The sequence below is a fragment of the Haemaphysalis longicornis genome, unplaced genomic scaffold (genome assembly GCF_048455015.1).
Source record: "Haemaphysalis longicornis isolate Haplotype H1 unplaced genomic scaffold, Haemaphysalis longicornis Haplotype H1 scaffold_2, whole genome shotgun sequence".
Lineage (NCBI taxonomy): Eukaryota > Metazoa > Arthropoda > Arachnida > Ixodida > Ixodidae > Haemaphysalis > Haemaphysalis longicornis.
The window spans coordinates 239,422,969-239,563,197 of record NW_027526295.1 but is presented as its reverse complement, the minus strand read 5'-3'; the positions used below and the strand labels follow the sequence as shown (position 1 = coordinate 239,563,197).

Sequence of the window (140,229 nt, the reverse complement as noted above, 5' to 3'; positions counted from 1 at the left end):
GGACACAATTCTTTGTAGGGTTATGGTAACCCCTCGTGTCGACAGCCAGTGTTGTCTTTTAATTCTCAGCTTTTCTATTTGCACGTCAACTTTCGCTTACACTTGAGCTCACACGAAAAAAAAAACTCCTAATCTTACTCGGAAATGCTTAACGTTAGACTTGAATAGCAAAGCTTAACGTGCAGAAGCAAACTTTCATTGGAATGCCATCTAACAAGATGGCAAGTTGGGCGAGTTGGTGCTGATTCATATCGACAACAGGCGCGGAAAGACGTAGACTAAGAAAGAAGACTAGCGCGTCGTCCTGTGTATTTCTTTCTTAGTCTACGTCTTTCCGCGCCTGTTGTCGATAGGAATGCCATCATCGGGCCGGTGGCTCTGACCATTACGCCAACGGAGAGAGCCTTCTTTGATATGGAAGACTGACTTGCAGAGCTAAGAAACTATTTCTGCTGGAATAAAGTTTCGATTTGGCAAGTTACAATATTAACGCTCTCTTCTAAAGAGAATTCGCACAAACAGTCATACGTTGGCGCTCCACATATTTTCAAGTGCCACTTACAAGCATACTGGTATCTTAAAAACGTTTTTTTTTTTTTTATCCTCTTCAGACTAACACAATAAGAAGCAGCGTTCATGAAAAGAACTAGCTTGCTTCGCTTGGGGCTGTTCGCTATTGCCGGCACCATCGCGGTCCAAGGCCTGTCCCTGCATGGGCCCAATGTCCTCAGTGGAGAAAGCGGCCCCAACTATGCCACGGAAGGCATCACCGGCCACAGTGCAATGCTGGAGAGCCCTCTTTCGTGGAAAGATTGGCATGACGTCGCCATCAGCGGCGGCCACTCCAGGCAGCGACGCCAAGGCAAGCTCCTGTGTTTAGGCAACGCTGTGGTCACCACCTTAGTTACTACGCTGCTTGAGAGGAATCGGGAGAGGATCAAAGAGAACGAGCCCATCTACATCGGCGGCACGCAGAACCTGGGCGTCATCGTGCTCAAGAACGGCAGGGGAGTCAATGTGAGCGCTATATTCACGCACGCGTACACGTGACCGCACACGTGACTACCGGCGTTTTGCTTTCCTTCGCAGGTGCACACGGCTTTCTTCAACGGGGAGATCGATGTAGACTGCACGGACCCATTCTGGATCAAGATCACTTTCCCCGTGGGCATCCGCAATCCGGACGTGGTGTTCGACTACGAGCTGCCGGGTGGCCTCGTCTCCGGAGAGATGAAGGCCCGCTTCGAGCTCTTCGGCGCCAACGTGGTGCTGCGGCTTCCGAAGGTGCGCAACGACACCGTCAAGCCCTACATCGCCGACGTGAACTTCTGGTCCACGCAGGGATTCAAGGTGGGTCGCACACACCGACCGGCGGGTTCATACATCGTGGACGCGTTTACAACACGCGGGGAGGAGCTTGTTTACTGGTCCAGGAGTGTTTTTGATTGCTTCAAGCGCAGCTTCTTAAATTCAGTTTGGCCCGCCCCGGTGGCTCAGTGGCTAAGGCGTTGCGCTGCTGAGCACGAGGTCGCGGGTTCGATTCCCGGCCGCGGCGGCCGCTTTTCTGATGGAGGCGAAAAGCAAAAACACCCGTGTGTACGAGATTTCGGCGCACGATAAAGATCCCCAGGTGGTCAAAATTAATCCGGAGCCCTCCACTACGGCGCGCCTCATCGCCTGCGTTGCGTCGGTGCGTTAAACCCCACAATCAATCAACAATCAATCAATTAAATTCAGTTTGTTGAGTTTTATGAGACCAAAAAGTACACAGCTGTTCCACAGTTCTGTTGCAAAGGGCTGTGTTATAAAACGCACTTGAGATACTCTCCAACCCCGCCTGGGTAATTTAATACTTCAGGAAGCCCCGAAAGATGCCAGAATGTCAGAACCACGTTTAAGTCCACGGGATCTTTCGAACCACTATCCGCTCACTCGCATCGCCACAATTTTCTAATAAGAATTAATCAATCGAAACTACTTTTTATGCATTAGCTTCGGAGATCCTTAGTACTCGCATTATCACGGAGTCTAATGTTGTGTCGTTGCCACACCAGAGTTATATCTAAATTGCTGAGTCAAATGTGTTACACAGAGATCTCAGCACAGAAAATAAGACTGGTCAGACATTTTGTTACTGTTGGGAGATATATGCAACTTTCTTCCAAAAAAGAAAGAAAGAGAAAGGAGAACAGTGCACTTTCATTGTGTGTGCATCGTTGGTTAACGTACACATTACAAGAGGGGAGAAACCGCAGGAAAGCAAATGAGGAAAACTGGTCAAGCTTGTCACGTTGGCAGAATCCGTATTAGTAACGAAAAAATAGTGGAAGGTCATCTCGGCACCTAAAAGTAACAGAAAAAGCTTAGCGTACAAAGTTGAGGTGGAGCCGTAAAAGGATAACATAGATCGAATGACTACAGAAGCTCGTGAACTTGTTCGTTTGTGAATGTAAGCGAATTTTTACTCAAAGTGCCTTTCTGGGGGCTGTTGGTTCTTCAATTTGGAAAGACTTCCCTAAGCCCACAAACCAGGAGACAAGGCTCACGAGGCGGATAAATTTAGAAAGGCCCAGTCGAGGTTCTGCGCGCCGAAGCTATAGCACTATGCGCTTAGGTGCGCCTTTGAAGAGAGTGCGGACTGCTTTAAACCACCCAGTATTTTTAACACATGTCAAAGCCTTGTTATTACGTGCGTTTTAACAGTAGTATAATAATTTATTAAATAGGATGCCGCGAAGCCTACTTGGGAAAGAGAAGGTTGAGGGGAGGGGTTAAGTGTGGCACGCAAGCAGTCATACGAACATGTTTCTACCTAATTTCTGTTTTGAGGCTCCATCATTCCGCTAAATTCGTTTAAATTTATGAGAGCACGTGCTTTTTTATTACTTTTGATGCAACGCAAGCTTAGCTCTGATCTTCCCGGAAGAAAGAGATCACCCACCCCTCTTAGGGTACAACTATATCCCATTTTCCGAAAGGTATGACATCCATGCTTCATGGGGGGTTGGTGTAGCGAGAGCCTTCCGAAATCCTGGATTCAAAATATGCGGGATGTTTAGGCTGCACATATATGAACATCATGTTCAATCAATGGCACAGACTGCGATTCTTTTTAAAAGAGTGGATAGCAGGTGCTTAAGTAGCGTTTCAGGGGTGGGGGTGAAAGCTTGCAGTAAACGGGCGAACGTCTGTAATAAGGCTGCACGAAGCTGTGTTGAACAGATGTCTCTGACTTCTCTGCGTATCCAAGGCTCGAAAGCTGCCCTCTGCGTGTTTGCTCATGTCCGTGCAGATGGAGCTGACCGGAATGGGTCCCGTGACCGCTGTGCTGACCACCGGCCTCACCCTCGTCTACCAGCTGATGCCCATGCCACTCATGGAGTTCTTTAGGGTCCTCATGATGCGTGTCATGCAGCAGTTCCTAGAGACGGCGCCGCTGCCATTTTGAACGTGCAGTCTTATTCAAATTCGCGCCAAAAGTTCGCTGGCCACAAATTACTAAAGCTTAACTAACAAGTGCAACCATAGCATTTTTTTCAAAATTACAGCAAAGCTGTGTATGGCTAGGATCCAGCAAATAGTCTCCGGCAACAGAGCTCGATGTAGACAAGAATCGCACGCGAGGGTAGCGCCACGTTGCGGCGCCCACTTAAATCCCCGGGGTCGCAAAACTGTGCGCCACACTATAGTGAACAAGATATTCTAGTTCATTCTAGCTGCACGTTATGCGTATGGAAAAACTCGTAAAAAAAAATAAAATATGTCCTCGGGCTTTCACATTATAATATAATACGGCTTATATTTCGCCTAAAAAATGTCTTCCCAGCAACGTGTAGAGTTCAAAGGTGAAGCCGACTTTCAAAAAAACGTTGTAAGTTTAGTTTTTATAAGATGGCTTTCCCACATTGAATGTAGCTAGCACTGTGAAGCATGCCCACCTTCGGACGGAGCATCATTACAGAAAGTGGCTGAAACTCTTGCTTTATTGCAACTATCCCGAAAAAAAATTATATTAAAATTAGCCGCTAAGACGACTCTAACATGACGCCGTGTTTTATTTACTTTTCAAAATTACGTAGTTTACGGTGAAAGTAGAAATATTGTGGAATTCTCGTCTGCTGTCAATACACAGGCTTTTACTGAAGGGAAACGGACAGCCCCACGTTTGCCCTCTAAAATAAAACTCTAGTTCGTCGCAGTTTCAGTCAGGTAATAAACCAGGAAGTATGATAAATCGCAAATTAAAAACAAATGTGTTTTACAGCTTCATGCACCCCTTGGACTACTACCCGGCCAAACCATTGTCGCTTACGTTAAGGATCGGCACCACAGCTTCGCTGGTCATCCTTCTTCACGGAGTGGAAGGGCACTGGATCTTTCAATAAACAGTGCTTTCGATCAATTTATGGTACAAAACGCTTTGCTCCAATTTCATAGTTACGCTTCTGCTTGGCATTATTTGTGGACCGGGAAATTCTGTCTTGGCTAACGACTTCTGACCAAGGCTGTACTTATCGAATGAGTGCATGTATTTGCCACCCACGTGAACCTCGCAACAGCAAAATATCTGTATCGTAGCCGTGGCAGTCAACGTCGTCTGATAGCTAAGACTTCAACACATGCCATTTTCAACGGCTCACGCAATTATTAAAAACCCGTGTTCGAGCCGCTGAGGTACAGTGGGTTAAAAAAGGGGAGAAAATTAAAATCATTTCTTAAAAATAAGTTTTTATTCTGACGAAATAAAATATTCCCCAAGGGCAAGAATGACAAAATATTTCGTTGTTAGTATTTCTAGGAAAATGTTTGTCTTACTGTGACAGATGTGCTTGTGACGATATTTCGGTGTGCACGGTTTTATAGTATAAAGCAAATGATAACGTCAAAAGCGCCAAATTTCGATCTTAGTTAATACACCCAATTATTTTTTTCTAAAATAGCTATTATTTCCATGATCTTGGTTTATTCTTGTTTCCCTATTGATAAATCACAGAAAAATGTCAGCATAGATAATGGTTTTAGCAGCTGCACTGCGGGAAGAAATCGGAAGCACAACTTGAACAAGACATCTAGAGTACAACACTCATGCGAGTCTACTTCTTAAACAAACAGAAAAACATCTTCTACTAGGAGAAAAACACCAGTTTCCTAATGCAGTGCGTTGCTGTCACATGAAAAAAAAAATGCTGCATGGGACTAATTTGGGTGCATGTATGGTTCTACTGATGTCTTAAAGCATCCATTTTCTGATGCTTTTCTGTACAGAGATGCGTTTGCAGTTGTGTCACATAAACCAAAATAACTTGCTCTAATTAAAAGTTCCATAGACCACAGCAATAGCGAGAGGGTTGACTGCAGTAGCTGAAATTTATTGGTATCTGTGATGAGGTGTCCACGACAACTTGTGTAAAATTAGGCGTACCTAGGGCATCTCGGATCCTGTCTAGAAATGTTTATATCAAAGTTTAATTTATGAGTTTCACAAGGCTACTCAACAAATTTTGGCCGCTGCGTCACACGCGTCACTATAGCGGGGCGAGGTGGTAATACAAGTTTTCTAATGCAGGGCGTTGCCGCCATATGAAAAATTGCTGCATTGCAAGGTCCTATGAAATTTTCTTTTTCTGCACACCTTTCTGGAAGTGACTAAGGTGTTCATAATAGTCCGGGCCCTATCAATCATATTAAATAGTATATTTTAGCGGCAGTTTAGCGTAAGCTCGAGCACACGGTGATCTATGGGCCAATACTATTCACCCACAAAAGCGGGGCTTACATCAACAGAACTCATATGGGAAGCGGGTAGTTGTCCGCGTATCTCTGCAACGCCCTCCAGAGGAGAACCCTAAACAGCTCTTCGAGCGGCCGGCCGTAGGTACTGTGGGCAGTGTGAAGGAACAAGTTGAGCAGCGCCCCTAGGATACCCATGTCACGGAAGGTCATCTTGAAGTTATCCAGCTTGGTGATGTCCAGGTGCGTCACTAGAGGGCGACTCTGCCCCTTACGCTTCGAGGTGAGGAGTCCCACGTCCAGCTCTATGAGGTCCATGGCGATGTCGAGCTCACCCTGGAGCTGCACCTCGCGCAGCGCCTGCCTCACGTCGTAGACGATCCGGGGACCCACAACCCTGAGTGGAAAGCCCAGGTCCATGTGCGTGGCGTTGCATCTGCTATGGCAAGACAGAAGTGGACAACCGGTAAGAAATTGTAGACATCAGAGGGACCTACGTTGCTACGCGCAGTGTCCTCCATCAACCGGCCCGAAGATGAAAGGGAAGAACTTGAAAGTGTTATCGCTGCTATCTACGAGAACCAACATTGAATTGTTGGTCTTGTTAATATTTTGACAGCCTATATGTCGCAATGATAATCAAAAAACAGGAAAATATCTTGTGTAGGACCTATGAAACATAACGCCACGAATGCCCACAGTACCATCAGGAAAACTTCAACGGTAGTTGACCTGAATCGGAGTAATTGTTCTTCACAGAAGTATTTGAAATGTACAGTATGTCCAATGCGGCTGGACAGTGCCACTTGCGAAATGTGCGTTGCGATTAGCAGTGAGAAATCGCGCCGCTTTAACGTATTGTCTCCCTGGGTCACTACTTACTGTTCTCTGCATTGAGCATCGGAGGAAACTCCCCTGATACCGAGAATACAAGCTCAGAAAACCGGCCATTCACATCATCATAACGAAGGCCTATGAGGTCCTCCTCCTCCCACTGCCGAGTAGCCAATCTGTCATCGCCTGCTTTCTATCCTCAGTTTTGTTCTTCAATTTTGATATTCTACCAACCATAAACGAGGTCGCTGCAAATGACACATTGTAGCTACGGCTAATTTAAACAATTGCTTTCATATTGTTAAGCCATGCAGCCAGCAGACGCAGGCATTAAGCGCTCATCATCATTATCGTCATCATCACTATCCCGAACGTACTTCACCCTCAGAGTGTCCTTGAAGTACGTCTGGTTCAGGCCGTGAACTCTACCCCGACGCAGGTCAGCCACGCCCAAGCGATCGCCGTCTCCGATAAAAAGCGGGTCGTCTTTTTCCAGTGTCGGCCTGTACGCGTCCAGAATGCTGCCGAACACCTCGGTGAAACTTTTCGGGCCAAGGCATATGATGTTGGATTGTGCTGGAAGCAGTGGGGGTGGAAAGAATAGGGAACGAGCTCTCAGAAAATGATCCAGCGGAGTGGACGGGAGTTGCTTGCTGGGTGACGCCCTGTCTGGCGTCGCTTCGTGGCACAATTACGCCTACATGAAAGGCTGCAGTTAATTCTGAACCTGTATCTCTACTTTGTACATACGAACTGTACTTCGATGAGATATTGCTTCGATGTGATATCGTTAATTTTAGTAACTGTAATTTAGGGGTTCTCGCCGGCACTTGATGGTTGGTCACATTGTTTGTTTGGTTTTTTTTGTTTGTTTCTCTAAGCCATCCTGTTGCCGTGTTGCAAGGTGCATTAGGCATTGACTAAGACGTCGTACAAGTTCCTCTCAAAGACTTCCCTGCATGCGTATTTCACTGTAACGTCCCGCGTAGAACCAAATGATTCACACCACTTTCTAAAATCTACTACCTCGAAATAACGAACAGAATAAGCTTTTCAAGTACCTTAAACCGCTAGGGTGATGGACTAACGGTGTACTGAAGCAATACCATTCTGTTGCTGTCTAGAAAAATTCGCAACGGCTGCTTGTTTAACGTTGGCAGGAAATACAAATCCCGATTCGCGTTAAAGATTTGGGAGTGCCAGATGATTACAGGAACGTAATGCGAATATTCAGCGATTGGTTCTGCTAAAGCTTCTGCCACCTGAGACATAAATTATGAGAGATAAGTTTTATGATTGCTGCAAAATATCCTCACCATGATTAGGCAACGCTGCACTAGTTTTCCTCGCCAACTCTGTTTTGCTACATTCACCACAGCGTAAGTGTACTTGCTGCGGGGTGCAGCCGCATAGAAAGCATCGTGACGTATGGTGATACCGACCACTTCAGCACTGGGAAGACTGGCACTTCTCACACACACACAAAAAAACCGTCAGGGATGATGATCACATCGGCAAGGACAAGATTAAAATATACCAGCTTCCTTATCACACCCCGCTGCGACAAAAAAAAAACCTGCCCGCCTATGTGCACGCTGAATAAGCCTAAGCGGTTTAAATTAATCCGTAGCTATACGCTACAAACCATTCTTCGCATAGGCAGTGCACCTCACAGTGGACGTATGCCGTGGGCATGTGAATTCTAGAATTTTAGTGCGTGCCTTCATATTTCTCACCTGCCCAGTTATCTTCACCTTTTACAATATAAAACTGAACTTTTATTTGTCGTGGCACTCACTATTTATGACAGTTAGTTGTCTGAATTCAGAATGAATTTGATGAGGGCTGTTATTTGCATGAGCAAAAGTGATGTTCATTTTTGTATAAGCGACGCAACGACCACGAAGTCGCAGCACAATTCCCGTTCTATAAGTGTTCGGATCTGCCAGTATAGCGCTCGTATTTTTCGCAGACTAAAGCTAACCCCATTTTACAAAAATCAGTGCTGACTTGCGGCTTGGGCGCGTTGTCAACGCGCTTCCGCGTATTTGTGGGGTAACATCTGTCAGCTACTACATTCCAGGAGCAGAAACTCTACGATTAGGCAAACTTTTTGTTACGAACACAACTAATTCATATAGGATGTCCGTGTATCTGAATCGGTCCGAGATTTAAAATTGAAAAAGTTCGATTCACGCGCGCAAGGTATACTTATGAGATATTCGTTGATTTTTGTGGCGTATACGTCAAGGAAAATTGTACGGCTTACGGTTGGTGGATAACCAAACGTGTTATCTTTCGGTCAATTGAAAATAGCTTGAATCTGTTATGCTGGAGATAAAACGTTCACAAAACTGCAGCTGCTATTTTATTATAGCACCAGCTGCTAAGCCGGCCTTACTTGAACGCCTTCCGCATTGGTGGGGCTGGTTGTACCAGGGAGAGTTGGCACAAGTAGACTGGTGAACCAAAAGGTGCACCGATGCCGCCAAATGATTACAGCCAGCAAGAATTGTCACTATGCTGTTATCCCCAAACAATACGTTCACAGTGTTATCCCCAATGTTATCCCCAACCAATGCTATCCCCAACCATCGTCACCACCATTTTCGTCGATTCAAGAGAGCAACACACTGCGTGTCACCCTCCTTCGATGTGCACCTCACACTAAAAGATGACATTCCTTCGATACCTAGCTAAATACCAGCGCCGTGTAGCAGTTGCATTGCACAGATTGATGCCGAAGTCTGTAAAAATTGTTTCTCTCCTTTTCATCCATGGAAAAAATACAAGTCACGAACGCATTTACAGCGCATGTATACTCACCGACTGCAATGGTAAACTGTCTGAAGAAAAACCCCGCGACGAATGCACAGGGAAGCATGTTCGTTGGTAATTAGGCGCTATGCAAGGGACGTGTGCGCTCATACTCTTGGAAGAGGAAGGGGCCAGCGAAGAAAAAGTGGCCGGAATATATATTCATCCCACAGGGTAATTTCGCTGCAAATGAGAGAACAATTGCTCGTGCAAAGAATTCACGCAGAACGGTTCTGTTGGGTCACCTGCTTTATTAGCATGCAAATTTCCAGGCGCCCCCAGAGGAAGGGCCGACAGCAGTCTAAATATTAATTGCCTCCAGGGAGCACCAGAAATCGCGGCATGCTCCTTTTCGTAAGGTAAGCTATAGCACCGGTGCACAAATCGAAGAGCAGAAACGGAGAAAATGAAACAAAACAGAGGGATTGCAATATTCACCAACGGACGTAGAGATTCCCCTCTCCCCTCGTGTTTGTATATATATATATATATATATATATATATATATATATATATATATATATATATATATAGCGAATCAGAATAGGAAATGAGGGGCTCGTTGAAAATAACATAGAAATAAGAGTTGACAGTCAAGAAAACCTCGGAAAGCAAAGGGGAGGATGTGGTAGGTCATTGAAACAGATAAAGAATTTGGAAAGAAAGAAAGAAAGTGGAGAAAAAATGCCCGCCAGGTGGGATCCGAACCCACGACCTCCAGAATACCGGTCTGGTGCGATAACCACTACGCTACCGGCGGGGCGATTTTCCCCTCCACTTTCTGGGGTATTTATGGTAAGGTATGTGTGTGTCCTGTGCTTGGGGGTGGTAGCCAGCGACACTATATATATATATATATATATATATATATATATATATATATATATATATATATATATATATATATATATATATATATATATATATATATATATATATATATATATACACTTTTATGCTGTCATTTTGTGGGAAGTAGTTTTGTTGCAACCCCGTCTCTTGCACGTTCGTAAAACATATACGCCAACACACAAACACACACCCATCTTTTAACGAAGAATTGTGGGAACCTAGTTGTCCGTATAACTGTCCCAGAACACAAGTATACGCACAAGGTCTAAATCATCTATACAAAAGGCAGCAACTTTCTCCCGACTACACTACTCGGGATGGTTACACATTTTTGGTGAAAGTCATGCACCGGCTATGGTGTAAATTCTTTCGTACAGCCAACTATTATTGACATGAATACAGACTAAATTATTTCAATCTCGATTAGCTTTTTTTGTGCTTAATGAGCATCCAGTGTCTCGGTATGAAAATCTAAAATTTTTTTTTTCGTATTTAAGCTGTACACAAGCTGACATAATTCCTAACATCGTTAGCTCTAAGTAGGTGCTTTATGATCAAAATGCTGTCAGCTTCTTACATATTTGTTGGGGATTAAAGTGAACAGTTCAGGGGTAAAAATAATAAAAAGGCTTTGCGTTAATTGCTGCTGGCGTTGCTGTCCCAATTCACATAACGCCTCTATTGGTGGCGCGGGATTTTCTGGCATGTCCGCCGGTTAGGGAGATGAACGGGGGTCTAGGCTAGTGCCCCCTCCCTCGTCATTGTAGACGGGTGCAAATTAAAGTTATTTCTCTCTCTCTCTCTCTCTCTCTCTCTCTCTCTCTCTCTCTCTCTCTCTCTCTCTCTCTCTCTCTCTCTCTCTCTCTCTCTCTCTCTCTCTCTCTCTCTCTCTCTCTCTCTCTCTCTCTCTCTCTCTGATGATTTTTCTGGCCAGACAGAGAAGCGAGAAGCTAGTCTGCTGCTCGCAATGGGGCAGTGGGGAGCAGTCAAGAAGCCACGAATTCGGATAACTGAGAAAGTACACGAGGCACTGCAACGCACACATTGAAAGAACTTGAAAAATTAATTCTGTGTACGGTAGTTGTTACTCCTTACGGGGTAGTCATCGGTGTTCAGATATTGTAGCTGCCTATACTAAAGTAAGGCCTGAAGAGGCCCTAAACAGGCACATCGTTCTACAGGTCCCCTTGAAAGTCTTGCGTCAAAGGGTCGCGCTTGTTTTGCTAGTAAAGCAAAAATTTCGAAATATGTACCTCTCACAAAGGGACAAACATTCAATGTTGGCATGTACCTCACTTGTTCCTTTTGTAAAATGTATGCGGAGTACCATAACGGTAAATTTAGTATGTTAGGTTGAATATTTTCGTTTCCGTCACGAGGGAAAAAAAAACTCCGGCGAAAACTCAATGCACAAGCATGAAATGAAACACAGTTTAATTTAAAAATACACAACAAAAATGCAAGTGAAAAAATATCACTCTTACATCATCATCATCACACGCATGAAAACCAAATAACGCGTAGTTCACATATACCACAATCTCAAAAAACGCCTGCGGGCTTGTCGGATCGTTGCCTGCGAACAAAAGGGGCATAAAATGTACCAACACTTATTACCTGATTGCCTGCCTCACCGGGTTAAAGACTGTTCACTATACGCGAATAAAATCCAAGTTGGAGCCCCGTTACTTTTTCCATCCTTGGGTTCCTTGTCTCCGCCATACGCGAATAACTGCGTTCTTACTCACGTGGCTGATTTGTTTCTTTGTACTCTGTGTCACGAGCGAGATTCAGTAGGCATAAGAGAGCTTTCCGGAAGCCTCAATTTACGGGTACTTTTTGACGGAAGTATAAGGCTGCGTTTGGCATATCTTCAATCTCCCAATAATAAATGCACTCAGGAAGGTCACTCGTAGCCAGCATACTTATAGATACCAGAATATGCTTCTATGTCGTAGCGTGCTCATAATCGTTTGGATGAGGTAACCCTTTCACGCACGCACTGTATCAATGAATCAACGCCTTTGTTTATGTAGCTTATCATTTGATCCGACGACACCAGCACTTTCTTTCGCGATGCTGCATCAACCAGCTGCTTATTCTTATCAGTTAACTAGCGGCTTTCCGTTAACAATTGGCGCTTATTGGTTTTTGAGGCACAAAACCTCAATCTCGAAGGGGGAGAATGCGCGTTGACTCAAGCGGTTTCACCAACAAGTTAATGCATGGGACGTTCACACATCAAGTATTCTTGTCGGCGTTCCCTTCTGAACACAAACAATCATATCGCATTCGTTTCTTTCCAGTTCCCGAACATGTCAACACCGCAGCGCTTGACACCTACAGCCTTGAGCATGCAGCGACTCAACACATCAGACAAAAGCGTTCCTCGCGTCTCAACTTCTTAAGTGGGAGCGAAGGCACAGGCTCAGGGCAGGTGTAAGGGCTCAAGTTCAGGATCAGGCACAGTCTCAGGCTGAGGGAGCGCGGAAGTTCAGCGGTCGCACCTTCATCTCGACTGCCTTGAGCGGCACGGTCTTCCAGGCGGGCCAACGGATGCCCTTGGTCGGGGGCGCGCTGCGCTCCTTGGTGTACTCGCCCGTGAGGAGCACGCTGTAGCAGCTGTGGAACCACCAGCCGGTCTGGTGCGTGGCGGCGCAGTTGTTACGCCGGCGGGCCGAGTCCCGGTCAGCCGTGCTGAAGTGCTGGTCGCTGTGGCGTCTCAGCGAGTTGCCGACGCGCGGGTGCGGTCCCATGTAAGAGCCGACGCGCAGCCGGTAGTGCTCGTTCTCGGAGCCCACGACGAAGGCCTCGTAGTCCAGGTCGAGGCGCTCGCCCTCGAACGACTCTAGCGTGACACGCAGCATCATGTCATGCTCGGTGGACAGCATGTGCATCAGGTCGTTGCCCAGCCAGAACTCGCGCTCGATGTCGCCGAAGCCATGCTTGTAGCTGCTCCAGTCCGTCTCGAAGGTCAGCGGAAAGCGGGTGTAGTTGCCGCGACGCATCAGCACCTGCGAAGCGACGGAGGCGTGAGAAGGGGAGAAGCGATCATCTTGAGTTGGAAACAAGAAACTGTAGCTTCAAAACAGATCGATTTGGAATAAACTCCCGGAGTGGAGTGATAAGTCTGAAATAAATTTTAAATAACAACTAAAAAGTTTTAGCAGATTGTACACAGAAAAACTTGTTGGAACATTTAAATTATTCGCATACCTCTACGAACGGTTTAAGTTGTTCTTCTTACATTGGTATAGAGGGATTTTTGGCCCCTTTTAAGGCGCTGTCTCCTTTAAAAATGAAGGTCGACCGTACAGCGATGCGCAAATTTCAGCGTGAGCTATTCTGTGGCTATGCTCGGGAGAAGGAAGAAGTGCTTCAAACGCCTGACATTTGTAGCACATATCTCTCTGGAATTGGTTGGACTACCTAAACGACAGAATATCGTTCTGTCTGTCTGTCTGTCTGTCTGTCTGTCTGTCTGTCTGTCTGTCTGTCTGTCTGTCTGTCTGTCTGTCTGTCTGTCTGTCTGTCTGTCTGTCTGTCTGTCTGTAAACTCAACTGCCTGACCAAAAAACCCCTGAAAGAATGCTTGAACAAGCATTATGTATAGGCAAGAACGTTCCAACCACTACTGAAACTGTTGCCATGGCCATCATCATCATCGTTGTCGTCGTCGTCATCATCATCATCATCGTCATCATGGTGCCCACTGCAGGACGAAGGCCTCTCCAAAGATCTCCAGCCACGTGTATGGAGTGCTAGCTGAGTCCACATTTCCCCCCAAATTTTCGTCGTGTAGATTGGTTTTTACCATAGAAAATTAAAAAGAAAAGTCTTAAAAACGACGCCAAAGAGGCGAATTAGCAGCAAACACTCAAAACAGAACACCCGCTTGGCCTGCTCTCAACACAACAGAAACTAAAGATAAACACTGACGGGCCCGGTCCCAACAGATGGCACGCGAGGAGGGCGAACACGGAAAAATTGGATTGAATTGAGCAACCTTCCAGTTCGCAGATCACGGGAGCTCGAAAGAGGATGAAAAGAGCGTGAGGGGGAGAGAAGAGAACGCGTGACTATGCAGGGGCGGCAGATGACTGTCATCTTTCGCCTACATTTGCAGCTAAGCAGACAGATTCACGGCTATTTTTTTGCACAATGATGCTTTTATGTGCGTAAGCGCCTTTCGCCTACATTTGCAGCGAAGCAAACAGATTCACGGCTAATTTTCTGCACATTAATGCTTTTATATGCGTAAGCGCCTTTCACCTACACTTGCAGCTAAGCAAACGGATTCACGGCTAATTTTTTGAACAATGACGCTTTTATGTGCGTAAGCGTCTCCTTCCCGATTGGGGATCCCCATGCTCACTCCCTATTGGGCTCCTCACGTTAGCGAACGTTGGGACATTAAAGTCCATCGAGCACACTCCTTACCAAACACCCGTTAAATGCACACAGAATGTTGGTAAAAGGGGTGCAAAGGACTACCAGCAATGTTTTAGTGGGGGAGGGGGGGGGGCGCACCTCGAGCTTTTGTATGAGACTTAGTTGCAGGGAAGCAGTGGAATGACGTCGTCATTATAAAGGTGTTCTCACTCCAATACGACCCCTGGCTTTCACTATTCGGCCCTTGATGGCACTAGATAGGCTATAACAGAATTTTGCTGAAACTATGCGACAAGCTTGTCATTCCAAGATTCCAAGTTAGGGGCCTTTCCGTGGTAGTCAGTTATGAATTTAGATAAACAATTGGCCGAATTAGAAATAGTGGAAAACTGGACGAGCTCACTAGCGACCTCGACATATTGTAAATTCAATTGTGGATGGGCCCGCGGGGATTAGTCAGAGTGAAGCAGGTTCGGTGTTGGCAAATGACACAATGACTTGCGTTACGTGCAAACTCATTACAGTGTAATCCGAAGCTACGTGCATTGACAGCGGAGATGTTCTAGGGCTGAGCTTGACGACAGTCCGAACTGGTTTCGTGTCACGCTCTCTCCGGAGAGGTTTCTCCGCCCCGAAAAAACCAGTCCAAAGTATAGAAAAAAAAAAATTCACGCATTTCCAGGAAGTGAATCATGACAAGTGGGCGAAGCACTGGGAATCGTTCTTACCGTAAATCACCCGTGAGAGTCCTTACTGCTGCTAAAACGGTTTCCAATCCAATCGAGTCCAGTACAATTCAATTTAATGCAATCCATTTCAATCCAATCCAATCCAAATCCAATTCAATCTAATCCAATGCTCCTCGCGCATGCACAGCACTATAGTGAACTAGAATACTTGTTTTCTAGTTCCCTATACACAGCACGGCTGTGTTCAAAGCACGGCTTTCCAGGAGATCTCTCTCTTTCTCTCTCCCTCTCCCTCCCCTCCCCCTCCCCTCTCTCTCTATCTCTCTCTTTCTCTCTCCCTCCCCTCCCCCTCCCCTCTCTCTCTATCTCTCTCTTTCTCTCTCTCCTTTTGTGTACCTTTTATTTTGTTCTTGTTAACCTTTTGTGAACCTTTTGCTCACAGATGTTTCGTTTACATGGTGTTATGCGTCTCTTTCTCTCTCTATCTCTCTCTATCTCTCTCTCTCTCTCTCTCTCTCTCTCTCTCTCTCTCTGTCTCTCTATCTATCTATCTATCTGTCTCTATCTCTCTCTAACCTTTTGTGAACCTTTTATTTTGTTCTTGTTAACCTTTTGTGAACCTTTTGTTCACATATGTTTCGATTTACACGGTGCTGTGCCGTGAGCACGGGCGCCGGACGGACAAGCCTCGGCCTTAAGGTGCTTCGCCTCTAAAATCATTCAAAAATAAAAAGGGCTTATATTTTGATTTAAGGCAGCTTATATTGTCCATAATCGTGTCTTCTTAGGAATGCACAAAAGTTTAGAGGTGAAGCCAACTTTAAAATCGCTGTAAGATTGGTTTTTGTAAGCTGGCTTTTCCACATTTCCTGCAGCGCAGTGAAGCATGGCTATCTACGGAGGGAATATGGCTACAGAAAAAGCTCTGACTCTTGAGCTATCTAAATTATCTCGAAACAAGTAATATGACAATTAGCCGCTACAGTCGTTCTACCATTGCGCTGAGTTTCATTCACTTGTCGTAATTAGTTCACAGTGATGTTGTATACGTTACAGAATTAGTCAGCTATGGAGGGAGTGGGGTTACAGAAAAAGGCTGTAACTGTTATTTCCCTAAACTATTTGAAAACAGCTCATATGATAATTAGTCGCTATGACGGCCCTAACATTACGCGCTATAGGGAAGCCGTGGCTAATTGTAATCTTCGTAAAGACAACCCTCTGCTCCACTTTTTTTAGCAGATTTCACGCTGGGTGGAACTGGGTTAATTTATTTCCTCACGTCTCTGTATTGGGTTGCAGAAATGCTATCGCACTTTAGATATTCTTATCACTAATATGTCTGTAAACCCTGTTTAGACTGAATAATAACAAACTCCCAGCTGGTGAATACGAGGTTAAACCACTACCTCAATGAACGTATCTCTACTTATCTGCTAGCGTTAGTTGGCACTCTAAAGCATTTGAAATGCTAATCATACACTCTTATTTCTAACAATGATCTCACCGTCCATCCACCGCCGTCGGTCGTCATGTCGCAGTAGACTCGCACAGCCCTCACGCCCTGCGTGTACACAATGTAGACGCCATCGCACGTCGCTCCGCCCGTGCGCAGATCCGCGCAGTTCCGAGGGCTCATGACGTGCGTCGCCGTCACGCACTTCTCGCCAACCGACTGCACGTCCGGAGCGCGTCGGGAGGAGGTCGCGATACTCTCCGAGGCCGTCAGGTCCCCATCGACGACCTTGGGAGACCTGCTCGTGGGCTCGAACCTCTCAGGGGTCGCCCTGTAGGAACCCCGACACTGCTTGATGTCGCTCAGGCTGCTCTCCACTTCCCTCATCATCTTGCCGAAGTCGCTCTTCATCTCCATCTGGCCGACTTTTATCTCCAGAAGCATTCGGTTGGCGACTTCGGAGCCGGTGCCGTTTCGGCCCTCCCTTCTGGAAGCCCCCGCGGATGTCGGCGCCGGGGCGTCCAGGGTACGAGCGTTACTTCCGCTAACAGGACAGCGTTCCTTGAGCGACTCCACTTCCGACAGCATGGCGTCGCTCTGCTCTATCAGGCTGTTGGTGAGCACCTCGAGCCCTTCCAGCTTCCTGGCCATCTGGTTCTTGAGCACGTCCAGCTGCTCGTGCATCTTCCTCTGCGTGTCGTCGATGGTGTCCACGAGGTACGACAGCGAGGTGTCGCCCGCCTCACCGTACTGGCGGGACCCGTCATTCCTGGACGGAGCAGTCTCCGCGACGGCCCCGCGCGAAGCGGTCATGGTGTTCTTGAGCTCCTTGTTCATGTCGTAGATGGTGTTTATGCCGTTCATGACTTTCTTCAGCTTGCTGTCCATGTCGTCCTTCATCCGCGCCGTTCTGGTCTCCACCTCGGTCAGCTTTGCGATGCTCGTGTCTACCTTTCCGGCCACGTCGCCCTGGAGGCCATTGAAGGCCGACTCGAGGCTTCTCAGACGGCTGCTGAGCTCGGGGGATGCGCCGCCTCCACCGCTTCCAGCAGCGCTCGAGCTTCGTATGGCCGTCACCTTGGAGGAGACGTCTTCGAGCTGCTTCTGGACCTTCTCTAGCGCCATTTGGAAGTGCACCGTCTGCGTCGTGCGCAGGTTGTTCTCGACGTGCAGCTGGTCTCGCACCTCGGTGATGAGCTTCTCGACGTCGTCGAGTCTGGAGTACAGCCTAACCTGGCCGCTGCACACCGCGGCCATTCCCAACAGCAGGAGAACTACGCGTTGCATTGAAGAAGCCATGACTGCACGCGTGACGACCGTCGTCGGCTGTTCCTCTGGGCGGACGACTGCTCTGGTTTGCGCGTATATAATCTCTCGTGACACTCGAGAAGGGTGCACGCAAGGAGGAAAAGCCCGCCGGCTCAGAGCTTGACGCTGTCAAAACTCGGCTGATAGCCTCCGAGGACCTCGGGAGGGGGGGCGACTGCGCGGACGCGCGATCGAGTGCGCCTTACTCGTCAGCGGCGAGAAGAACCGCTTCCGTTGGACGCAACAGATAACTGAGAAGACGCGTCATACGCGCAGCAATTGGGTTGTTTACGGGGGGAACTCCTGGGCGCTCGTCCCCAGGGGTGCGAGACTCGGGTTCACGGAATGCGGAGGCGGCCGCCGAGGAAACGGTTGCTCAAACTGAAGCCAAGAGTGCGGGCTTCTCTCCTGCGGCTTCTCTTCTGCTGACAACCGTGGGGCCGTCGTCGTTTCGGGTGTTCCGCGAACGGGCGTCAAGGCCCGGACCCTTGGAAATACAAAAAAAAAATAAATGGAGGGGGGGAGGGCGAGGCACGTGATGCAACTATCCCGGGGCTGCAGAGCGTGCGAGACGGCGCGGTCCCAGCCCTGGCAGGCTTCCAGCCCCGCCCAGAAAGAGGGTTTGCGCCCGTGGGAGAATTCGGGGTCGCGAGAAAGGAATACGTAACGCCAGGCGCCTGTATAGACGTTTGTGCGAGAGACGTGGCGACGAGGTGCTTTTTTTGTTGCAAACGGTTTCGCCTTATGCCGAACTATACCGCGTATCCATCAAGTATCGCGCGTGTGTCAAACTCATGCAGCGTAAGTTCAAGGATGACTAAGAGAACTAACAGACATGCGCGCAATTTATTTTTGTTTTCTTTTTGGTCACCCGTTTAAAAAAAAAAGTCGTAGTGGCGTAATACGGAGGCAACAAGTTGGACATCTGGAGTATGAGAATTGTTGGAAAATTTAGCGAGAAATTACTAGCTACGCCTCTTAGAAAGCACTTGCATGTTGTAATTAGTTTTTTGGTTGCTTTATGTGATACCGCAGTCGATACACTTTGGTAATTCCTCTGTGAGCCCTCAAGAACGCATGTAGGCCAGGACAAACTCCCTTACAAAACATTTGCCGTAAGAAACCACCTAACAGGCAAAGTAAGAACACTGTCCTTTTTTTTATTATGAAAGGGCAACTGAATTCCAACACTTATCGATTGAATCAGCCAGTGCAATGCCCAAGAAAAATGACAAAGACGAAATAACGGCACTCAGCACAAAATCAAGCAAACATATTTTATGCTTGAAGGTTGCAATCGGAACAGTGAAAGGGAACAATTGCAACGTTATATAAAATTAAACTAATTGTACTGTTTTCTGTAACTTGTTGCATGTGACATAACCTGCTTAATCTATCAGAAAAAAAAAAGAAAGACACCACTCCTCAGTAACGTTCGTTGGTCCCGCACAGAGAGTAAAGGACCGGTTTATTCCCTCTCACAGAAATCTGTAAATGAGTAGATAGGAGAGGATTATAAAGTGATCGTTGTATTGATCGTACATGCTTTATTTATAAGAGGAGATAGATCATGATTCTGCTTAGCAAGTGGGGCAATGGCATGCCATTCTACTCTGATGCCTACTCACCCGTCACAATCTCCTCGTGGAGAGTCGGGTGACCCGCGGCATTAGGAGCCGGTCTCGATGACGGCGACGGCACGCCGTGACGTGCGCATCCGTACGGACAAATTCTTCTTAAGTGCAGAGCACTTGATGGGCTCGCCTTGTCGTCGTGGCTCGCTAACGGTCGATGCCAAGCCACTGCCGGAATCAGGCGGCGCAGCGAGACAACGGACCCAAGTAGAGCCTGGTGTACCGTCCCGCTGAGGCTTCGAGAAACCACGTGGTTTAAATAGTCATAACCGTTCGAACCTCGTGAACCGCTGGCGTTTGTCATACATCTCCCTGTTGTTTAGCGCAAAGAAAACTGCAGGTACGTAAGCCACGATCAAAAGTTTACGGACAAAGAAAATTGCACTTTTAGTTTATTTCTCTTTCTGTCGCGGCCCGACAAACTGCCGTGGGCTTGTGATATGTCGTATATTTACTGAGGTAATGAAAAATACGGCACATAGTATCCCGCGCTGCCACGTGGCAGGGAAATAACCCAAAGTTACTGCTTTTGAGGTCCATAAACTTATTATCGTGGGTGTACATTTCAGGTAAAATATGTGTATATAACCCGCAGCCCACGCGTTCATTTAGTTAGGAACGCTCGTTGGGTTCGTTTTTACGATAGTAAGCGAAAAAAGCGGCCGCGCATGGAAAAAATGGCGCGTTCGAAATGGTGCAGAAAGGCTGCAGCTACGCAAAAAAAAGGGGCGCGTTCTAAATGACGAAAACAGCTCCAACATACGAAATTAAAGGAAACACAAAAAGAACAGAACTCCCGCTGGCGCAGTTTCAGGCAGTAGGAGCGCTGGCACTGCGGAGGCGGGAAATTTGAATTTTTCGATCCAGCCCTGCATCTCCTACTCATCTTATGAAAAAAACGGTATTCCAAGGGTGCAATTTCTAAGAAAAATGTCAATGCTAAAATTTCTCTTGTCACTTGAGAACAACAAACTATTCGTTCAACCTGGCTCGTATACCTTAAAGGGGCACTGACACAAAAATTTTGCATCTTGTTTTTTTTTGTTCCGATAAGTAGCTAGTGACCTACTTATAACCTGTAAAAACCTTATTTGCTTCAGCGTGCGACGGTTGTTTAATTAGAGGCATTTTCAATGCGCCCAGTCGCAGTTTAGGTTTCAGCGAGTGCCGCGAAACGATGGATTTTGTGGATTTTGTGTGAACAAAGCTGACCACGTGACCGTCGGAGGGATATCACAGAGCAGAGCCGCCGTAGCACTGTCGAATCCGCATCGACGGCAGTTTCTGCGAATGCCCCCACGTACTGATCTCGTGAGGCGCTTAATTAAAAAGCGACCGCGGATGTGACGCAGCCACTGCGAGTGCATCACGCGCGCTGGGAGCAGCCGGCCGGTCTGCCTACAGGTCCGCCTACAGATGTGTTCAGTGTTGTCATCGCTAGGCGTCAGACATCCACTAAAAAGCAATTATAAATCCGCCAGATTCCGCTAGATTCTAAAACATACCCGCTAAATTTCCCGCTAGAGCCTATTTTATTAGAAAAACAGTGCAATTTCGTATGATAAATACCTTTATCATTCTTAGAATCTCCCCAAAACTACGAGAGCTGAAATAACATATATAAAAGAGTCTTCCAAGGAGTCTATCTAGAACACTTGAGGCTTCAGTGCGGCGGTGGTCGTCATTTGTCAACCTCATCACAGATGAGGCTAAAAGTTATAAATTTTCAGACTGATGAAAAAAAAAAAAAAAAGAACTCACAGGTCGAACAAAAAACAGGTCTTCATCGCCGAGGTCTTCGTCTGATACCATCTCTACAGGAACGGTGGTACTTGTTCAGGGACCAGAAAGGTGACTTGGTTGCACATACGTTGCAGGTGTCCCGATGGCACTAAGAACTGCCGCGGAAAGTTCGTAATCAAAACAACGTTTCTGGTGTCGCTTTAGCCCCGCTCTTACGACGAGGATGGCGTTTGTAGTTTCAGGCTTCAGCTTGTTCCGCAGCTTAGATTTTACTATGTTAAGCTGACTAAACGTCCTCTCTACTTCGGCATTCGAATACGGCAGCACGAGCATCGACATGGCAAATCTGGCCAGCTCGGCGAACAGGTTTTCGCCGCAGGCGTCCTCATAGGAGGGAACTTCACACCAGAACGACTGCCTGGATAACATTTGCTTCCAGTTCAGGGGGGGTGAATTTGCTCCACTGGTTTTGAATTTTTTCTATTGTCCCAGGGGCACTGCCATTGCTTCCAGCAGAAGAATCAATGGCTCCTTCATGACGCACAAAGCGTTTTCGATCGATAAGAGTGATGTTTCCTGGAGAACTGTGATGTTGTAGGGAAGTCGCTGTCTGATTTGATCTACTAGCGTGGTAATAAACCTTATGCAGCTTTCTCGCATCACAGCTTCATCTGCGAGAGAGAACCCGTCTGTCTTCTGAGCTTTCACGTTGTCAACGTACGTCTCAAAAAGGTAGCCCAGATATGGCTTGGGGTTCAAGTGGTCCTCAAGTCTGCACGTCAGAACGTCAATCTGCTCTGTCGGAATTACGACTTTTTTAACCAAGCTTGAAAGCAAAGTCGTAAGGTCCTTCTTGCAGGGCGATTTTGAATCGGTGCACTGCGTGAGGTATCCGCCAGAAATCCGCTATGTATGAAAATGGCCCGTCAAAAAATCCGCTAGCCGCTAGACTAATTTTTTCCCCGTCAGAACAAAATGAAATCCGCCAGATTTAGCGAAAAATCCGCTAAATTGGCATCACTGGATGTGTTCGGCTTAGCACTGCGGCGGATATTCGAGTGCCGCTCTCGTAAGCGGTGCAGATGACAATTTTTAATGCAACCCGCCATCTCATCATTAACTCCTTTCTCATGTAAGCCACCATGGTCGGGACTTGGGGACACTTTCGTGCAGCGGTAACAAGCTATCACTCGAGCTACCTGCGCCGGCCTGGGCCACTTCGTGGCCGTGGCCGCCGCCTGCACAGCGACCGTGCGGCTAGCTCAGTGGGCTTTTCGTGCCTCCGGCGCGTTTTCGCATCCAATGGTAATAAACAGTAATAGAAACAGAGTGCCTGGAATCGCTGTAGAACTTTGGTCGCGGCCAGCTGCCCGATGAGCTGACGAAATCACGGCGCCTCCGCCGCCAACGATCGGGTCGTTCGTTCTCAAGAGCAGAAGCTCCGCCCTCCGGCCCTCCGATTGGAGCGGCGAGCCGGGCGAGCCGGCGAAAAACGCCGGCAGTGCGGAAGCGGCAAACACAAACTCGTGACGTGTTTGGATGTTGTTTATTTACACAATATCCTCGGGGTGTCGATTGCGCGTGGTCCTCTGCTGGCTGCTCGGTTGCGTTTCGTACACTTTAAAATTGATTTTAAATATGCTCTAGGCTCTATTCGCCGCTGATACTTTGCAGATGATGTATATGTGTTCCCACCAATCTATCTCCGAAGTTATCTCGCCTTCAAAATTTTGTGTCAGTTCCCCTTTAAGCCACCCAAAGCCCGGCACCTGGTTTCGCTTACACCCTAGGTTGCGAGAACGAACATTCTTCAAATACACTTCCCCTCCTCGAACCGTAACAGAGTGGAACCGGCTGCCACCATTACACATTGCAAGCCTTGATGCCAACCAACAGATTCTTCTCCGATACGTGTTTTTATGTCGTTGCCCCCCCCCCCCCTTGCAGCCTGGGCCCTTGATGGGTATGCACTATGTAATAAATAAATCAGGGTGTCGAACCGGAACCGACCCCGAACCGAAAACCGGAACCGAACCGGCATTTTTGCCGGAACTGAACCAGAACCCGAACCTGCATTTTTTGAGCTCGCTGAACCCGAACCGGAACTTCACCGAAGAAATAAATGACGGTTACCGGTTCACGACGACACGGTTCTACCATACGCTGTTAATATTGCACAGTCAATGTCATTCAGGCTTTATTTTTTCACGTAGCATCAACTTAGTGCCCTTTCATGCACTTTTCCCTTCAGACCAATCAAAACGCTATCAACGCTCTCTTTGCATACATATAGTCGCAACAGGGAAAAGGAATGTGTACCAATGTTGCAATGGTATGTTGCTGCTGGTAGCGCGAGCAGAGGTGCAAGGCTGACGAAACGACGTGTCATTCTCGGCATCTCCCAAGCGATATGAAACGACTTTGCACTTCCCTCGCTGCGAGAAGTAATCAGGCTGCAAGAGTTGCTCCACTGCGCAACGGCGAAGGCCCACGCTTGAATTGCGCAAATGTGTTTCGTTTCATGATCTGTTTTAACTGGTCGCGAACCTAGAAAGTGTAAATACTCGAAAAGTGTGACCAGCAGCAGTTGCTCAGTGGCTAAGCAGTTTTCTGCTGACCACAAGGATGCGGGTTCAATCACCGCCCTCCGTGGCCGTTTTTTTTTTTTTTTTATGTATACACGGAAAAAGAAAATCCCACGTGTTGAGATTTCTACGCAAATTAAATTTCCCGAAGTGGTTTAAATTACTGCCGCTCTACAACATAAGCTGCGCCTCAGAGCAGAGATGTAGCATCGGGGCATCGAACGCGGCAACATGTTTAAAAAGTGTGTTTCCACGGAAAAACACCTCACGTTGTTTTAAATTGTTACTCACAAAATAAGCAAAATGGAATAAGCAAAACACCATTAGGTGAATATTGAATTATTCACATATTTTCCTTTGTCCAACTTTTCGCAACCAAACGTGCCATCGATGCAAATTGACGAGCGCTGTGGTTCCTGGTATAACCGTCAGTTTTTCATCACGATAGGGCGGGCAAGTTAGCGTTTCTTAACAGATACAAATATTAAGAGGTAATCGTCATAGCAGGGAAAACTGTTAGCGTATGGTGCACACGCATATTCCTTGTTCAAGAAACTGCATTCCTCGACCTTGCGGTACTACGTAATTTGTCTTGGATGGAAAAACAGCCCTAAATCAGAAAACACATGCATGAAAGGCAGGCCAGTCCCACACTGTCCCATCGCCCAGCGTTCCTGCGGTTTACAACTCTGATTTATTTCAGGGGTGCACATTTACTGACTGCCCAACTTCCTGCTCTACTACTACTGTCACTCTTTCCGGGCGGTGTGTACTGCTGTCAAAAAGCGTCTCCCAACAAGAGTTGCATCTCGTGCTTCGCTCATCAAATTACCCTTTCAGTTTGTATTGGCATAATTGCTATAAGATTCCGCAACTTAGCGGACGAAAAGGCTGCCGGGACTCAGGCGGAACGATGGAATATTCGCTGTGACGCACACTTCTGTGATAGCTACCGCAAAATGTATTCCAGTAATCTGAGCGATAATGCGATGGGGCATCCTCGATTTACCAGTCCTGGATGGTCCGCGGGCTGTCAAAGGAATGCGTTCGAACTGGAAGTCCCATAGGAATGCATGGGAAAATCTAGCGCTGTATCGTGTCTCGGGCAGTCAGCGGACGATCCGGGACTGGTAACCGAGGAGGCCTAATGAGTGCGGCTTAACTAAAGCTTACTTATGACAAAATTGTGGCACTAGAATTCATTGGTAACATTCACGTAACTGCGGTAGGATTTTTTTTTCTTATGCTACACCACTGGTATTACACGCTGGTATCAAACTCTGGTATTTAAAATCGGCTGTACGCAGGCCTAACTCTAGAGTTTGATGGCTAGCGGGATGAGTACTGATTCCATGGCGAGGATTTCGATTTCAACAAAAGAAGAAAGGGTAGAAAATATCTCCCACCGTCATACATATCTCTTGGCGGTGGCTTGTTTACGCAGTCCGTAGAACAACATAAGGTCCGGACGGAAATGCAGCTCGTAATTCGTCACTACTTCTTCTGTTTTCCTAATATCTCCCCAATAGTTTAAAGTTTGCTTTGAAATTGCACCACTGTTATTGGGAAAAAGCAGAATTTTGAGTTTTTGTATGTACTTTGTTTTTATTGTCGCTTTAAACTACTATTTTTTTCTCATTAATAGAACCAGTTGGTGAACCCGAACTGAACCGGAATGAAATGAATTCACCTGAACCCGAACCGTAACCAAACAAATATTTTGGGGGGATCGACATGCTGAAATAAATAAATAAATAAATAAATAAATAAATAAATAAATAAATAAATAAATAAATAAATAAATAAATAAATAAACCCTAGAACTTAATCCCCATGAAAATTTTGTACGCATTTCCCCAGGCAAAAACACAGCAGCTACTACTTCATATGTGGACTGTATTGGAGCAGGCTGCAGGTGCTAGTAACAACAAAACATAATAAGCCATTGGATGTACGCGCTCAGTGGCCTCAAACCGCTGCTTCAGTCGGATTTATCCTTTCCCTCCATGTTTGCTTGTCTCATATCAGACCGAGCTTCATCTGCCTTCATCGGATTTTATTTCAACAGTCCGTATATCCATAGTTACGTCTGTTGTTCATGTGTCGTCAATCATTCTCATTTTCGTGCTCTGTCGAACTACATTTCTTGTTCCTGGTTTGAAAAATGTACGTAGTCACCCGCCCTTGTTTCCACCCTATAATCCACGGTGGGCGGTTTCTATATTTTAAACGCAGTACCTAACGTATTTCCTACAACGACTCCTTCGGCTTATTGGTTTTATTTCAAGAAAAAGAAGTTTACTTTATTAGCCTGAAGGGGGGAAAAAACGCTGTGTCCATTTTGTACAACCTACTGGTCGCTAAAAGGATAAAGGCATGCCAAGTACACTATTGCTGCAAGAAAAAACAGTTTGCGGTTGCTTTTCCCCACAGAAGTCTGGTCAACCTCTGGGAGAGCAATGTTCTGCATGAATATCACCAAGTAGAATCCGGCCATCAAAGAAACAATCGTGGCTAGAGTCATGTACGACATCCAGCCGGCACTATCGTCGGCGACAAGACCGCACATTACGCCCAGTGGCGTCGAAGCTGAGTAGAGCAGAGCCAGCTTGAACGTCTTCCAGATTCCGCAGCCTGTACGAAGGCCCATAATTCCCATCACGATGGCCATAAATATCTGGTCTGTCAAGGGCGATAAATACTGGCCTAGTTCACCGTGCCCAGCACAACCGATGTTGAAGCCTTCAACGAAGAAGTGAATGCTGGTTAGGAGTCCGAGCTTGATGTAAATGACGCTTGCCAGCGGCCTCACGTCGTAGGTGTGCTCCTTGCTGCCTAAGACGTACCTTTCCACCGTTTGCGCGGGTATTGTCTGATCTCGCTTGTCTTTGTTAGCGGAGAGAAACACAGTGTTCATGATGTGAGCGAAAAGCACGCCCGTGGCAATCATGTACTCGCCGATGAGCACGTGAATAGCGAGTACAGACTTATCGACCATTATATTCGCTAGTGGAACTACTCTCACAAACCAGTGTGTGAGGCCAACGCCTGCAGCTCCGCTGATGCAGTTGTCCAACACCATGGAAAGGTCTTGCCTGCTCGTTCGTGGAGCGAGAGCTTTCATTAGTAGTAGCGGGTACATGAACGCGGCTAGGACGATTGCAAATGCGGCGGGCAAGACCAAAGCACTCGTCAGCAGTATAGACATGCTTGCTTGGTGTTAAGTTAAACTTTCACGTCTTTCAGTCGACGCTGAGAATGGTTCTGTTCTATTTCACGAGCGTTTTTCAGCTGTTTCGAAAAACGCGCCATCATCACGGGAACGATGCGTTGTTAGCGCGCTTATCTCTTTTGCACTAGAGCACCAACTATACAGCATAAAAAACTTTGTATAAACACTTAATGTCAATTCCCGGAGAGCGAAGCATAGATAGGTTAAATACTTTCAAAAATTTTCGCCATAACAACCACTGCTGGCGTGACCATCGCTGGCGCACGCAAACTTCCGGCTGGCGATTCAAAATGGCCGCCAGAAAGAGAACGCAAGAGGAGAAAAATTTAAAAACTCTTCGAGAACTCGCTGCATTACCTGCAAATAAGCAATGTTTCGACTGTCATCAGCGGGGGCCAACTTATATAAACATGACTATCGGATCGTTTGTCTGTACATCCTGCAGCGGAATCCTGTGAGTGGTTTTTTTCTTGCCAACATCACTCGTGAAGTATGCGCAGTTAGGGCTACACGTTCGCTCTGTTAATGTGTGCCCTTCATTCATTTTCGCTCCGAATCTATGCTGGCGCTCTCGTGAACACGGTTTCATGTCCTTGACACTCTTTGACTGCCCGTTCTTACCAGAAGCGCCGTTAGCCTGGGGAGGTCTGCCGAGTAACGGTGTAGGTGCATCGCCCAGTGGCAGGTGATCTTCGCCGGATGATGTATCCATGATTGACTAATCATTGGGGTGGTTCTGGGCTTTCGGTGTAGGTGTAAATGACATCCGCGTGTGTGACCTCCGATTACTTTGCTAATGAAGCTACCTTTTATTGAGCAGGAGGCGTAGAATATTAACCATGTGCCTTCTGCACTGAGGATTGTCCGCTGTTTAGGCTCTATGACAGCGATTTGAAGGTCGGTTGATAACTCCCGAACTCCTTCCGCTGCGCTTCGACACACATTGGCAATATGCCTGCGTGTCAGCATTCCGCGCGCGGTGTGTTTGTGGCATGAATGTCAGTGTTTGAATTGTAACGCAGCCGTTCTTGGGAGAACGGCTAAACGTGAGAAGGGTTCATTGCACGCAGACGTGGGAGAAGCAAACTGCGAGCCGCGTCCTCTCGTTCACATGGTCTAACGTTCCGCGGGTTCCGCGTTTGTTTTTTTGTGCACGAAATACCTTTCGAGACTGTTCGTTTGATTGGACGTCAATTATGCTGTCGGAGAGTAGTCGGCAAACGTGCGGAACTTTTTGCTTAATTTGTTGTATGACCGTTCACTTGTTTGCTAACGGTGTAATATTTTTCGCTCCGAAAACTGGCGCTGCGTTAATTCGTGGGGAAAAGACTGCAAGAATCCACGTAGGCGTGGTTCAGCCGCCGCGCCATCAAATGGCCTTGTCTTGTTTAATGAAAGGGGTTTCGCTACGCAAATGTTTTGTGAATTTCACCGCAAAATTTGTGACAAAAGTGACTCTATATTAAAAAATGTTGCTGTACTTAAAAATGTGTTTCATCATTTGGTTGATGGCCACGATCAGCTTCGTGAAATTCTACCGAGCCTATCAGTTTATTGGGGGGCAGAATCGAGGGTGTGCCTGAAACGTGGGCAGTGTGTTAACCTGCGTCGTAACAGATAAGAACAATCATTGTTCTGTGGATAAGAATAAAAGGTTGCGTGGCAGATACCGCGTGATAAAATGACACAAGCAAATAATATAGTTCGCAAAATCAGTATCTTGCTTCCGGTAGCCTTGCCGCTGACCTTTCCAATTAGCTTAGATATGAACAGCTTGTTCTTGATGTTTTTTTCATTTGTTCTATGCGGGTCTTATTGAGGGTGGTTCTATTCTCAAAGTGTCTATGATGTTGCAAGCCCTCCCACTCCATCGCTAAAAGGCATTGCATGGCACTTGATCATACAGCGGCTCACGGCTCGTAGCTTCAGAAATGTCTTGTGCATGTGTATTTGTTTGGACAGCACATTTGTCTATAAAACGGACACTTCTGTCTGAATACACTTTTTAGTTGAACTAAAGGATCAGGCCTTACTGCCCTGGCCTGTGTTAGCTACCAACTATGCTTTGTTTCTTTAGAAATAAATGAATAAAGTGGGAAATTGCCTTTCTTGTTTCTGCCCAATATAATAATGTCCCAAGTGAAGCAACTGTGCACTAGGGTCTTCTAACAGAAGATGTAGTAACTACTGTATAATTTTCTGGCGTGGTGATGGATGAAATTGACAGCCAGTTCTTCATCTTCACCAATTGTTGTAATAGGTGTCACTTGTGTTATGAAGTGGCTTTAGCCGGAGCTTTTGCCTCCAAACATTTTAAACTGCTCTAGAATGACATGGTGGCACTTAATATGGCACCATTCTACGCCTTTACTAACACATGCAAATTCAGGTTTTTACCACGCACGGTCGAACTTTGGAATATTTTACCTGGTCATATACGTTCAGTGCTCTTGAATGAATTCTTGTTAGCCATTAATTCATTTTTTGTCGTGTTTTTTCTCTCTTGTTCATTTTTTTCTTTTTTCATATTTCCTGTGTTCTGTTTCTTTCCCACCATGTCTTAGATTTTATTCATTATATATTTTATCGCTCACGTTCTTTACATCGCAACACATTACCCCATGTGCTTTTGTACAGGCCTCTCCCACTCCTGCCGTAGCCCTGATTACGGGCTGCAGTACATATGCACAAATAAATGACCAGAATCAAAACTTTATACATAGCTTTCATGTGACGTCGCCACAGCCCTTTCTGAAGTACTGCTCACCATTCCTGGTACTCCTCGAGATAACAGTGGCAGATAAGTGCAAGCAGTGCTCCATGCAAGCAGCGGTGCTCAACATGGCAGCTACAGTGACATCAATGCAAGCTATGTATAGCGAACCAACAATATTTAGAAGCTGCAGTCGGTCTGCCTTTAAAGGTGCCTTCCACGAAATTCGCTGATGTGTTTATTTTTTATATGCTGGCACTTACTTTACTATTCTCTAAAAAAAAGTAATAATCATTAGTAAAACACAATCTTCACAAATCTCCTTCCTGGTTTCATTATTTTTAAGTGTCCTCATGCAGAATATTTTATGTGGAAACGGAAAATACACCAACCAAGGGCTTTATTCAGAGCCGAGTAGGCTCTGAAACGTTGGGACCACTTTTAATGAAGCCCTTGATTGGTGCATTTGCCTTTTCCTCAAGTTTCACCCAGCCAGACAGAGGTCTGTCAAAGATGTTCACCAACAAGAGTATTTTATGTGGCCGCAGTACCTGTGACTGATATTTTTGGAATTTTGTACATTATTAAACAATTGCTACTGTCAGGAGTAATATGTTTGACAGGAGAAGTGCCACCCTAGCTGTGTATATAGGTGGTGAACTTTCTTTCGCTTCGTTCTGCCTGACTGAAGGATTTCCACCATTCTCACTCCCCCTCTTTTATAGACGAGGGTTGAACCCTCCTCATCGAGTGAAGTCCATCACCATGACAACTTTCACACCTGAAGAAATAGAGCAAATAAAAAACAAGGGAAATGAGGTGAGTGAAAGCGATTGTTCATGCCCCTGAAATGCGCATAGCGAGGCGTGGCAGCTGTGTGCAAGCTCTGCTACCTTTAGTGGGTGCCCTTCACAATCGACGTCCCACTGAAGCGGGCACATATTGTTACGCCAGCAAGATAACTCCAGCTTACTAAGCCGGGTCTTGCTTTCTGGTAATCTTTTGTTTGCCCATTTTATCGCGAACATGAAGGCAGGTCAGACCAGTGAATGAATGCCCCATTGTTCCAAGTGCTGGCAATTTTATTAAACTTTGTGGGAAATTTTTTATTTACTTCTCGGAACTGCTGGTGAATGCAAGTCGCATGCAAGGAATCAGCAATCAATTTTATATACGCTTTCAGTTTGCACCACCGTGGATTTTTTTTTTTTTTTTAAGAACGCTTTCTGCAGCTGTACTTTGCTTGCTTCAACAGCGTAAAGAATTTACACATTTGTAAGAACACACGGAAAAGGCAACCATGCTGTGGATTTCACTATTGAAAGATACTACGTGGTACTGCTCTAATGCACAATGTGCGGCCATGGTGGAGAAGACTGAACAATTGCAAAGAACCAGAAGTAAAACAGCGGGTTTAGGAAAAATACCAAGAATGATGGAAAAATTAGAAAAATCATTGGCTAGTTATAAGTTTTATGAAAAAAAAGAGAAACAGTATTTTGGGGTCTAATTTAAAGGTTTACTTAAAGGGACAATAAGGGTGTAAGGACTTTGTTTTGACTGGAAGATCGTACACGAGGTTTCTGAGTGTCGGTTGCAGACTTTTAAAAAATGTTTTATTGAAAGACAGTGTGTTTGCATTGGCAGATTTGAACAAAAAGAAGAACTCTTTACTATAAACTGTGGCATGCCTGAATATTGTACACTTGAAATGTGCCACTGTGGAATGGTCTTTTTAGAAATGTCATTGTAGTTAACATAGTCCATTTGCCCTAAATGGGTTTTTTAAATTAATAGGGCAGGGGTTCGAGTCCCTGGCTGTGGCGGCCATTTTTCTGATGAAAACGAAAAGCAAAAACGCCCGTGTGTACGAGATTTGGGCGCACGTTAAAGATCCCCAGGTGGTCAAAATTAATCCGGAGCCCTCCACTATGGCACGCCTCATTGCCTGCGTTGCGTCGGCATGTTAAACCCTACAATCAATCAATCAATTTTTAAATGAATAAAAAAAGCTCAAGGGGATGAAAACCTGTTAAAGTTGGGTATGCATATAACCTATGTAGTCATATTGGGTCACTGGTTCGCCACAGGGACTAAGGCATGCAGCTGTATAGTACAGTGTTGTTGGTTCGACTCTCTGCCCGAGTAGATTTTCTTTCTTTCAGGGGAAAATGCGAAAACACGCATGCTCATGAGATTTTGTACGCATTGATATCTTTGTACCAATCTAAATCCAAAACCCTCCTGCGGCAGCCACCATGTAGGGCTAGCATTGCTCCAGCATGTCAGACCATAATACATGGTTTGTGTCAAAAAGTACTCATGTCAAATCCTCTGACTGGCATTCCCAAGCATGTCAAATCCAGTTGAACCATACTATCGATTTGTATGTACATGTTTCAGCCTTTCCGCCAAGTGCATTTTAACGGGGTTCTACTGCGTTGGAAACACTGCTTTCTCCCTAGGCCTTTTTAAAGGTGCTCACTGTCCCCCATCTCTGCCCATGTGGATTGCTAGTGCTGGACTCGCTGCAGACTGCCACCGGTGTTCGTTTTTCACTTGTATTCCCGGGGAGTTCTTGCGACTACTCGCAGTCTGTCCAATGGAGGGTGCCCCCAGCCCACCCACCTGCCCCCTGTCGGTTGCAGTTCTGCAAGTACGTGTGGCTGGGCCTGTACGACTCGCGGTGCCCGATGGAGCCGGAGACGCGGGACGAGCAGCGGACGCGGGACATGATGATCCAGAAGTACGAGCGCAAGCGCTGGTACGTCGACCCGGAGCTGGCCCTGCAGCGGATGCACGCCGACCAGGCGCAGCAGGGCAGGGCAGCGGCTGGGGCCGCAGTGCCGCAGCCGCAGCCGAACCACGTGCCGCATTCCAACTCGGCCGTCATGCCCGACACCAAGCCCCTGTCCAGCCTGCTGGGGAAGAACAGCCTCCCTCTAGTCATTCACAAGTCCCAGGTGGGCCCTCCCTTCTTTTTCTTCTCTTTTGCTGGCGGTGCCCCGTCTGTGCGCTCTGCTGTGGGGGCATCGCTGGTGAAAGCTTTCATTGCCAACTGTACTGGGTGTCCACAATGAAGAATTCCATGAACCTTCAGTGTGTAAAACATTTCACCAGTAACGCTACGACATTCTGCCTGTAACAGTGTCTCCAATGTTACTGCGCCCTAACACATTTAGTGGTAGAGTGCAGTCACCCTGCTGGTCACCGCATTAGTGGTCACCTCTTTTCTATTGATATGTGGAAAAATTCAGCAGTATTTACCCCTATGGGAGTGGTACTCCTGCGTGAAAAAGTGTGGCATAAAAAGCCGTGTGGTTGTGTGGAGTACGACAGGATGGGCCAAGCCATTCAAAAGATTAGAACACTGTTGCAAGGAAATCAGTTCCTCCACATGTTCTGAAGGCGGAGGGGCTCTTTGAGGTTGTTACTAAACCCGCTGGTACGGCCATGTACAACCTTAACAGTGTAGGTTAATCTTGACACTTCAGTGTTGCCATTACCGACAAGGGCCATCTTTTCAAGGCCATGCATGCGTTTGGTTAGCCTGTAACTTCGGGTGTGAAGCGCCGAATGCATTTGATGGTTAATGAGTTCTTCCACTGGACTGATGTAAGCATAATTTCTGCTCACAATGCTGTAGAGGCCACTGTGCACTTCCCTAGGCCTCAAAAGCAGTTTTTGTGCCTCCGTAATCACCAGCTTGTTCAATGAGAATTTGTATTCGAAAGTTGCGCCATTAAACACAAACATGATAAAATATTCGAAAGTTCGCAACTTCGAACCGCTTGCTGTATTTAAAGCAGATTCGGAGCATATGCGAATCACAAGTGTGGGAAAAGATATTGCTCTAAATTTTCTTGCACAGCCTTGTTGTCACTTACACCCACATTGCACACTTGTGTTTGGGATGATTGCTGCCCTGCCAAAAAGCCAAATTAAAAGGGGACACGCAGGTCGAAAAATCATAATTTTTTTTAATATGTCGATTTCTTGTTTTCGCTTGCATTATTATTTTTGACTATCCTTCTTTCATGGGAAAAAAAAAGTGAAAACGAAATATGAACGAGAACTTAGTGACAAATGTGTCTGAATGACCTGCGGTGACCCAGGAAATCGTGTAATCCAGCTGAATTTTGGCCATCTTTGAGAGTTTTTGCTGCACGGCAGCATGGCTGGCCGCCATTTCGGTCACTTGAGAGAGGCAGACAAAGCCTTCTTCCCTCATTCAAACTGCTTGCCAGCTTCGTATCTTAGATAAAAAAATTTAAAAAATTCTTTCCAACCTGTTTTGAGAGCTCCTGGCTATTTAAATCACGTGATGCAAAATCAGGACCACCATTGGCTCTCGCGCTTGTGAGCCGCCATCGCCTCCATCGTTCCGTTCACAACACTTTGCACATCGCTTCAGGCAGAGCTATATTCTATTTCCTTATCGTGAGTTTTTAATCATGAACGGTGAAAATTGTAACTATCATCGCCCCAAGTCCTGGGCTTCACGCCCGTACAAGGGAAAGCGCAAGCGCCACGGCGTTGAACGACCATGGCCAGCACCGGCATGTCCGGCACGGCGAGGCCTAACAGTGACACGCGTTCAAGCGTTGCGAGCGCAGCTCAACCAGGTGAGGCTGATTTTATCAGTGACGCTATTGGCTTTGTAAGCGCATCAGAGTAGTAGTTGGCAGCCTTCCAAGGCGGGGAGACAGCCAGCAATAGGAGCAGTGCAAGCGCAGTTATCTGCGAAGTTGACACTCTGACTGACCTTGTGAACGGCACCGTGTGCATGACGTGCAGTAAGTGCGAACTGTCATAGTTGAGATTGCGAACAAGCGGAAGGGCCTCGCATCGGTACTGGAACCCAATTGCAAAAAAACGTGGAATGCCCTGCAGGAGTGATTCCTTCTGTCTACTCGCCACATAGCACTGCCGCCATCGGCCGCGTAGGCTGCAACCTTTCTGCAGTGGAAGTCCCCGTGATAGTTTCGCCTTCAATGTGAAAGCGGTACTCGCTGCACACACGGTTGGCATCGGACACGATCGTCTGTCCAGGTTTTGTGCCATTCTCCAAGAACTGGGAATATTCCCTTCAGAACAACTGGTCAGACTAAGCAGTGCAAGTAACCAACGGGGGTTCAAGCAGATGTCTGCCAGGCTGACCGCTAAGGCTAGATCCCATCGCCGCATTCTGGTGAAGCGTGCCTGTACGGAGGACTTCACCCACTTAAATTGTGAGGGTGAAACTTGTACGGCAGGAGAATTCTAACTTTAGGACCTCAATGTGGACATTTCAAACTATATCCCCACCAAGTTTCATGTTGTTTGACCAAGAATTTAAGACCCTGACAAAGAAAAGCACTTTCAATTGCGTTTTTCTTAGTTTGGTATTTTTGTCAGTTTTCTGAGTTTGTGCACACCATTTTTCCCTCTTGGAGTTGTCGTATTGCAATGAAATTTTGCACAGATGTTCATTATAACACGTAGAGGGCCGAAATATTGTCAACTATGCAATTTGTGTCCTCGGATATTTCTGACGGTCATAAAACAAAAATATACAAATCGAGAAAAGGCACACTACCAGTCATTTTTTTTTTTTTCTTTCATGGTGAGGAAAATGAATTTAAGGATTTTTGAGGTAGATTTGCGCACTCTGCAGTTCATAAGGAACCAACCACCTAGGCTATTTTGAAACTGGTGGAAATTTCAGCCTCCCAACTTCATTATTAAAAAGAAAAGTTGTTTCGAGGAGCATGTCCCCTGAAAGGCTTCTTGGCGGGACGACGAAGTTCTGTGCAGTGAGACCTGAAGTGTGTGCATATGGCGAAGCCAGGTTTTGTTCTTAGTTAGTTACTGGGTGTTAAAAGCAGCTTTAATAGTCCGAACGGTTAATGCTTCTTGCTCACTTTATTTATTTATTTATTTATGATACCTTACAAGCTCAATGAGAGCATTGAGTAAGGGGGGTACAAACTTCAAAGAGTAATAGGGCGGTCATCAATAGCATGGAATACACAGAAAGTAACACAACTTCGTACAATGCACTGACACTCAAACAAATGTAATAACGCGAAGGTTTGCCGATATTCAGTAAGCTTGGATAACAAGAAATTCAGGGTACAAGAAAGAAACACAGTAAAAGCATTCGGAAGGCCAAGGTATAGAATTCAAGTAAGCAGCAACGGCAGTGCGACTGAGCGACAAAGACTGGGAGAACAATAACTTAGATACATCAGAGGTAAGCACAGTAAAAAAAAAAAAAAAAAATCGTAAGGCCCAGGTGTACAACATACACACGCATTTTCCAAACACGCATACTGCCAGCCGTACGAAGGCCTCTACCAACATAAATCGCAAGACAACGGTGAGTACAGCAAAGACTAAAGATAACCAAAGAGAAGTGTGAAACTAGGCAAGTGACACAGCTGCAGCTGCAAACATCAGTGAAGTTGGAGCGATATTAGTGCGATGAAAAATGGTTACACACATGTTCGCGAAATGAATTTGGATCGGTGATAGAGGCGATGCAGTCGGGAAGATCGTTCCACAATGATATGGCCTTAGGAAGCGCTGATAAGTTGAATGCCTTCGTATTGCCGTAGATGCGAGTGAAGCTAAAGTGATTGTGCAGGCGTCTATGGCCTTAGGAAGCGCTGATAAGTTGAATGCCTTCGTATTGCCGTAGATGCGAGTGAAGCTAAAGTGATTGTGCAGGCGTCTGGACATGCGCAATGGTGCTGTTAGGGGTAGCGTAGAACGTCTTGTGCTGTGAATATATTTATGTAGCAAACATAACAGTGCAACAGAGCGACGAACGTGCAATGGCGAAATAGAATGTTCTTAGAATTGTAGAATTACATAGATTTGTAGAATAGAATTGTAGAATTACATAACGAAGCGCCATTCATCACACACCATTAGCATACTGAACATGCCTTTCCTTACACTTGTCCTGCTTCTTATCTCTCTTCAGCCGTCGACCCCAAGTTCCGCCACATGGCCCACGCCCATTTCGTCCGCTGTAGCCACAACGACCTCCAGCCAACCCATGTTCAAGTCAAACGTGGACATCTTCAGCACTTTCAACAGCGACCCGTTCAGTTCAGCCTCCTCCGTCAGCTCGACCCCGACAGGTGGGCAAAGCTGCAAAGCTTTTCCTGTCACGACATTTCCAATTCTCTAGTAGTAGGTAGCCTTGAACGTTGCCAATGCATGATAATAATGTGAGTGTTGTTATTGCCCTCTTACAGTTCCTGCGAAACCTTCTGCGTTCTCTGCAAACGGAAACTTTGCAAATTTCGACACAGTTTTTTCTTCATCCGGTAAGCATTGCGTTTCACACGTGCTTTTTATTTCGTTGAATCAAGTTGGATCTGAATTTTGTCTGTGATAAATAAAACTATATTTCATCATGCTACTGATATAGAAGTGGCCAGTAGAGGTAGCTTACTGCTCAACGAGGTGACATTAAGGCTGCCTAGAAGTGAGGTCAGCTCTGCTCGAGCGGAATTCCAGGTAAACGTGGCACATCATAGATTGATACAGGCACAGCTCAGAACATTGAGCACTGTTCAGTTTGCAAAACCATAAAAAAACAAAAACGTTCCTAATTTTTTGAGCTTGTGGTGTGCTACAGGGTCATTGTCCCAAACTGCTTAGAGCAACCCTCTGCAAGTTAGCAATCATGACGGACAGCCTTTGATTCATTGTGGGGCCACTGTGAGCGTGGCTTCATAGCTGTCTGGGTTCTGCTGTAGCAGTGTTGATATGTTCCACAGCCATGGTTTTCTTAGGACCTAAACCCACGCCATCTTTTAGTCACATTACTGGATATGCTATGTTGCTTATCTATTGACCAAAAGCTGAGGAGATCAAACAGAAAATGCTGGTAGCCCAGTTGCATGCTGTCACTGCTGTTCCCTAACTACACACAGTGCACTGCTCACCCACTGAGGCAAGTAGAATATTCTAAGGAGGATTTCCGTCCATCACTGCGTGCCTCAGTTCCACACGGTGGTCAGTGTAGTGCGTTACGATGGCCAGTTGAAGTCAGCACAACCGCCATGACCAAACCCTTGCACCTGCATGAAGGAGCCATGGACTCGGTATGCTGTGGCCTCCTACATTTATTGTGGATGCATAGTCCCAGCCAGAACAGTGAGAGCGGTGATGACAAGTGACCGCAGTTGTGTTCGATCTGGAATGTCACGTGGCACCACTCTCATCATTCTGGCTAGGACTACGCATCCACTATAAATATAGGAGGTCACAGCATACGGAGTCCACGGCTCCTTTCTGCAGGTGGTGATCCGGACGTGATCCTTCCATGTGTGAAGGAACATCAAGCTCACACCTTTCTGCTGAAATGTAATTGAAGTCAGCATACCGTACAACAGGTGGCGAGCCCTTGTCAGCAATAAAATGGTCACTGATTGAAACGTCGATTCTGTTTCATTTCCTGACTTGGTCAGTGACCGTTTTATTGCTAACGTGCTTTTACCTGACCAGACGGTATTCCGTCAGACACTGGGCTGTGTCAAACCCTTGACTTTCCACGCCATCTCTTTGGGGGGGGAATCCCAGAGCACCCACCTGCCATCTCGGTTCCGGGCCCTGCGGGCGGCGGAGTGAATAGTGGCGGCAGCAGCAACCACGTCGGGGGGGACACGGGCTTCGTGGCATCTTTCCCGCCCATGTCAAGTCCTCCCGTGGCCGTGACGAGCACGCCATCGACCGTGACCCTGGCCGCGACTGCCCCTGGTGGAGGGGAGCCGCAGACCAAGGTGCCGCCGGCGGATCGGTACGCGGCCCTGGCCGACCTGGACAACCTCTTCCACCAGGAAAGCCCCCAGCCGCCGGCCCCCCAGCCCCCGCAGCAGCAGCCCCCGCCCCCGCAGCCATCGGCCTTTGCGCAGACGCCCGCATTCGCAGTGCCTCAGGGTGCGTTTCCATTGCTGGACATATTGCGTAGTTTTTGGTTGCTGATATGTGAGCCAGGTGGAAAGATTCTCGGTTGTTCTGATGGCTGTTGAGCCATTTGACAGTTCCAGGGGTGAGGCAGCTGCACATATTGCACAGTTTTGGTGCAAATCCGCTTTCCTGCGTCGTGCTGTTCCAGAAGCATAAAAATTCCAAAAATTGCGCTAAACCGGTACAAAACAGCCTGACAAGCACGGATTTTGACGATCACGCCAGTTTCAATGGCAGGAAATGCCGACTTCACATTATTTTCCAGGCAGCTTTTAAAGGTTTGATTCGACTGATCAATCAGTCAATCAATCAAAAACGTGGTGATCAGATTGTAAAAAATTTCCAAAAGGTCATTTTTTTAGAAAGTTATGTTATCACCCACCGCGGTGGGTCAGTGGCAAGGCGTGCTGCTGAGCCCAAGGACGCGGGTTTGATTCCCGGCTGCAGCGGCCGCTTTTCTGATGGAAGCGAAAAGCAAGAACGCCCGTGTTCGAGATTTCGGTGCACGTTAAAGATCCCCAGGTGGTCAAAATTAATCTGGAGGCCTCCACTATGGCACGCCTCATTGCCTGTGTAGCGTTGGCGCATTAAACCGCATAATCAGTCAAAATATGGTTGCAGAGTGATTGAACTCTTAAAAGAAAATGATCTGTGATGAAGCAAATTTTTGGTACTAATAGTGGGCCACTGTTGGCCACTGTTGGCCAACAGTGGGCCACTGTTGGGCACACTTCCATGGTGCATGTGGAGCAGCTCACTATGGGCCCTGTTCGTGGTCGCCGTCGTCGCTGTCGTCGTCGGTAGCCCCGGACCTGCATTGGTGGTGGGCCCGCCATTTGGCGAGCACATCTTCTGTTAGTGCGGCCCCCGCATGTGCCTTGTGGATGAGGACCTGAGCCCCCCGTGGCAGTCCTCGGGGCAGTGGGTGGTGGTTGGTGGGGATGTGCTGCCAAAGGGCGCGCCTTCGCTCCTCCTTGGCTGCCAGAATTTTGGCTCTTGGGTCGGGGTCGTCTGGTGCGGGCATAGTCTGGGTCACCAGGGCGGAGCGGTCGTCCATTAGCTCGCTCGCCATAGCCTGTGCGGCTCCATCGCCAAACTGCGCATATTGCGCAGTTTTGATGCAAATTTGTTTTCCTGAGCCAGACTGCTCCAAAAGCTTGAAAATTGCAAAAATTGCGCCAAACTGCTCCGAAACAGTCTGAAAGCCAAGGATTTTAGCGCTCCTGTCAGTTTCAGTGCGGAAAAATGCTTACTGATGGCATAATTTTTCAGCACCCCCACAGTGATGCTGTTTGTAAAGGTAATTGATTGATCATTCAATAAATAACTCGCATAAAATTGACCCTCCTAGCAATGTCGGGTTGGCAATGTTATATTCTAGAGTTTTTTAAAGTTTTCTCATCGAAAAGCATTTTAAAGTCTTGTAAAAAAATAAGTATGTGTACTGATGCGCAAGGTACTTGTGCAAGTTGATGAAAAAACGGCTATTTTCGGAGCGCCGTATCTCCGGAACGACATCACTGGGCGCCGCCGGGCGAAGCAGTTATTCATGGTTCAGGTGGTTCAGGCAGATGGCCCTTCGCCGATTTCTACCGTGCTTTTGGTTATGGGGGTGGCTGGGTTTACATTTAGTCGTTTGATCTGTTGCAGGAAGTTGCACGACTCGAAAGACGGGAGTTCATCAAAAACAAAGGGGTGCCCGCGAATTCGCCGTGTTTCGGCCTTGAGTGTGAAGCGCTGTGCGTGCTTGAAGTGAAATTTCGGACTCATTGCGGTGTTATAAAACACTGAGCTATGACTGCCTTTGACAGCGATCTTGCGAGCGGCGGGAATGGGATGATCGACATTGCAGAAGTGCTGGCGCAGGCTACATCGCCGCAAAATGTTCAAGCAGTGTCCGATAACGGGACGGGCTATTATTGCACGGTAACAATATAGTTCATCTCTGAAGTGAAACTTAATGCCAAGAGGGAGGAGGCTAAACATACCAACGTTACTCAAATTACGATCGTAGTGAACGTGCACTTTGGGGATTGAAATGGGAGGGCTGGTGGGGTATGACGGCTGTCACCTCACTTTGCGCAACTTTTGCCGTGGCTCTACATTTGTTTGTAAAGCCCCGTCTGGGAATACAAAAATAATAATTTTGGCATTTACGTGGCAAGAAAAATGCCTTATGATTGCTTAGTTTTTCAATTCGATATTCTCAATGGCACTCCACGCTATCTATACGTTGAACCTAAGCATTTAAAAGTAATTTCTAAAAAGGTAGTGCAGTTCGAACCTTGTGATACTCTGGTAGAAAAAACTTTATTGAAAGGCTGTTTCAGTGTTATGTACATTCAAAACCGTTTTAAAAAGTGCACGTTTCCTCCATGAGTTGCCAAAAATTTGATTTTTTTGGCTCCTAAGGGGACATAATAAATGTCGTTGTTCTGCTCCAAATCAAGATTCTTCTGCTCCAAAATCGAGATTTCGCTGCTCCAAAAACTGCTCCCAAATCTAATTCAGCTGTCTCACCCCTGTAAGTTCAAGTAAGATTATTTCACTGCGGCACCTTGTTGGTAATTACTGGAAAGCCTTGTTGTGAAAAAGTTCACTTTTAATAATGAACCATTCTTCTAGTTAATGTGCCTCCTTAGGTTTACTCGTACCATCTTACAGGGCTACAAAAGCAAGAGGTCAGATCTTTCAGAACCGGAAGATTAAGCCAAACCAAAAAACATGCCAACTTGAATGCAAGCTACATTTAATTAAGCTTAATAATTCGCTCATTTTTAACTTCGGCGTTGGCCCAGGCACTTCTGTGCATGTGTCCCAGTGATGTCATAGATACCTGATAGTGTGAATTGGTCTGCACTGGTAAACAATGTACCCCAAGTTAAAGACTGAGAGCATGCAAAAATGAACTATTCATGCTTGAAATTGGAATACAGATACGTTATAGATATACGTATGTACGAAACATATACAAGGAAGCAATTAAAAGTAGCTGTAGCATGTACCGTATTTACACAATTGTAAGTCAACTCGAATGTAGGTCACCCCCGGCGAACGGAAGCGGCCACTCGCGATTTCTTTTGATTCGTGAGTACGTTACTCGCATTGAACAGGCGTTTTGTTCCTCTCTAATGAGCGAAATGAGTATTACCAAATCTCTTGAGTTAATGCACGGTGCTGACGTAGGCAAAATCATATCACATTGTTCAGCGCACTTCCAAACGCACTGGTGGGAGGTTGGCTGCTCTAGGTACGGTGGACAAAGGGCACAGATCGGGAACGGCAACTTTCAAACTCGGCATCACATCTATTGACACCAGAATGTATGCAATGGTAAATGCTAAGATTCGATTGTAACCATAGAAACGAGGGTGTTACGCTTTCCCCAGCTCGTAGCGCCCCTGATTTCTCATTTCTCTTGCCGTTACAAGCGGTACAAAGTTCGATTTCGATTTTAAGTTGACCCTCCAACATTGGATTGTCATACTTGACGAAAAAAAGGGTCGACCTACAATCGTGTAAATGTGGTACGCTCAAGTGAAACCCACAGCGATGTGCGGATAATACGGCCAGCAACCAGGTGTGTGGTGCCATGTTGGGGTCACTCTCTTTGTTGGCCAGCCTGATGTGGCCTCCTTGCTTCTCCCCTTTTCCTCGCTTGCAGGGACAGCAGCCGCCACTCCTTCGAACCCGTTTGCGGCAGCCACCCCGGTGTGGAACATGGCGCCTGCTCAGGCCCCGGGTGCCGCTCCCTCGGCCTTTGCCACGCCGAACCCCTTCGAGGCCATGGCACCCACGGGGGGTGTCTTTGGGGGCCTGGACGGCATGGGCGGCCTGGGGGCCGGGAACTCCATGTTTGCGGGCTCCCCCAACGGCTTCGCCCTGGCCGGCACCTCGCCCCTGGTGCAGCAGAAGGGGGTTGGATACGTGGGCTGGGGCGGGGCAGCCATGCCGGCGCCGGGGGGCTTGATGGCGGCTGCCCCGCAAGTGGCCACCCCCTGGCCCGCTGCCATGGGCAAAGTGGCCGGCCCCATGGCCACCGACTGGTCTCAGGTTGGGTCACCGGCGGCGGCCAACCCCTTCCTGGTGAGCACCCGCCGATTGGAGGGGGAGTACTTTGTGAAACTGTTTGCAGTTACTGGCAGCGGCTGAGCCAGTTGGGAAGCTGGGCAATTGCAGACCAGGTCAAACAGACCTCATTAGCCGGGGGTGTGCAAGTAGTGCTTCAAAACCAAATAAAATATGAAGCTAGGAGTGAAACAGCCAAATCAGATATTTCGACTAGAACGTTCTAATTAACTGTATGATGCATACTAAGGATAGCAATATATCATTTCATCGTGCATCTGTTATCAAAGGACTTAGTTTGGCATGCCTGGCTCGTGCTTAAAAAAAAAAAGGCACAGGGGGAAAACCAACAAACAGGAGCAGTAGGAGCATGGCAACAATTGTGCCTGAATTGATAGCAGGATTAAAGGCCAACTGCACTCAAAATTTCGACCTCTTGAAAAACCCTGCACTCAAAATTTCGACCTCTTGAAAAACCCTATTTTCGTATAGTCTGCTTAAGGGGGGACACTGCTCTTGAGGACTGAAAATTTGCCAAAAGATCAAATTTGCAATCTATAGGTCCCAAAGAATTTACCTGCAAAATATCATAGCTGTATCATAATTATTCACAAAGCTGTCACCTTTTCGAGTCACCTAAATGACCATTTTTGCGTCTGTTTTCAAACTTTGTGCCCTGTTTTCTCAGAACCAATTTTCTTCCCACATGGTCAGCTGTCGGGTACGATATCTTGGGATGTACTGGTTCGATTTGTGTCATTTTCACTGCAATCGCAAGCTTGTGAACTGAACAGTGCAATAAAATTACAAAAGTATGCAATTTTTTTTTGCTGGCAAAAGATTTTATGCGATTAGTTTTACAAAAACATTGGAAATTGATGACCTGACATTTATGAAGTTTACAGTGGTTGCAGAAAGAAGGCTAAAGTTTGGCTAAAATTTGGAAGGCTAAAGTGTGGTATAGTTGCATTCCCTGTTCCTTCTAGAGCCAAAAAAATTAAAAGATGTTTGAGTATTTCGTAGGTACATAATGAAAAAATTGCCTGAAATGGAATGGCATAACACGTAGCGCAACTCTAAACTCAAACCCCATAGAGGAAAACTGACTGCATATTTGTGCTCATTATGTTAAAATGCACTCAATGTGTAAATCTCGTGCGTAGGTTAAAAATAACAAAATTGTCTTCAAGACCAGTGTCCCCCCTTAAAACGAAAGCAACATGCAAAATACAACAGCTGAAATATGCGAGTGGATGATGCAAGCGGCCAGCGAATATCGGCGATTTTGAAACCGAAACAGAGGAGAGCTATTGTGGTGATGTTGCAGACGTCCAGTGAGTGGCCAGACGGTCACCAGCTCGGGAGAAAAGTCTGCGCGCAAGCTCTACGCGCGGACAGGGCAGCAAATGGGTGAAGCGTGCAGCACAGCAGAGCTCGACCGGTTCTCCAGCTGCGTGGCTGGCCAGAGGAAGAAGCCCCAGTCGGCTTCATAGAGTTTCATACAATAACAACTAGAGAGGAATCTGGCGCTGCGATCGTCCGCCGCAATGGGCATGATGGGTAGTTCTGGATTCGGATTGGCGCTCGATGGGTTGCGGAAGTTACTATGGATTCAGTTGTGCAGACAGTTACGTTTTCGTTTTCGACTTTCATGAACTCATTTGTCTATGCGGTGTGTTGAAAGAAGCAGTCAAAAATGTGTTTCTCCTTGAATTGAATGCCGCACGCAGACTGCCGCCGCCCTGAATAGAAATGTTTTATAACCCAGAGTTGCGAATCGGATGGGTTATCATTTCCGCACAGCGAGCACGAAAACACAAAATGACGGCGCTCGGTGCGGCGAAGTTGCCTGCGAGTTAGGAGTTGCGGCACTGCTCATTCGGCAGAGCAATGTATTCTTGAAGCTGACGGCGTTTGCAAATCGCTTGGAGCAGCCACACCTTTCGTTCGAACGTCGGCTCCTACGGCGTAGACCAGCAGTACCGGCGGCTGATAGGAACGTAGCTTGATGAATGTCACTCATTCAGGCTAGAATAACTTCTCCAAAGGTAATCTTTTTTTTATGAGCACAAATCTTTTCTTAGTATTACAAACTACAAGTGCCGAAACTTTTACCAATAGTTTTTAAAGAAGTCGGCGTCCTACTGTATTTGGCGGCAAATGGCAAACCTGCTTCACAAACCTCCTCGATTCTGCGTCTGCTTTTTATTCAAACGCGCCGTTTTATTTCGTACAAGACCAGTTTTTGGTCGCTAACTTTCTTATTTGCCATGTAATTTGTAAACGAAGAACCGGACAAGAGTTTTTTTGTCAAAAAACACAATTGGCGCGGCCATAGGCCTGTTTCGATCCTACGCAATCTGGTTCCAGAACTACCCATCATTCCCATTGAAGCGTAAGCGCCACCGCCATGTTTGCGTTGACACTAGCGCCAGTTTCCCCTCTAGTTATTATTGTATGAAACTCTATGGTCGGCTGTAACATCATAGGCGCGTCATGGCTGTTTACGCAATCCGCCAACAGGTGCAGCGTGGTCTGCGGTGGAGCTTTTTTAAACGCTTCTGGCGGATAATGGGGTGTTTCACGGGGCTACCACTTGTGTCCCGGCTGATTTGGGGGTACTTACTACGCATTAAAAATAAATTTGGTCGAGGTGAAATTTGAGTGCAGTTGGCCTTTAAAAATGGAAAGGCCTCATGCCTGTAGTGAAGTATGCTACTAATGGTGATCAAAATAGCCCGGATCGAGCTATCTACTCCCACGAGAATTCCACTTGGTGGAAGCAATACTGGAAAAGCACGCAGTACTAGCTAACTGAAGGTGCCAGTATCAACTGAGCCCTCAATGCAGGCACAATGGCCCCTCTCATCAAAGTGTGTGAAAAGGGCTTTACAAACATGTTCGTGAGACTGTGAGCTTTCCACTGTGCGTAAAAGTTACACTTGGTACAGGTGCCGTTGACAGCGTAGTCTGACAACTGCTTTAGTTCGTTTGTGCTGTTCAAGACGTGTTTTGGGGTCCCTTTAGAGGGGCCTGAGAGAGTTACTGATGGTGCCTTGTTCAAAGAGACAAAAGGAAACATTAAAAGCAAAAAAGAAAAAGAAAAAAAAGTGGTCGTACATGAAAACGTTAGTGCTCTTTAAAAGGGGTGTACAGTCGAACCGACTATATCGGACCTGTTTAAATTGAATTATCCTGTATATCGAACTATTAGGGTATGTTTGCAGTAAGAACAGAACATGTAGCAAAAATTATGCCTATATCGAGCAAAAGCACCAGCGACTCCCGATATATTGAATGCCAAATGCTGCAGAAGTTTCCCCCCCCCCCCCATCCCCAAGTTGGCTTTCTCTTGTGGTGGCGGGCACTAGCAGCGGGGTGGCTCTCTCCCCCTTTTTTCTAACTATTCCTATCAAGACTGCGCCACCACGTTGTGTAGGGAGAACCAGGGCCACTTGTTTTTTTCCCTTTCACCAAAAATCGAGCAGCCGTGGGCAAGCCGTTGACACCCCCCCATGCAAAAAAATGTCCTAGCCCGCCTGCCATGCTTTTTTGCGTCCTTGCTTTCTTTTAGGGCTTTCTTCTGAAATGTAGCGGTGGTGGCTAGCACTAATGTCACTAAAAGGCTTATTTGACAGTTCTATCTAGTGCGAAGCGGCCAAATTTGCCTTTTATTGTGAAGCTGGCAATCATAAATCGATCGAACGTGGTGAGAAATCGGACGTCCTCGCAGCACACCAGATTCCCAAGAGCTCCCTCAGCATGATCGACAGGGAGCTTCGATTAACCTTCACGAAGTAGGTTCTGGGCAGATGTTACTAAAGAAGACAACAGAAATAGCTTGAAATCTGCCACTTGTACGTGCCAGTGATGGCTTCAAAAATCCCGAGGAGTGTAGCGAAGCCGCCACCAGTGTTGCCGAAGCGTAGAGCGAGCTATTGGAATTTCCAGACGCCGTTGCTGGAACAACGGTGGCGAGTTTGTGCGTGTGGATGATGGTGCCGTGACCATGGGAGAGTTTGTAAGATTACATTGCCGACATTGTACCGAGCGCAAGCAGAAGCGGGTGCAATGAGGAAAGCAACGACGATCCTTTTCTTTACAATTTCTGACGTGATTGGTGCACTTGCTTTACTCCTGCACTTTGCGAATGTGAAAGGTTGTGGCCTCAACTGCTCCGACTCTTTAGACAGTGTGGAGAAGTGCATACTGTCTCAGGCGGCGAAGTTGTTCAAGCAAGAGAAGATAGACTATTTTGCGTGAAAGTAAGGCAGTTTTATCAACATAGTTTTTATAACTGCTAAGTGCCTTTATGACTTTCAATTCCTTAGCATGCTTATATCGAATTATCCCTTATTTTGAACTTATAGGTGTTCCTTTGCGAGTTCGATGTAATCGGGTATGGCTGTACCAGTCTTGGGAGATGTTTCTAAAAAGAAAAAGCAAGAGAAACAACAGAAGGTGTCATCACCATTGGTCATTTTTTGCAATTGCATCAGAGGTGGTTGGTCTGAAGTTGGGTGACAGATGTGACCTCTGTGGCCTTTAATTGCCTTTATGTGCATCATTTTCACGTGTTCCAGAGTGGGCCTCTGCCAAGGACCAATTCCAGCAACCCGTTCCTCTGATAGCAGGCCTGGCGACCACAGCCGGAAGTTTCCGTCACGAACTGGCACCCCGACCAGGAACAACAGGCTGGGAAGAAGGAAGAGAAAAGAAGCGGCACCCACCCCCCTTTTTTCTTCTTCTTCTAGAGCTCTATTGGCCTAGGTTACACAACATAGCCGTCTCGTGGGGGCGAGGTGAAAACTATACCCATTAGCGAGAGGTGGTTGCCTTCTCTCTTCACCAGCTGCTACAACGCCTGCTTGTTCTTTTTCTTTTTGCTCCTTTTTTTTTTTTTTTACCAGTGTGTGCCACGCAGATGTTCTTCTAGTCTTTAAGTTTTTTTTTTTTTACCGTTGAGAGCGAGAGAGGGAGTAGCATGGTTCATGCACTAAAGCGGATGGGGAGAGAGGAGGGTAAGAAAAGACCGTAGCAAAGGCCATCTAGGGTGTTCTCTTTCCGCGTCTCCCTTGTGGGCATCAAATGTTAGAGAGAAGCATTAGTTCTGTATAATCCTTTTTAATTTTTTTATTTGCTGCTCTAACACTGTGTTAGTATGTGCATGTCCGACTGTTGCTCTTCTCTCCGACCCCCTTTTGCTTCCTAGAATGGTAGAGAGTTGAACGCTGCTCTGCGAGCGTTTCGTTGGCGAGAGAGAGAGAGAGAGAGAGAGAGATTGTGCGAGTCAGTGCAAAGGATGCGAATGAATTGTGAAAGAAAGAAAAGTCAAGTTGGTTGTGAACTGTAGTGTAATTTCTGTTCAGCCCCGAGGCTTGTCCACGTTCACAACGGTGCGTACTAACCTCTTCAACTACAGGGGAGGAGCAAAGCACGGGTTGAGTGCTTTGCATGTGTTCTCTCTCTCTCTCTGCAAGCGGCCTTCCTTGCCAAAATGTAGAAATCAGAGGCAAATAGTGGCGGTTGTGTAGAATGAGATTTCAGAAGCTCCTAAGTGCACTGAACAGTCATCTGCTTGCGTTGTACTTCTTCGTTCTGTATTGTGTGTGATATTTCGTACTGAATGTGGATTGTGCGTCCACGGCAAGCCAAGCCCGCCAAAGGGCCATTAAATCGTCTTGTGCAGAGATTAACGAACATTTCTGGGCACGCAGAGTTGCCAGGGGTTTTCTGGCCCAAGCTTCGCGGTACATGTAGTGAGAAAGTGCTCATTGCAGAAAGAGAAGAAAAGAGAAAAAAAAAGTATGTTTTACATGTCCAGGTGGTTATTAGACCCTCCTCTACGAGGGATGCAGATGAACCCAGTGATTTCGATGGTGGTAGCAGATTCCAGAGATGTTGTAGGCTACTCTGATCATCCAGTGTTTTCATGTACATATTGGAGATTCGTTTTAAAAAAAAAGATTCTGTATCATATCTGTTGAAGTACAGAAATCATGAGAAATGCTTTATTGCAATTTTTTGTCTGCAATAAATAGCATAGCATGCTTTCGTAGAAGTGGTCTGGAGTTCTTTTTCTTCTAAAATGCAAGAGTGGCTGCTACATTGGAATGTGGTGGGGGCTCAGCTGCAGCTATTTGCAGCCATATTTCTTAGTGAAGAGAACTGTAACACACAAACATGCGCTAAAGCCATCGATTCCCCGATTTCATTGATAAAGGTTAAGTAGCATCATTTCTGTATTGATGAAGTCCAGTCTGCGCTTAGTGAATGTGCCCTAACGTACTATTTTTCATGATGCAGGTAAGACTGCAATGGCACACTGAATGTCGAAGCACTATGTAGAGCAAAGCAAGCAGCTCAGTACATGACTGCGGTTTTTGCACCATTCGACGATGTTGTACCTCAAAGCGTTGCATTAGGACTAATATCCTATGTTTAGGCACAACATTTAACTACCAAGTTGAACCTTGTGACCTGCCAAGCAACATGAGACTCATTGTACATGAAGCTGTGGGTAGACGTTAACCCTCAAAGAGTAATGTCGGACCCCACGTCTGGCCCTTGCATGCCTACAATTTGGAATCGACAAACCGTGCATTTCAGTCTCCAGTGCAGGCTTCCTGTGAAACCTTCATTATTAGCATAACGAGGGCACACTAACCAAAATGTTTCGAGATTTGTTGAGCACATTGCATTTCCAAGGCTGTCCATATGCCTGCGACAAAGTTACTGCAGACTGCAGTAACAGGTTCCAGAAGAAAGAGTGCTGGTAGTGTTGGAGTGTAAAAAGGAGAAACAAAAATTATCGTAGGTTCTAGCTGTGGCCATAAGCGCATCTGCAGTTGCTGTCATGACGTGTGGTTTTTGGCCCACCCCCATTCCTCAACAGCTTTCATAAGTGCTGGGTTAAGGAACCACAGACTACCTCTGCTCCGAAATACTACAGCACGATTCCTTGGCGTGCAAAAAAAATTGAGATTTTATGTGTTTACTGCCTCCTGCTGCACTGGCATGGGGGCTAAGGCATTTTGCTACTTCACACAAGGTTTCTAACTGCGGCAGTTAATTTCCTGGTAAAAGCGTGACGAGGAAATGATGTGCACGCAATATTTCAGTATTGTCTAAATTTTAAATTAATCAGTGTTGCGCACACTGAATTGCATCATGTCTGATTTAAACTTGCTCATGCATCACAGCAGCTGTCGGCAGTACTTTTTAGAGCGCACGTGTCCTTTGCCACCAAGCACAAATGTAAAAAAACAATGCTTTTTTCCACTTTGAAAATTGTGTATTGTGGAAAGGATGAAACCTGCACTGAAATATGAGAAGAAGGAAGAGTCATCAGCAGAAGCAAAGGTGACAGAAGATGGGCTATGTGCAGGGTCAAGTGATGGGTTAAAGGCCAACTGCACTCAAATTTTCGACAACGTAAAAATAATGTCACCTAACAGTTCGTATAAAAAGGGTGCGAAATGCGAAATACTGCGCTTCAAACATCAATGCGCGCGACGCAAACGGCTCGCAACATTCGCGTTTTCGGAACCGAAACTGAATAGAAAAGGCGGCCATAGCGGCGGCCGGACGTGACGTACGTGAGGGAACGGAAGCGACCGCGCCAGAGCCGGCGGCCGCTCAGAGCCGCCTTCAAATGCGCGTGGTAGCGCCGCGTTTCGCTTTTTATTTCCACCGAAGAACTTCCACTAACGTTTGCCCATGGTAATGGAGTTGGGCGCAATTCCGGCATCCCGTTGCTATCAATCGAGATGAAGTAGACCGCCCGACAGTAATTTTTTCAATCATAATAACTGCCGGAATAGCAATTTTCGACATTGCAAGTAAAAAACTGACGCTGATTTACAAAGCTATTTGCTCGTATACGATATCGAAAAGCAGCTTATTATTATTATTATAGCCGACCCCTCGGCTATCACGTCGCCCTCTCTGAAGGAAACAAATCGCACGCGGGCGGAGATAAATCACTATTTCTAATATACATTACATGCAAACAGCTTCGTGAATATCGGCCCAGTATTTTTTCCCCGGTGCGGACATCGAGAATAGAATTATAAAAGGGATCTGAAACTATAAGCCCGCCTCCAGAGCTAAATGACGCACTAAAACACAAAAACACTTCCTATCTACCGCTGTTTTCTACTTTAACCAGAGACAGGTACTGTTGAAAACGTTTTACTTTCAAATAAACTAACCCGCCGCGGTGGCTCAGTGGCTAAGGCGTTGCGCTGCTGAGCACGAGGTCGCGGGTTCGATTCCCGGCCGCGGCGGCCGCTTTTCTGATGGAGGCGAAAAGCAAAAACGCCCGTGTGTACGAGATTTCGGCGCACGATAAAGATCCCCAGGTGGTCAAAATTAATCCGGAGCCCTCCACTACGGCGCGCCTCATCGCCTGCGTTGCGTCGGCGCGTTAAACCCCACAATCAATCAAATCAATCAAATAAACTATATCTAACGCTCAAAGTAAATACTTCACTCGGGAATCGAACAAAAATATAATCTATTGTTTAGAAGAGGGGCAGTTTAGTTTTCGCACTTCCCAAATACGACGGCCAATATTTGTGCGGGTGTATTTGTTACAACGAGAAAGGCTGATTTTGGTTCACTTAGCTAGAGAGACAAAAGTCGCACAAATGTTTATAGCCGCGTGTACAAGAACTCTATTTGGGTCGTAAAACTTTTGGAAATGTCTAAAGGATAGAGGTGGCGTTGGGCCAGCCCAAATGAGGCCAATATTGGACGCTGAAGTGCAAGTGGTCAATAATTTATAATATATCTTTTTTTCTGTGGTAAATGCAATAGGAATGACAAATGTAAGGCAAGTGCTCCTTTCGCGCTATTTTTTTCTTTGAGTAAAAATATTATTTTCAAGTAAAAAGAGTTTTGCTAACTCCAACACGTTCGCAAGCGCCTGAATAAGTTTAGGCTTGTAATCATTTTTTTTTGTCATTGAGAAAAATGGGGGATATTACTGCCTATGCTGTTAGTTTAAACATTTGATGGCGACGCCGGTACAGCGCGCTGGTGTAGCAGAGAAACCCCGGGCGAACGCATCCCTGCGCCCGGAGGAGCGCCCCGCAAGTCGCCGGAGAAGCGCGAGCTTCGCGGGACAGGTTCCCCAACCTCCGTCACAGGCCGCTCGGAACTTGTTACGGCGACTCTCCGCCAGGTGCAAACGTCGTCTGCTCGGAGGTTCTTAGAACGGCGGTACCTAGCGCTCTCCGTGATTACGAAGCTAAGGATTTCACCATGGATATTTTAAGAGCATATACTACTTATTTGGACAAAAAAAAATTTTGAGTGCAGTTGGCCTTTAACTGTCCTCGGAGAAGCACCATAACTGCGTAGCTGTATAGCAGCTGGTGTCAAAGGCCATATCACTTTGGGTGGTTGTTTGCTAATTGATTTTAATTGAAATCTTACCTTTCAGGCACTCCATAATAAGCCAAAAAATAAAAATGCTGTAATAGACCATCAACCAACACCCCAGCTTGAGCCTATACACAAAGGAACAGCACTTTTACTGCATCTTTAACAAGCCCCTTAAATTGCGTCCAGTTATGGCACCCTCAAGCACTCAAAAAGAAAAAGTAAAACAGCAGGTTTGTACACCTGTTAAATTCACCAAGGGAAGAAGATTTCCACAAATCCACAGTTTTAGGTCAGGGAAGAAGACTATACACAGTCAAATTGGACCTAAAGGGGCCATGCAGACAAAATACTAGTTTGTTTTACTTGAAAGATTTAGTGTTTCATAGTTCCCTCGACGCACCCCCGCGATTCCCGATCGCGGGGGTGGTAACGAGGTGGCACATGGTCTTGCCACCTCACAATCTGGAGTTCTACCTGTTCATCTCCAGCCCCTCCTGCTCCGATCTCCCGACCTCCGCGACCACCCCTATGCAGACTCGCCGCCAGGCGGCCACTTCGAAATGGCGCGAGTACGACGCTACCGCCGGTTTCTTCACCGCAAGAGATTAAAAAGCATCACCCCTCCACAAATCCTTAAGGATTTGCCCCTCAGCTGATCGCAAGAAATATTTATCAACAAAGTATTAGATGCGACGCTGAGAGCATCTGTTGTCGGCGGCCCTGTCCTTCCTGCGTGCGTCCGTCGTTGTTGTCCGCACCGCTGCGCCCCTCCTCTCGCCGTGATAGCGTGCCCTCTCCCCCAACATCTGTGGCACGCGCAGTGCGGCGCGCTCTCTCACTCCGCCGGTGGGCGGCGCAAGCGCGCTGTGCGCATGTGCAGCACCCTCTCTCTCCGCGGTCTCCTCTCCTTCGGGCGCGCTGCCTTTCTCTATGGCGCTGCGCATATAAGTGGAGTGCCACGCTCCGGCCGGTCTCTCAGTCGACGGTCGTCCGCGCTACGATTGCTCTCTCTCTCTCTCTCTCTCTCTCTCGCATTACCCGACGATTGCTCACGCAATTCGAGTAATCGACCCAACAGAAACGCACAATGGAACCCCCTTCAGCGTCGCATCACACCAGGGTTCCCGCGAGGGGAGGTGGGCGTATTTTTAGATGCGACGCCACATTCCACCTCGTATACTCCTGTCCCCACTCCCCTAACCCACCCCCCTTCCCCACCCTGGAGCAGTGGGAGACTGAGCTGACCAGCCCGGACCCGGCCCGCCAGAGGGCCTTGGTTTCTCGGGCCATTGAGTCGGCCCGGTCGAGAGGCATCCTGGACTAGGGACGCTTCACCACCACCCTTTTCCCTTTCCCTTTTGCTCCAATAAACGTTTACTACTACTACTACGCTGAGATCATCTCTTGTCGGCGGCCCTGTCCTTCCTGCGTGCGTCCGTTGTTGTCCGCAAGGCTGCGACTATCCTCCACTTTCCCCCTCTCCTCTCCGATAGCGAACACTCTCTCGCGAGGGGCATTGGATTGGGTTCGATTGGATTGGCTTGGATTAAAGTGGATTGCGTTGCGTCATAGCCTCGGCAGACGCACTGGCGCCGGCGCGTTCCCAGGTGAGAGCGAACACTCTCTCTCAACATCTGCGGGTGTGCGGCCCAGCACGCTCTCACTCCGCCGGTGGGCGGCGCTGCGCATGTGCAGTACTCTCTCTCTCCGCGGTCTCCTCTCCTTCGGGCGCGCTGCGCATATAACCGGTGTGCCGCTCTCCGGCGGCCTTTCGGTCGACGGTTGCTCTCCGCTTGCGCTTGAAGCCCCCTCAGCGTCGCATCACACCAGGGTTCCCGCGAGAGGAGGTGGGCATAATTTTTATTAGGGTTCATACTTAATCTATATGACTCGACAAACATGGTCATGTAAGTGACCGTGCTATTTACGTCAGTGTCGTGTCAGACAAATCCAATGCATCCGTAGGCTGTGTTAGGTGGCCTTAGTCGGCAAAGTGCCGCACTAATAACTGCTTTGGTGTCTACGTGTTCATTCGTAACTAATTCTTTACCCCACCATTCTTACTGCTATAAAAAGAATGCGCCCTAAATGTAAGCGCCAATAGCTTGTTCGGCAAGCTCGTAAACCCTGCCTAATTTGTTTGCTTTTACCGGCCTCAGTCAATCGCACAGCTGGGCATATGACATAATAGGTTCTGCTGCGGGTAATGAGCTAGTGGGTCGCATGGCCATTCCCTCTTTTCCTAAATATATAGCTTATTTGAGTGAAGTTTGCGTTAAAAGTGGTGTCAGTATGATAAATCATTCGAATGAACCAAACTTGTGTTTTGTCTGCATGGCCCATTTAAGCATCACTTGCGGTTCCTGCTACTGATTCAGCATGCGCATGCAGTAAAGCAGCTAGCCTTCACAGTGTTTAAATAACAAAAAAAACTTTTATTCACACACGCAGTAGTCTTATATACATGTTGCTCGGGCCTGGTGTCGGCCACCTCACACGATGACAGGTTCGACTGGCAGGTACTCCCTCTTGGAGATGTAAATCTTCTGGTGTGACAGGGTCACAGCATAGTAATATTGACCAAGGTGTACTGAAACAACAAAAAAAAACAGCCATTAGCTTTTCCTGATATGCTTACAGGCAGCTTTTTCACTGCAAAACCAAACCATTGATCCTCTAAAGGCCATTCAGCGAATCACTAATGCCAATCTGGTTTAGATATTTAAAGCTCTCGTGAGTTCATGTACTCGCATACTAGCAACCATATTCTCCCTGTCCACAGGCTCGTCAAGATGATGATGTAATGCTTTTCAAAGCGCTGTTGCAGATATGCCGCACGAATTAAACCCACCACGATTAGTAATTACTTTCATTCTAAAGAAACTAATTTCTGTCGCAATGCTTGCACACTGCCTGTGAGGCCTACAGTACATAGAATGCTACCAAAATGGTATCAAACAAAAACTAGGACAATATTTCAGGTGCATAGAGTAGTGAACACTGTGAACACTGCATTAAGAGCAACAAGTCAAAATTTTTTTGTCCAAGACCCATAGGTAACATTGCGACTGTGTGGTTCAGCGAACACCCCATTGCACCAAAAAGTACCGAAAAAAAAAAAAAAAAAAAAAAGCTGGTGGACGGGAAAAGCAAGTTGCAATAAACAAGCAAAACATCAATGTTACCGCTTCCTAGATGCCTGCATTTCGCAGTATAATTTAATACAGGTTTAAAAATAAAAGTCTGGGGACACCTATGCACTTCATGCTTTTGCATTCACAACTCGTAAGAACTCCCAGCTGTACACTTGAGATGTTTTGTTTGCGCTTTTGCCCCTTCGGACACTTTACTTTGCTATTCCAATCTATCTCCTACGTGTTGCGCCGCTGCTCGTCGACAACGATGGTAAATTTCTCCCTTGTCTGTTCCCTTGTTCGAATGCATTTTTACACTCCCTCCACCTGCGATGTGCACGACGACCTCTCAATACTGCTCAGTTCAAGTTCACGATATAGAATGTTTCACGCTACGGATCGTTTCTGAAGGCACAACCTATTGCCTCTGCCGAGTTAAACTCTCGCTATAGAATGCTTTGCGGTATGGAACATTTCTGAAAGAGCCGTTTCTGTTACGGACGCTGGCTTTTTTTTTTTTTGGGGGGGGGGTTCATCTTAAAAGGAATAGCTTTTCAGTAGTTCAAAATTATTGCAACTGCAGCATAACACAACTCGCACTTAAAGTTAAAACATGACCCCAAAACATGCCGTCAACGGTGTATGAGTAATCAACTGCACCGTTTACACTAGGCTATTTGTTGAGTGAGCTATGGGAAAGCATTTAATACTAAATCAGAAAGTGATCTCAATAATGTGCAGCAAACCAATTCTTTAATAATATCACATGAGCGTCGACGGCAAGTGGTTCAGCGCCCTATCATGGTAGACAATGGCGAAATGAGCAAGGGTATACTTCGCACAGTTTGCGTGTGCAGAACTAACCCGCCAATGCAACCGTCGTCTGCTAGGCTGTTCCCGCAAGAACAACACAACCACTTTCTGCTGGTGATCAGCTAGCTGCCTTGCTGTGAGCAAGGCACACTCAAAATCGCTGTCACCGGCGGCACCGCCCCGGCAATGAAGATTGCCAGCTGATTATAAGGGGAAGGAAGGAGCTATGTCGTGCTTGCGGGAACAGCCTAGCAGACGGCAGTTGCACTGCGGGATCGTTCTGCACTTGTGAAGCACTCTCGCTAGTTTCATTGTTTTTACAATGATAAACCTCCTGCTAGTTGACACTCCTGTGAAATTTCTCAAAAATTGGGCGGCTGTACACGCTTTGTACATACAAGCTTAGAAAGCATACAAGCCGAAATGTGTACAAATTTTAACAAGTATGCATAAACTAGGAATACATAAAACAGTCTTCATGAATGTGTCGTGTCTGTTTTCCAGTATTAATTGTTAGTCGCTATTACCTACCCTTTTAACTGTTTGGGCAAGCTTCACAGCACTAGACTTGGGGGCATGTGCACTCTGTACTATCGTGATAAATTGAAATACAAACAACGGAGCGCGTGGCTTTCAGTACATGCCGCGCATCCTGGCGATGGACCGCATATACCAGTGTGAGCGAGTCGCGAGAGTTTGTGCCCAACGTTGATATGGAAGCACCCTCGTTCAGCGTGTGAGTGCTTTGGTTTGTCTTCCCACCACAATCGGCGCCCGCTAAAGCAAGCGTTGTTAAACTTTGCTGCGGCGATGCGTGAAAATGGTGCATGCAGCTATATTCCTTCATTTTTTATTTCGTGCTAAGCACGCAACGGACGATGAAAATACGATGGTCTTTCCGTATCAAGGTTGGTCACGAACTCTCGTTACTTTCTCGCACTGCGCATACGCGGCCCGTCGCCAGGATGCGCGGCATGTACTGAAAGCCACATGCTCCATCGTTCGTGTTTCAATTTATCACGATAGTACATGCAGAGAACCTTGGTAAGAGGCTGGCACACTTTCACCGTACATTTTGCAAACCCACTCTCTGAAACGGTTTGATTGTGCGGCTGCCTGCTGCCGTAGTTACGTCAAGACATCTGACAATATCAGTGTGTGAGGAAAAGCTCTTTTTATCAGTAAATCGGGCAGTAAAAAGACGTTGGACAATATTCGCTCTTTTTTGCTGCTTGATAAAAAGCGCCTGATTTGCACGTGCCTCCCCTGGAATCATTTCTAGATATCATGACGTAATTAGCACAGTAGACAGCCGGCGGTGCGATGAAGCGCTATCAGGGCATGTGTCCACCAAACGTACAAACCGTAGGAGTGTGACAGCCCATCGCTGGACCACTCTGCACGCACTGAGAGGAATGCGCTCCTGATTGTATACGCGTGGAATTTTGATTGAATGCAACAAATCTACCGCGAAGAAAAGCGCATGGCAGACAGCTAGGCAGTTGCGAGTTGCAAATGTGAAACATCGTCTAGTTCCACGCTTTGATGCCCGAACAGGAACCCGAAGTCGGCTGAGGGTAAAATGGAGAGACTTCACCAACGCCTCCACGAATGGTTGTACTGCTAGCATATGAACGATGCTTATTCTAGAATTTTATGAATATTTAAACATCCTCCAATAAAGTTGCCTCTAACACGCCTTACTTGACATGCGGTTGATTGAGTCATTACTGTCCGTGGGCAGCAGATCTCGTTTGTCCGCACAGTAGATCATCTTGCGGATGATATCGCCGATACGCTCCTCATTTTCGAGTTCGCCTCCTGACTGTGGGAGAGGCAAAGCAAAGCACATTAGGGCGACATGAAAAGGCTTCACCCTTTCAAAAACGCACAGTTGTTTCCTGCTTCAGATTCACCAGGTCGAAATTTGACACTTGGTACACGCATGAGGTTTATTTAGCTTAGAGACAGACTAGTATTTCACCTAGGGCAGAATTTTTGTCACTTTTAAAAGTGTCGGTTTCGTGTACGTGCGACAGGAGCAGCAAAGCGGCCCTGAAACGTCCGGTGTCCTTTCACTTCAGCCATCAAATACCGTCTGACGATCGAAGCGGACGCTTATGGAATAGGCAAAACTAAGAATTGCGCCTCGAGCTGCAATTAAGCAACGCAGCGGCGAGTAACAAGCGGTTCACTTACGCTCAAGACACCTCCATCAGCGTTCAGCACCAAGAACCCTACTTGATTCGGAATCTTTTCCATCCACGCGAACATCATCTCAATGCCGAAGTTCTCGGTGAAAGATTATTATTTCGCAGCACAACCCTTTCCGACAACAACCCGGGTGAGCCAAACTACACAGACAATCAACAAAATTACAAATGACAAGCGGAAATAGTGTGACCGGAAGTGGGCGTTGTCTAATTTTCTCAACGCCTTGTGTATTTTAGTGCCTTCCTAGACGCTCCGTCATGACTTGTATGCTTCTTTACAAATATTACCGCCAGAGGCGCCTAAAAAAAAAGAAATTTATGCTCGCTTGCATACTCACTTGCTTCAGTCAAATGCCGCATGTAACTCTCAGTTTGTCAGCAGCAATTTTAAACTCTAGTAAAAAAAATTATAGCGTTTTTATAAATACCAAAATTTATAGAATGTAAGCATATATGTAAATATTACAGGGGCAGTTCTAGGTGGCGCAGGCTGTTTAACTTCTCGTTATTTGACATGCACCGTGATAGCGGAGGCGCTGTGTGATTCCCCATATATAACCGACCGGTGGATTCGAAATCGCAGACCTTGCGGCAGTTTACCGGCGTCCCATTGACAGCGTTGGTTTACAGTTTGTTCGGGTCGTGATCTCGTAAGTATGGGCCATCAGTATTCCGTCCAGGCTGCTTCCATTAATTGTTTACGGTTTTGTTACCAGGAACGAGGTGTAGCCCTTGTATGGTATGTTGCGATTACGTAAAAGAGCTTTTCATTGTTCGGAGGGGTTTGATCGGTGCCGTCACTCGTTGGGCGTGGCGCCGGAGTTCCAAGAAACCTGTTCTGAAGCTTCCATATTCGTTGCTTGGCGTCTGTGCTTCGTCTATTCAACGTGAATGCCCTAGGTATTCTTAGAATTATTGTAAATCTATTTGGTCACATTATTTTTATGCCATGCGTGTTCGGTTAGGCCTAGCCCATTCTCGTGACCGTTGGACCCTTCGGGCCCCTCGATGTTCCACATTCATTTAATTCAGCGCTTGCAGAATTCGTGTCTTGTAGTAGTGAGCAAATTAACCCGTTCTTCGTCGTGCTTATCGCGGAGGGCTAACAAAAACCGAACAGAAAGATGCTGCACGCCCACGTCAAGAGGTCGCTGAACTCGTCTGGCCCCAAATATCCTCGAGCGGTTATGGCAGGCTTTTGTTAGCGCCGCCTTGGCGCCCGGCCAGTCCCCTTTTCCGGCTAAACTGTAGTTTCCAGAGCCTTTTAACCACTGATCGGTATCTTCCCTGCCCATAAGCCATCCGCGTGCAGGGAACAAAGATTAATTAGGCTTGGTGCGAAAGTGCACACGTGATAGTGACTCGTATGCATATGAGGTTTTCACTGTTGCTTTTTCACAACCTTCTGCTACGCATTGAGCATAGCTAGTTCCCTTTCCCTCTTGCCACTCGGTAGTCTTTGTTAGGCGGGCGTGGTCATCGTACTGCCTTCCGTTGAACAATGGTGCCTTAAACCGACATAAGAGCTCGGTTGAGGAGAGCGTCTGCCTCGTGTGGGGCTCTCTTCCCGCGCTCGGGCGTGGCTCCTGGAGCTGTTCTGTAACAGCTGATCCACAGCCACGGTGTCGAATATAGTCTACCGTCCCCTAGCCCTATGGCTAGGTGAGGGCGGTGCCACCGCATATTCCGTATCTTCGTGCCGTCCTCTGGACAGTGACACTGGGGAAAAGCCATGCGGTGGACATTTTATTCTTTTTAGTGCAAGTTGTTCCATTTCTGCCGCATCTTCCCAGGAATACTCAACCTTAACCTGTCTCTGCCCGTTCTTCCTTTCCAGCTATCTTGCAACCATGCGTGAATGCATCTCCGTCCACGTTGGCCAGGCTGGTGTCCAAATTGGCAACGCCTGTTGGGAGCTCTACTGCCTGGAGCATGGCATCCAGCCAGACGGCCAGATGCCTAGCGACAAGACTATCGGTGGCGGTGACGACTCGTTCAACACTTTCTTCAGCGAGACCGGTGCCGGCAAGCACGTTCCGCGTGCTGTCTACGTCGATCTGGAGCCCACTGTTGTGGATGAAGTCCGCACTGGCACGTACCGCCAGCTCTTCCACCCGGAACAACTGATAACGGGCAAGGAGGATGCAGCCAACAACTATGCTCGTGGCCACTACACCATTGGCAAGGAGATTGTTGACTTGGTGCTGGACCGGATCCGGAAGCTGGCAGACCAGTGCACGGGTCTCCAGGGCTTCTTGGTCTTCCACAGTTTTGGCGGTGGAACCGGATCTGGCTTCACCTCGCTGCTCATGGAGCGCCTCTCGGTGGACTATGGCAAGAAGTCAAAGCTTGAGTTTGCTGTCTACCCAGCTCCGCAGGTGTGTTGGATTTCGTTCAGTACATTGGGGATGTCTCCAATTGGCGAGTAATACTGACCACTTCCCCCCGCTGTTTCCATGTGCAGGTCTCCACCGCAGTCGTTGAGCCCTACAACTCCATTCTCACGACCCACACTACCCTGGAGCATTCTGACTGTGCCTTTATGGTTGACAATGAGGCCATCTACGATATCTGCCGCCGCAACCTCGACATTGAGCGGCCGACTTATACCAACCTGAACAGGCTCATTGGCCAGATTGTCTCCTCAATCACCGCTTCTCTGCGCTTTGATGGCGCGCTGAACGTGGATCTGACAGAGTTCCAGACCAACTTGGTGCCTTACCCTCGCATTCATTTCCCTCTTGTCACTTACGCTCCGGTCATCTCTGCCGAAAAGGCCTACCACGAACAGCTCACCGTGGCAGAGATCACCAATGCCTGCTTTGAGCCAGCCAACCAGATGGTCAAGTGCGACCCTCGCCATGGAAAGTACATGGCCTGTTGCCTGCTGTACCGAGGGGATGTGGTGCCCAAGGATGTCAACGCAGCTATTGCAGCCATCAAGACCAAGCGAAGCATCCAGTTTGTTGACTGGTGTCCCACTGGTTTCAAGGTTTGTCCCGTTGCGATGAAATCCTGCTATGTCAGTGTTGGCTCATTTGTTTTCAAGGTGTCATTGCTACAGCTTTTCTTGCTTTTATTTCTTTTTCTTCCCCTCTGTCAGGTTGGCATCAACTACCAGCCCCCAACTGTTGTCCCTGGTGGAGATCTGGCCAAGGTACAGCGTGCTGTGTGCATGCTATCAAACACCACTGCTATTGCAGAGGCCTGGGCGCGCCTTGACCACAAGTTCGACCTGATGTATGCCAAGAGGGCCTTTGTTCACTGGTACGTTGGTGAAGGCATGGAGGAAGGCGAGTTCTCAGAGGCCAGGGAGGACTTAGCTGCCCTGGAGAAAGACTATGAAGAAGTGGGCATCGACTCGGCTGATGGTGCAGAAGATGACGGCGGGGAGGAGTTCTGAGCACTCGAACAAGTTTTCTCATTTTCTAGTTCCCGGGAGCAAGATCTGCTTTTTTTTTTTCTTGCTGACCGACCTCGTGTTTGAAATAAAAAAAGCATTTTTCTTCAACCTCTTGTGCATTTTCTCATTTCCATACATGACTCCATGCCCAAAATTTTCATTCTGTAACCCATGGAGGAAAGAATACCAGACGCCTAGACAGCAGCCATTTACGTTTCGTTGCAGCGATGAGTAGTGCACGCGGAAACACTAACGGCGGGAGGACAGCCCAAGGCAACAGCGGCTGGTGCCGTCGCGGTGAATGAGCAGGATTTAGCTGAACGCAGCCGGGGTATGTCGGGTCATTGGCTCCTGTATTTTTAGGCGACGGCAAGGCATGCTCTTTCCTCCATGCATGCTCCTTTGGCCTGCTTCGACGTAGCAGATCGTGGAAGGAGGCGCAAAACCCACGAAATTAATCTATGATAATCTACGCTGTTATAGCGGAAGGTGTGTGCTAATCACGAGTGCTAATGACCTCCAAAACGATTACCGCCCGGGTCGGCGGCGAGCTTTCCACATAACCCACAAAATACAGGCAGTAGCTGGCGCCTCCGGGTGGTGGGTCGTTTACAACAGGCGTTCTAGCAGCTCTAGTACGTACGGGGACTTTTCATGTGACACATCCGGTTCCGCCATTCATGGAGGTGTGCGATGTTTGGCACCGTTGCTCGAGGTGCTCTAGGGGAAACTGAAGTCCCATGCAAGAATGTGCCCATGGAATTGCCTGCGACTGTTGAGAATACCGAGTCACAGCGTGCAGAAAACTGGAAGTACCGTGTGAAAGTGGTATTCCATCTGTCTCTTGCACCGCGGTCACTCGCCAACCACGCGTAGCCCATACAGAGGCCTGGGGCGCGCTGGGGGAACTGTCTTGGTAGCGTACGCCCGCTGTTTACATTGCGCTTTGACGTGTGGAGATGCGTAACTGGGGCACCGCGAACGCAGCACGATGGAGTTGACTGACTACACGTTCGACACGCGGATACGTAGAAGACACATTCCGTTGCTGAGCCAACAGGTAACGCATGTTTACTTTCGGGTCTCTTCCGGGCTGCGGGTAAAGTTTCATTTTTCCTAACTGGCCCCGTAGCCCTACCTATATTCCCGCTTTGGTAGCCCGTATTTGAGTTCGTTGCGTGCAATGCAAGCCCGTGCATGTGTTGAAGTCCGTCTCCGCGTTTCTGTTTTCAGAGGCGACTAAGGCATTTGACTGCAATATTTGCGCGCAACGTTGTTTCGTCCGAGATATCCGAGACGGAGAACTTTGGCCTCTTCTACACTATTCACCTTAACCGTGATGACCCTGGTAAGTGCAACAGCATTTCTCTAACCTCCGGATGTTTTGTTATGAAAGCTACCAGGATTATGGAACTGCGTTCATGCGCTATTCGTTTTTCAGCAATGTACACGAGTGAGGTGTCTGAGAATAATTTGGTAAGCGCAGACTTTTTAATTTTTTTCCCGCTAAACCACTTGCGTGTAGAAGAGAGGTCAATGCATTGTTTGCAGTGGGTAATGTGCGTCCTTCTCTTCCTCACAGAACCCCATGTGGCAGCAGCTGCAGATGGCGAACTTCAATAGCTTGAGAAACAATTCTTCGAGATGTATCCTTTTGACAATGCTCGCCGTTACAATTGACATTGCTAACTGGCTTTGGTCGTGTACGGAGGTGCCTGACCCTGAGCACCTGTTGCTTTTGGCGGCCAGTGTGTGTGACCTGTTGAGCCAATGAGAATATTGTAGACAGGGCAGTGCAGCATTAAATATACTGTTTATTTATCCAGTAGATGCTCGAAACTCGAAGGATTCGAGGACAGGCGGAACGATCTTTAAGTTAAAAAAAGTGACGTTTTCTTCATTGCTGCAGCTTATGAAGTAGAGCAATGCTTCAGCTGGATACTTGTAGCTCACAGCGTGTAGTCTTTGAAGGCCTTCTGCACGTGCAACCCTGTCTGGTGCGGTTTCACACGCATGTTTCCTCCCATTTGTCCACAAATTCTTCACAATTGAAAACTACCCGCCGCGGTGGCTCAGTGACTAAGGCGTTCCGCTGCTAAGCACGAGGTCGCGGGTTCGATTCCCGGCCGCGGCGGCCGCTTTTCTGATGGAGGTGAAAAGCAAAAACGCCCATGTGTACGAGATTTCGGCGCACGTTAAAGATCCCCAGGTGGTCAAAATTAATCCGGAGCCCTCCACTACGGCGCGCCTCATCGCCTGCGTTGCGTCGGCGCGTTAGACCCTTCAATCAATCAAATCAAATCAATCAACAATTGAAAACTGCCTACCACAGGGTCATTGCTGATGGGATCAGAAAAAAACAGATTCACCAAACTCTGAGAGGTTTGGGCTATCTCAGCTTGTGAAAAGCCCTCGCTTTAGGCCAGCCACGTTGACTTTCTTCCTACCGACTTAAATACGGCAGTGCAAAAAATGGCTAACTTTACATTGCAGAGGTTATTGCTTATGAGGCTCAGTCTCATGGCATTGCAGGCACGTGTAAATTCTTCCATCCTGAGCTCTCACCTAAGAGGAGTAAACTTTGTTCAGGTGGAGAACAAAAAAAAAAAACAGGAAATGTTGTCAATGAAGAACAGTACTTTTTTCTTGAGAAACGGGCACTTCACTCATGCACATTTTTTGGCTGCAAAGCTGTAAAATGTTCAGTTTCAGCAGTTTCATTTGTGTTAAATCTACTTTATTAAAGCTTTGGTGCACATTAAGTTTATGGAGCGGATATTCGGCCAGCAGTCGGCAGACCCGCGCGAGCAGAAGTTGGCCGGCAGTGTCTCCTCATTGGCTTGCGGCGGTCACATGAGTAGTACCGTCATGCTGCTTGAGAATGCGCTTTGCCGGCAGACAGTTTTCTTTCGCAAGCTGCCGTTGGGTGAGGAGTGCCGGCCTTTTGAGCTATGAGCTATTTACCGGCAGCTTCGTTTTTTAGGGCATATTCTAGCTTCACTGAAAACCGCTGTCTCGCTGACAGTTTTAGCCACGGCACGTCGATCCTCCATCAAGTGAAGGGTGCCAACCTTTTACGCTAGGGTAGCTATTTGCCGGCAGCTTGGTTTAATTAACTAAAGGTCATATGTAAGGTCCACTAAACGCACTGTGGCGGTGCAAATAACCGAAATAACCCATCGGGTCGTGCCCTCACGGCAAATATTCTGACAAAAAATGCCGGCACTCTTCGCGAAGGACAACTGCCTCGAGAGCACGACCGGGTGGGTTATTCCGGTTGTTTGTGCCGCCACAGCGCGTTGAAAGCGGACTTAGAATATGATCGTTAGTTAAACCAAGCTGCCGGCAAATAACTATCCTGGCGCAAAAGGCCGGCACCCTTCACTCGGAGGATCGATGTGCCGTGGCTAAGCCAAACAGCTGGCAAATAATTAGCGAGCTCGCGACAGAAAACTGCCGGCGAGATCACAACCGGACAGCGTGTTTTCAGTGAAGCTAGAATATGCCCTAGATAAACGAATAAGCTGCCGGCAAATCATAGCGCAAAAGGTCGGCACTCTTCTCTCGACGGCAGCTTGCGAATGAAAACGGTCTGCCGGCAAAGCACGTTCGCAAGCAGCATGCCGGCACTAATCACGTGAGAGCAGCCACAAGCCAATGAGGAGAAACTGCCGGCAAACTTCCGCTCGTGCGGGTCTGCCAGCTGCCGGCCGAATATCCGCTCCCTTAAGTTTATCACTGTCTACCACCTTGAGGCCTGTTCTCGTGGATTTCATAATATCACAAAGGTCACAGGAATGTATATTCATGATCTGCACCTAAGCCGTGATATGTAGTTGTCCTAGCATGTACAAGTGTCAGAACTCTGGATGCTGTATGAAGGATTGGGGGAGTTCTGAGAAGTCATAGATGGTTTGTGATGCTAAACTTTACTACCTCTCTGCATACTGCAGGTTGATTGCTGGGACAGTAAAAACAGGTAGCGGTTTTTTAGAAGTGATATCATCTGGCACTATCTTACTTGCATAAAGGCTTGAAAAAACTTGTTTGCCAGTGCAGTAATCGTCCTGAGTGTAACTCTTATCTCAAATGTTCTTTCTTTGTTATAAGACAAGCACAAATAGATTAAAACATGAAGACAGAATGCACGCAAGTGTGTGTCCCATCTCTTCTATGTTTTTGTCCATTTGCGCTTGTGTTATAACGAAGTACGGACCATCTATCCCAGCAGTGTATTCTTCTCACTGTATGTGAGTCTGTCTTGACTACAGAAGTTTGCTGCTATCAACCAGTGGCTGATATGTGTACAGTGTGTTGGCAGTCAGTCATGTTCGCACAGAGCTTTTTTCCGTGGTTGCATTTTTTTGGGAAGCTGCTTTGCCTCCTTGACTTGTGGCCCAGCATTGGTGGTACGAGTATGGCTGACCAAGAAGAGTGACCCTAGCGCCACTTGTGTGATAGAGTGGGACGTTAACCTTCACGGGCTTTCTTTTCTCGGTGAACAGGTATGTCGGGCATTTGTGACCTTGGATGGACGTATGGGAGCGGAACAGGGCGTGCTTGTTCTTTCGCTCTGTTCTCTGCTAAACCCCCTAAAGTGATCTGCAGTTTTTAATGTGGCGTGCAGCTGTGAAGTAATGCGCACTGCACGTCCTCGTAGTTTTTTGTGCGTGTTAGCACAAAGAAATTGTTAAATGTTTGCATTGATGGGCCTTTACCAAGGAAAGAGTAGGTGACCTTTCACAAGTTGCATTTGTGTTTTAATTCAAGCACTTTTTTGTAAACAGGTGTGTCTTCACCCCCAAACTTCCTATTCTCATACGTCCGCACTGCAGATGATTTTCATGCATAAGCCATGCCATTCTCTCATTTGTGCTGCTGCTTTCTTTCCCTCCTTCACAGGTACCGAAGGATGGGCGCAAGTTCCTACCCAACACACTCCTTTTCGCCATGCCAGAAGGCATTTACGGGACTGCCGATAGCATTGTGCAGGTTTGGCATGTTCATTGCTCTCTAGGTTTCTGTGACACGCTGATGCCACTGGCTTGTTAAATGCAGAGATACCGTTTCGCCGCTTGCATGTTTTTCTACTCTAGTTGGCCTGACCTATTCGCCATTCTAGACAAATGGCACGCCTCATGAAGGCATACGGGTGAACGTTTGAGTGTTGTACAGTAAAAGGTCGTTAATTCGAACTCGGAGGGGACCATAAAATTGTTCGAATGAAACGGGCTTCGAATTAGCAAGCGGGCGCTAGAATGAATGGACCTCGCAGAACACCGCGCGGGCAGAACACAAAGAAGCCACCTCCAGACTCGCTATCGCGAATTAGGCGCTGCTACACGTTTGTGGCATGTGATTTCGTAAGTAATATTGATGGAGCTCGAAGAGCACTGATGTTGGCAGCGCGGTGCCCGCTGCGGAAGTGAAATAAGCTGTCGCAGCTGCGTAGCGCATGCACTACGCTGTTGTTTTTCTGTTTTGTTGTTTGGCATCTCTAGTAAGTAGGGTTTGGTTTGGATTTTCAGCACATTGTAATCACTCCAGGCCGACTTCTGCGTGCGACGAGCGAGGGAAACCAGGGGATCCCAGTTCGAATTAACTGTTCTGGATACTGACGCGTTGAATTATCGGGAGTTCTCCCCCATTGAAATATACAGGGCTGCGTCGGGACCAGGTCGTGAGTTAACAGAGTTCGAATTAATGAGCTTTTACTGTATGTTCTTGCAAGGGGCGAACCCTCCAGTGGTAGAGGCCACTTGTCTTGCACATGAGACGGTTTACAAAAAAAGGTGCAGCTTGTGTTACGTGTTTAAAAGGCAATACAATTTTTTCAAAAGAGCTAAGGCAGTATAATTGATTGTTTTTAAGCTCAGGTTAATAAACCTCAGGTTAATAAAACAAAATAAATGCCGTAGTTGGTTGATTGATGAGTCTGTAATATTCGTGTCACGTCTGTTTTTGGTGTCTGAAAACAAAAACATTTAGTTTGCAGTGATGAATGCTGCTTTGATTATTATTTGTTTTAGTGTAAGTGCATGCGTAGAGATTTAGGCAGCCATTATAGACCTTTTTGTAATTTCAAAAGGGGATAAACTAATTTTTTTTGGGGGGGGGGGGGTAACTATTATAGTAACTTTAGTAAGAATAAGACTGTCCAGGCCTTCTACTACTTGCACTTAATTTATGCTGTCAAATACATTGACTGTCGTGCAGACATAACAAAAAAAGAAAAGGCTGAAGCAGTTGCAAGGGCCAAAATGCACACGTACAAACTACACGCTTAGCCACAGCAACCCCGTCTAGCTGAATCGTGTGGGCTCACGCCATGTCAAACCTTAACCAAAGCAAGAAATTTGGCTGCCTGAATTTTCAACTTCATTTCCAATGCTGCTAATTCTTAGTTTCTTTTATGGCAAGCATTATCTTTTGGTTTAGAAGTACAGTAAATTCCCGTTAAGACGAACTTAAAGGGACCGTGAAAATTTGGTTGTATAATCAGAAATTCGCCCTAAGGGGACATTTTTTGCATTGTGCGCGTTACGAGAGAGCAAAAGTGTTGTTCGTCTTAGCCGAGTTCGCCTTAACGAGAGTCTACTTTAAAAAGTGCTACAAAATGTGTGTGTGAGCATCAAATGCGTCTTTTGTCTGTACTCTAGCTTCAGGTGCGGTTTGACTATGGTCGTTCTGCAACCTGTGGCTTTCCCTTTTTGCCATCCTAAATTCTAAAAAATTTGTGTTAAGTGGACAAGAGCTTTCTTTTTTGCTACATTGCTGATTTCATAAGGAGAAGTGACAGCAAAATTTACTGCGAAGTGCTGCAAAATTTACGAAGATTCCACCGTTTAAAAGGATACAGCAAAAGCAAACAGAGGTTCAATTTGTTGTGTTCAATGTGTCCTCACACTGTCCGTTTTATGCTTGGGGGTTTTATAAGTATTTTATGCTCTGTTCCTTCAACAAGTTCTAGTACTGCTACGACCGAAAACTATCTTCCTTTTTTCGCTCTCTCTTTTCAGCAGCAGGGACCAAAGCTTGACCATTCCGGGCACAGTGTCTACGAAGTTCTCTACTCCGACCCTTCGGTGATGCGGAACTCGTGCTCTGTCAACAGCCTTAAGCGGTAATGAACGGCCTATTTACCACCACTGAAACTAGGATTCGGTACCCCTGCCTTCAGTCTAGGAGTACCTACCCGCCGCGGTGGCTCAGTGGCTAAGGCGTTGTGCTGCTCAGCGCGAGGTCGCGGGTTCAGTTCCCGGCCACGGTAGCCGCTTTTCTGATGGAGGCAAAAAGCAAAAACGTCCATGCGTACAAGATTTCGGTGCACTATAAAGATCCCCAGGTGGTCAAAATTAATCCGGAACCCTCCACTACAGCGCATCTGATCGCCTGCGTTGCGTCGGCGCGTTAAACCCTACAACCAAATCAAAATCAGTCTAGGAGTACGTAGGCATCTGAGGCTTTTGTGGTGGTCCAGTACCTTGTGAACTCACAAGACCCATAACTGGACAGAGTACAAATACAGGCACTGCTGCTTCGAGGCAAAGTTGCCAGACAGAAGCAAAAGCCAAATGTTTTGGGTCAGTGCAAGGTTAAGGGGGGATAGGGAGTTACCGGGAATTGAACCCGGGACCTTTACGCCATGAAGCCGGCAACCTAACCACTGGGCCACCCCAAGAGCCCGAGAGGTACGGGGGTTCGCAGCGGTGGGGAACAATAACATGTGCAGCCAACTGGAAAGGAAAAAGGGTTGTGTTGGCACGCAGTGCGCAACACCTACATGAAAGAAAGGCCAGACAGGAATTTTCACAAGTATTAGACCCAAATGAGCTAATTTTGAAGCGGCAGAAAAATAAACCTAGCAACAAATTTAGGGGCCCATAGAGTGCAGAAGCCATTCCATCTCGCCTTCCCAGGCCGCCTCATTACAAGACGAGAAGGCGAATGCACACATGGGCTTGAGAGGCTGGAAATAAATAATAAAAGAACGAAAAAAGCGATAACCTAACCCTCCAAATTAAGCACAACAGAAAACAATGAAAAGATTGGTGCCGCATGAAACGAAAAGAGATGAAATGGGAAAAAACACTTCCCCTGGTCGGTATCTAACCTGGGTCTCTTACATTATGAAACCAGCCTCTATGCGATTGCATTCGTGGCATCATCTCTTGCATGCTGTTCTCCTTGCCAGTTCACGTGCGTTTGTGCCTGAGGTGGGGAGCACAGACACCTAGTTTGTGCTACAGACACCGAGTTCGTGAAGCTGGTTGCCGCGGGTTCTAGCGCGGGCTAACATGGTCCACTTTGGGAGAAATGTGAAAGCCTGCGGACTTTTTAAAAAGATCCGGACCTGCCAGTCACGGAGACTTTTCAGCGGCAAGTTTGGAAATAAATGTGAGGTGCAACAGCCGGGACTCTGACGAAGGGAGAGGGGCCGCCAGCTCTGCTGTTTTTCCAGCCTTGCACCACTAGTGCAAGCTGCACCAATTTTTTTTGTTAGAATTCATGTCTGGTATAATCCACATTCACTATGCTGTTGTGGCAGTTGTCATAAATAGACGTGCTGAAAACTAGAATGAAATCTTAATCGTTTCAACTCGCCGTTTTTTTATTTCAAGTGCCCTTTTTCTTTTCATTTGTTTTGTTTAATTTATTCTGGCCCCACCTAACAATTAAAAGGCCTATAATATGGATGCCTTTATGCGATGTGCTATGGTTGAATCATGCTTGCATGTTATAATTCACCACATGTGGACGCAAGACTCTTTTGAGCACAAGTGTGACACAGCCTATTACCGTGTTTCTATAATTGCATCATGTTACTGTCACACCTGACACGTTTTCACATATAACAGGTCTGCTCCGTAGCATTGCTAAATCTTTAATTTAAAAAAAATCTCTGTAATGTAACAGAAATGTACTTTCATAATAACTTCGTAATACAACTTCATAGTGTAACTTGGAAATACCAGAACTTCATTAACTGAACTCCAGGGTGACATAGTTTCAGTAATGTAACTTTAATAAATGAGAGTGCAAGGATTAAATAAACACAGCAAGTAGTGTGAGGTTATGTTTGTGTGTAATGAAAGATGCTAGAATTTTTTGGTCATGCTAGGATTAAGCCCAACTCCACATTTGCAAGTGTCTGCAAACAGAAAAAAAGCCTATGGCCAGTACTTTTAATAAGTGATTTCTTAGCCTGTGATGTTGTAAAGGAAATTTAATCTCACGTGGCATGGGTGTTGAAGCATTTTGCAGCTAAACACAGTCTGCAGACCTGATGCTGGGCTGCAGCATCCGTATTTTAATGTGAAAGCATTAATCTGCCCATTGAGCCAAAAGGCCGGCGGTGTCAGCAGCGTCCAGCGTCTGCAGGAGCTTCTGAACTGCAACGTGTTCCATAGTGTGTGCTGTTGCAAAAAATCTCAAGGAAAAGCACCATATGGGCATGCCTCTTTGAGCTTTGTGAGGAACAGAGTGCCCTGTGGCATTTAGTTGGACATTATCGCTTCTGAATTCACAACTCTGAAGTGCTTAGGTGTCCTCTTTTTATGGGGTCCTAATTTTTATGAGAAATTCTTATGTGATGCTAAGTTACCTCGAATACTTCACAATAGCATGTCTGTGCTCAAGTTTTGTTCCAAGAGCTTCACAGCGCAAAAATGGGCCAGGGACAATAAGAAGAGGGTCTACAAACAAACACTTGTTTGTGGTCCCTCTTGTTGTCCCTGGTCCATTTTCGCACTGAGTAGCTCATGAATTACCAACTAGCCGGTGCCATCACGCTTTTGTTCCAAATTCAGAGCACTTTTTTAGAGTTAAATTCTATTTAAAATTAAGCATAAGAAGTCTTGATTCTAAACCTGAATTCGCTTGCCCGTTGTTTTATATAGCATTTACATAGCTTGCCCAGCCAGCACTTGTTGATACCATGGGTACAGAAACAAGAAATTGGTATGAGTGATGGTGCTTTCTTAGGAATTTCGCATTTATCAACAACGACCAAGCGATGTTCAGGTTTGCTGAGCGCGAAATGAACTACGTAGTGCATTCGAGCGCATCTCATATCTCACCGACTGCTTTCACTTCTGGCTCATTGCAGAATGATGACAACAGAACGGGCCATCAAACAGACGCAGGCGTCGGTGTCCCGAGTCCGCAGAGCCATTGAGAAGCGGCTTCAGCAGCGGCTAGAGCTGCACGAGCGGCTGGCCGCGCAGGAGAAAGTGCGGCTGCGCCTTGGCCTGTTGCAGGAAGTCATTGAAGAGCGCACCTGGCAGCTGGACAAGGAGCGGAGAGCTTGCCGAGCCAAGAAACAGGAGCTGGCTGACAAAGGTGACCTCCCCCCCCCCTCTTTGCTGTTTTTTTATCTGTCTCTGTGTGACTGTTTTTCTCATTGCTTTGTTTTGTTTCTTTGTTTCTGGCTTCTTGAACTAGAGTACTGGTCCGTGGTCTTGAACGGGGCCATGAAGAGAAAATATAGTTGCTTTTGCTCAATTTCACCTGCTTGAACAATTGAAATCTTAAAACTGAAATGTTTTAGCAATTCGTTGCTTCTAGATTTTCCAAGAGATCTTGATCGTATTCTGAACTACCAGCCATTTATATCGTCTGCCCAGGAAATTCACGTCACTCACATTAAAGAATGTAGAAGATAGACGTTGGCAAGCTTGATTAATAATATCCAAGCTTGATCAACTAGCAGAACAATAGTTTAGCCAAGAACGAAACAACGCAGGCAGCTTACAGTAACCCAGTTTTTGTTAAACATCATTACTCCGGTCTGAGCGAAATCACCTGTGTGCTGAAGAGCTGTCTGTGTTCGGCTATCAGGTGAAACTCTAGAAGCACCTGCCAACTATAGCTTGCTTATAAAGAGTGGGCTATTGAGGAGGAAGACATTGCTCTCTTCTTTCGAAGCCCTTCGAAATTAGTGCCACCAAGCTTGCAGTGCGTGCAGTACCCCCCTCCTTCCACGAGCTTTAGGGGGCACAGACAATAGCTTTGTTGAACACCCTTCTTTAGCTTCACAAGGGTTCTCAGTAGGATTTGGTCCTCCAGACAGCACTTGTAAAATCTAATCAAAACTTCTCTTTCTTTCTATTTTTCATTTTTCCTCAAGCATTTGTCTTTCTAAAAGGCTTCCTGCTGCCCACCACATACCTATGTGGAATAGATGATGTCCTAGCTATGCCAGTGAAGGGGCCAATTGTCTCCTTCTCTCTCATCCACAAGGCTGTTGGGTCTCCAGCATGCAAAAGCGAATTCCAAGCACCACGTGTTTTTTGTTCCCCTAACAGAGCGACAGCTGGCAGGCATGAAGGCCGAACTGGTGGAGAAACGAAGCCTGCTTGTTGAGCGGCGGAGGCACTATTTTGAAGTACGGGAGAGCTTGCTCAAAACAACGTCGAGGCTACTGTTTAGGCAGAAAGAGCTCATCACCGAGCTTGCCTTCATCTACCCGGTGTTACCTGTGAGTACCACTTTCCTTTGCCACTCCTAGTGGATAACAGGGTGTATTTAAAAGTATTCCCAGGCAGAGGAAACTCCGTCATCCTGGAAGTAAGCGCTGCTACTGCCGCTGCTGATTTAGCTATGTGATAGCTGAGAATAGCTGTCAAGCTACACGTAGTGGTGAATAAACTTTATTTGAACAAGGTTGGCATCTCGACTAGGTTTAGGGAGTGCATGAACAAAAGAGGAAGAGGGGTAAAAAAAAAAGCTGTATACAGAATTTGGACATTGTTTTATTTGTGGCATATAAAAATGATGCTTTCTGCGGGGACTCTGTAAGTATAATGAAGAGTTAGTCCCAAGGTTTAAACAACCCTCGTTTCTCGCAAGATCACGTACCAATGCAGCGTTTACCCACTGCCTGATCATATGATGCTTTCACACAGCCCCAAGAAAGTTGTGTGGCCATGGTTCCACTGTATAACTAGATAGCAGCAAGCAAATAAAAAAACAATGCTCTTTTTTTTTTTTTTTCCTATCGAAAACTTTTACGAGTAGGTACGACAGGATGCAGACCTAATAGTGCACAATCTGCTTGCAGATGTGCATGCAATGTAAAAAAAAGAAAAAAGGGGGGGCTAAACTAAGAAGGTGCACTTTTTTTTTTTTTTTCTGCTGTTTCACGGGTGGACTTCTCTATTTGGGTGGGTGTTAGGGTCGTTCGTAACGTGTTTCTAGCGCACCTCGTTGCCAGCTATCAAAACTCAGCCTGAGCAAGTGCACTGCCAAGATCGGCTTAGCAAGGATGCATGATACTATGGGGTTAGCAGTGCTTTCATTGTGGCGACCACTTTAAACTTTCAGTGCAAGCCAAGGTCGCTCAGTGCTGTTTTTTACCAGGTGCAGCATTTCGCATGTACTAACCCCTTTTCTCCAGAAATCTGTATGCGAACTAAAACCATGCTGTGTAGAGTACAGTAACATTCATAGACTCGGCGAGTTGGTTTATTGAGCAGATTAAGGAAGCAGTGAGAAAAGGACAGATTACAATAAAGGAACAAACGAAACAGAGATGGACATGCCCTGTCTGTCTGTCTTGTTCATTGCTGGTTGTCTCTTGTCTTTTTCATGCTGTTTCTTTAACTTTCTTGAGATAAAACTATTGTACGCACACACGCATCACAAAACCTAATGCGTGTGTGCAAACACACACACCTCTCTTTTCGCTGTCGTGCCCACTAAAACGCTATGTTGAACTGAAAGTGATGTTTTTGTTTGGATTTGCAGCTTCCAGAAAAGAAAGGCTACACTATCTGCCTAGTGCACCTTCCAAATAGCGAGGATTTTAACGGTATGTGTGCTTTTATCTTTTAGAAACTAAGTTCGGTTGATTCAAAAATCATTAAAAAATATAACTAAAAAAGCCTCGTGAGGGTTTCCCCGAGGGGTACGGAACTATATGGGCTCATTCATGCAAAAAGTTAATTTGTCTCATTTTGAATCTCACGAGTCTGTTGCATGGTACAACAAGCAGTAAATAGTCTCCACAAGCTTCCCTGGTTTTGTCTTTAACTCTTCTGTAACCACGCCCAATCAAAATCGTTGAATTTGAATGATACCTTTGGAGTGCCTTTTCATTTGTTCCAGGCGTTTCTGGAACAAGTAAAGCTATTTGGAGTTAGCTCAGAACATGCCCTTTCAAAATCGGTTTTGTTTTCATTTTTGTAGCAAAAACATCATTTTTGACACACATTTGTATCACCTGGGTGTGGAAAAGGGGTGTGGTCATTGCACGTCACTGCTACCAAAGTAGAAGGTGTGCTGCTTGTAATTACTCTGCATCAGCGTTTGACTTTTGTCATCTGGGTACAAATGGTGAACCAGAATGGTGGTGATTTTCAATCGTCAGGTTTGCAGTCTGACAATGATAATCCCTGAAATCGGCTGAAAATATCAAGCAGTGCGTGTTTTCAGAGTTACTTTATGATTTTAGGTAGTTTCATTACGTTTGCACACATTGTTCGAAGTCGTGTTGTATTTCAGGACCATTCACAAACAGTTTACAACAGTTTCGGTTTCATTTCTGCATCGTGAAATTCTTACTTTGCGCTACTACGCAGTTACCCAACTTCAAGCCCATCTGCCATGGCGTCTTCAGCGTCTGCTACTGATCCTCGAAAAAAGCATGCGCCGCTCGTGATTTCATCCCACTCTGACTCAATTTCTGCGATAAGAACTTCTAATGCAAGTCAAAAGATAACACCCTGTCGCCAGATATCAGTTCCGACAAGGAGAGCACTTCAAACCGGCCTTGCATACCGCCAGCCGTTCACCGGCCAGTTTCGTTTTCATACGAGGTTATCTCTGGTGGTCTAGTGTTGCTTCTTAATAGAACTGTCTATTCGAATGGAGGCTCAAACAGGTTTGGTATTGTTTCTTTCCAAAACTGTTAGGTGGTGCTGAAATGCAGGAGGCTTGTAGTGCTGAACTCTGTCATCGTGCAACAGCTACTGGGTGAAAGTTTGTAGGGCACGATTTCAGCGCATTGCACCTCATTCCTGCAAGCAGGGCTACAGTAGCAAGTCAGAAGATGATAATAAACCGCAAATTTATGTTTTGAGAGGTAACTGACAGTGAACGTCAACAACCATCAACCACCAAGTTTCGTTTTCAACTCCGTGCAGATTTTTCCACGTCTAGTGCTTGTCCCGAATACTGTGCCGCCCGTAAATGCGAAGTCAGTCATTGACAAGATGTTTTTCCGTCATGTGGAAACAAATCGGTGCCTCTGATAATGTCAAACTCCCAGATTCCTTTTAGGGAACATCCCAAAATTGTGCATTTTGAAATGGAGGTTGGGCTTCAACACGTGGCGCAGGCACCACGCATGGCAACATTTTTTTAATATCTGATAAACTGCTCAGCGCAAGTCGTTATTTTTTCTAGGACGCATTTTTGAAATGTCTTCCTACAAAATGGATATTCAAAATTTTTTCTACTATCTGTGGTTTGTTTTACACCACTCCTTTTTTTAACATTTTCTACAATGACAAAAATTTTGATTTTGATATTTTTTTCGCAACTATAATGTATGAAAACATTCTGAAAACTGGTGTTGTTGGAAAGGGCAGTAAAGCATCTGCATTTTATGTTGCTGCAATTAGTGCCTAACCAATATGTTTAGCACGAAAAAAAAATGTTTTTTAGACCCCTAAAAATCGGTCAATTTTCCACGGTAACGAAAGTATGGCTGTCTTGAGAACATTGGCACTCACAACGAAAAGAAGTGTAGTTTTAAGATCACAATTAAGGTAATTTCTTACACACTGCGCGTAGCTAATGCAGGGTATACAGGATAGGAGCAGTTGGAAATTAATGGGACGGGTCTTCGTGACGAGTCTTTTCTCAGTGTCTCGGCCATATTTTTTGTGCCCGTATCTTTGGGGTGCCTGCATTAAACATGGTCAACGTTCTCTCTCCAGACCGAGACGACCGGTCGGTCTCGGTTGCACTTGGCTACGTCACACACACGCTGCTCATGATGTCACACTTCCTGGATGTGCCACTGCGGTATCCCCTCATCCACTGCGGGACCACCTCCTCCGTCCGGGACAACCTCATCGAGCACTTCTCGGACAAGGATCGCGAGTGAGTGAACTAACCTTTCGCTTTTTTTTGGTTTTGTCTTGCTTCTCCTTTTGTGGGCTGCTTTGTTCCAAAGGAGATCTCAGGACTGCTGCCAGCTTCTTGCGTTCCTTGTGAAAGTGTTGCAAAGCGCGTGGCAGATATTCTTGCCTCCTGGAGCGTTGCCAGAGGGACTGAAGTCGTAGGGAGTAGTCTTAGGGATCGAAATGTTTGTGTTGTGCATGGTACTGGTTTGCATAGTCGAATACAGTGTGCGCCCGTTACAACGGCCCCTCTTAATCCAGAAAAAAAATGTCCACTATATCCCAAGTATGCAGTAATTAAACGGGGGTGGGGTATATGAGCGTGAAGTGAGACGCCTGCACCATCCCTGCAAAGCGTTCACGTGGAGGAAAAGAATCGCCAAATGCTGTTTTCGAAGTTTAGCACCGGCACTTGGAAAAGGGCTATATAGCTCATGCGTTTGAGCGCATTGGTACGTACGCTAAGCTCAGCAAATAAAGCAACATTTTAACTAGGAGCAATTACTAACCAGCTATAAAAATCAGTCATGGCTAGCAGAATTAGCCAGGCTCTTTCCAAACCCTTCGGGATGAGGCAGGTTTACCCAAAACCGTTCGTGAAACAATTCGAACCGCTTCCTAACGTTTCCCCAAGGCAGCTTTCACATTTTTAATGATCTTAGTCTGGTCAGTAAAACAGCTGATATGAAATTATCTGGTGAAGGACAGCTGTGAAATCGAAAGTAAGACCAGTGGGGCTCTGCACGGCCAGCAACAGATTACACATAATGGATGGGAAGCATCCCCCTGCTTGAGGCATATCTAACCTTTTTCATCGAACACAACGGGAACGATGCATGTATGGGGATAGTAAATGCTGAACTTCACTGAGCCTGAATTCTTTATTATATAAACTGTGACAAGGGCAGACTCGACCTCTGGGTGGGGCACGTATATGCAGGAGCGCTGTTGTTCAATCTTACCGGAGTCGCGTTTTTCGGCAGTGTCCTTGTTCTTGACGGTCGATCATATCATCTTTTAAACAGACCCGTACTTCTGGCAACATTGGCCTGTTTTCTGCCATGTTCGACTGCATTAATTAATTAATGCTTAGTTTATGTGACAGTGAAATCAGCTACCTGCTGCTAGTCGCACAAAAAAAAGTGGCCACAGGCACTGGGTTGGCTTGGCTGCGCCAACGACCTGTTCTACACCAACGTGTCGAGACATAGTAGTTTTCTCGCCAAAATATACAAAAAAAAAAGGAAAAGTATATCGGGTACCGGCACCGCAAAGGCCACTATTAACATTCCTTCAAAGCAATTTTCGCCCGAAATTTAGTCTGTTGTAGCTGATAGTCTGCTATAGCCGGGTCCATTATGAGCGGCGTGGATTCCACTTAAAATGCATGGGTACCAAACAAACCAACAGATATGGTCTGTTGTAACTGGAAGTCCGTTGTTGCCGGATCTGCTGTAACGAGTGTAGACTGTATTGGGTGCCATCCAGCATGTTGCAAGTGGGAATATATAAAAAATAGATACCCGGAAAGTGCGTCAATGCAGGTTCGGTTTGTGCAGAACTGCTGATTTCATTTCTGTCCTTTTGCATTACCCTGTGGCAGGTTCCCCCTGTATGTAAAGGGAAAGGACCGAATGATGTTCAACTACAGTGTCTACCTCCTGAATCGGAATATTGCCCAGGTATTGGTTCTTGGCTTGTACGAGCGGTAGCCGATTATAAGAAGGCTCATTCCGGCATTTTGTTTTGTGTTGCGGTCATTCTGCTCATCTGTGCAGGTGGATTCGGTGGACATTTGGCGTTTTGATCCTGTAGTCGATACTATGGTAAAATGCGGCCCGTTGCGTGTTGCTGCTGTGAACAAAAGTGTAGCTGTCTACTTGGAAGGAAAACTTGTGTGGAGTGATGGTGTTGGCTCAAAAACTTCAAAACAGAAACTGCTTGCCCAGGTCTTGCATGTTCCCTCGACAACCATGAAAAACAGCAGTTGCTTGGACTGGCAGTGTAAAAAAAGATCAGCATTTATACAAGCGGTCCTTCAAATTGAAGCAAATGTTTTGAAAACAAACGATATCCTCAAATACAAATGCAGAAACAAATTTCCAGGGCAAGTTTCAGTAACTGACACAAAAACAAGAAAAGCTTGTCTGGAAGCCTTTGTAAAAAAATTTTATGGCCCAAAACAAGCATGAAGAAGCTAAGCTACTGCTTGAAGCTTTAATCTGGATGCATGCAAAGTTGTGTGTGTGTGAGTGTGAGTGAGAGATCTTCACGGTAATCGGGGGTTGTGAAGCTTGTGAGAAGCAACAAATGGCGGGCACAATGTCTCTCACTGCGAAAGCACCAGGAAGCGCCACTAATACTATGCAGCTGCATTCTTTCTGTCCAGCAGTATGGGTGTAAGCGTGCAACCAACTTTACTTGCAGGCGAGCACCTATTGTGGGGCACACTGGCCAACGTAGCAGGTAGTTCCGTCCAAGGATTACCTATATGTGCCCAGTAGGCTTCAGAAAAGAAGGCATTTAGGCAGGGCAGTTTTTACAAGGGTGGTTTGTGCAAGTCAGTCTGAACTTTGAACTAAAAGATTAGGCCTGCATGCTTGCAGCAAAGGTTGGGAGAAGCACCATACTTCTTTGAATATTAAAAAGAATATATATATGCAACATTTTAGATTGTTTGTTCAATAATTTGAAGGTTAGGTATACGAACTTTGACTCAAAAAGCATTTGTTGTCATGCAATTCAATTGCAATTAGTTGTTCAATTGAAAATCATTTTCGCGCTTCTCTACTTCTCACCTTTTATGTGCTAGCTCCTTAATTTTTTTTACTGGCTTATCTTTGCTGATCGGTTGATTGAATGAATGAATGTTTATTGCACTGAGAGTCTTCAAACTTCAGTGGACAGCTGCAAGTTTGTAATTTTCTGTTCAGTAGCGGCCCGCATCATTATACACCGTTGTTTTTACTTTAGCACATGTTTAAGGCCTTACGCTGTCCTCTTTTTTTCTTTTTCCTCTCTGTTGAAGTTGAAATGTCACTGCAACTTGGCCACCAAAGATCTGAGAGCCACCCTCCACAACCTTTATGGACTGTACGAGTACTACAGCATCAAGCCGTAAGCAATGCATATAATTTCCATTTTTAATTGTATTTTTATTGTTATGTCCATCACTGTTACAATTCTGCAGACTTCACTGGCTTGTTCTTGTTGCCTATAGGGTATCCACATGACGGAGTAATGCACCGATTTTTGTTTATTTTTATTTATTTAATGCATACTGCCAGCCACCTATTGGTGGCCAAGGCAGGAGTGATACAAACTTGCATACTTGCAGCCACGCAACACAGTGCAGTTCGTGGTACAGAAATAAAATTGCCACATAACAGGCTTGCGTGGGACATGTATACTCGGGTTACAGGAGCAACACAAGAGGGGTATCAAAATACAATCCAGGTTTTGTTGACAACACCAAGCGGAAAAGTACCGTACAACGCGGAGGCACACAAGGCAGCACAGGAGATGCTTTCCAACCCCGATAATTGCCAGAAACCTCCGTCGCGACCGATGAACGTCTTCCCCGCTCTCCGAGCGTCGATACCTCCATCTTTGGAGCTGCTGCCTGACGAGTCGGAAGAGGAAGGGTATGACTACGAGGAAGCCATTGCCAAAGCACGTGCTGAGCGACGTGCAGCGCTTCGACTTCGTCTACCCGAAGAGGATAACCCTATCCCATCCAGCTACAACCGGTGGGCAACGGTCACACTCCGACACATTCGGACGAACACTGCCGTAACGCCGCACATCATGGCACGCTTTCGTCTACACCCCGGCGACGGTACCTGCAAACTCTGCGAATCACCTGACAGCCAACAAGGCGCTGACCTTGACCATCTTCTATGGAGATGCCCTGCCTTGATGGACCAGAGAAACCGCGCACATGCGCTCATTCCTCCTCAAGTCAGCCCTCAAACGCTGCGGGAGTGGACCCATCCCGAAGGGTCTACAGAACACAGGAAGATGGTACTCGACTCTCTCCTCGTATATGTTCGTGAAGCCGCCGTACAGGACCACATTTAGTCGGGACATTCACCCCCCCCCCCCCCCCCCCCCCTTTCCTCCAACTCCCTTACCCCATCTCCCCCTCTGGCGATGACAAAGGTCAAGGCACGGAGTACATATAGGATTAATAAATACATATTACAACAACAACAAAGTGGAAAAGCATGATAAGAGGAATTGAAACCTGCGCATGTGACCAGAGCTAAGTAACCCGTTTGCGGTGCCCACAGCTGGTGTGTGAATGGCGGGAATTGAAAACGCCCAGCTTCCTGTAGGACTATAACCATGGCAACTGCCATAACAAGGTGCTAGCAATTGGGGGGGGGGCTGCAGATGTGATGCTAGGATAGTAGTGCAGGATTTTGTAGGTGTTTTGTGATGACATACGCTACCCATCGTTACAATAGTGTCAGGCAAAGCTAAGACAGTGAGAGCATGCCACGGTGTGTGTTACTTTGGATCACCTTAATTCTGCACCGGCTAAGCATAGGTTTAGTTGACAGATCTAGGACGTACTGGCAAATGGTGAGGGGAAACCATGCATTTCAACTGGAACCGTACGATGGTGTGAAGTTCTCAAAGCATTGTTGCGGATGGTTGCGGCTGCCACAATAAACACAGCAACTTCAACTCTTCGTGTGTGCTGTAGAGTAATTACTTTCACAGGTTATATCGATTAACAGTTCCTTTCGGCTCTGTGCAATCATTGTGGAAATGAATCATTCATCAGTGTTCACGGACAGAGCCAGTTACCATCAAGAATCTCGTTCTTGCGAATGCCGTCTTAAAGGAGTACTGACACGAAATTTCAAAGCTGAGATAACTATGTAAAACGCTTCCTTTTTATCAGGAGATATCTCCCAGCAAGTTTCAACAGCAACCGTTCAGCGAAACATATTTAAAATCCATTTTAATCTTCGCCCGCACGAGAAAGGCCAGAGCGGGTCGACGTGACATCATCTGCTACGTGCCCCAAACTGTCGACGTCGGGGCTCCCGTGACGAAGCCGACGCGCTGGCTGTGGTTGGCGCGCGCTGCTCGGGCGTGTGTACACGTCATGGTTTTGGGACTGACGTCATGCTGCCCGGGCCTGTGGGGACGGCGAAGACCTCGGCCGGTCTGGGCGCGCGCGTGCGCTCACTCGCGCGCGCTTCCAGAGAGGCAGCGATACGGCAAGAATGGTGACGCCATGTGATACATGCTGTCATGGCGGCCGCTCGGCATTTTTTTGTCGAAACCGAAACTGGCACGAATAAACGACGTCGTAAATGAATGTTTACGCTGCGCTCGACCGTCTAATCTGTCATTCTATGATTAGTGGGCTGGTAAGCACGCATAGCAGCGAAAAAAACGTAACATAAAAATTTCGTGTCAGTACTCCTTTAAAAGGCTGGCACACTGCTAGCATTTTAAGAATTTGTGAGATTGAGAGCTGTTACGAACCATCTGCCCTTCTCTCATGTTGTGAGATTGCTGTCTTTCTTGCAGACAGTCCGTGGGCATGCATGCAAACAGTGTGAAAGGGGAGTCGGATGATACCCAGTATGAAGGTTGACTGTTCAATTAGCTGCTGTGACTTTGTTTTAAAAATGAGCCAAGAAATGATGCTTGAACCTTTTGGGTTGACTGAGATTATCTGGCAAATGGGGCATTAATGTAGCAGGAGCTCTAGTAATAATGCCCTCGCATCATTAGTTTAGTGCTTTCTGTGCCTTGTTTATGTGAATGTAAATTGTTGAGGCACTTGGTGCCCTGATTGTGCTCACCTACAAGTAGTTACATGAATTTCTCTGCAACAAACTTGACATTAGTTCATACTACTTGCAGCAATTCAGTCGTGAAACTCTAAATATTAGGATAGCCCATTCCTGATTCCATGTCTGTAGTAGCTCTGCCCCCCTTCACTTCCTTCCATTTTGAAAAGGCAGTGAAGGCAACAAGTTAGCCTCCATTTATAGAATAATGTGCCCAATTTTGGCATAAGGTAAGCCAGTGGATGGTGCAACGAATCTTCTGTGAGGTATAAAACGACAAAACCGCCAGCTCCGACAATTTTCTGTGCCGTGATTTGTGATGACGTAAGTTTTTGAAGTGGCTTGGCAAGTCATGTTAGGAGGCATGGGGTACGGAGCATTAACATAGACACTTCAAAATGTGCGGCATTGCATCTGGGCATTTATGGTGGGTAGCCTTTATGACTGCCCTGGACAGCAGTGGTGCCTTGCACATGATTTCTGACATCAAACTATGTCACAAGAAGCAAAAGGGAAATCAGGAGGGAACTACTTGCCTTCAATGATGAACTTCCAGGCAAAGGAAGCGCTTTTTTCTGCTGAGCAGGTGCTGAGTGGGGGCTGAACAAGCTGTTGTAAAAGGAGCAGTGAGCAGTGGTGTGCTAAAACGATTTCGTAGTTTGCCTTTAGTATACTTTTGATCTTGTTACCATAAACGATAGTATCCTGTGTCTTTCGCTGCTGAAGGACACTTCAGTTTGCTACGACTTAGCGTTCCTTCCCAATCCTGGATCTCCTCTGTGTTTGCAGGAGCAACAACCAGCCAAGCAGTGCCCCGGTGTCCGTCCCGGCCTCTTCCCTTCCCGGTGGTCCCATCAAAAACAACAACAACAATCTCGGCTCCACCCAAGACCAGCCGTCGTCGGACGACGTGCTGTCGCCCCCCGCGATGCAGGCCGCCGACATGGAGCACATGTTCAAGTGCGAGGAAGGGCCGCCACTTGGTGGCGAGGAGGCTGAAACGTCTGCCACCTCTGCCCCGGTGCAGAAATTGAGCAGCTCCCTCGACAAGGGCCTGGACAGCCTTCAGGGCGGAGTGGCCGAGTCGGAGGACTCACGGAGCGCCCCGCTCCTCCTCCCCCTCGGGTTCCCCAGCCTGCAGAGCAGCTACCGCCTGAGCGAGCCCAACCTGAGAGAGTTTGAGGCCCGCACGACCCTCAAGGAGCGGCAGGCAGTGGCCGACCAGCTGCTGCCCGTGCCGCCCGTCGTCTATGACGCGACGGAGGAGAGCGGCTCGCTCAACAGTGGCGACGGCGTGGTGGAAGTGGCTGTGGACACGCTGTTTGACGCTGACCTCACGGCACGGACGGAGCAGCTGGCCACAGTAGTGCGCAGCTTTAGGACGTACTCGACGGTGTCGTCGTCCAACGGACTGGGCCCAAAACCTTAGCCTCTCACTTTTGTGTTTTTGAAGCAAGCACGGACGCGATTAGAGTTGTGAAAGTCTTCGTGTACAGCCTGCGTTTTCCACGTGTGCAGCTTGGTCGGACTGTACGGACTTTGAGGGGATGTGTTGTACTCGCGTTACTAGATGCTCGTGTTTTGTTGGGGGCGAAGGCTTACGCCCCTGTGTGCCACGAATGGCAGTGCGTGGCATGTATCATTTTGAGGGCCAAAAGAAGCCTGCCACAGCCATTTAGCCAGTACACAAATCTTTACGAGCACATATCTGCAGCAACTGCCGTTGTTTCAGGCACACTTGTTTCCCCGTGGAACCGTTTCGTCCGTCTAAGTTGTACGAGTAGTGACACCGATTGTGCCTGGTATTTATTTGCTGTCGATATAGGGAGTACATCTGACTGCTGCTTGCTAAAAGCTGTGAAGCTGCAGTGGTAGGCTCATGCACATTTGTGATAGACGCTAATACCAGCATACTCTCCAGATAACGTTATATTATTTAGGCCATTGTTTGCTTTTGAGTATTAACCTTTTTTCAGATTGTTTATGTACACAACCTTGTTAATTCCACATTATTGAGAGGCGTGCACATATGATATGTTGAACTGTGATTTCACCGGCGATTCTTTTGTTGAGTCGAAGTGAATTGTTGCATAGTAGTGATGGCAAAGATGACATTCGTTCGTACCAGGCATTCACCATACGAGGTAGATTCATGTGATATGTCTTTGCCCTTTTCTATTATGGGTGCTCAGGCACAAAAGCTCTGCTTGTAAAGGTAAAGTAATCACTCATGCTAGTCAGAAATTATATATAAGATGCGCGTATATTGATTTTTGTTTCCTGAAAAGCTGAGATTAAAGTTGGACAAGCTGTGCATGTAGCTTTTGACTAAGTTACATGAGCTTTACATGCTATCAAGGACCAGTAAATAACAAATCGGCTAATTGCATCAAGTGATGGAACGTTTCGATTTGAGTAAAAGCTCTGCTGTTTTGCCAACCTGTTCTAAAACAGTGTTGTCTCTCATTTAAACTTTTGTGAGCTTTGAACATGTGACATGCAGTTGAAAGGTGAATGTAAAAGCCAATAAACTGTTGCCACAAAGTTCCACTGTCAGTTTGATACTTACAAAAGCTGCACTGAAATTAAAATCTGGTGGAGGGGACACACAACTTGTCATGTAGCGGAACTAAGGCGATGAGTGGTTTAGAGGTACTATTGAGTGACCATCATGCAATGTGCTACTCCTATAGTAAAGATCATGCAATGTGCTGCTCCTATAGTAAAGATGCTATTATTAATATGAAGGAAAATCAAATTGGGCTTAGTGGTTTCATCTGTGGAACACTGCAAAGCCAAATACAGTTCACAAGTACAAGGAGTTACTTCAAAAATTGGGCTAGTTGTTGAATAATTGTTGGCGTGATTTGCAGTAAAGGTAGGTTGTTAATACAAACTGCAGCAAAGACTTGGTGCAACGAGTCTGTGTATTATGTAAGCAGTGCTTCAAAAATTCAGATAGTGTTTTTTTAATAAATATAATAAATTAAGTTTGTGTCATCGTAAGTAGTACAAAAACCGCCAAAAAAATGGACATGGGGAAGAAGATTGTAGTTGTGTCTAAGCTTACGACAAATGCTTCCGTCACTTGTATACCACATTTAGATGCTTTAAAAGGACACTGAAGTTTGTTATAGAACTCGTCTGATTACTTTACCGTAATAAAGCCTCCAGTGTGTGTAGGCCATGTTCCAAGTTCTTTCAGCCAATGTGCATGCAATTTTTCGCCAGAAAAGTGCATTCCCCTTGTGCTGTGTTCCTCGCCAATTTGGCGATGTCTATCCACAGTGACTGCATGTCTTCAGGGCTAAAAATTTACTGAATTGCGAGCCTGTTTGTCCAGAACAATCTCTACATGAACAATGAATGCGTACCATGGAATATCTTCCCTTGGCACACAATCAGGGTCGTCATTTCAAAAGACTCAACAAAGCTTTGTTTTTAATATATTGGCGTTAAGGTGCAAAAAACAGCAAGTCCCATGCAATGAAAGATGTGTGAAGTCACTGTGCAAAGAAGCTCACTGGTTCAATACTAAGCATACACAGACAAGCATACAGAGGTCTAGGCTTAGCTCGCTCTTTTTTCTTCCAGGAGCAACGTTGAAGCTTGCAGACCACTATTGATGAAGGCCTGAGGGAGCTTGATGGCATTGTTAGTAACGAAAAACCTAAGGCTGACCTCCTCATGGTGGCGATACCTTATAATATGTGGCAAGGAGGGGAGTGGCACGTGCCATGGATACTTTCGAGGGCACTTTAAGTGGGCTAATCCTCTAAACGCGCTGCCAAGGACAAGAAATTATTTGTCCAGTGGCCAGCTGGTAGCCGTAAGATGGCATTGATGAGGATGTTGCAACAGTGTGTTGCTGTCAACAGTGAGTTGCTGTAAACAATTTTTTTGAAATTCTACCCTGCGCTGAAGTTTTGTATGCGGGGTCTTGTTCTGCGGTTGTTTAAAAGTAACACACGGGCGTCTGCAATGGCGTGGTTTTTTGCTGGAACATTTCCCTATGCATGTGGGAGAACAAAATGGCCCAACTGGTTTGTTAGTGAGGTGTTTCCCTTTATAAAAAATTAGCCCATACGTTCTTGCAAATTTTGAGCAGTCAAGTCTGATGTTTTTTTTATATATATATATTCCCTTATGCGACACATTTGAGAACAGCCTAAATGAGGATGCCGAGACGCGAACGGGGCAAGAAAATTAAAATCGGTTCAGAACGACCGCATGCGAGAGGTTCTGCAAATGCCGCGGACCAAAAGTCGGAGGCGCGAGTCTGTATCTCGATATTTAGAACAGTCAAATCCGAATATAAAGGACTCAAATGCGATGAATCACCCCAGCTATTAGGAACGAGACATTTGCACTTAAAAATGCATATCTCCTTCAAAGGATTTCACCGCGCGGTCTACCGGACTCAACGACGGCTGCCAAAACGCGCCGCGTCTTTCCGTTTCGGCGGTAGGCTATCGCTGCACGCGGCAGCAGCGGAGGGAACGAAACTGCAGCTGCTGCAGCCAGCTGCAGCCCTGCTGCGTCGTGTTGTGGAATCGGGGCGAGGGGAAGGAGCTTTCGGAGAGCTTTCATGGCTTTGCCCATCATGCCCTTTGCGCTTCGTTTATCGGTCGATGATAACATGGCCGCGGTTACGTCGGTTACGTGGCAGCACGGTGTAGGAAGGAGAGGTGACTCAACGCGGCGGGCGAGCGCGGCGAAACTTGGTTCGGCGCGGACGTATGCGCTCGTAGGTGGCGCTACTCGAACGAGGGCCATGCACTGCGGGTTTTCGGTAGCCACGGGCATGGAAACGCGCCTCGTACTGCGCCGTATAGAACGCGCGCTTGGATTTCGGTGGCATGAATTTATGGTCGCTTCAAACGAAAATACCCTTTCGAAAGAACAGAGGTTTTAGGGACGTCTCGGGTTAGTATGGGAATTTTAAGGCCGAAGCGCATGCACGCTATTTGGGGCGCGACAGCGACCGTAGCTTCAACACTTCTTTGCGAAGACGCAGCCACCTCTGCGAGTAATTTAAACAGCAGTATGGGCAAAAAAATGTTGCGGTGCACCAGTGCTATCCACTACGGTCACGGTGACTACGGCATACGAAGGCAATTTGAATTTCGCTGAACTCGGGCACACATGAATCAAATATCTATTTTAGTTTTGCGTTTTTACTTTTTGCAACGTGTTTTTACAAGCTTAATAAGCTTTTTCGAACATATACATGTCTATTGCACTGTTTTACACAAAAATGTCCCCAATAAGAAATATCGAGGAAATCATACACCATCAAACACCAAACTCTGTTTAGGGTGCTTCCAACTTTTCCAACTTTTGATTCATAAACACAATAAACCCGCCGCAGTCTTTGCTAACTATACGAATAAATCGGGACGGAAGCGTATGTGCAGCAAGATACAATACGTGCCTTCCATAATGCATTGCTAATTGCATAAGTACTTGCGTTATCAGAAGAAAGCAACGCACACAAACACAGAATACCTAGAAATTGCAACGTCTTCGTCATTACTTTATAAAATCACAGGTTCCTTTCCCCGTGCGGTGGCACTCATTTACGCAGCCGTTATCGCAGGGACTCCGCAAAGTGATAAAAAAATTTCTGATCTCACTGATTTTGAAAGAAAAAACAGGGGATAAGAAGTCGTCAAAAACAAGTGAAAAACACAATGATACTGTCACTGATTTGTTACATAAGATACTGGTGATAATAAGTCACTAAAAAACAAAATGAACAATTATGTTGTTTAAGTGCTACACATATCTCAGCCAATATTTAATACATAAACAATGTTTTTTTTTTCTAGCAAGGCTACAAAACCATCGCCTTGCCTAAAATAACGCAGAATCGCGAACAAGAACATCTGTAATAAATTAGGTACATTGCGTGCTTGCAACCAAGGATTTATATATATACACACACCCCCCTAACTTCGACACCCCCCCAAAAAGATTCCTCAACCACAAGCACCCTGCCTAGGGATTTATACAACACCCCCCCCCCCCCCCCCAAACATCCCACCGACACCCCCCAAAATCGAAATTCTGCATAAACCCCTGCTTGCAACCACCCCGTAAACAACGCGCTCCGCCTAAGCGCTTGCCGAAATTCGTCTTTGTACCGAAACAACCATACCCCGAAAGGTCCGTGTCCCGAAACGACCGTGTCCTGAAAAGTCCGTGCACCGAAAAGACCGTACCGAAACGCCCCGTACCGAAACGTCCTGTGCCGAAAAGACCGGAGCCGCCCTAGCACGCACCGTCCGCGGCTCGCATGGCCCCGATACTCCTAGCGCCCTCTGGTAGAAAGAAGGCGAACCCGAACAAGTTCTCGATGGAGCTGCTCTGCTGCGCCTCCGAGGCGATCAGTCACCTCTCCTTCCTACACCGTGCGTGGCAGTAACAAACGCGCATCATAGCAAGCTACCGCGGCGACGAGAGAGTGCGTCCCAGCCGTCCCAGCAGCTAGATATCCCAGATAGAGTTTCTATAGTTCATCTCATAAGCTACATGCAGCACTGTGGAGGCTACATTGTTATCAATAGTGCGCCCACTGAGGGCGCCTAATCCGCCGTGAAGGGGGTCCTGAAAGGACACTCCCTTCTCCCCTCTCGGCAAGTGGCACCGCACGGCCCCGGCGCCTTTTGTCGCTTCCTTCGCGGTGAGTTAGGCGGCCTGAGGGGGACAACAATGTAGCCTCCACAGTGCTGCATGTAGGTTGTGAGATGAACTATAGTGAGAAACTCTATGATCCCAGCCACCCAAGCCAGGTGGCGCAGGGAACATCAGGCGCCGTGACGAATTCCTTCCGAGCGAATCCTGCTGTTTAAAAAGCGGCCGTATTATTCGCTGCCATGGAGGAAAGAATGTTCGCTGCCCAGTTCTGGTTACGCCGGACGGGGCAGAAAGTTTAGGCTTCGCTTAGCACCTTGAAAAAAAAAAAAAAAACTTCGATCCGAAATTTACAGGACGCTTCTCCATGCCCTGTACGAGTGGTCAACCCAACAGCCGCCCCTACAAGCAGGCAGAACACGCTTGTACCCTCCCTGTTCTGTGCTTGTACTCACCAATGGGTGCGGAATATCTTGCGTGTGGTTCTCGCACCTTCCACGTGCGCCGGTTAGTCACCTCGCCGGTGTCGCCGGCGCAGAGGAAAGTCTTCGAGGCAGCACGCGTCCGCTCATGGTGCTACATACAGACTTCTTTCTGACGACGTATCCCGTGAAGACCGATCTTGCTTCGGCGATTTTACGCTCACGCGTGGTTTCACGAGGACCTGGCCACTTCGTTACGATATGCTGCATTACATCTACTTACCTTTATTCTGTAAAGAGGCCGAAGACAAACACGTGTGGAGATGGCGTACGCGGCTCCTACGCCTCCAGTGGCCCCCACCCCGACTGTCCGCCAGATTACGATATGAGCAGAAGGGTACCGTTGACGGTCAATCTACTTCGGTTCTTTCAGGAGTCCGGGAATAGTTCCCTGCAGGCCGTGCGAAAAATCCCCGAAAATTTGGCGATGAGTCATTATGTTGGACCCCAGAACATGACTCATTTTTGTTCCTATTTCATAGCCACCCTTTTTTTATGTCGAACTCCTTACATACCAATGCTACGTTTCCACATGCTCGCACCGAGGCCTTTCATGTGATACCCCATTCGCAAATGTGGCAGCACTGTGTATGCTCAAACTAGTGCTAGCACTAGCAAGTGCTGTATGAATACCGTCTCCAACACCTGTCATGACCACTTTTGCGCAAGGCGTGGCCATTCATGCACACAGTTATTTCCCACAATAACTTCAGCGGTTCATGCACACAGTTATTTCCCACAATAACTTAGCGGTTACACTGCCAAAGGCAGACCTAGCGACAGAACGACAGACGACCAACCAATGCGAAACCTTGGGGAAGGCTTAGCCCCTCAGAGGCAATAACGGTGACCGAACGGCGCTAAGACTCCACCAGCAACTATCACAGGCAGGCGTGTAGACGTGTAGCGTAGTGGCGGTTGCTCCGCCCGAGCACGGCGAGCAGCAGCAACACCAGAGCCAACTCGCCAAACAGAAACGAGAAAGACGACTCCGAAAGCACGAGTAAGTTCAACCACTTCGCCACACGAAAATATGGAGGTGGCGGTCAACTGTACATTTATTTTCGGGAAGGAAGCCTCCAGTGTCACTATAGCACCGGAATCCGTCAGACATACAAACAAAAGGTGACAGTCACTGCACTTTGCACACCTCCACTCACACACCGGATGAAACAGTTGATGATAAAGTCATCCCTGTGTACATTCAAGGATTCAGTTCAATGGGATGAACATGTGACCAGAAGAGAATAGCGCCGCAATTTCCAAAACACTTTCGGCGCCATGTGACACACTTCGGAAGTCATCCTGCTACTGCAGCGGCGGACCGTTCACACCAGGATGCAGAAACGTGCACCCAGCACCAAAGCGGCAATGAGAGTTCATGAAAAACTTGCAGGGAACACGTGGTCGGTGGCTTCTCGTAGGAGCACTTCTTCCCAGCGGTGTCCCGTTGCGTTGCACGTCCATCCCTTGCTGTCCTCCTCCGTCCGCAGTCATGCCCATGGGACCCATCCCCATGCCCGGACCGGGGCACCGGCCATAGAATCCGGCTCCATCTTCGGGCATGCCAGGGCGCATTATGCCCCAGTTGCCTGCATCGGCACCCACGCCGTGAGGATGCATTGGGCCAGTGACCGCCATGGGGAAGCCACCTGTCCCACCTACGGACATCGAGGAACCCATCATGTGCGCTCCTTGGTTCTGCATTGAGTTCGGGTACATGCCCATCATCTGCATTCCAGGGGGAATCTGTCCAGCGCCGCTGCATTGCATGCCAGTCAAGTTCTGAAATAGCCCCGTCTGCTGGGGCATGGAGCTTGAGAACTGACCCTGTGCCTCCTGCTGGGTTGCCACGAGCGGGGTGGAACTGCTCTGCGCCCTTTGGCCCTTAGGCGCAATGGAACGCACAAGGTTCGACAGGATCGGAGGCAGCCTGCTTGCTGCAGAAGGCTCTGCATGAGAGTAGTCGAGTGTTACACTCGAAGCACTCTCATCTTCAAGTGGAATAACCTTTGGCTCCTGTGAAGACAGCTGCTCTGGGTCAGCCTCATGTGGCGAATCCGGAATCGTGTCCTTTGAAAAGTAGATTTCCTGCAACGTGTGCTGTTGCCGGAGTCTCTGAGTTTCCTTTTCTTGACTGTTGGTCCCGCGTTTTACTAAGGCTTGGGGTAGAGTCAGCCGTCGAGGTGTCCGAAATGGTATGGCTTCTTCCATTCGATCGCCCATCAACCTACGGGCTGTCTCAACTGCTTGCCGTTCGCGCCTCATCTCTAGGGTCTTCATGTCACCGAAATTTTGCGGGTTGCTCACATTCACCCTTTCGGTCTCGTCAAGCTCAAAATAGTGGAACATCCTGAGCTTGCTCTCCTCAGCCCAGCTCACGGACTTTCTCGTCTTTTTTCTAGTCATGGACAGTATTGAGGCGGACTTGCCTGATTCAGGCTCTGCAAGGTCAGGGAGCTGCTCCTCCTGGTCATCGTTTGTGATTTCAGCCGCTTCATCCGTGGCCTCCCCTTCCCGAGCCTTTCGTGGCTCATTCCTTTTTGTAGAAGCCGCATCTTCGTCCTGTGTCGGTGTTGGAGGCGAATCGGCGCCCTCTTCAGTTGAAGCAACGCCTTCACCGTCTGGTGCCTTCGCACATCCCCTCTTCCTACGCTTCACCCTCTTTGCGATGTCATCATCTTCATCGTCCTCCGCGACGTCCCGAGCCTTTGCGCCGTCCTCTTCTGCTGCAGGTGTAGCAGTAGCAGCCTCCTCCGCCTCGAGAGTGTCCTTGTAAAAGTGAAGCTTTGGTGCTGGCTCAGTGGGGCCGTCTGGCGAGTTACGCTTGGCAGCTGCGGCCGCACCAATGGGCTTGCGCTTGCGCCGCGGTGTACCTGCGTTTGACGGGGCAGGAGCTGCCGTAAGGGCATCCATAAAACCCCCATCCTCGCGTAGCACATGCATTGGCTTTAATCCAATCAGTCGGATTCCTGGCCCTTCGGCACAATGGCCATCATCCCCAGTTGCCACCAGACTTGATGGCTTGGCCCACGGATCGCCGTGCATTGTAGGGACGAGCCGCTGCCGTGCGTCCTGTATGGCGCGCTTATCAAAGGCTGGACGACTGACCTTTTTCGTGCCGGCCTTGGCAGGTGGCGGCGGAGACGCCTCTTCCAGTCCCGTCGAGCGAAAGCGTGCCCGAAAAGTTTTGACCGTCCTTGGACGGTCAGCACGCTTGGCCTTTTTGGGCGGTGACTCCGTTGGGTTTGAAGGGCTCTCCCAGTCTGATGAGGCAGTGGAGGAAAAGGAGTTAGCAGAAAGGTCATGGGCGCCGTCGTCTAAAGCGCTCGTGTTATTCGAAGTGGCATCAGTGCCATCTAATACACTGGTATCAGCCGCCGCGGTAGCTTCATCTATGGAGCCATTTGAGCGATCCAATTTTACGGAAACATCCTTCCGAGAACTTGAACTTGACAATGACTTCTTGTTCTTCTTTTTAACAGTAGTATCGACTTTCCTTGCAGGCTCGGAAGCATCCTTGGAGTGGCCTTTGATGATTTTCATCCAGGCGCTCACAACTTTCTCGGAGGCCGCTCGAACATTTTCGTCACCGCTTTTCGTTAGGCTTTTGATCAGTTTTGGCGCAGCGTTTTCTTTGAGCCGTTCCAAGGACATAGGAAGCTGCTGACAGAGATTGAGCAACTCACACAGGAAGGGCATGTTCCCAGATGCTTTGGCTTCTTGCAGCCACGTGTTGATGGTAGACCAGCCGTCGAGGTCCAAAAACACCTCCAGGATGTCCGTTGAGGTCGAGGCCAACACGCTGCAGTAGACGCACCGGCTCACCAGCTTGCGTGAGAACTTCTTCATGAGGCTGGACAGCCTGGACACTTCGTCCGGGCTGCGAATGCCTCCCTCTGGGGACAGCAAAGGAGACAGCGCCTTCAGCAGCTGCAGCGGATCGATGGGTGCCATAGGTTGGCTCTACAATTCACCGCTACGCGTTTATCGGTTGATACCCTGCTACGCTTCTTGCATGCTATTATTTGTACTACGGAACGTTGACAAGTACGCGCTTTGTTTAATGTCGGCGTTCACTTTATCAATATCGCGGACGAAAAAAAGCCCAGGAAATCAAGCGAACAACGTGTATTTTTCTTCACACAGGAATCCCGACGGCCGTTCCACTGGCAGCCCTACCCCTGAAAAAAACGATGCATGTGCTCGTGCCGATTGCAAGAACGAAATGGCGCCAAGTGGCGCTTTTTGTTGTTGCCTCCGCAAAGAAACTCTATGCCTTCGCAAAAATAGACCCAAGCGTACGCGTGAATTTGCCTGCAAATTAAGAACTGGGAGCCTGCGAGTCAGTGCTGCAACTTGGGCGTGGTTTTTCCCGTCTCATGCGTATTTGTCTCGATTTGTTTTTCTGCAGTTTTTTTAGTTTTTATCAGTGTATGTCGTCATCAGCAAGGGACCTTTATTATGCTTTACTGAGCTTTATAAACAATTTACGTACGCTTAAAAATTAAAACAAGACATTTTATTGTTAATATTCACATAATTTGCGCACAGCATAGGGAAAGCATTTATATAATTTTTTTTTCTTTACTGAGTTCACCGCATTTGGCGCCTCAATCGTTACCGGCGAACCGGCGTCAGTAGTTTCCCGTCATTCATTGCGGTCCTTTCATACGATCGTTTCTACGGTCGGTCGGAATACCGGCAAAAAAATGTAAGTATTGTCTTGCTTCTTCAATTGTGTTGGTATTGACAGCGTTTTTGTTAAAAGCTAAGCTGTATCATGAAAGTTCATGCAAAGCGTATAAAACCGTCCTTACGTAGTTAGCGAAGTTGGTAATTGTAGGCGTCGAACTAGGCTTAGCACTGACGCTTTATGAATTACGCACTGTTTCGTGATAAGCGTGGTTATAGGCCGAAAACTGTAGCTTTTAGTATGCCCTATGTAGCCTAATACCGGCTTCATGAGTATCTAAGCTGTGTGTTCGCTTGTGGTGTTAAAAGTAATCTCCGAGTGTTGTAGGTCTACCTGTCATGTCTTTGTAAGCACTTAGGCCTAAGTGCCTCGCTGTTTCGAGCGCTAATGTTGAAACTGCGCACCAGGATCCGCGAGGCCAATGGTCATCTGTAACAATCTCGCTATTAGCAGCGAGTCGTATTCGTAATTTCGATATGCCACAGGCTGTGTTTTGCCTAGATTTTTTTTTTCTGGCTTTTTAATAAAAAGCTTACTGGAGAGTTTGTCTCGACTGCCGCGCATGTTCGCCACTTGTGTAACCTGGCTTGCGCGAAAAGAAACGTCTACTGTGTGGTGCAACCGTTGCAACTGCAAACGAATATTCAGGCTGCAAGAACTGAATGAATATGTATGGCAGCAAAAAAGGTTGCGCGGAGTATTGGTGTAGCTAGGCTGCTCTGGTTGATTCATTCGTTGTGATGCCCAGCATTTGCACACAGAGCATTCGTTGGTGCGAAGTGAGGACGTTACTTGCGTTTCGTGCTGCTTAACCGTGCGTGGTGTTCGTACGTAGCTGCAGAAGATGGATGGTGGAGGAATGCGCGGCAGGGGAGGCTACTCCCGAGGCATGACCCGAGGAGACTTCTCAAGGGGTCGCGGAGCGCCCACACGAGGCCGTGGCGGCCCTCCTGGGTAAGTGCCCTGCTTGACAGCCAAGACCGTTTGTGTGCATAAATAAGGAAGCTGTGCTTCGTTCAGCCATGCCGCGCCCAGTGGAATTTTGATGTTTCTGGTTGGGGTTACACAGTCACACCTTGAATGATGCTTAGCAAATTGTGCCTGTAATGCATGACTGCAGGGTGTCTAGCGACCGGGAAAACCGTGAAAAGTCAGGGAATTTTGAACCACCGGGAAAAGTCAGGGATTTGTCAGGGAATTTTTCAATAAAGTAGTACCAGTCAGGGAAAACCACTTCGGGGCCTGCCCACACTGTTTTAGAATAGGGGAAACCAGTGTTGGAGTCCCCCAAGAAGATACACGAACGCAACACGTTCGCGGGCGACGAAAGCGTGATCCGCATGAAACGTTTTCTCGGCACGGTGTGTGCCGAGCGGCAGGCGCCGGCAACATGGCGGCAGCACCGGTCGCAAAGTAGTGCGGTAGCTCCAACGGCCGCTTTTACCGCTTATTACAATCTTAAAATGCTACTCAAGGCACAAACGCACTTGTGCAGGAAAGGAGCCACCGCATGCACGAAATCGTCGACGAGGCAGTGAAAATACCGCGCACGAATCGCGTGCAGAAACTCGGCGTGCGGTTCACGCAGCTCGCAGCTGGTTTTAGGTTGCTGGGTGCACTTGCGCAGAGGGACGATAGGGGCTAGGGACGACACATCGTCCCTAGCCACCCTAGGGACGATGTGTGTGGTGCCCAAATCACACGCACAACGCGCTTTTTTTTTTTCAGCGAATTTTAAAAGGCAGCGCTTTTCGGGAGCTAATCTTGAAGGAACTTCTTTCCTATGACATCAGGAGCCAGAATTACATAATCAAAAAGGAACACGACATGGTTTAGCATGAACCGCATGCGGCGTTTTCTGCTCGCGAAAACGCGCCGCGCACGTCACAGGCGCGCTGACGCTGCCGCGGAACCACCCGCGCGCTGCGCGCAGTGCTGCCGGCGGCGGCAACAAGGCGGCGGCTTCGTCCGCGGAGCTCGAGCGACCGCTTCTAAGCGCTCTCTAAAATGCCGCACAAGGAACGCACGAAGTTGCTTGTGCGGTAAAGGAGCTTTTAACGTGGGCGAAAACGTTACTATAAAACATCATCCGCGCCGCTCGTGAAAGCGCCCATGCAATACCTGCCCGGGGTGGTAAGCCAAAGCATATCTGGCGGAGCCAGCCGGCTGTCTGCCGCCATGAGGCGCGCGGCTCCCCATTGGCGCAAGTCGTCAGGCTCCTCCCACTACCGCTCGCCACGCGCGTCATTTTCTGAACGAGGCAGAAGCTGCCGCGCGCGCGAATCGTCGACGCGGGCGTCAAAAAATCGCACGCGCAACGCCGACGCGCCCGAATCGCGTGTAAAAACGCACCATGCGGTTCACGTTGCATGTCGAGCCAGGGCAATCAAGAAAAAAAACCAAAAGGTACTCGCTGAAGCGCGACTTGAATCTTCTATCCCGCAAGACTGCCTGAAGCCGTAACTGAAGGCAAGCAAACCTCAAGCTGAACGAACTGAAGTTAATCAAAATGCAATTTGAGAATCGGGGCACTTGCAACAAATGTGTTTTTCCCTACTATAGAATGTGTTTGCTGTACGCTTTTTATATGCTTCACGGACCATTTCCATAGAATGGCGCCTGTTGTATAGGTCAGGGAATTTTGACTAAAATGGTCATGGAAAACATGGAAAAGTCAGGGAAATTGAATCAGGCAATTTGCTAGACACCCTGACTTGTACCATCCTGGTAGAGTTGATGTATTGCTTTCTACTGTTAAAGATCTGAAGCGTGCCATCAGTTGAGCACTGCTGACAGCGTGTGGCTTATAATCTGCTTTGGCGGGCTGTAATCGCATGGGTACAAACAGAATACTGCTGCGAAAGTGGGCAGCTTGTACTTTCGTTCAAAGTGCACGCCACGGATTGACTTTCTATAGCTGGTGGTGGTGCACTGTGTATTGGTCATCACTAGTTACAAATGTGTGCCAACAGGCTCTGAGCGAGACGGCTATTGAAAAACACGATAAACGCAGGCTTTTCAGCCTCAGTTTTGAAAGCTGGTCTCTTAGTTTACTGAGGCTGGCCTGCTTTTGCTTGTTATGCTGTTATGCTTTTTTTGACTGCCTTGAAGTGTGTTGGGCTTGTTTCAATAAGATGTGTGGAACCAGCAGACTTTCTTGCACCACACGTGCAGCCGTCTAGCTGATGCTTGCTTTATTAAGGGTGCCATCGATGCAGTGTGCAAACTTTGGGTGCGCTGTGTGGACATTCTTGCACGTCGGTGGGGTTCTGTCAGGAATTGCCGTTTCAGGTTTGCTAGCCAGGACAAGGAAAGAGTGTCGCTTGCAGGTCTAATTGGCCCTCCATACCGGTGTGGTTGGGATTTAGTTTAAAGATTTTGGAATTTAAAGATTTAATAGCTGTCTTCAGCTTTAGACAGCGTGTGACAGGAGTAGGATATATCCAGTACCCTGCTTTTATCATAACACGATGGCAACAATGCAGACATAACTGGCATCAGTCCGGATTTCTGTTTCGCTAGCTTCGTCCAAGTGTGACAATTGTTAGCCTGCAGTTATCGGATCTAAGCAGTTTGTAAAATTCTGGTTGGTGCTTCTCAGTCGAGACGGAAGTTACAAATGCTTGTGTAGATGTAGAATCTGGTTCATGCAGCTTTGAAAACAAATTTATTGTACACTGCATACCGGTTCAGGTCATCAAAGTTAGCTGGGTGGTTTCGGTATGGGCATGATTACATGGTGTGCTTCTGGGTGTGCGGAGCATTGAAGAACGCACAAAGAAAAGATTGTAACATGTCCGAAATGATGGGCTAAGGTTTACAGTTTACCTTTCAAGTAGCACAGGAAGGCTGGCTCTAGTAGGGAGACATAAAACTGCGATTCAAAGACAAGTGTACACGTTGAGCCTTTTAGAAACAAGAAGTGAGAAGGTTGCGCTACCAGTTGACTCGCGCGTTTTGTAATCCTGCAAGACAGGCGTCAATACACGGAACATGATGGAAGCATTTAATAAATTGTGCCCTCATTGCGCTTCCAAAGTTTGGGCTTGTGAATTGCTCAGTGCTTTTTTCGCTAAGTAATTTTATGCTTTCCCAAGTGCCCACAAGGTGTCACAGCATGAACTGAAAGCCACTTGTTCCGTTTGCATTTAAATGGCTCCTGATGGTACCTGTGGATAGACGGTTGCGTGCGATTCAGAGCTTGGTTATGTATTGGGGTGTGTAACATTGCAGTGGCAAGGTCTTTCCCTTACTTTTGTGGCTCTGTGTGCAGAGGCAGTATTGACCTTTTGAGGGAAGCATCAGAGCTATTTTATGGCTGTTCTGCATTGTTCAAAGCAACAGCTCACTTGTGTAGTCTGAGGTTATACTTTTATGCTTAATCTTTACGAGCTAAGCCTTTGGGAAGTGCAGATGCATGCTACACCCATGTCTTAGTGTACATGCATGTCCACGTCGTCCCTTAATTCAGCGACTAAGTTAAATATCTGAAGGCACAAATAAGATGTTTTGTGAAAGTGAAGCATTCAAAGATTTAGTAGTGATTCATTGGAGGCTGCAAACATCTCAGGTGCTCGGCAAAGGTGCGGAAACAGTTTCTGGAAATATTGTCTCAAAACAGTGGCAAGAATGGTGGGGAAAACCCCTTAGCCGCTGCAAAATGTAAGGTGGACTGTCTGTCTTTGCAAGGGCAGTGAGCCTGTGTGAAACGCATGCCTCTGCTTTTGAGAAATGTCACAACCATTTGGAGATACTTTGAAGTACTTTTTTTGTTGGGAGTGCATGGCAATAAGTATTGCCTGCACCCTTGTGGCAACTCCTGAGGAGTGGCGGAAAAGGGTGCCGAGTAACAGCAGCAGGTAGTGGAAGCAGGATGCCACTCCTCGCTGTGCCCCGGATGCCCGATCATATCTCCCCTTCAAGGTCTTCCTTCACTAGCGGGAGAGGAGGGGAGTGGGGGTACGCAGTGTCTCTGCAAATGCCACTTTGCAGTAAACTTCAAGCGGTTGGTTTGCTCTTTTTACAGGGTGTTCAGGGGAGGTCCTGGTGGTATGCGGGGGGGCATGGGTGGCCCACGAGGTGGTGGAGAATTTCAAGGACGGGCGGACTTTGCGCCACGAGGACGAGGTGACTTCGTACCCCGAGGGCGTGGTGACTTTGCGCCGCGTGGCCGGGGAGACTTCGCTCCACGAGGGGGCGGTGACTTCTCTACCCGAGGACGAGGCGGTGCTGGGGGCGAATTCGTGCCCCGAGGCCGCGGGTTCACAAGAGGTCGAGGTGGTGCTGACTTTGCACCCCGGGGCCGTGGAGACTTCGCACCACGGGGCCGGGGAGACTTTGCCCCCCGAGGCCGTGGCGACTTCACACCCCGTGGCCGGGGTGACTTTACGCCACGGGGCCGCGGAGACTTCACACCTCGAGGGCGGGGTGACTTCACACCTAGGGGAAGGGGCGACTTCTCTTCTCGAGGACGAGGCGACTTCAACGCTCCCCATGGCGGTGGGTACTTGCTTGCACTGCTCACGGCGTTTCATGCACATAACACAAGCATTGGCCTGAGCTCACCTTAGGGGCAGTTGGGCACCATTTTGAGAATCATAAACGGGACTACAGCATAACCTTGTTACAACAGAGCATGATAGGGATCACGATTTCAGTCTGCTGTAAAAGTGTAAACAATCTAAATACTGTTACCACAGACTTGGATTTGGAATGATGGATGTTGGAACAACCGTTAGGACTTTCAACTGTTAGAAACAAAAGTATGCCAGTCATTTTTCACGATTCAGTTACAACTGACACAGGTTGGTCTTTAGGGGTCACAAACCTTCAGGATGGCTTGGGTTTCGCGGCAGTTTCATCCTCCTGCGACTATGAAGCACATCATGAAATCACACTCATGAGTCTTCTCACCTTTGCTGTGCTCCTTTTGTATGGCACCCTCTACATCTTCTAATTCACTCGTACCGTAATTAGTACTCTTTCCCTTCTTCAACCTACACTTGTTTTTGTTGCCTCTGCATGAATATGCACGGAGTGCAAGCAAAGGTCTTTTTCTAAGCTTGGTGATTTAGACCTCTGTATTGTATGGGGGCTTATTGCGCTTACTGAACAGTGCTAGTTTTTGGCAAGCAAAAAGTAACAGATTCAGTTATTTTTATTTGTTTCAAATTGTTTTTGTTTGATCACCATGTAAATCAGAAACACAAACACTGCAACTGTATGAAATGAAAGGCTGTCTGCACTTAATTTAGAGGTGCAAAAATGGATTTGCTAACCTTTTAAACTAGTCTGTTATATCTGAAGGTATGTTGTAACAGAATTTGCAGTTTGCAAAATTTCATTAGTGGAACGATAGAAATATGAACCAAACATTGCAAATCTGTATGTTGTATCTGAATGTTGTAACAAAATTACACTATCTCTGGAAAGGGAACAGTGTAACAGGAGCAGGATGACCTTTACCGATGCTGCCGGTATAGCGCGTCACCTGCTTTCCAAAGGCAACGGTTGGGATGCTTAGTTCAGCTGCTCTTCCGCTATATGGCGCGCTCTGGTGGATGTCCTGCCTTATGTCATTGCTTGCGAGTTGCAAATTCTGCACCCACCTCTACGTTGCATGTTTGTCAGCTCTCCTGTTACTGTTTCATTCACAATTTAGCCGTGGCGGGGCGTTAGTTCCAAGGCCACTGGGAGTCTCGCTCAACTTGTTGATTCTTGCATACCTGCGGTGTTTTTCAAATGATAATTGATGAAGGCAGAACTGAAATAGTGGTAAGCACACGTTTATTGTCAGGTAGACAGATTGCAAACAAAATGGTTGTTTCGGATGCTACAGCACTTCCAATGCGAATGCTGAATAGAACGCCTCGGATACTGTGTTCTGCATTCACGAAAGGCTTTGTACCCTTGCAGCGTGACGCGGTTTGCTTCGGCCGCACGGGTAATAGTAGTAGCAGTACTTTTAATATGGAACAGGAGGACCCATGGTCCAAGTAGGTCAGCACGCAGAAGCCAGGGTTTCTGCCACCTGTGGCAGCACAAGTGGTTTTGCGGTTGCACAGGCGGGGGTTTATCAGCGACAGACCAAGACAGGCGGGCATAAAGAAAGGAGTGGCATTGGAGTGCTGTCTGGGGAATGCTAGACAAAATGTCAACGACCTTGCATAGTTTCTGCGAAGCGATGCTGCTGGCTAGCAGTCATGAAAGCATGCAGGAAGGCTAGCAAGCAGGGAAGTGTAGGAGAGAGCAAGAGGAGATTGGCTGTGTGGCCATTCTTCGCTCACGTGCTTGGCAATGTTAATATAGGCGGCATTGATTTTCACAGAAAGGTCTTGTTCAGCGGCATGGCGTCGACAACACAGGCACCTGTATGCTACATTCCCCTTTTTATTTATTTACGTTACCTTCAAGGCCATAAGGCATTGTAGAGGGGAGTGGTTTAGATACAATACAGTAATGACAAAAGCATTAAATGGCATTAAAAAGGTTACAAAAATGGCTTCTAAACATACACTTATAGCTGACGCATAATAAGGCAAGTAGAGAGATGACAAATTGGCTTCTAATTATGCAATGTTAGCTAATGCGCGATGAAGGGAAAGGGCAACAAAGGAACCTATAATTATACAATATTAGCTATAGCATGTTTGAATAACCCATGATCAATAATGGCAGCTGTTGTTGAAGGAAGGTGGTTCCATTCTACTGAAGTCCTGGGTATGAAGGACTGAAAAAATGCATTGGTTCTTGACGGTGCTATTCCAACTTTACTAACATGATCCAGACGAGACGAGATAAAATGGGGAGGCGAAATGAGCTGATGACGTAGGTGTGGGTGATGAAAAATTTTATGGAACGAACAGAGATGGAAAACTGCAGTGGCAAGATAACATTGGCAGTTGAAGGCTACTTTTCAGCAAAGATACGCTAGCAGTGCGATTATAATTGGAGAGAATGGGACGAAAAGAATTATTTTGTACCATTTCTAGCGATTGTGTTAAAGTAACGAAACTTGGATCCCACACTGATGTGGCATACTCGAGTTTTGGACGAAGTAGTGTTTTGTACATTAGTAATTTAAGGGATGAGGGGGCTCTTAAAAAGTTGCGTCGGAGCTATCCTAACGTGCGGTTAGCATGGGCAATTACATACTCTGGGTTATTGGTCCATGTTAAATCGGCTGAAATGTGAACACCCAGGTATTTGTAAAATGACACACGATCTAAACGGGAGTTATCAATAAAGTAGGTGGGGTAACTGGTGGGCGGTTATGGTGACGCGTAAGTGCTTACATTTGTTAGCGTTGAGTTTCTTGAGCCAAGTTTTACACCAGGAAGAAATAGCGTGAAGATCAGATTGCAAGGCGGTTGTGTCATTGTCGCACGCTATTTGTCGGTACCGTGGAGTGTACCCGAGGGCAGTGACTTGACAGCGGGACGTGTGGCCCCTCCTTCCCGCAGGTGGCTATGCTGGTGGACCACCCAGCCACGACATGGGCGGCGGACCGCCCATGCGAGGTGGGCCTGCCATGAGGGGCGACGGGCCAGGGCCGCGAGGCATGCCTCCTCGAGGTGGCATGGGTGCTGGGGGACCGCCCGCCAAGCGGGGCCGCTGGGAGGGACCCAACGCCGCCTCTTCCTACCAGGACTCCTACTACAACAACGGCGCCAGGTGGGTGGGGCCTGGGGGTGGCCGATGTAGTTCTCCTTTGAATCCTATATGGTGCAAAGGAACATTGCAGGTGAACTCGTACTCAACTTTGTGCATCATTTGTAAGAAATAGATGACTTGAGGGTTTTTTTTTAATTTTTTTACCACATGGCCCTTTTTTTTTTTTTTTTTTGCAACCGTGCTGCGCACTTTCAAATTTTATGCGGGTTTTAACGCCGCCTAGCGGACTGAATGCGAGTTATTTTTAAGCAACGAAAGTGTACCTCTCCATCAACTCGACAGATGGCACCAGGAGTTTTAAAAACTCCTGGTGCCTGCTGGTGGCCAGGAAAATCTGCGCTATATCTGGTCCTGCACTGAGTGGTTACGTTATAAATGGCATATACTGTATTTTGATTATAGCACTCCTGTGCCTGATGTGCGGTTGTTTGTGCCTTTTGCCGACTCTGCAGCCAAGACTACGGCAACAGTGGTGGCTATGATGAGGGCTATGGGGCAGCGCCAGTGAGCCGCAGCACCTACCAGGACCCCTATGCCGCACCTGCCGACATGATGGGCAACGGCTACCAGGCCCCCGGCGTCGGAGTGGGCGGCAACGCAGGTGGCTATGGGGATGCCTCGGGTGGCTACAACACCAACTATGCCAAACCGCCCATGGAGCGGGGAGGCGGCGACTTCCGGAGCAGTGCCCCTGGCGGCTACGCCCCTCCGCCCGTGGCTGCGGGAGGCTACGCCAGCAGCTACGACGGGGGTTATGGGGGCAGGCAGGACGGCTACGGAGGGGCACGGCCGGCAGCCGACAACTTCAGCGGCGGAGCAGGTAGGGCTCGCTCTTCTCTTCCCCTGGGGAGGGAGGGGGCAGGGTTTCTTGGCACTGGAGTTGCACGTGCCCCGTGGGCAAGGTGACTGAAAAGCACGAGCGGTCACAAGTTAGAGCATTGCCGAATGGCGTAAGAAGGTAGTTGCTGTAAACAGGCATGGATGTGGTAGAGGGAGTAGAATGGGATATACAAGAGCGAGCCAGCCAATCTGTGAGGGTAAAGAGCGCATTAACTACAAACGCCAATACTTGTGTTAATTCACTGTTAATTATTGCACATTGGTGTGTTTTCAGGGTGCATTGATTACCTGGGGTATTCATTGGTCAAGCTCACAAGGATGACTAGGTGGGCTAGTTGGTAGGGCATCTTGAAGGTGTATCAGTGCGCATAGGCGAGGACGCTCAATAAAGAAAAGACAGGACAAATGGCTGATTTTTACTTGTCTTGTCTTGAGTGTCCTCATATATGCGTACTGGTAACCTCTTCGAGATACTGGTCAAGTCTTGCTAACCTACCCCCGTTATGGACACTAAAAAATGGACAGTTTTGGCTACCTTTAGATTTGTGGACCTTGTATTGTTGACTCCCAATGCAGTCTCATAAATGCAAGTGCCAGGCCTTGATTTAGATCATTATGCAAGACGCCCAATTAACTCTTTCGGGACCGCTCCATAGGCGATCGATCACATATGATCGATGGTTTCGCGAGCCTGCAGAATACAAATTTTCGCTCTATGGAACACCTAGCGACATCTAGGAGATAGTTTGAAACCTGGAATTTTCTGTTCTGTGAAGTTCCTTTTTTTATCGCCAGGTGGCAACGCATCAGATATTTTATTCTGGCGGGCAGTGGTTTCGAATGTAAACAAACATGGCGTCATACTCGCGCAAGCGCGATAAGAAATCCGCCTCGTCTCGTCTCGCATATCTCTACCTTCTACTGTTGATTTTAACGATGAGAGTGGCAGTGAAGAGTCGGAATGCGGCTTTAGAGATCGGATTTCAGCTCGAGTGAGGTTTCGGGTGTCGATCAGCCTGGAACATCAAATCGCGCTCAAAGGTGGGTGTTCGTTTTAGTTTCAATTGGCTCTAGAGTAGGTTTGTGCGCTCGAAATATATTCTGGCTGGTTTATATTTGTTCGCTAGGGTGTTAACTACCTATGGTAGTGATCTCCTGCCACCAGCGCAGAAACAGGTCAAGTTTTCGCCGAGACGAGAGCCAGGCGTGTACCGGGGCGACGACGTAGCCAAAGCCTTAGTGCCAAAGAGATCACACACAAAACAAAAAACGAGTTACACCTAGCCGCATCAAACTTTCGCGATAAAGAAACAAAGCATTGTGTTGGATTTTGTATATCCTGAAATAATTTTATTCTTTATTAATGTTTTTATATTTGCGCTTTTTTCTACCTTTTTCTTTAGTTTTTTTACGAAGTTCTTACTTTCAGATTTTTTCATGGTTCTGTCGTCAGTGTTGAAGGAAAACTTGGTATTCTATGTCAAAGAACATATAATTAGCTGCATTTTGGTGTATGCTAAGGCAGGATGGTGCCTTTGCTTTATGTAATAAAAAAATTTGTACCGAGACCTCCCTTTTTCATCACTTTTTGCGGCGGTCCCGAAAGAGTTAAGAGTACACATCAAAACCCTACGGGTGAAAATGTATTCATATGTTTGACTAAGTGGTTCCCGTTTGGTATTTTTTTACTTTAATTCTCAAATAATTACAGGACTAATATTTAAGGAAACAGCAGGTTGCTCCTTATTCCCGTATATAGCCGTGGTTGTAAGTACAGTGGAACCCCGATGATACGTCAACCGGTCACCGCGGTCCCGGCAAACTCCCCATAGAAACAGTGCATTCAAGGGGCCCTGCAGCACTTGCCATCGACTACTCAGAATGTATTTTGGGGTAAAAGTCAATTGTCCCAGCAATCTGTTTCCGCAAGAATTACGAAAATCCGTTCACTATCACTGAAACTACGCGTGGTGAGAAATCGCGCATAATTGTTCCCTCTCAACTTGACCGCGGACAACGCGACGAAGGCTGTGCGCTCTCTCCCGGAGAGGGAGGCGGTGGTCTTCCGTGCCCTTCGATGTATCACAGGCCAGGGAGTTTTCTCCTTTGCTCCGCAATGTGGAGGGGTCTATTTTCGGTCTGGTGCTACAAAGAAAAAAGCAGGCATGGCTGCCTGCTCGCAAGTGCGCGCTTGGGCTGGTAGGGCGTTTTTGAAGCAATAAACGTTTGTTGAGTGGTCTGGTGAAAGGGAAGTATTCAGCTCGTAACTCAAACTTTGCGTGCACTCAGAACACAAAAGAAACACCAAAACTGCACGTACAGGTTCAGGCATAGAAGAGGTTGGTACACAGCGCCTATAACGACAGATCGTCTCAGGAAATGCGAGAAATAAGCCGCGAAGTTGACCAGTGCCAGCCAATAAGACAGCCATGGCCTCGATGACATCGTTTAGGGCATGCCATTAGTGCATAATGAGGAAAATTGAAGAGCGCGCGGTTGGTTTTTCGTTGTTTTTAACCCTTTGAGGGTCGAATTTTTTTGCCAAATGCGACCCCCCATGGTCGATTTTTTTATTGCTGATTTAAATTGTTGGGATGAATATATTTCGAGAAAAATTATCGTAATTTTTTTAGGGTAACCATAAAGTGACAAAAAAATTGTTTGTTGAGTTTAATACATGTGGTTTATTCATGAGTAACACAAGAAAAATTCTAAATAAAAACGAGAGAGTAACAAGCCAGCACCTTTTGAGTGAATCAAAATCAGATAGACATCAGTTTTGCGGGCGCAAAAAGCGGGAAGCCCCCGGAGGGCGATACCAAAACCAGCCGCTGCGCCCGCTCGCGCGGGGCCGGATGCGTGATTGATAGACGGCACACCGCTCCTAAAAAATACAAAAAAAGGAGAAAAGAGCCTCATCAGTTTCGCAGGCGCCCTTGGACTGTGGCAGGCGCAACAAGTGAGAGGCGCCCAGTGGGCGTAAGGGGCCTTAGGTGGGCAATACCCAGTGTGCCCCCTCGTTACCAGATGTGCAAGCGATAGCTGGCGCGCCGCTGAAGTAAATCATAAAAAATAAAAAGGAGAGCCATCGGCACAAGAAAATAATTTGACTTATTTCCGCAGTGTGGCAGCACATGCCAAGCAAGAGAAATTGGCGAAAAAGGCGCGCTTTTTAAACATACAAGTGATGGCGTACATGTACGTTGTTGACCATTTTGAAGGTGTTTGCAGAGGACGTACATATACGTCCGTGACCCTGAAAGGGTTAACAGCAATTTGCGTGCTCACCACTTAGCGTGCACGTGTAATATTTGGCTTAGGTATTCCTGGCAGTGTAATCTAAACGTTGCGCAGGTTTACTTGCACTGCTCAGAGTGCTGCAGGGCCTTTTTAAAAACCACGATTACACAGTGCTTGGGTACACAGTCCGCTTCTTACAATGACCCTGGTGGGGATAAATTAGCATCCCCCCCCTCTTTTACACCGTTTTGCCATCTTGTCACAAAGGTTGACTTCTGCTTGCCAGCAAGCAAGCAGGCGGGTATTGCCAAGCTGAAGTTACTTCGGCAACCACACACGACAGAACGCCAACTGTGAGAAGTCCAGGTCATAGTCCAGGTGACCAATCAATCTAGTGCTAGGTGGTTTCAGTATTCTTCGATGCCCACTTTGACATGAACTAGTCTCAAAGGCCATCTCACTGTCTGCCATGGTGATTTTGCTTTTTCAGTATGTTCAACCCTCACGGGGCACGTGCACTGCAGGGCTAGTTTTTGAACATGTTTGTGCTGCATGAGCTGTGAGTTGTGATGAAATGGATTTATTCTAAAGCCACTAACAGTGCTTGTCCAGCTTTCGAGGACCGAAGCAGTAAGTAGCTACATAAGCACGTGGTCGAGCCGCCGTGTCTTGATCCTCGTGTAATGCGTGACCACCATATAGCTTTTGCTACCACAGCAGATGGTCTACGAAATGGGCAGAAGCTTATGCTTGCCCAGCAGGCTAGGGCTGGTGCTACAAAACACTGCAAAAAGACGTGTTGGCACACGCTACATGTGTAAAGTCTGCAAAAGACGAGCCTGCATTACAAAAGAAATGTAGCCTGACATTTCAATGGCATGCTATGCATGTCTCACTCAAGGCCAGTGTTGCGTTTAGTTTTTTTTTTTTTTTTTTGTCCCCTGGAAGGACACATTTATGGAGGCTATATGAGAGGCAAATGCTGTGCTAAATACTATATTCCCACGGATGCCCAACTTGATTGAGGCTGACATTGCAGTGGCGTGCTTTGCCCTGCTACTCTGAAAATACTCTTTGCTTTGCCAGCCTGTTTTTGCATAGTGTGCAGCAAAGCTGTGTCCTTATAAATTGGCGGTCCTGTCGGCTGCTCCAGCCTCATGTCGTCAGGGTGACATGCTGCCTGGGTAGTTCATACCGCTTGTCGGCCTTAAATGGGAAGGATTGGTCACTTCATTGGCCATAAGTCTAACCATAAGTCACTTCAATGGCCTTGGGAGCATTTATTTTTTTCTAGCTCCCTTCGACATCTCTGACCATATATGGCATTGTAGGCTGCCATTCTTTCCTCGGAACTGAATTGCTGAATTTTACAGCACATGCTGGTGCATGCCACTAGGTCTGAATGGGAACAGAAGTTCCAGATTTACCTAACTTAGAAACTGTGAAGAGAACCCCCTGGGTAATTCGTGGTTTCCAACAATCTCTCTTGCCTGACATGAGCCTAAGTGGCTATCCACAGGAGTTTTCTTTTCCAAGAGCCCTTGATTTAACTTGGCAACACGGCAGATTTTGCTCATGCTGTACCAGAGGTCTGTGACAAACATTGCAGTGCCTTACCACATATGTCAAAGATGTATTCACTGCGTGATAGTGGACTAGCTGTTACAGCTCTAGAAAAGTGCCATTGCTGCTTTCGGTGTCCCTTTAGGGAAGTGAATTTGACAGCTGGCAGACTTTTAAGAGGTCTAATTTCTGTCCACAACCTTTTTTGTAGCGTTGACTTTGGGCTTGCGAAGCTCTGAAGCTTACATGAAGCTCTACTGTAGTAAAGTTTGCACAATGTGTGCAGATGCACTCTGAGTAACACATCTTGTAGTGGCTGCCTCATTGAAGGTCAAGCCTGTTTATAAATTAAGCGCATATAACCATTGTGGCAGGTGTAATGTGCACTGCTGCTGCCTTGTAGCGGCAAGCGATCCTTGCCCGCGCGGCGCTTCGAGCGGTAGCCCAGCAGTGCCTACCTGACCCCCCTGAGTGGGCGGTGAGTGTGGAAGCGGCATAACCATCTCGGTGTCTATCGTTGCTTGCAGGTGGTCCCCGATCAGACGATCACTATGCCTCCTATGACAGCTATGGTGGCGCTGCGTATGGCCAGTCTCGGGATAGCTATGGAGGAGGAGGGGCAGGCCACTATTAGGCTTTGAGGCGAGGCAGGCAGGGCGAGGAGCGAGCCAGTTCGGTCTCGGGGAGAGCGAAAAGAAAGCAGCCCCACCACCGTGCGTGCCCGCAGCTGCCGCCACCATCCATCTTCACCTTACCATCTTCTCGGCCTTGCGTGTTGCTGCAAAGACTTAAGGGACACACAAGCGCGGCACTCCGCGGCTGATTTGTTATTGTTTTTTTTACTCCCCCACTTACAAGGAACACCACCATGTAGACCATTGTGATTTGTAATTTACTTTCATTTCTCATTTTTATTGCATGCGCCCCCCTTTTTTTTTCTTTCCATAGCATTGCTTGGTGGTTTGGACAGTCGCAGCCGTGCTGTAGGCACTCGCGGGACTTATTTGTCGTGTATACATACCCATGTGAGCCTGGCATTGTCCCAACAAACTTGGTGTTAGTGAGCGCTTCTGTTGTGAAACAGGCACGTGCTGCCTTTGTGTATGTACCCAGAGTGGTCCAGGCGGATCAAATGAAATAAAATGTCGAGTGGAACAACCCCTAGCCGCTGCCAAGTTTGATTACTAGGGTGCATGAGGTCCAGTGAGAGCCCCGAGGGGCACTGGGTGGGAGCTGCAAAGAAGCTCCAGTTCAAGAACATTGACAGAGTACCGCAGTAAGGCAGTTGCAAGCTTTCCAGCCGTCAGAGCTGCAGCTCTGCTACTGTAATGCCGTCGTCTTGCCTCACACATCTCTACACACCTCAAATTAAAGGATTCGAGCAATGGAACGAAGATCTATGAACCCCCTGTGAGAAGTTTCTTGGCGGCATACGTGTGCTTGAATGTTACAGCCGCACATTTTAGTTGGAGCTTCATGAAGCACTCCTTGGTGAACATTGCAGTGTGCTACCTCAACAAACTTACTAATGTACTGTGTAACGTTGAAGGTACGTCTGTCTGAGAACAAGCTGGCCTGTATCGGCAATTTGTGGTGCTGGCTAGGTTGGCAGCAGTAGTAGTCTAATAGAAACTGAATTGTGGAGAAATGTGCATTGTCATCTCGTGAATTTTTCCAAGTGCCGATTTGCAAATTGAAGGAGCTAGGTGCTAGAGCTTGTTTGACTTCTGAAAAGAACAACAAAGACAGGAAGGCAAAAAATACAAAAGACTCCACAACCCTCCAAATGGGCAGCTTAGGCAGAGCAGGTGATCACGGTTTCGGGTGTGTTCTATTGTGGTGTGCAATTTTAAGATATAAAGGTGGGCACGCGAACTACTGTCTGTCCCATCCACATTATTCACGACAGCCACCAGGAATATTTCTGGATTAATGCTGCAGCTAACAAAGATGGTGGTGTTTAGCTGTTCGTCACGCTCCTCTATTAATAAACTATGGATGTGCGCACCAATTTCGCACTTCATTGGAATAACTTTATCCTTGGTGGTATGGAGCGGCAGAACTCGCGTGTTCACCTTCGTAAGTCTTTCTGTCAGTTTAGCCGTAGTAAATGCTGCAAACACCCGTGTTGCTGCGCAAGTATTACAGCAAAGTTTTACTGTTGACAGTGGAACAGGAATGTAATCTCTGCAACTGTGTAGAACTCGCATTTCCTGCACTCTACAGAAATTCAATTAAGATGTCCTAAATGCCAAATGTGCCGCATCTTGCACCCACCCGTATTTACAATAAAAAAAAATCCGATTGATGAGAAAGGAACATTCAGAATTTTCATAGTCCAAGCAGTGAATGTGGGAGCCTAGAGCTACCTCCCTGTCAGAGTGCTGAGCCACTAACTGTAGCAAATACCAGTAGTCTTAAAGGACACCACTGGATAATGCTCAGCCAGATAGTATACCATCTTGTCATCCTTGGCTGTTGGTGTGTCCATTATGAGGCGTGTGATGAACAGCCACCATTTCGATTGCACCACTGTATCTAATACCCGCCGCGGTGGCTCAGTGGCTAAGGCGTTGCGCTGCTGAGCACGAGGTAGCGGGTTCGATTCCCGGCCGCGGCGGCCGCTTTTCTGATGGAGGCGAAAAGCAAAAACGCCCGTGTGTACGAGGTTTCGGCGCACGATAAAGATCCCCAGGTGGTCAAAATTAATCCGGAGCCCTCCACTACGGCGCGCCTCATCGCCTGCGTTGCGTCGGCGCGTTAAACCCCACAATCAATCAATCACTGTATCTAATACCTGTTCATTACTGCTATTGCAGCAATATACGAATCTCACATACAAAACTTCAAATGCCTTTTGCTCAGAGTGGAGTTGATCTCTGTCGGTTGTCAACAGCGCTAAAAAATTGTGACCCCTTACTTAACATATCTTAAGTGGCAACTAATTTTGTCGGCAAAACGTCTGCACAACCTGTAATCAATGTCATGCTGAGTTTAAATTACAGATATTATTTTTGGGTAATTGCTTTAACCCTTTAGTCCTGAATTTTTTCTATCAAAAAAAACTTTTTCTGTGGGTTTCCAATATTATTTGGGTTCTGTGAGCTTGCAAACAACAAATTTAGCTTGTAATGCAAGTAATTAGCGAGTTACAAACATGACATCGAATTAGGTCATCAGTTAGTTCAAATTTACAGCAAAGCACTTTCTTTGCTTGTTTTCCACAATTTGGATAGCAGTGAGTGCCACATACAAAAAATGGGGCTGGTAGTGCATTTTTAAATTTACACCCATTTCATCAAACGAGGGCTTTGGTCCTTAGGGTCACAGACGTCAGTTTGGCCTTCACTGCAATGCCTTCTTCTTTTTAGAGTTCAGCTTCAGCCAAAAATCAACAATGGTGGATCAACCGAACGAGGCACCCTAGAAGAACTATCTCCCAGAAAACTAGCTGTTTTGGTTTTGTTCCCAAAGTGCTAGAAGTCTTTTCGTTCATGTCCTAAATGTATAGTGCCAGGGCTGACATCAAGACAAAGCCGAAGGATTTGAAAATTAGAAATTGAAAGGCATTTAAATAGAATGCTTTAAAGATTGTGGTGCAACATAATGTATACTGTTTAGTCACTTACATTTGCTTCAAAGGCTAATGGAAACAGCTATCAGCTATACTCTGGCAAATTCAGACCATCTTTTGTAGGGGACAAGGTGGAAGAAAAGAGATGAGATGAGCAGCTGTAGATTGTAATATACAAAACATCATTTGACGTTGAACAGTGCCGAAAGATTGTGAATGGTCTGTGTCAGCTAAACAATAAATTCTGTGGCATTCAGTGTCCCATATCTGGTAGTGCCTAGGTGATGCTGTCTATGCACAGCATAGAGTTTCATACTAATATATACTAGAGGGAAATCTGGCGCCACTGTCTAGGGGAGCCGCAATTCGGCGAGTGTTCCGTCATGTACAGGGCAGGCACGTTCCACTTGCCCTAGGCATGGCCCATGAACAGGCTGAAAAGCTGGCTCTGGCTGCAAAAAAGCAACAATATTACTGTAGAAATTTCATCAAATTTGTTTTATTATAAAATTGAATCTCGGAAAAAGTTAATTTGTCAGTTATGTAGACGCTTCGTGCACGATGAACAAGGAAAAAATGTTACCTTTTTTGGTCATTTTGGCTTCGAGACAAAAAACCATATGGCTAGCTAAGCCAAGTAGGCGAGGAACGTCGCTAGCAGTAATAGCGCCGTCCACGGCGGCCCGCGACTGCGACAGATTTCCCTCTAGTATATATTATTAGTATGAAACTATGATGCTCAGCTCTTCAAAGTGATTGCTCGAGGCAACGTGAAAATGCCTAGAGTTTTGCAAGTGCAGTGCAAGCCATAAGTGGAATAACTGGCTTTATTGCCTGTGCATGGTGTGCGGATATCGGTAATCTCGAGTGTGGCGCTACTGCTAGCTTTGTTCAAAAATTTTCTCAAACGTCAAAGCATTTTGTTACCAAGATACCACTTTGCTAGGTGCTGGCACTGTGTAACCTTTTTGTGGCCGCTTCTATTTCTTACAATACTTAGCAATGCTACTAGCAGACTCGGCCTTGTAGTAGAACACTGGCAGCAAATGTTTTTGCACCCGTCTCTCCTTGTGGTTCTGCATGCAAGGCCTTCTTTCTCAACTCCTCCCCCACAGCTTTTGCAAGCTCGTACTATGGAGGGTCCGCACCGCCTGTGACGCCAATGGGTTACAACCAAGTATAGCACGCACAACCGTGATCTCGTAGGACAGACGAAGAGACCCAGCCAGTGCTGGTTGCTGTGCCCAAGCGCCTCGCCATTTAAAAAAAAAAAGATATGCCCCACATTGCATTGAAAGTTTACATAAAAGAGTTCTCATACGTGTACATGGCTGCGTGTCTTGATTTAGTGACGCCACATGCCATTTGTTCCTCTAGTCGGCAGGTACCCAGCAGATAGGCGCCAGGGCCGTGCTGGCTTGCCAAAAATATATTGCAGGTTTGTTTGTGTAACGGAGCTAGGCAGATAATGCTGAAGCTGTAGTATTGGGTTGCTGAAAAGAAATGGCAAATCCTTGCCTGGTCGTTTTATTGCAAACTGCATTTCAGGGTAGCAACTGCCAGCAAGACTTGCTGTTTAGCTAAAGAAGAGCATTGAAGGGGACCAGGACCTGCATTTTCTATATATTAAATAAATCCTGTAGCCTATAGAAATTATACAGCGTATTTAAAGCGATAAAGCTAGGAAGACAACTAGTTGTGCTGGGTGTTTTGTTGCCTTTTCCACTTTGTCCCGTTAAATACGCTGTTTAATTTTTAAAAGCAGTTTGTCCGATGATGGACCACAGATCATTTTTGGTGCCTGCTATGACCACTATAACAGGAACTTGCAGCATAGCCCAGTTGTAATAGGAACTTTCAACATAGCAACATCGCCCAGTTTTACGCCTGCCAAACGTAGTTACTTCACAACATGAATGGAACCCTTTCGCATAACTGGCAACCTACATATGTGGCAGGATGTACTGTGAAGGCGAAAATTAGCTGCATTAGAATGGAGCAAACTAGAGCTGCAAGCATTGCAGTAGCCAGATGTGGTGGCAATGCAAACGTGTGTTGTTGCGCGAAACGCTGCTTTACCCATTCACAAAACCCTGGTGCTGAGAACGTGCATCCAGGCGCCGCACGCGAACTCTAGACCAACAAAGCTTGGTTCCATGATGCTGAAATGAAATGCATCCCAGGATGATAAGTATCACAGGTGGGTTAACAAAAGTTTCATTACATTGCCTATGTCTTTCGTACTGCCAGGCACTTGGCTCTCGCGAGAAAAGAAAATGAAAACGGCACACTTGCGACAACTTCGACATACGATATACAATATCCTCTCTGACTGTGCTGCCCTCGTGCCAGTAAACGCACAGCATCAATCGATGTACAAGAAACAAGGCAGCTGAGGCTGCTCGCATTTCTGCTGTATACTGCGCAAATAGTAGATTGCCACCAGTTGAAAGTGGCATCGTGGGAAATTTTAACTTTTAGAAAAAACAATTTATCGCGCATTTGACTACTTGCATGTGCACATGACAAGCTACATCTTTGTCTTGCCGAGCTATTATGCTCACAAATGTAATGCCAGTCACATTTGTATTGAACGTGCTTGCATGGGGCACCAAGTCCCACCATAACGTTTTTTTATTGCATTGATAGTTGAATATTGTTGAAGCTGCTAAAGATTAGTGGAATTTCTATTGGATTAGTTTGTCTAGGGCTACATTTTGCCAGCTGTGTAATATGCTTGCTTGCCTGCCTCCCCAGGTTGAAACCTCTTCAGCGAAGTTCTGCACTCTGGGCTCAATTATTGTAAGTGAACCCTCTTGTACATTTCCGATAGCTATACTAGCAGTAAACACTACAGCCGCTCAGGTGTGAACAGGAGGATCTTTGGTTGTTGGTATTTACTTTCAAGACAATTTGATCTAATTTGAGTGCTCCTGTGTGGAGGACTTGGTGCCTGTAGGGCAGCTAGGCAAAATTTCCCAGGCATGAGTGCAGTTAAGACCATGGCTGTATTTGGAAGTCTATGTAATGCTGCTGTTTTCTTTTTACTACTGCATCTATTGCTATAAAATGCTGCATTTCCTTTAGTAATAGTAGTGTCAGAAGTTCCTTTGAGAAAGTATCTAGGTACGTCATAAAAGGAGACATCAAATCTGCTTACATTTGAAGTAAAAAAAAGCAAATTATCAATTTTCTCTAAAAAATTTATTGCAGTCCTTCACAGTAATTCGTGATTGACAATGCTTCTTTAAAGGTGTGCGATTTTTCAAAGGCCCGTCATAAATGCTGAAGCTTCCATAAATCCACATTACTGACTTTGCGGAAAGATATTGCAGCAAGAGTCCACATTTGTCGTGATTACAAAGTTGAGGAAAGTGAAGGCCACAGTTTGTTTAAAAAAAAAAAAATTGCAAAAGAGTGCATGAAAACATCAGAATTTGCATAATGGCACATGCACAAAGGCACCTGCAAGAAATGCAACACTGAGGATACCACAGTAAAAGGGTCACTACTAGTGAGTCTTATCGGAGTATACAGGGGAAGAGGAGGTAGGAGTAGCTGATTTTTGTACATCAAAGGCATCTTACAGGACAAAAACCGTGAAATAATTTCAAAGATGTATGATGTAGTAGTAAGCAAGGTCATGGCAAAGTTATCTCTCTCTGTAGCACAGTGGCAATCTAAAGGGGAAAAAAAAGCCATAAAGTTACTTGAAAACCTGGCACTGCGCCATCACTCATTGTTGTTCATGGCGGTCGTGCCTTATGCACTGTGGCTGTAAATGTCGTACATTCTTTTTATTTTTGTGGCTGAATTGGCTTCCAAGCACTTTGCATGGCATGCAATGAGTAGCTACAATAAGGCTGATAACGCAGTACAGCTCGAGCTGTTTGACATGAGCCCCGATCAGCTAAGGTGGTGCATTGGGGTTTGTTTTATCTGCTGATACATGGGTCACCACTGTGCATTGTGCACTGTACAAATATTTTGCAACTCTTAGTTGCCCAACCACAGGTAACATTGTGCTGACGACAATCAGCGTTGCGAGGTGGTTAATACTGCTCACGTGCAAACATTGTCGATACAACCATTTCTAAATTATTTCTTTTCCTTTCTCCTTGCTGTTGTTCGAGAGAGACCTACTTATGCAGCTTCCTTATTGCTAACTTGCTTTTCTTAAGATTATTGATGTATTATTTGAACATTGTGCAAAGCTTTTGCCGATCATAGCATTGAATGTTTTGTCTATCATTGCGCCGTTATGAACGTCTGGTCAATCGGGTTGTGTTCAAGAGCCAATGGACCTTTTTCCAGTAGTGATCTGCGCATGTGGGGGCTGCTGGTCTGCCATTCTTGGCAGACGCCTCCAGCAAAATAAACAAAAGGGTGACCCTCAGCTTTCTGCTTAGGGAGCGGCTATACTGTCTAGCGCTGAATGTTTAATTTTTTCTCTTTCGACAGCTCGTGGTGGGTTCGTACATTCACACAAAAAAGGCTTTTTAAGGAAAGGGGCTCAGACGTTCGAGGCTGGCCATGCTACAAGCACATGGATGCCAGTGAGGCAGTAACGAAAAAGAAAAAGAAAGGTAAAAAATCCGCAGCGGCGCTTCGACCACTGCAGATTAGTCACGGAAACGTGCGCCTGCTACCATGACATTCATGTGAAAGGTACAGGTGATGGGTGGGTGTAGGAGGGACTGCAGGACCAGGATATTTTGTGCACGGGTCCTCAGAAAGCACGACTTTTTGGGGGGCGTGCCTTACTGCCACTTTTAGTTTGTCGTGGCGGCCGCTAGGAGCACTGTTTCTGGAAAAAGGTTCATTGGGTATTGCTCTTTTAATATTTTCTTACCCCCATTGTCATTATCAACAGCAGCCTGTTTAAGTCCGTTTTGCTCTTTTTAATTTTTTTGAAGCCATGAACCAACTCTCCCAACAAAGCATTCTATGAAAACGAAACAGGGCTGTTATTTTGAAATCAGGATAAACACAAGCGTGCGCAAGATTTCATTGTCTTGATGGTGTTAAATTGGTGTAATGGCCCTACGTATGCCTGGTAGTGGGCACTTGGCTTACTGGAAGAAATAAAAAGTGCTTTCTGAAAATTGGTAAATCCAAAGAGGGGTTTTGGTGGAAATTTTTTTAGTTTTGATACTTGCACTCCCCTTTTAACCGAACAGGACATGGTGTTGCAATTTTGCTTGTGGCTAAGGCATTATGCTGCTGGGCACAACGTAGCAGGTGTGATACGAGAGCAAAAAATAATTTTAGGGGGTGGTGTTAACACGCCAAAGCAACACCTGAGCTGTGAGGCGCACCATAGTGGAGAGCTCTGGATTAATTTTGATCACCTGGGGGCGTGTTGCAATCTTGACGCACGGGTGTTTTCGTTTTTCATTGCCATCTGAAAAGCGCTGGGTACCTCACTCATGTCCTTGGGCTTACCAGCACAATGCCTTAGCCTCTGAGCCACCGTGGCGGTTGATACCAGGGTTCCCGGTTGGGGACTGTGTATCTGATCATAGTTGAAATACAGGAACGCCTATAAATGTCTGTCTGCACTGCAACCCCACGTTACATTAAGTAATTTGTAGCTTTCCATAAAGGCACATCTCGCTGTCCGAATGTAGACGTACAGGTTAAGTGTGTAAGCTTCTAGCCTGTCAACCAGTTTACTAAAGATGACCGCACTCTCGCATCAAAATGTGCGTGACATTGCACTGATGCCAAGAAATGGAGTTTCTTATGCAAAAAAAAAAAAAGATGTCCAAGTTCGATTTATTTACTTTACTGCTTCAGGATGCAGAATTTGTCACTGGGTGTCGGTAGCATCATATTCTGTTTTAGCAAAAGATCCTCCCCCGTTTCCTTTGAAGGGTGAATTGTTTTTGCAACCTTTTTCCTCCCTTCTTTCCTTTCCCTCACCCATAGGATTGTGAATATACTGAGCAGCCTGGACATGACTCCTTTGACTGCTTCCCAACAGCAAGCTATCTTGCTTACGTAAGTATTTGTTGTTGTGTGCCACAACATTAGTTCAGATTTATAGCTGGGTTCCACATCTGCCGTCAACTAATGTGCTGAAAAAGGTAGTTTTTGAGAAGTGCCACAATTTTCTGAGACACTTGTGGTTTTTGAGTGTCAAATCCACCGAACAACAACCCACATGTGGACAAAGCACTGTGCACAATCTTGTACACGATCAGGGGAGGTTTTTTTAATCAACGAAGGTAGGGGCAAAGGAGGGTGACAGGTGTCCCAGTGGGGCTCTTGAGTTGAAAGGAAACTAAATGCAATGGTGGGGTCCTAAAGTACAGTGAGCATTTTAAGTCCTAATCTGGTATCTAAAATTTCAGTTACGTTGCATACATAACTGACTTGGCTAAATTACATCTATATTGCATCAACCGAGCAGTACTCTGTTCACACTAAGGTAATGAAGAAAAAAATGTATGGTCTTGAAAAGCACTATCTGGACTCGTGTATTGAACTGAAACTGTTGCTGCAAAAGCAAGCTCCTTAGATGTGAAAAAGCTTGCAAGTGAGGAACATATCAGCAAGATTTATAATAAATGATCCACTGTGTCTTTTTTTTTTAAATATAAGAAAATGTAACTCTTTTCAGCTGTCCCTTGGAAACAATGTTTCTCGTGTGGTGACTCTTTCTCGTGACAGTAAGCTTGCATAACTTGGGTGTGTTTCGTGCGAGGAGCAATATTTATTCTCCAGGCTTTTATAATTCCTATCATATGGGGAGCCACATAGATGTGGCAACTATTATGTTGGTCAAGTAGTCCACACAGAGTATTCTAGGAGTTCAGTATATGCGCCCAAAGCGTCACGCTATCTTCTGTTGAACAGTGACCCGAAAGCTTTTGTTGTGGTTTGAATGTTTATATGTCAAATAGTCTGGCAGTAAGCACTGAGGCAGGAAGTGAGGAGATAAATGTTTTTGTTGCATACCATGCATTAAAACAAACATTCCAAGTTATAATATTGCATAACAAAATAGATGGGGCATTTTGGCAAAAACTTCCGCTGTCCCCAGAGTGACAGAGCAGAGAACGAATGAATTTGTAGGTAGCCGCAGTGGCACTGCCTTCGCTCCGCTGACAGCGTTGCTTGGGAGGCGTCAATTTGAAGCGCTCCTCTGCCACCTGCCCTTTGTGATGTGTTCATCGCCACATTTCTGTGCTGTAAAGCGCACAAAGCATGGTTTGCATGGAATACGAGATGTGTGTGACAAGCGCCATGCTGCAGACTTCTAAAGCCAGAGCAAGACATACGCTGCGATGGAGAGGGACAGATGCTTATGGATTCTGCAGATTATCCACATCTGTGCTATTAACTAGTGCGTTATTAGAAGCTTTAAGGTGTATGTTCCCACTGTAACTTGCCAGTACAAAAAACCTCTCAAGCAATGGATGCTCACTGTATTACCATTATCTCTGCTGATTCACGCCTAATACTGCGCAACACTTACTGGGGAATTAGGTCGATGTTAGGGACGTGCCGTGGATCTCAGCATTTCAAGCAAGCTTAACTCCCTTCATTGCCTTTATTCGGGAGTACAAGAATGCTCTAGCTGTCTTTGTAATGCTGGCTAGCCTCGTGACGTACAGCCAAGGAGTCTGGTATTTTCATATAACTTTGCCATGAAACAATTTTGTGGTGATCCGGTTTCTAGGTGTAAAGGCAGCCTTTCCCTATGAAGCAGCTAGGCCGCTTGTGACTCCATGAGCAGTGCATTAGTTTTCTGGTTTTTGTTTTCGCAGGTGCTTTTGTCGTCCATTTCGGTTTCGACATCTGCGGAAGACTGGTTCCCAGCAGCCTCTACTACACCGAGCATACACATGCAGTTCCTGCAAATAAAATATTGAATTTGAATTGCTTGCAGTTTGTGGTATGTTGCAGTGGGCCCTGTTTATGCATAACGCCAACGAAATGTCGTGCAGTACTGCCATTGTTGCTTAATAAGGTATAGTTTATTGAACTGGAATTTCTTGGAGTTTGTGGAGACCTGTTTTTGCGTATTGCCAATGAAATGTCACGCAGTACTGCTAATATTGCTCAATAAGGTGTAGTTTGGGGAAAATTGGTGTTCCATACTGCACATTCACTTGTGAAAAGACGCGAGATCACATGACACAAAGCACAGCTTTCAATTAACTAAGAAGTTACTGTGTGACCGTCTATAGGCGCTGACTACGGGGGGGTCTGGGAATCCCCGGGGGAAGGGGCCAGAGCCCCCCCCCCCCCCTTCCCCCCCGGCGACGCTGACACTCCCTACCCTACTCCCTGAAGTTCCTTTACCAGTGACATTACCAGTTAAGGTTTTTTTTATGTTCCTCTATCCTTTCACTTAAAATTTTGTTGTGGCTAAAAGCTTACTGCAACATTGTGCAGGCGTGTACGGATTACTTTCATACTTTCCATTTATTACTTCAAACCTTACCGTAGGAGCACAAGTGCTTTAGAAATACCAGAGCCGTTTGCGTCACCCAGTTATTTATGTAATTTTTTTTTCAACTTTTGACTGAACGGCATGTATAGAAGTACATTTAAATATATACACAGGAATCATTTTTTTAGAGAGAAAGACAGCCTACTAAACATCAGTCTAATGATGTTAGCATAGCCTATGCTCAGGGAATGGATATGTTGCTGTATGTTCACCTCGCTTTAAATTGCTTTGCGTGCTTGTGCACGAAAAAAAATTCTGCAGACTTCAGTGACCCCTTCAGCATATGGTGTCTTCGATTTTACTGCACTCGCTGCACTCATTCAGGTAGTGCAGCACTCGTCTCTTCGATTTTCGAGTGCAGCGCGCGGCGCCTGCACTTTTCTCTTCGATTTACCGACGGTGCAGAGAGTGCAGGATGAGTTCACGCTTTCCCTGCACCTCCCAGGGAGGAGGTGCAGAAGCAGACGACAAAAGTGCAGGACCGGTTCTGCAGTGGCGGCGCCTGCGCTGAACTGGCTGAACTCATCCTGAACTCATGCAGAAAGTGCAGGCCAAATCGAAGAGACATATAGTCTTTAGCCCTTTCACTTTCGGGTGTTTCTGGCCGTGACTCACCCCCGTGTCGGCTTGGTTTCCAGAATATCGGAAGGAGCACAGTGATTTATTCGACTATGCTAGCGTTTGGAAAGTAACGCGTCGAAGAATAAGAAATTGCTTTTCTTCCAGATATTTTCAGTTTGCCGTGCACGCATCCGGGACGACCCACCCCCACACGCCTTTTCAACATCAGAATCTGATGCTGTGGAACTTGCACCCCTTCCTCAGATGAGAAACTTTAAGAATGCGTGTCCGAAGAACAATTGCTCGTGTCCACAGTCGACACCCAACGCGATCAGTCATTTGGAATTAATCGCGCACATGGAGGGAGAACTTTCAGTAGCACGCACAACACACAGAAATGATGCATTGCCAAATCATGATGGCAGATTGAGATAGATAGGATACAACATTGATACTAGCTTTTGCTGCTGAAAGTGGTAAGTGAGAACATGGCGAGCGAGCGAAAGCCGCGATTGAGTCATGTTTCGGTCTGTTGGAGAGGCAACGCCGTGCTGGGTTAACCTGGTGCACCGTAGCAGATGTGGTACAATAATAAAAAACCTAGAAACCTGTTGCGGATGGGACAACTCGCACCCGTACGGGATTGCACGTGTGCCGCATGGTCACTCATCTTGACAATACAGCGCGCAAAGCGACCATGCCCGCCAGCAACGAAGGGTGGGCGCGGTTGTTCTGTACGCTTCAATATACCGTCGTAGGAGAGCTTATGAGTGAAGATGTGAGCTACTACAAAGATTCGACAGATTGCTCAAGCAGCCCAGGTGCGCCAGCTTTGCGCTATGGCGCAAATTTTTGAACGCACAAAGGAGAACGTACTGGTACGTCTGACTGCGGAGGGGAAATTCGAAAATGCATGGTACGTGAGTGACAGTGAAAGGGTTAATCGGTGGCTTGTCAAGTGCACATACGTGTTGTGTCTTAGTATGCAAGTAGGTAATCCGTTCCAGTAGGCAATCCTGACGACACGTGCAGAAGTAACTCATTTCATTTTTTAGTGACAAAGACGTTGTTACTTGCAAGCAAAGGCCATACAGTTGGATACACGGCAAGTAGGTAATCCGTTCCAGTTGGTAATCCTGACGACTCATGCGAAAGTAACTAATTTCATTTTTTAGGGACGAAGACATTGTTACTTGTAAGCAGAGGCCATACAGTTGGCTACACAGCAAGAACGATAACAAAGAAGCTTTAATGCTGTACGGCAATGGGACTTGTCTTCATCAGAGTATAGTTACATAAGGTTGCTGCATTATTTATGTAACCTTGCGTAACTAGATGAAGGCAAGTCCCATTGCCGTTACACGAGTAAAAGCTCTTTGTTATTCTCACCGCGTCTTTGACTGCTTACTTATACTCTCTCTATATATATACACACACACGGTTGAGTAGTCAGTAAAAAACATGTTGACCGGAGACTGGTTCATTTCGAAGAATGCAGATTGGAAAAGGACCGGTCCCCGGTCGAAACATTAAAAACATTTTTTTCCCTGTGGCTACTCAATCGTATAGCTAACCTTATAGCCAGGACCCCTTTTCTCTAAACTATATGCATATATTACATAGAGTGAACAAGGAGGGACCCAGCCCCCCACCCCGGAAAAACGAAAACTCGCTCAAGATGACTTTACAACAACTGCCATTGTGACTGTCCCTACCTACACAAAAAATCATGCATAGATACAGAGCTTCCCTTTCCCTGTGCCTTGCGGCACTTTTGGGGCACGTGTCACCATTCTTTGCAATGACGAATTTCGGCTTGTCTCGGAATTTCGTAGCGTAAGCTACACTGGCCGAGGTTGAGCAGTTTCGCATGGACCTTCAAGGGCCGTGCTGCGCAAGCGCGAGGAGCATTATTTTGGATTGCATTGAATTGGGATTTGATTGGATTAGATTGGGTTCCAATTGGAGTACGGGTGTGTAGAGAATTGGGTCTGCACTTTCGCCTGTCTGCGCAATCCAGAGGGGATACGTCATTGCTGCGGCAGAAGCGCTGGCGCGTGCCCAGCTGTGCGCCTCGGTTGCGCAGGAGCCGCTTGATAGCCGTTTCGCGTGGCTTCTGGAGAGCCGTGCTGCGCATGCGCGCGGAGCAATGACTGGACTGGACTGCACTGGACGGGATTGGATTGGAAATCGTTTTAGCAGCAGTAAGCATGATAATCAGCTAATACTAGACAACCAGCTGAACCTTAGCTCATGCTACGTATATCCTGGCATAGCCGAGCTAAGCCTCTGCTAATTTTTTTTCCGCAACAGGAAAGGGCTCACTAACAAAAATCACCAGCATGGGTCATCTCTGCCTCTATTATCTTTATAAACAGATAACTGAAGAGTTATGTGGTTATAGGAATGGCTGGTTATCTAAAACTGCAACAAAACAACTTTAGCCTCTAAGCAACTTTGGAAATGCTACACACAACCGCCGAGTCGCGCTACCAGAGAAGACTCAGTTAATAACACTGGATGCACATAACACGTACATCACAGGGAAAGTTATTCTACGCATCTCGAGTTTGATTGTGTAGCTTCGCAACGCGCTAGCAGCTTTTTCACCTGTGGCGGCAATGTGTTCCTCAAGGGTACCATGTTTGTTGGCAATCAAAGTACACCCAGATGAAATTGCCTGCGATGTGAGTTAAGAACTTCTGTGGGTGCGATAAGTAAACAATATGGGGTCTGCAAAGGGAAATGCCGTTCAGTTTGGCCAGTTTGGAGCCTCCATTAACATGGTGGCTCCAAATTTGAAACTGGCCCAACTGAACGGATTTGGGTTAGTACGAGCTGTTGTACAAGCTACTTTTCTCTGAACGCACGCGAGAGAACAGTTCTCATTCTGCAACGCCCTGTTGTCACCAACTCTTTAACACAAGGAATTGAGGTTTCCCTGCAACAGGGCAGGTGGATGGTATAAGCATGTAATTACCTCAAGGGGCGCACTATCCCAAATAAAATAGGTGGTGCAGTCCAAAGTATACAAGAAATAATTGTGTTAGGATAAGTCAAATCCCGAACTAAAAATTGTTGCGAAGCAAGAGTTATAACATTGCGAATTGTCATTCATCCAACCACAGGGACGCTTGCGGAAGGACTGTGTGGAAACGCCAAGAGACGTGTGAACTGAAATGACCATCAAGCGCAATTGGTTTTTCTCACGAGATAGCTGCGTTGAGCGGAGAGGTGAAAGTTACACCACCTGAAAAATAGGCATACGAAAGAGGGCAGGAGCCACGAGGAAAATTAATGTTTAATGGAAGAATTTCGCAATCCATGAACTCTAACTGCAATGACAAAAGTGCTTTTGTGCTGAGACAGGCATAAAGTTGACATTCCTCCTCCTCTAGTTAGACAACGTAGTAGGAGGAACATTCGGAAGCCCTGGAATCTGAATGATCTGGATCTGGAGCCAGTAATGTTTCACCCATTAAGATAACATCTGGTCGGTCTTTAGAGAATGTAATAATGGTCCTCAAGGGTCGAATAGGCGACAATTCTGTTGTGAAACGGAATACATTATGGGCAAGTGAGGGAGGCAACTGCAGCCTCCAAAATGACCTTTTTGAGACCGGTTTGTTTTGCCTTTGTCTTTTTGCATTGTCTGGGATGCATAAAAACAACTTATTTTTGATGATGCTACCCCCATGATAAGGGAGATGGTGCAGGTTGTTCCGCAGCATCGCGCACCTAGACTGTTCCAACATTGCGGAACCTAATCTAAGCTAAACCCAACCTAAACAAGCTTAAAGTAAGCTGACCTATATTAATACGAGTGTTTTAATTGGATTTTGCTAAAAGCTGGGATGGGGTGAAGCGACTTGCCAAGTCCCCATAATATTGTAATTGTCTGTGTGTGTCGGTAGAGGAAGAGGGGGGCTTGACCAGCAAATTTGCGGGTAACCCAAGTATCTTAGGCTTAATGGGGTGAAGCATGCTCATGACAAAGGATGTCTCCATCGAGAGGGTGGTCCATGATTCCAGTATCGGGCTGGGAAAATTCTATGTCGTCTCAAGGATATAACAGACCGTGTGCGTGGAGCACAAAGGAAAAGAGTGCTATAAAGCCAAACCCAAGAGCAAGGCCTACGCTGACGCCGTCCGATTTCTCACGAACAGCTATCTGGACCATTTTCTGGGATTCTAGTGCCTCGTGTGCTACCGTCACTAATTCAACAAAACTTTAATAACTTGACTCGGCTTGACTTCGATAAATGAGTTTTTGAGCCAATGGATTTCTATAGACCAAGAATTCCGATCAATACTGTACAGCTGAAAACGCAGTTGCTTTGTCTGGAAGGAAGAAGGAGGACCACTCATTGCAAGGGAAAGCTTTCAGCCCATTTGGAAAGAAAGGAAGATAGGTAGGGAGTCAGGCTGTGTGGCGGCTTCAAGACAACATATCTGAATGCGTCCCCGAGGAGGTCGGACGGGTGGACAGGGCTAGCTTGGGGAGCAGTCTCGCAGCTGTAGGCTGCTCCTGCAAGGCAGCTATAGTTACGGAGAATTGTCTAAGAGGGAATGACCTCTACTTGCTCTGGAGGCATTGCGTGGACCAAGCTTCGTGCTCGCGGCGGATAGCGACAGGAAAACGAAGAGGGAGGTGCAGAGCGCTCAGGGCAGATCCAAAGCGAATATAGGCGTGTGTTATACACTGGCTGCCTAATATTCACGTTGTGTTGCGACCGGGCGGGGGCACCCGATCCGAGCTCCATGGCCTCCGACATACGAGTGGTAGCGTGTATGATGCGAGCGGCCAGCCGCTGTTGCAGCCGTGAAGAAGTCCAAAGCCGTAGGCTAACGTAACTGTTTACTTCATAGCGAGAGGTGAGCCGAAGCCAAAAAAAAAAAAAACTGCCCCGACGGGCGAGGTTACAATACAGGACTCGAGGAGAGCGACCGCATGGATTCGCTGCTCAAACAGGAATGAATTTCAGCGCTTGGGCTGCTTCTATTTATACCCAAAAGCAGCAACGGTCAAAACGCCAAGTAGTAGCAACATGCCACGAACGCCACAGACACACACAACGCTCTTTCCACAGTTCGTGTGTCATCGATAGCCGCGGCGCACGTTGAGTCCGAGAGAGGGGAGAGAGTGTCCTTGAAGCATGCTGAGACATGCCTCGCCGGGCCGGCAACCGTCGAAGTTTGAAGCGCGTTGAAAGCGAGGTGACTGGGCCGGGCATGTCGAGACATGAAAGTATGATTCACCGACACGCTGGCGCCTGACGGCTGTGGGGCGCACGTCCGTGAAACATGCCTGGGGGCGCCGCCGGCAACCGCCGGAGGTGCGTTGCAAAGCGAGGCGTCTGGCCCGGCATGTCGAGACACGAAAGTATGATTCACCGACACGCTGGCGCCTGACGGCATAAAGGCGCACGTGGTGGCTTCGCCGCCCAGCCGTGGAGTGATGCGGGAAAATACGGCGGCGTTAGCCGATTCGTAACAGTTGCAATGAGTGGCGGCATTGGCGAAGGCGTCCCCGAACCAGTCTCCGTCGCCTTGAGCCCGTCGTCAGGACATGTAGCTGGGGCGAAGGCTCCCGTTCACCTCCAGCCAGGTAGTGGGAAGGCTGGGTAGACGGAGCGGGGGTAAGAAGGGGCATTCCCAAATGGCGTCTAAGGGACAGTCACTAAGACTGAGGCTCGCCAGAAATAGTTATTAGGTGCGAAGCACCCTAAAGGGGCACTGACACAAAAATTTTGCATCTTGTTTTTTTTGTTGTTGCAATAAGTAGCTAGTGACCTACTTATCACCTGTAAAAACCTCATTTTCTTCAGCGTGCAACCGTTGTTTAATTAGAGGCATTTTTAATGCGGCCAGTCGCAGTTTCGGTTTCAGCGGCTGCTGCGAAACGATGGATTTTGTGTGAACAAAGCTGACCACGTGACCGTGGGAGGGATATCACAGAGCAAAGCTGCCGTAGCCCTGTCGAATCTGTGTCGCCGGCAGTTTCTGCCAATGCCCCCACGTACTGACCTCGTGAGCCGCTTAATTAAAAAGCGACCGTGGACGTGACGCAGGCGCTGCGAGTGCAAATGCTGCCGGGCGGTCTGCCTACAGGTCCGCCTACAGATGTGTTCGGCTTAGCACTGCTGCGGATATTCGATTGCCGCTCTCGTAAGCGGTGCAGATGATAATTTTAATGCAACCCGCCATCGCATCATTAACTCCTTTCTCATATAAACTGCCGGGGTTGGGATTTGGGTGCAAGCTATCACTCGAGCTACCGGCGCCGGCCTGGGCCACTTCGTGGCCGTGGCCGCCGCCTGCACAGCGACCGTGCGGCTCCCTCAGTGGGCTTTTCGTGTCTCCGGCGCGTTTTCGCGTCCAATGTAAATCAAAAGTAATAGAAACAGAGTGCCTGGAATCGCTGTAGAACTTTGGTCGCGGCAAGCTGCCCGATGAGCTGACGAATTCACGGCGCCTCCGCCGCCAACGATCGGGTCGTTCGTTCTCGAGAACAGAAGCTCCGCCCTCCGGCCCTCCGATTGGAGCGGCGAGCCGGCGAAAAGCGCCGGCACTGCGGAAGCGGCAAACGCAAACTCGTGACGTGTGTGGATGTTGTTTATTTACAAAATACCCACGGGATGTCGATTGCGTGTGGTCCTCTGCTGGCTGCTCGGTTGCGTTTCTCACACTTTAAAATTGATTTTAAATATGTTCTAGGTTGTATTCGCCGCTGATATTTTGCAGATGATGTATATGTGTCCACACCAATCTATTTCCGAAGTTATTTCGCCTTTAAAATTTTGTGTCAGTACACCTTTAAGACCTCGCAATGGCCGTCCGACGGTGTCTCCCCAAGACTACAGCGAGCTACACGAGAGTGCGCTACGCACCAACACGAGTACAACGAGCTACGCGTAAACACGAGATCACATTCAAAACACGCAAGCCGTCGTTTCACTTCGTTTCATTTCGGGCCAATAAATCACACCATCTCCACGCCGTGAACGATGCCGAGGGGGTGAAGCACTGGGACGTGACTTGTCTTGCGTATGCCGTTTGCCATTTACAGTGCACTTACTGCACCCCAAATCATTTAATAAACTGAGTGCATCATCGTGCACGGACGATTACACTCATCCACACAATACACACAACTTGCGCCCCCAAATCATGTATTAAACTTTGAGTGCATCATCGTGCACGGATGATACCACTCATCCACACAATAGACACACAACTTGGGTCCCAGTGCTTCGCACCTTCGGCATCGTTCACGGCGTGGAGATGGTGGGATTTTTTTTTCTCTCTATCTCTTTCCGTCGTGTGGTAGCGGGATGGTCGAGCGGCCAGCAAAATTTACTGCCTTGGTGATGACAAGCAGAAGGCAAAACTTAACTGGTTTACTTCATGGTGAAAGATCAACGACGGTACAGGAACAGCACCCTTCCGGGAAAGTTTACAACAGGACTTGTCAGAGCGAGAGCGGGATCAGGTGCTGTCAATGCAATGCGGTCTGCGCTCGGTGGAACTGCGTATTTATCCCCGAAGCGGTAACGGTCAAACAGTTCTAGGATTTTTGCACGCGGCCCGAACATAGTACAGACACACACTCTTTCCGAAATTCGTGAGGGACGGCAGTAGCGGCGCACGTTGAGCCTGAGAGAGGGAGAGGAGAGATCGGCTAACAGCGTCCACTTCGCAGGGCATGTCTCTTCAGGCTGAACAGTTTGTTTGGTGTTTTGCCACTTCCGCGGCTCGATTCATCGTGGCGGGCCCCACGCGTCAGCCGCATTTAACATGTTTCAGGAAGGGAGGCTCTGCCGCAAAGCACAGGAGCACAACACAAAACTTTCAGCACGCGCGAGCAGGGTAGCAGCGCGCTGAATCGCAACAGCTTCTCCGCCGGGGGGTCCGAGATCCCGATGGATAAAGGTCTTCAATTGTTGTCCAGGGGGATGCTGTCGAAGAGAAGTGCTCGGCAGACGCTCGACTCTTGGCTTGGGCCGAACGACACCGTGCCATTCTCCTGGGCGATTCGGCTGAAGGCACTACTGGAGCTTCACAGGGCCGGCCACTGGACGAAGGCTGTTTCCCAGGAACGCCTCTGCCTTGGGGTGTAGCTTCCTCGGTTTAGTCCCAACCTCTCGCAGCGATCGGAACGATGAGTGGCTTCGACCGCAGTGCCGCCAATTACCAGTCGGCAGGGCGCCGTGCGAGCGCATTGGAGGTGTAAAACTAAAATTTACCGGTACTTTAGGTTATTTTGCACGTCGAACTTGGTTTGTTTACACTTCTGTCCTGAAGGAGAAACCTGGAGCGATATTTTTTTTCAGACAATCTCAGGGGGGCTGGTTTTGATAGCCATCCTCCGTACCTAACGCGGCCGCGAAAAAGGCGCTATATAAATCTTCATTGTAGCGAAAGCTGTGTGTGATGTAGCTGGTGTCCCTGCGCACATACACTAAGAAATAGCCGCAGGTCGGCTTCACCGCGACGCTCCGGTACGACAAATCGTCGTGTCCAAGAGGGCGAATTCGGTGAAGGACGAGGCCCAGCACGTGATTTGAATAAAAAAAAATCTGCTGACGATTAGTATACTCCCTAATGGTAAATTTGTGTGCAGCGCGAACAGCAGTCTTCTCGCTCACGGCGCATAGCTGCTGCGTCTCGGGAAGGGATCGGCGCGCGTTATTTTGTTGTTATCTCGCAGTGCGTCGCCGCCGCCGAGCATGTTTTTGCAAATGGTGTTTCAACCTCCCGTTCAAATGTCACCGAGTGAGCCACGCAACGAGGAGGTCGCGCATCACGCAGCGCGTTCTAGCCTTATGTGGCGCGGCCTCGGCATACTTCCTTCCCCCTCACATTTTCTCCATACTTCCATCCTCCGCTTTCCTGCGGGCTCATAGTGGGTAGCGTCTTCGTTCTCTCGGTAGCGCGTCGCCGTCGGGCAGCGTCTCGCGCAGCCTCGGTATACTGCCCTCACCCTCACACTTCCGCCACACTTTCCCCCTCCGTTTTCCTTCTCTCTTCGCTGTTCTCTTCGTTCGCCGCCAAACCACACTAGCAGCCTGAGTGCTGCACACTACAAATATCTGCGACCTCTGTAACTCGTCGCTCGCCAAATTTACCCACTTGATCACGACTACTTGCCGTTATACTAGGGCACGGCAACGGAAGTTGCCCCTGCGCCTCATCGGCGAAAAAAGTGCCTTACTGCGAGTGTTTTGAACGTGCCGCGAGGCGTTTGCGTGATTTCTCGCGCTGAATCTTCTAAATTTTTGCAGCGACTGCAAAAAAATCTAGGTGAAAAGAAGACGATGTTAAACGCTAACCACATGGAGCGATTTTGCAAGCAATTCCCTGCAGGAGTTTTCTCCATTGTAGGTGCCGCAAGTGGGAAACCATATTCACTGAATAATGAGCTGAAGCAGCAGCTTTCCTCAGAGTCGGCTCATTTTACCCCATTGCCACCTTCGGCATCGCTACCGGGTGGCCCTCGGGACTCACCGCCGACTCCTCTTGCAAACATGCCATCCCCTTCTGGTGAAAATGCGGCAGCCACTGAGCTAGAAGGACAGCTTCCTGTGCCTGCAAAATGTCGTCCGCTTGTGTTGAGGACTCGCATGAGATGGAGGTAGGCCAGTCCTCCTCACTGGCGCAAAAGCGCAGGCTCTCTCCCACCAAAGAATAATAAAAAAAAACGTGGTTGATTCCTCTGTCATAGGAATCCGCAAGATGCGAAAGTGAAATGTGCAGCGTAATCTGCAGCTGAGCATGATTTTCGGGACGGCGGCTGTCTTGTGGGTGTGCTTGGCGAGCAACGTCCTGCTGGTGAGTCGCTTCGGCAAAGGTGCACTGCATGGCGTCATTTCCATGACGGATATGACGTCAGTGAAATCTTGGTGTATCCCGGCATAAAAAAACTCGCGTTAAAATTTAAAACCCGAAAACGAACAACCTGATGTAAAACGTACTCTTTCGTTTATAAGATTGCTTCCCCGCAGGAAGACCCTGTGTGCAGGTGTGCACACTTTACAGGCCGCTTGCTCCGTTGTACTGGCGTCACTTCCGTGACGGATATGACGTTAGTGAAATCTTCGTGGAACACGCCGCGGTGGCTCAGTGGCTAAGGCGTTGCGCTGCTGAGCACGAGGTCGCGGGTTCGATTCCCGGCCGCGGCGGCCGCTTTTCTGATGGAGGCGAAAAGCAAAAACGCCCGTGTGTACGAGATTTCGGCGCACGTTAAAGATCCCCAGGTGGTGAAAATTAATCCGGAGCCCTACACTACGGCGCGCCTCATCGCCTGAGTTGCGTCGGCGCGTTAAACCTTACAATCAATCAACCAATCTTCGTGAATTACAAACAGTTCGGTGCAGTCTACGAATCAGCCGCACTACATACTACAGCAGGCCATATCATCGGCGCAGCTTGGCTAACCATGATATTGTAGTCCAATGGAATTGCCCCTCTGTTTTTTCTGCTCCTCCTGATCTTAATTGGGTTGTGGCTCAATATCACCCTGACGTTATCCTACTTCAAGAAACTTGGCTTTTTCCCCAGAAATCATTCTTTCATTCCAAATTTCCTCTCATTTTGTTTGGACAGGCAAGGTAGAGTTGGAGGGCTGAATTCTGCCATAGTGCTCAGATGTCCTTTGTTTTTCTCTCATCTGAGAGTGAAATTCTTGGAGTTGACTTTGAATTGGCAGGAAATGTTTCATTCTGTCTTGTAAATGCATACTTTCCTTATGGGGTGACATCTACTGGTTCGCTGGACGCAGCTTTGGCGGCTAGTAAAAACCATGTCATATTCGCAGGGGATTTCAATTCTCATCATTTTGACTGGGACTTTCGTACTGATGCTTGCGGGAGGCGTTTATGGGAATGGACTAGTGAAAACTCTCTCTACTGTCAGAACTCGAGAGGGGGTACATGCCTGCGCGGCCAAGGTAAGTGGGTATTGAACTTGACTTTTGCGAAGCCAGGTCTTGTTGCTGCGTGGTCTATGGCAGACTGTGCAACATCTAGTGACCACATCCCCGTGGTTTTTGATATCCGCGCAAGGAAACACGTTACCCGTAGGGAGCACTCCTTTGTGAATATGTCTCTGTATGGAAAGTTAATGCGTTAATCCCTTGCTTCTGTACCCACTCAAAAAAAAAAAAAAAAGACTATTGTGCCAAGGAGCTAGTATCAATTAATTCAGGATTCGGCCACTCGAGCTAAATTTACGATTTCTTCGGTTCAGGGGAAGCCATGCAGTCTTTGGTGGAATGAGGAATTTACGAGGGATTTCGCTGAAAAAAAAAAAAGCAGCGTGGTAAAAAAAAGAGATATATAACACAAGTCGCTTCTCTTTCCTCTCGAAAACTGGGCGTGCTCTCTTCACCTTCTTGCGGATTAGGAAAAACGGTCGTAGTTCACCAATCCTTGTTTCCTTCATACACACGCCAACAGCCTTAAAAATTCTTGATCAATTGGCTGTAGGACTGCAGGCTCGTTTCGCTTCCCGCTGCCCGGTACCGGCCCCACCGGCTGCTGGCTCCCGTGTGGACCCGGCTCCTCTGTACTTTGAAGAGGTTACAATGGGAGGGCTATACGACGTATTACAACGTGTACCCGATTCAGCTCCAGGCCCAGATGGTATTACTGTCCAAATGATAAAGATGATGCTTACGAAGCTGCCTGAAGACCTCCTGCATATTGTCAACCACTCTCTGCGCGCCTCCTGAGTTCCTCTTGATTGGCGTCTGTTGGAAGTTGTTCCCTTGCTTAAAAAAACCTGGGTTAGGTTTTTCATTGGATAACATTAGGCCGATAAGCTTAACGTCTAACCTTGTAAAAATTGATGAGAGGATTTTATTGGCCAGAATCGAGAAGTTTTTAAATTGTGCTAACATTTTTAGTCCCCGGCAGGTGGGCTTCAGGCCAGGCGGTTCGATATATGGTCGGCTCACATAGACCTAGAGAGCCGCCTTCTTCTGGCGCATTTGAGACACTCAACCAGACTGCCTGATCACCCTCTTGCGAATATGCCATCGGAACGCCCCCCATGTATCCTTCGCAAAGGTTGTAGCTGCCCACATTACTAGCCTGCCATCCAACTATACGCCTGCAACGAGGCCGCTGCTCCCACTTTGGTGTACGCTGCAACCACGAGCATGCCTTACTATTCCAAGGTTAACGAAGAAGCGAGATTGTCCGACGCTAGCACTACAGCAGCTAACTCTCATCCATCTACACGAGCGATACAGCGACCGCACTCATATTTACACCGATGGCTCGGTAACAACCTCTGGTTCTTCCGGCGCCGTGGTTATACCACGATTGTCGATGACCACGGAATTCAAGATAGCCCAACCCACCACTTCCACGGCTACCGAACTTACCGCCATCCGTTGCGCCCTTCACATCATTGAGCAAGCCTCATGCCGAAGATGAGCGATCTTCTGTGACTCCAAGCCTGCGCTCCAATCGCTCCAGTCAGCCCTGTGCCGTGGACCCCATGAACAGCTGCTGGCCCAGATAAGGCTACTGTATGACCATGCTGCTCAAGCGGGTCATGGCATTGCCTTCCAGTGGCTTCCCAGTCACTGCGGCATTGTCGGCAATGAAAGTGCGGATGCTGCCGCCCGCTTGGCACAGCAAATGTCGGAGACCATATCTATTCCATTATCCAGGACTGACGCCGCTAGGACTCTCCTCAAACTTGCCCGGGAGACCACGGTAGCCAAATGGACTACCCAAGAGTTCACGAGCTCTCCCACAGACTGATGCAACCGTTCTTTGCCGCCTCTGGCTTGGAGTCGCCTTCACGAATGCTTACTCCCATTTGATTGGAATGGCAGACACTATTGAGGCGTGTGAAGTCTGCGACACACCGGAGACAATACGCCACCTTCTATGCGAATTCCCGCGTTTTTCATCGGCAAGAAGGCAACTCTCCTCAACTTTACGAAAGCTCGATTCTCGGCGGCTGTTCTCTGAGGAGAAACTCCTGGGCTACTGGCCTTCACCGTCATATACGCACAAGGCCACAAAAGCGCTCCTGTGTTTCCTAAAAACAACGAACTTGCACAGCAGACTGTACCACAAGGGACTGCTCTCTGTGAAGTCAGTGAACTCGATCGCTTATAGCATCGTGGCGCTGGCCACACCTGTATACGCCATCTCCTTATTTCCGCTTCTTTTACTGCTTTTCATCTTTTTCTCCATTTTTCCCCTTCCCCACGTGTAGGATAGCAAACTAGGCCACAGCCTGGTTGACATTCCTGCATTTCCTTCACCTTTATTCCTTCCTTTCTTCATCTGGCTCGTCGTTCCAAAGAGGCCGCAGCACTTGTGACATTGGATGTGGCCAAAGCTTACGATTGCGTGGAAGATGGCATACTTTTAGCAAAGATGGTTCGCTAATATTTTCCATAAAATATTGCTTCGTGGGTTAGGATGTTTTAAACTGGTCGCAAATTCTTTATTGCCCGGCGCGGAGTTACCTCCTCAAATTACAATCAAACGTGAGGCTTACCTCAAGGATTCGTTCTGTCTCCTGCTTTATTTAATGTGTTTCCCAACGAGGTTCTCGTTATTGCGGCGTACAGTCGTACTTGTATGCTGATAATTTGGCATTTTTTAACTCTTCAAGTAATATAAATTCCTTGTTTCAGTCACTGCAGCTTTATCTGTCGACCTTCGAGTCATAGCTGGACGGCAATGGCCTATCCTTAAATGTCAACAAGTGTGCCCTCTTGGCATTCCCGGTGCAAAACCAAGTTTCGATTGGTCTGACATACCGACAGAAAATAATACCGCAGGTTACATTTCTGAAATATCTAGGAGTGATGTATGAGAGCACTCTTAATTGGTGTCCTCATATTGACTTCATTTTGGTGAGAGGGGGGAGAGCGTTTTCGCTGTTAAAAAGATGTTGCAATAAGAAGTCGGGTAGCTCTATCGCCTGTACGTTCGCCCTATTCTGGAATTCGGCTGCATCCTTTTTTCCGGTTATCCATTTTACAAGCTCCAACCATTAATTACCTTAGAAAGACAAGCTTTACGATTGTGTTTGGGATTGCCAAGGTTCGTCCCCATTCGGCTATTTTACTGGGAGGCTCGCATCCTTCCTCTAATTCCTCGCTTCAAGGTGCTGACAGTGGAGGCATACCTTCGTGCAATGGAATTGCCTATAGGGACCGGGCAGCTGGACGGGTGGCGCCACCACTCGGCGCTCCCCTCGTCAGTGGAATGAGCCGGTGCATTGGACTACACAGCCTCCCGTTGTTTTTGTCGTGTTTGCTTCGGTGCTTTGTATGTTTTGGTGGCGTTGTGAGCAGACATGTGAGATGAAACGAAGTCTAAACAGATGTGTTGGGTTCTTAGATGCAGTAATGACTATGTAAACTTGTCGGACGCGTCTAAAGTTGGGTATCGGCTGCAATGGCATGAGCGCTTTTTGCAGCGATCTGCGCTTGTCTCCACCCGTTCCGAGTACGAATAAAACTACTATTATTAGTATTATTTTCTTCTTAAATGCACTCACGGCTACGCAAACTTATTGGATGCTTGTAAGGTTGGGGAAGGGCTACATTGACACGATCGCTTTTTGTAGCGCTCTGCGCCTGGCTCCGCGCGATCTGAGTAGGAATAAAACTATTCGAATTATTAGAATTCATTTCTACCGCTTTAAATTATCTTCACTGGTTTCAATGACTATGGTTTCCACGCCAGACTTAGCTCTGGGATACCTCGATACGTGTGCTTTAAATAGAAAGGCACCTGCATACGAGATGGATTACCGTGTAGCCGTAGAAATGTTGCGGTAGTTTACACTTTCTGTAACCGTGAGCTTTGTACCTTCGGTTTTGGTGAGCGACACTGTGACATCATGGGAGCCTGAAAGCCGAAGTGGAAATCCCACGTTTGTTGTTGTCATTTTATCAAGAGCCAAAGTTATTCACCAACTCAACAGCCCAAGCTACAAACCGTCCCTCCTCCCCTTCCCGTTTTACCACATGCGTAGAATAAAGGCTGGCACAGATAGTTAAAAAATGTGGCAGTGTTAACGTCAGCCGGTGTTTTTTAATGCTTAAGTATTCTTTACAGAGTACCTAAAAAATCGTGTAATGCCTGGTGAAGACAGCAAAAACGCGCGATTAGTTGCCTCAAACATGGGTGCATCAGCCCGAGTCCTCCAGCACAGACACATTTCCGACATGCTGGAAAAAGTTTAGATTTGGAGAGGGGGCATGAAAGTTCAAAATTAAACAGCAAAATCATCTAGCCCTCCGTCTAATGATTATGATGGTTGAACACAAAGCTTTCTCCGTGCGAACTCGAATGGGGAATGGTCAAAGTCAAAGACGCTGCGATCAAAAGACCAAACTACGTGCTGGTCAAATTCGACGCTTAACTAGTCAGAGTTTAAATCCAGAAGACAACCAAGGAAACCCATACGATAGAGCTTTGCGATAAACTATCATCGTCGTTAGACGGAGGTGTGCATGATTTTTCAAGCGTAGGTGGCAGCTTGTAAACCATGGAGGAAAGAAAAGCTTAGGAGAGGCCCTGACGTCACACCCAGCGCAGCCGGAAACGCCATTTCTGTAAGTCGAATGGCGGACCATTGGCCCTCCATGCCATTGGCGGACTCTTTTTGCCTCTCTCTCTCGGTGCACCTTCTCCGCCTCCTCCGTCCTGTATCGCCTCTCTTGTCGTCTGCATCTGCCAGCGCCGAGCCGGCGGAAATCAGCTGATAGGCAGGTAGAAGGCCGTTTTTCAGCGCGTGACCGTGAACCTAAACGCGCGGTTACACTGTTACACGTCTTCAGTGTGGCCGCAGCAGGTTTGCGAAGCGGCTCGCTCTAACAATGCCGCAATGCTCGGTGCCAGGCTGCAAGTCGCGATCGGTACCCAAGGAATTGGGCGTCACTTTCCACCGGTTAGTGCATCATTCCGCTGACAAGTATTGCTGTACATTGGTGTGCATTCATCCTTTGTTTGCAATCGCCGCCGTTTATAGGCTCCCAAGCGATGGAGAACGCCGCAAACAGTGGGCGAACGCCGTGCGGCTACCGGACTGGAAAGTGCCCAAGTTTGCGTTGCAGTTTCACTGGCAATCCCAGAGATGACTAGTCAATTAAACGGCCGTTCTATATATATAGGTAAGCAGTACTTCATGCAGATTTCACGCTAAAAAATTGTGGAATGTTTTTACCGTTGTTCGCGTGCCTTCGATAGAATTTTTTGCGAAGGAGGAGGAGGAGGAGCAGAATGAGGAGGCAAAACGTTTTATTGAGTAAAAAAAAAATGAGAGGGTGGGTGGCGTCAATAAACGTTTTTTCGCCAAGTTTCAACTTGTCTCAGTGTCAATAAATTCAAGGTGATATCAGTTGAAAACGTTCATACACTAACCTCGCAGTATGAAGCGTTGAAAAGCGAAATCCAGAGCGAGACCACAAAAAGATCCAGATTCCAGATCCAGCACTCTTCCAGTCAACAGATGGACGCCTACTAAGGTAATAGGACGATGGAATTAAATCAACTGGGAATCTACCTTGTAACAGTTGCAAAAGCACTGCCGCGCATTGCCGGCCTAGCAAACTATATATTGCGGCGGCGATAACCAAAAAATTGAGTTGCGAATCGTTCGGTTGCAAGTCGCCTACGTACTGCACACCGTGTATCACTTCCCAAAAATCTACCAGACGGGTGTCCGCGCGTACGACGGGACGGCGCGTTCACGATATCTGCACTTCAATAGGCGCGTCGTGATCGCGACCGGAGCAATAGCTTGACGCGGTACAAGGTGCACTTGCAAGTAGAAATTAAACGACATATTCACATCGGCTCAGCTGTCGCAACTCGCAGCATCCTTTTCGAGTTCCGCAAGACCACAGCGCAGCAAAGCGAAGCAGCAATCTTCGCAATCGGACGACAAGGCAGGCGCTGCCTTTCCTCCATGACTGGCGAACGGCGGGCGGGCTGTTGCTAGGACGCCGTTGCTACGCGACTTCCAATGGCCGCCGAAAACACGTGACTTCCTCCACACTTTTGCCAATGCGCGGGGATAGCTGGGGGCCTCTCCTAAGCTTTTTTTTCCTCCATGTTGTAAACCGACCGCATGCAGCATTCGGTTGTGAAGCTGAGTACAGGTTTCGGGCACCCTCCTATCTTGCGTCCTTCAGCCACGCAGGAATTGGTTTTTGAAAAACCATTTACCAACTAGCCAGCAACCATTGTAATTCTTGTAAAGCAATGCTTCTCCACGACAAGCAATAACATTCTACTATCATGCGGTATTTATTCTATCAACGATTCCCGATGACTGTAGTAAGAGCATTTCTGTGAAATTAAACACATTTAAGCCGTAGATAATGAAGATACGGAAGCGCGTCCGTCACAAATTTTGTTTTGAGGTAAATCTTCGAAGACACCCTCCAACTTTGTCTTTCGCTTGTGCACGACGTCGGCGCCGTTTCGTCATCAACTGCCAAAGGCCAGCGCCGCAGCATTCCTAGATCGGTTGCACACACCGGCTTTGTGGGAGCATTTAGCGGCAATATACTCCTCAATTCGCGAAACTGCATGCAGGCATGAAAAAATTGCATGAAGCAACGAACTTTCACTTCCAGCTTGACTTCCAGCTTGGCGCATTGAGCGTCGTCTGCTATTTGTAAATACTGAGTATGCGCGTAAATAACACGCATGGCATGACTCGTAAACGTCACATCCACACTCAAGATTTACAGATCTGAAAAATGCACGTGGGGTTACGTTCGCTTTGCAAGCCGCACCGCAGAAAAACGACAGAAAGCCATGCACAACTACGCTGCGCTGACCGCCGCCGGCATTCCACTGACGAGCGGTTCGCCACGGGCGGCGCTGTTCGCTGAAACGACGGTGGTGCCATACAACGGCCGCCCGGTCCCTATATCACGATCACAAATGGTCTTTGTACACTCCCCAGCGTCCTTTTTTGCCCAGCCATGGCCCACGTACAAGCGTCCACAGGGGGTGTACGTCCAGTCCTTGCTCGCCCCCTTTAAATATCAATATATTATCTGTACTGTTGCGTACGTGAAGGCCGACCCAAGCCCAGCTCCGTCGCCTCCAAAATACGTGTGGTAGCGTGGTGTGAAGCGAGCGGCCAGCCAATGTTGCAGCCGTAAAGAGGTCCAGAAGCCGTAGGCAAAACGTAACTGCTTTACTTCATAGCGAGAGATGAGCCGAAGCCAAAGAACAATGCCTCGACGGGCGAGGTTACAGTACAGGACTCGAGCAGAGTGACATCATTGATTCACTGCTCCAACAGGAATGATATACAGCGCTTGGAGGGGTCTTATTTATATCCAAAGCGCTAACGGTCGAAACAAGCGTTCCCTCTAGATTGTGCACCCGACACGAACGGCACAGACACACACAACACTCTTTCCAGAGTTCGTGAGCAGTCGGTAGTAGCGGTGCACGCTGAGTCCGAGAGAGGGGAGAGATGAGGTCTCTGCAGCGGACGCGGGGCTTCTGTGTCCTTGGGGCGGGTCTATGTGTTGCGTCGGCACGCCATCGAATGTTGATCGCGCCGATAGTTAGGC

General features: G+C 47.2%; 9 protein-coding genes across 13 annotated transcripts in view; 5 read left to right on the top strand and 4 right to left on the bottom strand.

Moving 5' to 3' along the window:
* The window catches only part of LOC144170232 (uncharacterized), a 10,827-nt gene extending 6,425 nt beyond the window's left edge, over positions 1-4,402 (top strand). For both annotated transcript variants that reach the window (XM_077699883.1, XM_077699882.1), the window contains exons 2-4: positions 612-1,017; positions 1,090-1,350; positions 3,293-4,402. In XM_077699883.1, coding sequence (XP_077556009.1) covers positions 637-1,017; positions 1,090-1,350; positions 3,293-3,448 — 798 coding nt within the window. In that variant the 5' untranslated portion in view covers positions 612-636 and the 3' untranslated portion in view covers positions 3,449-4,402. The remainder of the gene's footprint in view (positions 1-611; positions 1,018-1,089; positions 1,351-3,292) is intronic.
* A 761-nt stretch (positions 4,403-5,163) lies between these two features.
* Positions 5,164-9,499, bottom strand: LOC144170233 (uncharacterized). Its single transcript, XM_077699884.1, has 3 exons — positions 9,391-9,499; positions 6,942-7,140; positions 5,164-6,166 (listed from the first exon to the last, which is right to left on the bottom strand). The coding sequence occupies exons 1-3, from the start codon at positions 9,446-9,448 to the stop codon at positions 5,788-5,790; spliced, it is 636 nt and encodes a 211-aa protein (XP_077556010.1). The 5' UTR covers positions 9,449-9,499; the 3' UTR covers positions 5,164-5,787.
* A 2,141-nt stretch (positions 9,500-11,640) lies between these two features.
* LOC144170231 (uncharacterized) lies at positions 11,641-18,438 on the bottom strand. Its single transcript, XM_077699881.1, has 2 exons — positions 16,822-18,438; positions 11,641-13,247 (listed from the first exon to the last, which is right to left on the bottom strand). The coding sequence occupies exons 1-2, from the start codon at positions 18,067-18,069 to the stop codon at positions 12,705-12,707; spliced, it is 1,791 nt and encodes a 596-aa protein (XP_077556007.1). The 5' UTR covers positions 18,070-18,438; the 3' UTR covers positions 11,641-12,704.
* Positions 18,439-27,537: 9,099 nt separating this feature from the next.
* On the top strand, positions 27,538-49,081 carry Drongo (Arf GTPase activating protein drongo). Its single transcript, XM_077699880.1, has 8 exons — positions 27,538-27,726; positions 30,711-30,804; positions 32,634-32,948; positions 36,956-37,115; positions 37,233-37,304; positions 38,566-38,922; positions 42,617-43,038; positions 47,604-49,081. The coding sequence occupies exons 1-8, from the start codon at positions 27,563-27,565 to the stop codon at positions 47,646-47,648; spliced, it is 1,629 nt and encodes a 542-aa protein (XP_077556006.1). The 5' UTR covers positions 27,538-27,562; the 3' UTR covers positions 47,649-49,081.
* Positions 49,082-54,824: 5,743 nt separating this feature from the next.
* On the bottom strand, positions 54,825-58,765 carry Lamtor4 (Late endosomal/lysosomal adaptor, MAPK and MTOR activator 4). The gene is made up of 3 exons (XM_077699879.1): positions 58,557-58,765; positions 58,062-58,182; positions 54,825-55,000 (listed from the first exon to the last, which is right to left on the bottom strand). The coding sequence occupies exons 1-3, from the start codon at positions 58,632-58,634 to the stop codon at positions 54,903-54,905; spliced, it is 297 nt and encodes a 98-aa protein (XP_077556005.1). The 5' UTR covers positions 58,635-58,765; the 3' UTR covers positions 54,825-54,902.
* Positions 58,766-59,068: 303 nt separating this feature from the next.
* LOC144170228 (tubulin alpha chain) lies at positions 59,069-62,081 on the top strand. Its single transcript, XM_077699878.1, has 4 exons — positions 59,069-59,220; positions 60,408-60,948; positions 61,035-61,562; positions 61,674-62,081. Exons 2-4 carry the CDS (start codon positions 60,421-60,423, stop codon positions 61,971-61,973), a joined length of 1,356 nt encoding a protein of 451 aa, XP_077556004.1. The 5' UTR covers positions 59,069-59,220; positions 60,408-60,420; the 3' UTR covers positions 61,974-62,081.
* Positions 62,082-62,620: 539 nt separating this feature from the next.
* Uvrag (UV-resistance associated gene) lies at positions 62,621-85,461 on the top strand. 2 transcript variants are annotated; one of them, XM_077699877.1, is made up of 14 exons: positions 62,621-63,033; positions 63,207-63,321; positions 63,415-63,449; positions 63,556-63,619; positions 66,375-66,478; positions 66,876-66,965; positions 68,996-69,096; positions 72,082-72,314; positions 73,280-73,452; positions 74,721-74,784; positions 76,916-77,081; positions 78,705-78,783; positions 80,130-80,218; positions 83,707-85,461. In XM_077699877.1, the coding sequence occupies exons 1-14, from the start codon at positions 62,965-62,967 to the stop codon at positions 84,344-84,346; spliced, it is 2,022 nt and encodes a 673-aa protein (XP_077556003.1). In that variant the 5' UTR covers positions 62,621-62,964; the 3' UTR covers positions 84,347-85,461. The 2 variants fall into 2 exon arrangements, with proteins under 2 accessions (XP_077556003.1, XP_077556002.1); XM_077699876.1 differs by having other exon boundaries at positions 68,993-69,096.
* A 5,585-nt stretch (positions 85,462-91,046) lies between these two features.
* Positions 91,047-93,992, bottom strand: LOC144170225 (serine/threonine-protein phosphatase 1 regulatory subunit 10-like). Its single transcript, XM_077699874.1, has one exon. The coding sequence runs from the start codon at positions 93,990-93,992 to the stop codon at positions 91,344-91,346; it is 2,649 nt and encodes an 882-aa protein (XP_077556000.1). The 3' UTR covers positions 91,047-91,343.
* A 617-nt stretch (positions 93,993-94,609) lies between these two features.
* On the top strand, positions 94,610-120,508 carry LOC144170226 (uncharacterized). 3 transcript variants are annotated; one of them, XR_013322578.1, is made up of 9 exons: positions 94,610-94,749; positions 95,567-95,685; positions 99,758-100,230; positions 103,194-103,404; positions 103,857-104,224; positions 113,737-114,821; positions 115,379-115,423; positions 118,553-118,624; positions 120,397-120,508. XR_013322578.1 is itself a non-coding variant. In XM_077699875.1 (6 exons), exons 2-6 carry the CDS (start codon positions 95,576-95,578, stop codon positions 109,679-109,681), a joined length of 1,269 nt encoding a protein of 422 aa, XP_077556001.1. In that variant the 5' UTR covers positions 94,611-94,749; positions 95,567-95,575; the 3' UTR covers positions 109,682-110,211. The 3 variants fall into 3 exon arrangements, 1 of the variants encoding a protein (XP_077556001.1); XR_013322579.1 differs by lacking the exon at positions 113,737-114,821; XM_077699875.1 differs by lacking the exons at positions 113,737-114,821; positions 115,379-115,423; positions 118,553-118,624; positions 120,397-120,508 and adding an exon at positions 109,575-110,211 and having other exon boundaries at positions 94,611-94,749.
* Positions 120,509-140,229: the final 19,721 nt, after the last annotated feature.

What these genes read in the sequence shown, in the direction of transcription:
- LOC144170228 (XM_077699878.1), top strand. Translation starts at nt 60,421, where the DNA reads ATGCGTGAATGCATCTCCGTCCACGTTGGCCAGGCTGGTGTCCAAATT. An exon ending in CTGTCTACCCAGCTCCGCAG is followed by an intron (nt 60,949 to 61,034) that starts GTGTGTTGGATT and finishes TTCCATGTGCAG; the next exon opens with GTCTCCACCGCAGTCGTTGA. An exon ending in GGTGTCCCACTGGTTTCAAG is followed by an intron (nt 61,563 to 61,673) that starts GTTTGTCCCGTT and finishes CCCCTCTGTCAG; the next exon opens with GTTGGCATCAACTACCAGCC.
- LOC144170231 (XM_077699881.1), bottom strand. Translation starts at nt 18,069, where the DNA reads ATGGCTTCTTCAATGCAACGCGTAGTTCTCCTGCTGTTGGGAATGGCC. An exon ending in CCGACGGCGGTGGATGGACG is followed by an intron (nt 13,248 to 16,821) that starts GTGAGATCATTG and finishes GTCGCTTCGCAG; the next exon opens with GTGCTGATGCGTCGCGGCAA.
- Lamtor4 (XM_077699879.1), bottom strand. Translation starts at nt 58,634, where the DNA reads ATGATGTTCGCGTGGATGGAAAAGATTCCGAATCAAGTAGGGTTCTTG. An exon ending in CTGATGGAGGTGTCTTGAGC is followed by an intron (nt 58,183 to 58,556) that starts GTAAGTGAACCG and finishes CCTCTCCCACAG; the next exon opens with TCAGGAGGCGAACTCGAAAA. An exon ending in CTCAATCAACCGCATGTCAA is followed by an intron (nt 55,001 to 58,061) that starts GTAAGGCGTGTT and finishes TTGTTGTTTCAG; the next exon opens with TACACCTTGGTCAATATTAC.
- LOC144170233 (XM_077699884.1), bottom strand. Translation starts at nt 9,448, where the DNA reads ATGCTTCCCTGTGCATTCGTCGCGGGGTTTTTCTTCAGACAGTTTACC. An exon ending in ACAGTTTACCATTGCAGTCG is followed by an intron (nt 7,141 to 9,390) that starts GTGAGTATACAT and finishes CACTGCTTCCAG; the next exon opens with CACAATCCAACATCATATGC. An exon ending in AAGGACACTCTGAGGGTGAA is followed by an intron (nt 6,167 to 6,941) that starts GTACGTTCGGGA and finishes TTGCCATAGCAG; the next exon opens with ATGCAACGCCACGCACATGG.
- Drongo (XM_077699880.1), top strand. Translation starts at nt 27,563, where the DNA reads ATGGCCGCCAGAAAGAGAACGCAAGAGGAGAAAAATTTAAAAACTCTT. An exon ending in CGTCAGCTCGACCCCGACAG is followed by an intron (nt 37,116 to 37,232) that starts GTGGGCAAAGCT and finishes GCCCTCTTACAG; the next exon opens with TTCCTGCGAAACCTTCTGCG. An exon ending in CGCATTCGCAGTGCCTCAGG is followed by an intron (nt 38,923 to 42,616) that starts GTGCGTTTCCAT and finishes CCTCGCTTGCAG; the next exon opens with GGACAGCAGCCGCCACTCCT.
- Uvrag (XM_077699876.1), top strand. Translation starts at nt 62,965, where the DNA reads ATGGAGTTGACTGACTACACGTTCGACACGCGGATACGTAGAAGACAC. An exon ending in TTTCTTTTCTCGGTGAACAG is followed by an intron (nt 66,479 to 66,875) that starts GTATGTCGGGCA and finishes CCTCCTTCACAG; the next exon opens with GTACCGAAGGATGGGCGCAA. An exon ending in TCATCTACCCGGTGTTACCT is followed by an intron (nt 73,453 to 74,720) that starts GTGAGTACCACT and finishes TTGGATTTGCAG; the next exon opens with CTTCCAGAAAAGAAAGGCTA.
- LOC144170225 (XM_077699874.1), bottom strand. Translation starts at nt 93,992, where the DNA reads ATGGCACCCATCGATCCGCTGCAGCTGCTGAAGGCGCTGTCTCCTTTG.
- LOC144170226 (XM_077699875.1), top strand. Translation starts at nt 95,576, where the DNA reads ATGGATGGTGGAGGAATGCGCGGCAGGGGAGGCTACTCCCGAGGCATG. An exon ending in CTTCAACGCTCCCCATGGCG is followed by an intron (nt 100,231 to 103,193) that starts GTGGGTACTTGC and finishes TCCTTCCCGCAG; the next exon opens with GTGGCTATGCTGGTGGACCA. An exon ending in CAACTTCAGCGGCGGAGCAG is followed by an intron (nt 104,225 to 109,574) that starts GTAGGGCTCGCT and finishes CGTTGCTTGCAG; the next exon opens with GTGGTCCCCGATCAGACGAT.